Source organism: Notolepis coatsorum (assembly GCF_963971535.1).
Source record: "Notolepis coatsorum genome assembly, chromosome: 20".
Lineage (NCBI taxonomy): Eukaryota > Metazoa > Chordata > Actinopteri > Aulopiformes > Paralepididae > Notolepis > Notolepis coatsorum.
This window is the reverse complement of record NC_140184.1, coordinates 29,659,658-29,803,836: the sequence shown is the minus strand read 5'-3', so window position 1 is coordinate 29,803,836 and position 144,179 is coordinate 29,659,658. Positions and strand designations below refer to the sequence as shown.

General features: G+C 42.6%; 2 protein-coding genes across 2 annotated transcripts; both read left to right on the top strand.

Annotated features, from left to right (window-relative positions):
- Nucleotides 1-24,346: 24,346 nt before the first annotated feature.
- Nucleotides 24,347-82,300, top strand: LOC311247224 (COP9 signalosome complex subunit 2-like). The gene is made up of 13 exons (XM_084337560.1): nt 24,347-24,467; nt 25,665-25,778; nt 25,952-26,029; nt 29,817-29,942; nt 41,622-41,711; nt 42,338-42,415; nt 51,640-51,814; nt 52,512-52,690; nt 67,106-67,158; nt 74,202-74,299; nt 74,421-74,503; nt 74,940-74,998; nt 81,454-82,300. Exons 1-13 carry the CDS (start codon nt 24,414-24,416, stop codon nt 81,596-81,598), a joined length of 1,332 nt encoding a protein of 443 aa, XP_084193686.1. The 5' UTR covers nt 24,347-24,413; the 3' UTR covers nt 81,599-82,300.
- A 434-nt stretch (nt 82,301-82,734) lies between these two features.
- Nucleotides 82,735-128,259, top strand: secisbp2l (SECIS binding protein 2-like). The gene is given in 19 exon segments (XM_084337693.1): nt 82,735-82,924; nt 90,529-90,719; nt 100,683-101,010; nt 101,635-101,788; nt 106,431-106,654; nt 111,917-111,941; nt 112,041-112,156; nt 112,870-112,998; nt 113,216-113,332; nt 113,444-113,611; nt 113,788-113,929; nt 118,063-118,241; nt 118,468-118,585; nt 119,016-119,172; nt 121,356-121,576; nt 121,864-122,018; nt 125,254-125,476; nt 125,927-126,331; nt 126,334-128,259. Coding segments are annotated over 19 exon segments (3,354 nt in total). The 5' UTR covers nt 82,735-82,903; the 3' UTR covers nt 126,615-128,259.
- The last annotated feature ends 15,920 nt before the right edge of the window (nt 128,260-144,179 follow it).

Genomic DNA, 144,179 nt, shown 5'->3' with positions numbered 1-144,179 from the left:
CGCTGCTTCTAAACTCCAACCTTCATCTCAGCTTACCCCAGACCCCACAACATCATCTGTATTGTGCTTATGACCACAGTTGGGAGGGGGGTGATTGGGGAAACACTGGTTTGGAAATGTATATTTTCTTTTCTTTTCAGCTTTGTTTTCAAACACGTTTGGTTGAAAAACACTTACAATGTATTTGTTCTTGTTACAATTATGTGTTACTTTAGTGGAGGGGTGCCCAAAGCTTTTTGTGCGGAGGGCCAAGGACCGGGACACCAAGGGAATAGGGCCGGGAGCCAATCGGATTTATCCCATATTTTTCATGGATAGTTTTTCAAAATGTACAAATTAAATGGCAATGTCTTCGGTAGTATCTCAACATCTTTGTTCCTTGTAATGATCAAGATATTTCAAAATGACCCCTGAAAGATAAAGAAAATATGCTAAAATAGACCAAATCTGAAATCTTCTTACTCTCTGGAATCTTTTAGAGGGCCAAATCATACAGAAGATAAATGCACATCAGTTAAAAGTGAACTCAAACCATGTGCATCTATTAGTGTTCAGTCATGCATAGTGGAAGAATGAGATGGTCAAAGGGACAGAAAATGATGGGGTCAAAGTTTGCAACTCAGAAGAAAACGGAAAGAAGCCTAGGAGGAGAAGACACTACTCATAAATAGTTCCCATTTAGTGCTTCCAGAAATAAGTATCTGATCTATATTTACAGTATGCGGAAGCTACAGGCATGCAAGCCTTTCAACATGTGAAGAGTTATGTGCATGTAGCGATTTTATTCCTCCAACTCCGACGGTGCTTTCAGTGCTACGGCATAAATCACTGCTTTCTCTGACAGATCAGTGCTGTAACGACAGTGGGTAAGCTCCCCCATGGGCCCCACTACATTGTTGCACTGCAACTCCAGCATTGTGTCTGACAGTGGATATGATACTGTCTCACACGAATGCAAATGTTCACACAGGGTTATCCGTTCTCTGTCGGATTGGCCCATCTCGTAAGTGTTATGTTGGAAGAATCAGACAACGCGTAGTTTCAGCATGTCGGTGTTTACTGAACTCAAGACACATGCATAGTAACGTACACCAGAACATCAACGTCAACGTCACGTTCGGCCATATGCCGTAACGTGAAACTCAACAGAATAACACGACACTGTCGCAATAGTTAGAACACTAGTTAAAGTGCTGGCACTCGCTAGAGTACCAGACGTAACAGTAAGGTTGTGCAGTAAGGGTGTAAAAAGTACCCAGAAATTATACTTAAGTGAAAGTATGGGTACCGTCTCAAAATCTGACTCAAGTAAAAGTCAAAGTATCTGGCTAAAAACACACTTGAGTAAAAGTAAAAAAGTCCTACTTTTAAATGTACTTAAGTACTAAAAAGTAAAAGTAAAAAATTTTTTGAAAGGGATAGACCAGGGTCTCAAACTCATTCCATCGTGGGCCAAGTTTTCATTTTAACTATACATTGCACCAGGTGAGTTAGTTGAAGAGGTGAACCACTTAGTGAAATCATCAGCTGGTGTTTAGGCAAGGCTGGAATAAAACCAAGCAGACACTCTGCCCACAATGGAATGTGTTCTGCGATAGACAATGAAGGTAAACTAACATGGACGGCATTCACATCACAGCATGAATAATATCACAATATTAAAAACAGAATGGTGTATCCTGAATAATATCACAATATTAACCACAGCATACTGGATTATCCTGAATAATATCACAATATTAAAGGCAGAATACTGGAGTACCCTGAATAATATCACAATATTAAAAACAGAATACTGGAGTACCCTGAATAATATCACAATATTAAAGACAGAATACTGGAGTATACCCTGAATAATGTCACAATATTAAAGACAGAATACTGGAGTACCCTGAATAATATCACAATATCAACCACAGCATAATGCGGATCTGACTGTCTATTCTTCTGATAGCAGGTGTTTAATCAAAGATCCCCACTTTCTAGTGTTGCAAAAGGACCAATCAGCATGGGTATGGGCGGGTTCATTTTCCATTGATGGGGATTTGATTGGCTGTTTACCTGCGGTCGCAGAATTAATAACGTTAACGTTAGTTCGGCCAGATAAACAATTAAAATGGTTGGACCTGTGAGATTTGTACTTTGTACTTTGTAGGTCTGTATTTTAAATGTAAGGAGTAAAAAGTATGTTTTTTCTCTCTGAAATGTAATGGAGTAAAAGTACAAAGTATACAAACCTAATAATACTCGAGTAAAGTACAAATCCCCCAAAACAGTACTTAAGTATTGTAATGAAGTACAATTACTCAAGTACTTTACACCCCTGAGTTTATGGCAGTTTATCGTGTTGCTATGTGTGAATTTAGAAGTGGGAAACCGCCGGTCGCCCATAGTCCCTCAGCCTTGGCATGTGACATATGTACGAGCGTCATTCTAAATATACCCCGTCTCCTGGTCTGATTTCTAAACAAAACTGAAAGGGATGTGTGTACCGTGCAGGGGAGGAAAGGGTAGAAGAAGAAGAGAGGAGGAGGAGAAGAAGAAGAAGAAGAAAGGAGGAGAGAATGGAAAAGGAAGAGCGGAAAGGTGAATTACAGGATACCATCCCGGCGTTTGGGCTCCGACCTGAAAGTTGCACTCTTTCTTTTACACCACATCTGCTTTTGTTCTCAGAGGCAAAGAGAGCAAAAACACTCAACACATCAGCTTGATATTGTTAGCCCGCCATCCCAGTGTCAGAGAGAAGTCGCAACAGAGAGCAGGGATGGGATAGTATGATTATTCTATGATGCAGGGTTAGCTTGGCTGGATGTATCATAGTGATGATATGTTTACAGCTACGCTGTCTTCAAAGACCCCTGTGTCTTGAGTAAAAACAACAGAATTCCTTGAAAACGAAAGTGGCTTCTTTCCCTGCCAAAGTCACGTCATTACAATCCATAATTACAGTATGTGAGGAGATTCGCTCTACCATCAAAATGTTTTGGGGAAGCTTAAAAAAAATAAAAGCTGAGAGAAAATACAAATGTGTTGCATTTCAGATCAAGATGCTTAATGATCTTGAGGACATTTGGCTGAGACATCGTCTTTTGTCTTTAATACTGTTATTAATCATGTTCCAGTGTTATTGAATCACCATGCAGTATTTAATTCAAAACAGGATCGCCCAACTGTAGCTGAAACCCAGCTCCCAACCTGACCCAGAAAAGCCTAGTAACCTATGCTTTCCCGGCCGTGCTCAGCAGTTGTGAGGGCTGTGGGTGTGTGTCACAAGCAGATAATAGGGACTCAAGTTATCCGTGAAATGAATAACCACTCAACTGCTTATGCAAACATTTTAGGAGAAGGGGAAAAATAAACGACACAAAACAACCTTTACAGGTGGAAGCCTCAAAGTGAGTAATTAAGAAAATAAATCAAGTCCAAAAAACAGGACTACACTCAATAAAGAGGTATAGTATAAAAGTAAATAAGCCACAAAGGCACCTCCTAATAACGGAGTTTATATTAAAAAAAGTTAAACAATAAACCTCCACTAAGGGAGTTTATGTGTAGAATAACGCCAGTAGCCTAAAACAAGAATGACTACAATAAAGGCTAAATTCTGAATCAGAGATCAGCACTACACTTCAATATAATAAGCGTGACCAAAAGGATAGCCAACACTAGGAAATGAATTAGCAGTTGACACTGCGAGATCCAAACTTAAATAGATGCAGCATGGACATAGGCACAGCTGCACTGAATCAGGTGCAATCAAGCCCACACACCTGTTGCCCATGAGGCAATTAACCACAGGGACCAGGGACTGACAGCTATCCCTCACAGAAAGGTGAAATAAAGCAAAGATAGACAGCTGTCCCTCACAGAAATGTGAAATAAAGCAAAAACCATGACAGCAGTGCCCAAGCAAGCCCAGCTATGCCTAGTGTGACCCAGTTTATACCATATCTGTGGGGGAGAAGTCCCTGTCCTTCCTATAGGTTCTAGGAACCAACCCAAAGAAAGGTAATGTCTGGACACAGTTTACTGCTGTCTACTGCTCTCCATAATTTGGGTTGGTGAAATAAAACATGGGACAGCAGCAGACTGTCTGCAGACATTACCTAACTGTTTTTGGTTCGGCAGGATGTTTGGCAGATATGCAGTCTTTCTCTTTGAGGGAATCAGCCTCCCTTTCATCAGTGTGACACTGCTCATCTAAACTCTCTTTAGAATACATGCACACTCACTCACTTCAGATCCCCCTCTATACCCATAACCTCAAACTCACACAGCCCAATCCAAGCACATACCACATACATACCAAAGCGTGCTAGGCTAGCGTGCGATGTGGAGAGGGTGCGTGTGGACTTGGCTCTACTGTGTGTTTCAGCTCTTGGAAGTGGGGGTTTGATGTGCAATAACAGCCTCACCAGACTAAAATGGTTGTATAAAATTGAGACACGCTTCTATGTACCTCGTAAAAAAGAAAAGAGCAACAACCAAACAGAATAGTCACGCATCTTGCACAGGCTTAGGAGTGAGAACAGCTCTGATGACCTAAGGGGGAGATTGCATGAGGTCAGCAGTTGTGCTGTTTTTTTGTGAGTATACGTGCGTGTGTGGGTGCACGTGGGTGTGTGTGATTAAAACACTTTGGTTGCCTTGGGTTATATTCATGATATACCATAGGTTGCTGGCTCTATTTGTCTATGGAGAAGTACCCCTTCTTTGCATGGCTATAACTTTTTAAATTCTATTGCTACATTGCCATTATTAGGGCCCATTCGAAGTCCTATATGTATTGTTCATTGTGTAGCAACGTTAAACTTTTTCATTCACATATTCATAGTAAAGTATGGTCTAATGTATAAGTATGTTTTCATCTCTTTCTGCAGCTTTCTCCAGAACGTGATCTATAGCCCCAAATGCATTATATTGATGATGCAATACAGTTTTATGGCAATCAGCGCGATATAAAAAATTCCAACTAGACGTACTTCTAGAAGTTACTACACGTCATCTGATGTTGACCGGATGGGCTAGGGGGCGTTTATAATTCCGTGGGCAGTGTTATACCAATCATCTAATGTGGGTCAAATGTTGATAATAGCAGTTAGTATCGAAGACGGTAACGTTACACGCTGAAACTCACCCCAGTCTCCGCGCGCCGTTGGACGATCATCGTAGAGTAGAAGTCTTATCATTATGGGATGTAAATTTACCCGGTCCATCTCCGGCTTGTATAATGGTATATACGTCCAAATCATGTTGTTTATCGAGTTATTGGCAATCGATCACTGTGTAGTGTGACGAGCCAGAGTCCCGGGACCTATAGCGAGTGCCCGGAAGTACTACGGACGTCTAGCACAACCTCTATGGCACATCCTGTTAAGCGATTGCGCCGATCGGCCACCAGATGGCGCTCCTGAACCGCCAGAGAGCTCAGTGGGTCCTGCTGGTGGATCTCAGGCCAGCGGAGGGGACATATGAATCCGATCGCAGATTTTTGAAATATTGATATAAGGACGCTGTACAGCGTCCTCCGGCAACTTGAGCATGGCCAGCAATGACGTCTAAACACGTTTCATGGCAGTCAAAGTGTTAAGCAGATGTGTCTGTTATAGCGTACAATGTGAGTTTTATTTACTACATTAATGTGTGTGTGCGTGTATTTGCAAGCATTTACATGGAAGTTAGCACTGACACGGGGGAGTTAGCGTCCCTCTGTGAGGTTCATAATGGTGAGAGCCATTTAGGGAGTATAAAAGTATATGAGAGAAGTATAAAATGAGGCAGCCCGCTGAGAGAGGCACACAGGCCTGTACTGCCAGATGCCATGCTGGAGATGCATTAAAGACTCCGCTCATGTTTAAGGAACTGTCAGAAACCAGATTACATTAACTCTATTATGGTTATTAGGTTCTGCATAAAACAGTTTTTGGCAACCCAAAATTAAACGGCCGATAAACCCCGGTGTATACATTAACGCCAGGGGAATATCAGTGTATTTAGTTTTATTAAATTAATCACCAGAGATTGTTTGAGGAGTATAGGGCTGCTTTGAGGTGTTTATAACGCTCAACGCGACTCTTTCAGATCTCTAAATAAGGTCAGTAGGTTTATATGGCAAGGTTCAACACCGAAATGGCACTGTTTATCAGACTTTCATTATCCCCCGAGTCAATGTGATAAATGAAACACTTTTTTAGTCAAAGTCGTCCCTGGACTAAGTTGTCCTCCCCTGTCCCTAAACCCCTAATGAATCTTCCCGAAGCTTAACTCATAGTCATAGATGAATGACCCATTTTCGTTTGTTCAAATGTGTGACAGTATAGGCTAGATCACTCAGTGTGCGGTTATGACAATGTGTTCTCAGTATTTTGGACAGCCGTGACGCCCTGTATTTCGATGTGTCTGTGTGATTGTTGTGATGACACATTTTGGGGTCTGTTAGCAGGCAATGTCTCTGTTGTCCCAGAGTCTCCGACAGGAAATAACCTCTCATTCCAAAGTGTTCCTGTTGATCCAAACCAACACAATTACTGAAGTGCTGACAGACCCTACACACACACATGAAATGCTGGGATGATGGATCTCACTCATGCGCATGCACTTGGGCACACACACACACACGCACGCACGCACGCACGCACACACACACACACACACGCACACACGCACACACACACACACACACACATCAGGAGCTGATTATGAATGGGAATTTGAATGTGTTACTGTGTGAGACAGTAAGACAGTCCATGCATAACCTTGTCTGACAGCTGCAGTAACAACTGTGACAGTGTAGAAATGATAGACAATATATCTGTAAATCACACCATTATAATGAGAGTACATTGGATGCAGCTCCTGTAACATTCTTGCTCACTCACTCACTCACTCACTCACTCACTCACTCACTCACTCACTCACTCACTCACTCACTCACTCACTCACTCACTCACTCACTCACATTTTAAATACTTTGAATTTGGATCCAAAGATTATGCGTCAAACATACATAGGATAAAAACAATTGTGCTTTTGCTGACATTTTATGGGTGCAGAAAACATAATCTCCACTACACTGCCTGGTTACCTATTACAAGTATCCTTTCCAACAGGCCAGCAGTCCTCAAGCCACACACCTCAAGTCTATGGATGTGCTTGTGTCTGATCTTCCAGGCATCAGGGCTGACTGGGATCCTGTGGGTCTGGAGGTAAAGAAACACCAGAGGGCTTTGGGTACATAATCCTTTATTGATCACCTTGGAGAAATTCAGGTGTCAATAGCATCACAGGTAATAAAAAGATATCAGTAGAATCGGAATCGATTGGGAACCGGTTCCTAATTGTCCGATTCCTGGAATCGCATGCCTCCGTGACTATCGATTCCTCTTATTGATGCCATGTTTTTCCGACAGTTGCGCATTTAAAAACAATAATGTTAGCGCCACGCATGCAACCATAGCAAACTATTTGATTCCTTGACTAGGAAAACCTAAAGGGCACGATATTGCGGCCGTTTTTGTGTGTGCAGTGAAAACTGAAAGTGCTTTGGATCCTAGTCATTCATTTACATGGTAAAGTAACATTAGCCGCTAGCTAGCTAAATAGCCATGCTCTTTGCAGAGAGAGACAGAGAGAGAACGTTGAGCTGGCACGGGGGGGGGGGGGGGGGGGGAGCCGTCTCTCTGTGTGTGTGTGCAGTGTGCGACATCAGAGGAGGTAGAAGCCTTGGAATTTCGGTAGGTGAATTGCTTTCCTAGATGTTACTTATGTGTCAGTTATGTTTTTACTTTTAACCTTTATTTATACAGGTAGGTTATTGCTAACGAATTCTCTTTTGCAATAACGACCTGTTTACAGTTCAATAGATTAAATTAGTTCTCTTATACATTATTTTATTTAAGTGTATAGTTAACCCTCTACTGCATGACATTTAATTTTCTGGGGGAAAAAAATTTCACCCAATTTTTTTTTTAGATTATGGGTCCCTGATAACAAATCAATAAAAAAATATTGACCCCCACACCCCCTCAAACTGATATTGGTTTGTGTCTTCAAAGACACGCTGTGCAGTAAGGGTAGTAAAACACCAAGGTTTTCTATAACAAGTTTTATTAATAAAATACATAGAACATCATGTGAATATTAAAAAAAAAATCCATTTCCAATAACAAATACCATGTAGTACCATGTAGTACCCCGTACTATCATATAATACCATATAATACCATGTAGTACCCTGTACTACCATATACCATGTAGTACCCTGTACTACCATATACCATGTATTACCCTGTACTACCATAATACCATGTAGTACCATGTACTACCATTTAATACCCTGTAGTACCATGTACTACCATATAATACCATATAATACCATGTAGTACCCTGTACTACCATATAATACCATGTAGTACCCTGTACTACCATATAATACCCTGTAGTAACCTGTACTACCATAATACCATGTAGTAACCTGTACTATCATATAATACCCTGTAGTACCCTGTACTACTATATAATACCCTGTACTACCATATAATACCCTGTAGTAACCTGTACTACCATATAATACCCTGTAGTGCCATGTACTACCATATAATACCATGTAGTAACCTGTACTATAATACCCTGTAGTGCCATGTACTACCATATAATACCCTGTACTACCATATAATACCCTGTAGTGCCATGTACTACCATATAATACCCTGTAGTACCCTGTACTACCATATAATACCCTGTAGTGCCATGTACTACCATAAAATACCCTGTACTACCATATAATACCCTGTATTTCTACCATATAATACCATGTAGTACCCTGTACTACCATATAATACCCTGTAGTAACCTGTAGTACCATATAATACCCTGTAGTACCCTGTACTACCATATAATACCCTGTAGTGCCATGTACTATGTGCCATGTACTAATTGGGAACCAAATTGGGCTAACTGCATGGTGTGTCTTTGAAGACACAAACCAAAATTAACAGTGTTACTCTATATATAAAAGCAAAATACGTATCTAAACTATAATATATGCTTATTTACATATTCATAGCCATGCAATTTTTTTTCTGCAGTTACTCTATTTTAAACAAGTTTAATAGTGATATTCATCTTACTCCAGGTGGTGCTGCTTCATGAAAAGAGGGACCCCTCCCCCAAAATAAATGACACACTCTCTTTGATTCATCATTTCATTGGTCAGATTGTCTGGTACCATTATTTGAAAAAATATATGATTTCTCTTAAAGGGTCAGTGTAGGGTCTCCAAACGTGGTTTGTGTCTTCAAAGACACACTATGCAGTAGAGGGTTCATTTATTTTTTACAGTTTTTGTATTTTTCTGACATGGGGGCTCAACAATAAATGATAAATGACAATCAGAAATGTCAAGTTGCATGTTGTTATTCTAACCAGCTTAGTTCTGTTGCATTTCCCAAATGTATCAGGAATTGATAAGGGAATCGACAAAGAATCGGATCGATAAGCAGAATCGATAATGGAATCGTATAGATAAAATCGTATCAATTCCCATCCCTTACTGTAACACTTCCCCCGGTCCTGTGGGACCAACCGGCAACTCTCCGCCCGGTTCGGTTGGTCCAGGACTCAGACACTCACAACCCCCCATCAATACCCTTCACAACATAACATTGGCAACCGGTGGGCTGAGCCAGATGTGGCAGATCTGGCATCAGCTCACACACCTACTTAACATTCTCATCTGCCATTTATATTTGTTATGTTCTTTGTCCATGTTGTCATTGTTGTTTCCATTGTGTTAAGTTTTGTGTTCCCCTGTATGTGTTTTGTAAATATGTTTTAGTCTCGTTTGTCTCAGTTTGTACAATTGTTATTGTTCCCCCTGTGTGCTCTGTATTCTGTTAGTTCTGTCTACCACACCTGTGTCCTCCTGTTAGTAATTACCCTCTGTCTAATTAGTGTTTGTATTTAAGTGTTCTGGGCCAGCATGCACTTGCTGGTTCATTGTTAAATGTTACCTGTGTTTGTCAGTCGTGTATTGTATCCTGTCTTTTGAAAGTAAACTGTATCGTCACCACGTCGACTCCTGTCTCATCTCTCATCGTATTCACTCTGCTACCTGGGTTCACCATGCCGAAGAAGCACACTCGTAACACCTTACAGGACAATATAAAAATATGAATAAAAGTAAACAAGAAAAAGGTGCAGATGATGGTCCGTATACTCTTCTCCATCATAATACACACTGCTAGAGTCTGTGCAGGGTTTAGTAGGTAAGAGTCATACATTTCTCAAGTTCCGCCGTTGTTAGTTCTCCAGCTGCTGGCATTAGTCCATGCCCCCGGGTTGTGGAGCCTGATGGCTACGGGCACGGCGGGGGGGGGGGGGGGTATGTAAGCGTCCAGCTTCTTTCTCATCCTCTTCTCTGCCACCACACCTCTAGTTTGATCAGGACCTGCCCCGATGTGACCGGAACCCCCCCCCCCCCCCCCCCCACACACACACACACAAATGACATCTTTTTATGTTATCAACCAATCTTTGTTATCATCCTTCCCTTTAATTCTGGTGTTGGATGATTCACTGCCGGATGCTATGATATTATGGTCAGGATGATAAATATGAGCCTGTAGGCCCGTCTCCCACGCTCATCTGTCTCCCACAGTAAAGTTATGGCAGGGCTCAAGCTGATTGCGTGCATTTGAAATCAGCCTTCTCAGAAATGTAGTCTCTTTGGAAATAAAACCTTTCACATGGTCTAATGTCCCCCTGAGTGAGAGAGAAAGATTAGAGAGAGATTGACGCTGCCAGTGGCCTCACTCTTGGTGAGGCAGCCAAGTCCATTAAAAGAACAGTCACGAAATAGATTTAACATGAACCTGATCCACATGGTTGACTCAAATCTGAAACGTACCACTGGCATTATCACGCAATGTTTGTTCCTACTGCTACATACAAGAATGTATTGCAAAAAAACTGCCAAACGATTATTTTCATGTAGCCCAAGCTTGTTGACAAGCCCTTTTAAAACCACTTATACCACTTATTCGTCAACATGAAAAGAACTGTCCCGACAGGTAAGGTAACTGTAGAGGAGCCAAAGCTATATATTTAGGTTATTCAAGGCAAGGGAGGGGAGCTCAGGAGCGCCAGTAGTGGTAACATTTGCAGACGCTGTGTTACCAGTCAGGGTGTATATAGGGAGCATGTCGTACGGCGTGAGAGAGTATGTAAGGCCACCGCTGCGCTGCTATAAGTGCCAGAGGTTCGGGCATATTGCAGGGGCTTGCAGGGCGAAACAGAGGTGTGCGAAGTGTGGCGAGGGTCATGAGATCAAGGAGTGCAATGCAGAGGTTCCGAAATGCTGTAACTGTGGAGGGGAACACCATGTAGCGTTTCGTGGGTGTGCACATGTTGCTCAGGCCAAGGAAGTGCAATCTGTGAGGGATCAGAACAAGGTGTCATATGCCGAGGCAGTTAAGTCAGTTGCGACTGCGAGAGAGAAGGAAAGGAGACAGGGGGTGAACAGGCAGCAGGGGAGTCAGCAATCTGCTCCAACTCTGCCAGCCGCGCCTCCTATTATATCCGCCGCGTCTCAGTCTGGACCTGGTCTGCCAGCCGCGTCTCAGGCTGAGGTGATGATAATGACCAAGTCAGCGTTTCTGGCTTTCATGGTAGAGGTGGTGGTGAGAGTGAAGGACAGTGGCACAAAGTCTGACGCCTGCCAAACGGTGGCTGATGCAGCTGGGAGGTTTTTGGGGGTAGGGATAAGTGGAGAAGAAATCCATACTGTGAGGTTTTGTCCGCTGCTCACCTACTCGCTCTGTTCCTTTAAGCCTGTTGCTCACCTACTCGCTCTGTTCCTTTAAGCCTACTGTAATCAATTGCATTCTCCTCACCTCACTAGCCCCCACCCTCGCGTTCGTTTGCTCTTCAGCAACCACACCCTTGGACTACCTGTCATTATGTGTTTGATTGGTCTGGTGCCGAACACACACTTTTAGTTTCAAGTATCAATTACCTTCACGCACCTGTGGTGCATTCTAATTAGTTCCCCTGTGGGCTTTAAGTACCTCGCTCTCCCCTCTGTCCCTTGTCGGGTCGTGCCGTAACATGCCGTTTCATTCCGTATCATATTCTCTATCACCAAGACTCCTTCGGGAGGTCCTCTGTCTGTTTATGTTGTTTTCATCTCCGGCGTAAGATGCGCTCCAGCCTTCGCCTCCTGTCGCCGTTGCCTGAGGGAGACGCTGGACTGCGCTCTCTAAACTTCCACGGGAGGTATCCCAGTGTTCCACTTCAGACCTCCGCGCAGCAGACGTCCTGACGCGCATCCAGACCTCCGCGCAGCAGACGCGCATCCAGACCTCCGCGCAGCAGACGCCCAGACGCGCTCTTCACTCCAGGCGCGCATCCAGACCTCCGCGCAGCAGACGCGCACCCCTCAGACCTCCGCGCCAGATGCGCCCTCCGTACCGACGCGCTCTTCACTCCAGGCGCGCATCCAGACCTCCGCGCAGCAGACGCGCACCCCTCAGACCTCCGCGCCAGATGCGCCCTCCGTACCGGCGCGCACTCCAAGCAGTCGCGCACCACTCAGACCTCCGCGCCAGATGCGCCCTTCGTACCGGCGCGTACTCCAAGCAGTCGCGCACCACTCAGACCTCCGCTTGGACAACCCGTTTCCCCGTGGCGACGCGCTCGCCCCGTTTTGTTCCAACGCTCTTTACGCACAGCGCCTGGGTGAGTTTTTATGACTGTCTTTGATCCAATCCGTTTTTCGTGTGTTTATTTAACACTGAAGATTTCCTGCTTTTTATCAGACAGTCACTCACCCAGCGTTCAGCCTTTTTGGATTGTTTCATTGGGATAATATTTTGGCCTTAACATCGCTCACTGTGTGTTTACACACCGAAGATATTATTCACTTGGATTTGTTTTTTGGGACTTCGCTCACAGTGTGTATTTACACCGAAGATTCTGTCACGTTGATTACTCTGTTTTTGGGACTAGTCACCTCTCCTGTCACCTGCTCTGTTCCCCATTGTACTCCGAGCTAACCCACTCCCTCTCTCCCTCTCGGTCCCGTTTTCCCACCTCGGAGATCTGCCGAGAGAAGTCTGCAGAGCGGCCCTGATGTACCCACCTGCTTCCCCAGACTAACCATCCCGGGAGAGGCTGCAGAGCAGCAACATTCATCAATGCTTGTGTTCCAAGGCCTTACCCTGTTTTCTCTGTCCCAGTATGCAGCTCCAGCCCTCGCCCTGTTCCAAGGCCTTACCCTGTTTTTCTCTAGTCCTCCAAGTCCTCCCTGTCTAGTCCCTCCAGTCCTCCCTGTCCCCAGCCCGCCTCCGCGGGCCTCTGTCCCTGGTTTTCTCCTCCTAGTCCTCCTAGTTCCTCCCTGTCCAGTCCTCCTAGTCCTCCCTGTTTCCTTCCTTGTCCCTTGCCCCGGCCCTGTTCCGTTAGCCCTTCCGTTAGCCTTCCCTTAGCCTTCCCCTTAGCCAGCTCGCCTCTTAAAGGCACTGTACCTCACCCTTCTTGTTATCCAGTAATTTGTGTTCTCCCTTAAAGGGACAGTGCCGTTTTTCCTTGTTATTCAATAAATGCTCAGTTCTTGGCTTACTCTCATACCTGTCTTGTGTTGTGCGATTGGGGTCGGTTACAAACCATAACACATACTGTACTAAAGGAGAGTGGGGTGCTAAGTGAGGGTGAACAGCAGCCAGGCAAGAGTGCTGCACTAGGGGCAAAGGAGAATGAGAAGAAAAGTGGGGTTGTACGGCAGATACGCAGGAGTGGAGGGGCAAAGGAGAAGGAGAAGAAGGAGAATGAGAAGAAAAGTGGGGGTGAACAGTCGTGTGCACTAGGGGCAAAGGAGAATGAGAAGAAAAGTGGGCAGATAGGCAGGGGGCGGACGACAGACAGGGAGAGTGAGGGGGCCACCAGCATGGAGGAAGAAGAAAGTGGATTACTTAGTATTGGATAGGCAAGAGGAGCAGAGAAGAAGGAGAAAGTGTGTGTTGAAGAGGCCTAAAGATGGCACACCACTAGTGTAGTATAAGAACTGAGGAGGGAAGAAATACGCCAAGAAAGAAGAAGAAGAAGAAGAAGAAGAGACCATCAAAAGAAGTGCGGAGGGCAGTAATACGCCACGATGCGTCTACACTGCCGGAAACTCTAAAGAAGAAGAAGAAGAAGAAGATGTCAGTGTGCATCTTGAAACAGTGCTGAGCAGTACTGAACAGATAGACTAAACAACATAGATTGAAGCCCGCATTTCTAGACCCGGGTGACTTGTCTACCGTTTTGCTGTGGAAAGAGCTGGCAAAGTTGATTTACGGCTTTCAGGTGTGTGGAGGAATTTTGTCATGATGGTGCGTGCGTGCGTTTGTGTGTGTGTGTGTTATTCGTCAACATGAAAAAACTGTCCCGACAGGTAAGGTAACTGTAGAGGAGCCAAAGCTATATATTTAGGTTATTGTATTATATGAATGTTTATATGTTTATTTGTATAACCTTACATTGAAACGGCATTAGGAATATTGATTGGATTTAGATAAAGTCATTGAACCGTCTTATTTGTCATAATAGTACATTCTAGAACATTTTTGATGTCACAGTATGATGTCATAATCAAACATTCTAGAACATTTGTGATGTCACAGTATGATGTCATCAACATTCTAGAACATTTGTGATGTCACAGTATGATGTCATAACCAAACATTCTAGAACATTTGTGCGTCTATATATATTCAATAGCGGTTCAACATCTGGGATTGGAAGGTCTGGACTGGAAGGAGGTGTATAGTGAATTGGCTGAGGGGGCTGCGAGGGACAAGGCTGCGAGGGACAACGCAGCCCAGGATAAGATAGCAGGGGGCAAGGAGGGTCCCGCGGAGGGGGGCTCAGGCAGGAAGTAGCAGCAGTAGCTGCACTCCAATGGACAATGTAGTTGATGACGGGGTCCAGTAGAAGAAGAAAAAGAAGGTGAAGAAGGAGAAGAAGGAGAAGAAGAAGAGCCCATAAAAAGAATTGCGGAGGGCAGTAATACGCCACGATGCGTCTACTCTGCCGGAAATTCAAATAAGAAGAAGAAGAAGAAGAGGTCAGTGTGCATCTTGAAACAGTGCTGAGCAGTACTGAACAGATAGACTAAACAACATAGATTGAAGCCTGCATTTCTAGACCCGGGTGACTTGTCTACCGTTTTGCTGTGGAAAGAGCCGGCAAAGTTGATTTACGGCTTTCAGGTGTGTGGAGGAATTTTGTCATGATGGTGTGTGCGTGTGTGCGTTTGTGTGTGTGTGTGTTATTCGTCAACATGAAAAAACTGTCCCGACGGGTAAGGTAACTGTAGAGGAGCCAAAGCTATATATTTAGGTTATTGTATTATATGAATGTTTATATGTTTATTTGTATAACCTTACATTGAAACGGCATTAGGAATATTGATTGGATCTAGATAAAGTCATTGAACCGTCTTATTTGTCATAATAGTACATTCTAGAACATCTTTGATGTCACAGTATGATGTCATAATCAAACATTCTAGAACATTTGTGATGTCACAGTATGATGTCATCAAACATTCTAGAACATTTGTGATGGCACAGTATGATGTCATAACCAAACATTCTAGAACATTTGTGTATCTATATATATTCAACAATTCTCTGTTGAGAGTGAGGGGGCCAGCAGCATGGAGGAAGAATAAAGTGGATTACTTAGTATTGGATAGGCAAGAGGAGCAGAGAAGAAGGAGAAAGTGTGTGTTGAAGAGGCCTAAAGATGGCACACCACTAGTGTAGTATAAGAACTGAGGAGGGAAGAAATACGCCAAGAAAGAAGAAGAAGAAGAAACCATCAAAAGAAGTGCGGAGGGCAGTAATACGCCACGATGCGTCTACACTGCCGGAAACTCTAAAGAAGAAGAAGAAGAAGAGGTCAGTGTGCATCTTGAAACAGTGCTGAGCAGTACTGAACAGATAGACTAAACAACATAGATTGAAGCCTGCATTTCTAGACCCGGGTGACTTGTCTACCGTTTTGCTGTGGAAAGAGCCGGCAAAGTTGATTTACGGCTTTCAGGTGTGTGGAGGAATTTTGTCATGATCTGTGTGCGTGCGTGCGTTTGTGTGTGTGTGTGTTATTCGTCAACATGAAAAAAACTGTCCCGACAGGTAAGGTAACTGTAGAGGAGCCAAAGCTATATATTTAGGTTATTGTATTATATGAATGTTTATATGTTTATTTGTATAACCGCACATTGAAACGGCATTAGGAATATTGATTGGATTTAGATAAAGTCATTGAACCGTCTTATTTGTCATAATAGAACATTCTAGAACATTTTTGATGTCACAGTATGATGTCATAATCAAACATTCTAGAACATTTGTGATGTCACAGTATGATGTCATCAAACATTCTAGAACATTTGTGATGTCACAGTATGATGTCATAACCAAACATTCTAGTAAATTTTGTGTATCTATATATATTCAACAATTCAGGGGAGAAGAGGGAGGGGGGATGTAAGGGGGTGATAGCAGGGGTACCGGTCGAGGTTAGCGTAGAGCAGCTGGTGGGAGATTTAAGAAGAGATGTGCGTAATGGCATAGTTGAGAGTGTAGAAAGGATGAAGAGGGGAGCAGATAGGATAGAGACGGAGACGGTAGTTATTAAGTTTGAGGGTGAGGTTGTTCCTAGTGAGGCGTTTGTAGGGTATAGGGTGTTTAGGGTTAGGGAATTTGTTCAGAGTCCTCTTAGGTGTTATAGGTGCCAGGAGTTTGGCCATATAGCTATTACGTGTAGGAAGGGACAGAGGTGTGCTAGGTGTGGCGGGGAACATGACTATGGGAAGTGTGGAGAGGGAGTGAAGTTGAAGTGTTGTAGTTGTGGTGGGGAGCATAGTGTAGCGTTTAGGGGTTGTGAGGTGATGAAGAGGGAGGTCGTGGTTCAGAGAGTGAGAAGGGAGGGGAAGTTATTGTATGCAGAGGCAGCTAGGAGGGTAGGACAGGGAAGTCAAGATAGGGTGCAGGGGTTTGGAGAAGGGCATTTGGCAGAAAGGGTAGGGCAGGAGGATAGAGAGAGGGTGTGGGAGGAGAAATTGAGTATTGTGGCCTTCGTGGCAGGGGTAGTTAATACTGCGGCAGAGATTAAGGGTAGAAATGATAGAGTAAAGATGATTGTTAGGATAGCGGTTCAACATTTGGGAATGGAAGGTCTGAAATGGGAGGAGGTGGTTAGGGAATTAGATAAGTGGGGCTGTGAGTGACCAAGGAGTCCAGAGTCAGCCAGCAGGGGGCAAGGAGTGTCTCACAGAGGGGGGCTCAGTCAGGAAGTAGCAGCATTAGCTGCACTCCATGAATGTGAAGGGAATTGGATATTGTAGGAGGTAAAGGATACCAGAAGATGGCGGTAATGCCCTAACAAGTGGCCAGCCACCATTAAACCTCAAAAAGAAGAAGAAGAAGAAGAAGAAGAAGAAGAAGAAGAAGAAGAAGAAGAAGAAGAAGAAGAAGAAGAGGTCAGTGTGCATCTTGAAACAGTGCTGAGCAGTACTGAACAGATAGACTAAACAACATAGATTGAAGCCTGCATTTCTAGACCCGGGTGACTTGCCTACCGTTTTGCTGTGGAAAGAGCCGGCAAGTTGATTTACGGCTTTCAGGTGTGTGGAGGAATTTTGTCATGTGGCGAGTCTGCGGTGATTTTGGAGACTGGGAAAATACAGTTTTCTTACCTTGTAGTAGTGACGTGAATATTTAGGAAAATAGCTTTAGGATCACTTCTGTAAAGAAAGACTTCGCTGTGGAAGAGAAATAAACCATTTGGATATCTTTGTTTTACACTGGAGCGGCTGTGGACATTATTTTTCTTTATCAATGAACGTACTACTCACGAGTAAGCAACTTTAACCAGTAGAGTGGAACGTCGGCCCTCATAGTAACAGAAAGTGTTGATCTTTAGATGTAAGATGTATATATTCTCTCCCCGCCGTATTTATATTTCTCTCCCACCCACCCACCCACCCCCTCCTAATGTACAGTCCCCTCCCCATCATATGTATATACTCTGTCAGGATCTATGGGTAACAGTACTGTATATTTGAATATCGTATATGTGTAGTGCTGAGCAAGGCCAGATTAAGACTTCAGAGGCCCCTGGCCCTGGGACAGATTCTTGTGGAGGCCCCCCCACACACACATACACGTGCACGCACGCACAGTGGCGTTTTTATATGTCACTTTAAAAAATATATAGAATATTTAGAAGTGGTGGGCTTTGAGGGCCAAGCTAAAAGGACTTTGATCACCCCTGCCCACTTTGACAACCTAGGATGGCTTAGAGTAGACGACAGAGTACAGCAACTTGCAATGGGCCTGGTCTACAAGATACACTACACGACCAAGGTACCCATGTACATGTCAAAATACTTCCCAAAGGTCAGTGAATACCACGATCACAACACCAGAGGGAGCTCCACAAATCATGTTAAACCCAGATTCGGCTCAAACAAGGGACTAAACACCTTTAGCAATTATGCCACATCAATGTGGAACGCCCTACCCAAAGCTGTAAAGGAATGTGAATCACTACCCACTTTCAAAAACACTCTCAAAGAACACCTACGGGAGACTGCAATTCGAAACTGGCCCCTGTAAATGTCCTAACACAACCCCCTCCAATGTACAGTAAATGACCAAGTATGGTTTTGCCAATATTCCAATGTACAGTTTTGCTTGTACAGTTGTACAGTGTCCCCCACCCCTCCCACCCACCGAACCACCTCCAATGTACAGTCCCCCCCACCCCCCCAACCCCACCCCACCTACCCAACCTCATCCAATGTACAGTTTCTACGTCAAATGTATATACTCTCTTTTCTGGACTCTTTTCGTATCACAAACAGTATTGTATTTGCAAATCTGGTATGTCATAAATGTATAGATGTAGCAGTACTGTCTATCTGCATGTCATGTATGTCATATGATGAATTGAAAATGGGGGACCCTGATGTAAACAAGACGAAAGTCTTTGTCTGGTCTGCATCCCCTTAACAATTATTGAGCTGTACTGTACTGTACTGTACCCATTCTACAATCTGTTAATAAAGTTTTCAATCAATCAATCAAGAAGAGAAAAGAAACATCATGTTTAGATGGGGGGATGGTGCCATCCTCAGGAAGAAAAAAAACATGCACACACTTTGGAGACAAGAATATAATATTAGAATAGTAAGCTTACTTTTACGTGAATGTCAATTTAAATTATAATTAGGGAAGGGAGGGGGTTGAAATGTGTTTTTGTCCTGTGTTACTTTCTGTGAATGAATGAATTAATGAAAATTGTATTTAACAGATTGCAGAATGGGTACAAATAATACAGTACGGCTCAATACACACAATTGTTAAGGGGTTGCAGACCAGAGAAAGACGTTTGTCTTGTTTACATCAGGGTCCCCCATTTTCAATTCATAGTGACATGTATGACATGCACAACATATATGACATCATGACATTTATGGCATAGGGACATACATGACATACAGGTATATAGTACTGTTACATTTGTGACATATATGATATGCAAATATACAGTACTGTTACCCATAGATCCTGACAGAGAGTATATACATATGATGGGGAGGGGACTGTACATTAGGAGGGGGTGGGTGGGTGGGAGAGAAATATACATACGGTGGGGAGAGAATATATACATTACATACGGTGGGGAGGGGACTGTCTATTAGGTGGGGGTGGGGCTGTATGTATGTATGTATGTATGTATGTATGTATGTATGTATGTATGTATGTATGTATGTATGTATGTATGTATGTATGTATGTATGTATGTATAAAAGAAAGAAAATACAATAGAAATATTGACTGACGTTTCTTAGGCGACTCTTTCGAAGTTGGTTAAGGTTAGAGTATGGAATCAGGGCTGGTGTTCTATCGCCCTGCTCTAAGACAAACTCTAACCTTAACCAACTTCGAAAGAGTGCCTAAGCTTAACCGGTGAAAGAAAGAGGCGTCACACGATTGGCGCTACCAGAAACGTTAGTGGCCAATCAGAGCGCAGAACGCGAACGCGGAACTGGATATCCGTTGGTAAAAGTATTCAGGCGTCGGGGCTGGGATGTGGAGATGCAAGTTTTGACTTTTTATTGCTGTTTTTACCTCAAACGGAAAACCTCAAACTCTTATGAAGAGGAGAAAAAATACTCAAGATTAGCCACTTGCAGACGGCAGGGTGTGACGTACTGTATATTTTAGTTGATGAAATATTTTTGTTGACTAAATATTTTTGTTGATGAAATATGTTTTCATTTCAGTGTCACAGTATGACATTGATCTCCAAAATAAGAAAAAAAATGTGGGGCCTCTAGTGATGAGGGGCCTCCAAAAGGCCTCGCGTGACGAGGGGCCTCCAAAAAAATAAAAGATTTGTTAAAAAAAATGTAATAAAAATTTGGGGCCTCTAGTGACGAGGGGCCCCTCATCACTAGAGGTCCACGGGCCGCGGCCCGGACGGCCCGGTCGTTAATCCGGCCCTGGTGCTGAGAGACGGGAGTCTGAGGCGATGTCCTGAAGTCGAAGGTAACTCCTTTAATATTCATCAGCACAACTACAAGAGACAATACATTACTAGAAAGCTAAACAGAATGCCAGTGGTGCCACCGCTTAAATATGCATGCTAGAGGTTTCTAGAAGGTACTACTATGACATCATCACCAACGTTCCAGAATGTACTACTATGACATCATCACGAACGGTCCAGAATGATTGGGCAGACCTAAGGTTCTAGAATGGTCTGCCATACTATGACATCATCACCAATGTTCCAGAATGGCTACTATGACATCATCACGAACGGTCCAGAATGATCGGGCATAACTAAGGTTCTAGAATGTTCTGCCATGACATCATCGCAAACGTTCCAGAATGTCCGGGCGGCACTAATGTTCTAGAATGTTCCTAACATTAGTTCCGTGGGTGAATTATGTACCATTACAATCACTACACAAGCCCCCCCAGAATTCACCCATAGTCAAAATCCCCCCGGCGGGGGGGAACAACTGCCCGGCCCCTGCGCGTGCGGAAAACCGAGGGCGGGGGAAAGCGGAAATGACAGCTACCTTCGCCGGGAGGGGGGCGGCCCCCCTCTTGTCGATGAGGTGTCAGAGGAATTGTATGGCGGTCAACCCGAACTGGCACTTAGCCGGGTTGAGGATTAGGCCGTGTTGGCCAAGCCTCGTAAAGAGGCACCGGAGGTGTGCCAGGTGCTCCTCGGGCGAGGAGCTGGCCACGAGGATGTCGTCCAAAAAAGAATCTGCTGCATGTCCCTGAGCGTCGAGTCCATTAGCCTCTGAAAAGACTGCCGCGTTCTTAAGTCCAAACGGCATCCGCAGGAATTTGAATAGTCCGAAGGGTGTTACCACCGCCGTACCAGGTCCACCTTTGAAAAGACCAGCTTACCCGCCAGGTGCACTGAGAAGTCCTGGATGTGGGGGACTGGGTAGCGGTCTGGCGTCGTAGCATCGTTGAGGCGTCTGTAGTCGCCGCACGGCCTCCATCCGCCATCTGGCTTAGGAACCATGTGCAGCGGTGAGGCCCAGGGACTGTCCGAGCGCCGGATAATCCCCAACCTCTCCATGTTGGCGAACTCTGACCTAGCAACTGCTAGTCTGTCAGGATTGAGCCGGCGGGCCCTCGCGTACACGGGAGCGCCTTCGGTCTCGATGTGGTGCTCGACCCCGTGTTTGGTGGTCGCGGCAGAGAACGTAGGCTGTGTTAAGCTGGGAAACTCCCGTAGTAGGCGTTGGTACACGTCCCCTTCTGCGAGCGAGCTGGCTAGCCTGCGGTATACCACTTCATCGTGCATGCATGTCAATGAAGCATATGTCTGGGCGTCTACTAGGCGGCCATGCCTAACGTCCACGAGGAGCCCGTGTGCACAAAGGAAATCCGCCTGAGTAGCGGGAACTCAATGTCGGCGGTGACGAAGTCCCACGTGAACCGCTGGCCCCCAAAACACAATTCCACAGTCCTCGTACCGTAGGTGCGGATAGGGCTACCGTTGGCGGTCGTCAGTCGCGGACCTCCCTCCCCGCCGGCGGTGTCCCCCACCGTCGCGGGTAGGACGCTCCTCTGCGCCCCGGTGTCGCAGAGAAATTTCCACCGGAGAGTGTATCCTTGATAAACAGCAGCCTGTTTGACGTGCCTGCACCCATAGCCGCTACTGGGCGAGGGTGTTGGCGTTTCCCGCTCTGATGAAAGTGCAAGGTGGGCGGCACTTTGTTGCCCTCGCGCCGAAACGCGCATGGTAATAACACAGACCTGTCTTTTTTTTTTCTCCTTCTTTTTTCCGATTTTTCTCCCATCCCACTGTTAGTCGTTATGCCAATTCCCAACCCCCTTCCTGGTTGTTGCGCACTTTCCCCTACTGTTGGTCCGAGAGGCCGGAGACTGTCGCATGCTTTCCTCCGACGCATGTGCAGCCAGCCGGCAGCCAGCCTGGCCGCGCAGATTCTCACTGGGAGAGAGTGTAACGTGTGGGAGGCCGCACTACCTCTCACCAGATCCTACCTTCGCTGAGCAGGCGCCCCGACCGAACTGTAGGGGTCGCTGTCCACAACGCCCAGGACCCACCCACGGCTCCCCTCCCCCTAACTCAGCCAAACGAGTTAGTATAGCGATCAGCCCGAACCAAGGCAATGCTGACTCTCCGGGAGTCGGGACCGCAGCCTCTTGCATTGGTGACGGGCACAATCTCCGCTACGCCACCTGACCGCACAGGCCTGTGTCTTAATGCCGTCGGCTGCGGCAGTGGCGCCTCTCTCTCTTCACCCCTCCCTCTCTGGGCGCGTGCGCTCGTGTCGGGGCCAGCATCTCTGGGGCTAAGCGCTGAGTGGCTAGGTAGAAGCGGTCCGCCTCTTCTGCCAAGGCACGGGGCTCCGTAATTTCCGTATTGGCGAGTGCCGTTTGCACCTGCGGCGGCATGTGCCTGAGGAACAGCTCCATAAACAAACAGTTAGGCTGTTCGGCGCCCAGTAGGTTCAGCATCCGTTCCATGTGCTCCAACGGCTTGCTGTCCCCCAAGCCTTGTATGGCTAACAAGCGTCTGGACCGCTCTGGCCGCGACAGCTCGAAAATTCTGAGCAGGTGCGTCTTAAAGGCCTCATATTTATCCTGGGCCGGTGGAGCTGTGATGAACCCTACCGTCCTCGCCGCCGTAGTGCTGTTGAGGCTTGAGACGACGTGGAAATATTTTGCGGCGTCATCCACAATTCCCTGCAGGGTGAATTGCGCCTCCATTTGGGCAAACCATGCCGCTGCCGACTGCTCCCAAAATTCTGGCAGTCTGAGGAACCCGGTGTTTGCCATGTTCGGTTTGGTCTCTGAAACTTCAGCGAGAAATCACGTAGGGGTCACCAGTGTAGTGCTGAGAGACGGGAGTCTGAGGCGATGTCCTGAAGTCGAAGGCAACTCCTTTAATATTCATCAGCACAACTATAAGATACAAAAGGAACTGCCACCGCTTAAATAGGTATGCTAGAGTTTCTAGAATATCCTACTATGACATCATCACCAACGTTCCAGAATGTACTACTATGACATCATCACGACCGGTCCAGAATGATTGGGCAGAACTAAGGTTCTAGAATGGGCTGCCATACTATGACAACATCACCAACGTTCCAGAATGGGCTACTATGACATCATCACGAACGTTCCAGAATTATCGGGCAGTACTAAGGTTCTAGAATGTCCTGCCATGACATCACAAACGTTCCAGAATGTTCGGGTGGCACTAATGTTCTAGAAATGTTCCTAACATTAGTTCCTTGGGTGAATTATGTACCATTACAATCACTACATATGTCACAAATGTAACAGTACTAAATACCTGTATGTCATGTATGTCCCTATGCCATAAATGTCATGTACAGTATGTTGTGTATGCCATAAATGTCACTATGAATTGAAAATGGGGGACCCTGATGTAAACAAAACAAACGTCTTTCTCTGGTCTGCATCCCCTTAACAATTGTGTGTATTGAGCCGTACTGTTTTGTACCCATTCTGCAATCTGTTAAATAAAGTTTTCATTCATTCAGTCAGATGTGTGGTAGTCCAACATCTAGCAGAATCGTCACTGTGACTTTATTGCTTTTATCGTTATATATGCCTATGTTTGTGTACAGCACTTTGAGCTACATGACATGTATGAAAGGTGCTTTATAAATACTTACTTACTTACTTACTTACTTACTTTGTCAGCTTATTGCGATCCGTTGGCGCCACCTATGGTCCAAACAGTGCCACTGACTCACTATATCACACAATCACCACCCTGTGGTGTGTGCGTCTCTCAGGCAGCTAGGGGAATGACAGAAGAAGACCGTCAAGATGTCTGACATGGAAGACGACTTCATGTGCGATAACGAAGAGGATTACGACCTGGTATGTGTACAAAACAAGTTGCCATTGCTTAGCTTGTTTTTAACCCGCCTCACAAGAAAGAGAGCGAACTATTGTAGATAGCTAACCCTAGCTAGCTACCGGTTGTAGGCTAACGTTAGCTAACGTTATATGGCTAGCTACTATTAGCTTGATGTGTGACTAGCCATGTTAACATATTGTTAAAGGGTTGTTTCACTCTAGTAGAACTTTCAGCAGTCTTATTCAGTCAAATTCAGCAGTCTTACATCCATCTGAGTGCATCTATCGACCACTGTTGATGTCCCCGTTGTCCATGTCAACACCACCATTCACCCCAGGTTAATTTTGAGGTCCAAGTCTAAATATCATACTTCTGAATTGTAAACAAACTATACAACAATATTATTCTATGCAACCTATTTTTCTGTGTCAAAGGTACTTGTTTTTTCTTAGCTAATAATGTTGTGCATTTTCCAAATGATCAGTATTAATACCGGAGGTGTAGTTTGACCAACTGTTTCACAGAATGTTTAGAATCTTTCTTCCAACAAGGCAGCACATAACCATGGCCCACACATATGCAATCACACGTCAGATTTTATTGAAATCTTCACAGCAGTAATGTTTCTTTATAGGACTACTTCAGAGTATGTTATTTAGACTAGGTCCCCCAAATGAATGGAAGTGGAGGAGCCTGACATAATGTCGGCAGCAGAAACGTAATGTTATACTAACGTGAAATATAACTTTTAATAAGCACTAACCACGCTAATTTAGCTTGTTAGTGATAGGTTACGTTATTAAGGCATGTTAAAGGGGCACTTCACATAACAATGCACATAATCTCTCCCATATCCCAATAATCTAAACTGTTTTAAATGATTTTGTATCTAAATTTTTTCCATTGAGCACAAGGATTCAGTGTCCTTATTCAAGAGATATTCAAACTCATTAACTCTCAATAACTGTCAAACTAAATTAATGTGTGCAAAACAGTTTAGAGCCTTCTGATATGTGTGAGATTATGTGCAAAATAAATCGATATTGTTTTTTGGTGAAGTGCCCCTTTGATTTAGCTGGCTCTAGCTGCTCCCCAACAAACTACCACATGAATAGCCAGTCGGCTAGCTATGGCTGATGGATAATGTTACAGCTTCTGCAGTTATCACAGGAGTATATTCACTTGTGATGTGCATGTGTATCTAATGTTACCACCAGGAATACTCAGAGGACAGTAATTCAGAGCCCAATGTGGACCTGGAGAACCAGTACTATAACTCTAAAGCCCTGAAGGAGGATAACCCCAAAGCAGCACTCAGCAGTTTCCAAAAGGTATAGTAGTAGTAGTGCTCCATATTATTACCACAATGAATGTGAGATGATTGCTGATTTATTTCCAGATTGTAGCACTTAGGACCTCCCTAATTTATGAGGATCTTTCAACCAAGACATATTTGAAACACAGAATTCGGTGATCTTTGATGAGGATGTCATTGTGTCTTCAGGTGTTGGACCTAGAGGGAGAAAAGGGAGAATGGGGATTCAAAGCACTGAAACAGATGATCAAAATCAACTTCAGGCTGGTAAGTAATGGAACACTTGACCTACACCTGTTCTTGTCTGATAACCTACTAGATAAGTTATATACATCCCTGGCTACTGTAATCACCTGTGTGTGTCTGTATGTAATTGCGATAGCTCAAACATTTATTATCTGATTTCTGGGGGGGAATCAATTTGAGATTATATCTTTCTTTTTTTATTATATGTTTTGTAGATTTTTTTTATTGGTTTGTACTACCGGGCAGTCCGGTAGAGATAGAGGGATAGGAGGAAATGGGAGAAGAGCAGGGGAAGACATTCGGCAAAGAACGCCGTGTCCGGGAGTCGAACCTGGGTCGGCGATGCGGCACGTTACATGGTGTGCTACTAGAGCGCCCCGAGATTATATCTTCTAAAATAAAAATGTAAATCGATTTACAAATTCCAGTAATCTATGTTTTCCAATTTCCAGTCTTTTAATATGGGTTCAACTTTCTTTATAACTGATTTTAGAACTATAAATCATTACTTGATGCATAACGATTATCTATGCATTTCGATCGGTTTTATTCTAGAGTGTGATTAACCTTTGTGTTACAAAACTATATATATATCGTGTGACTCCTTCTGCTTGGCTTTTCTGTAGAATCTGTAGAAGGTCCTGTGCTATTTCATTGTTTTACCAAGATCGATGGCACAGATCAAGGTCAAAGTTTCAACCATTGGTGTATGTAGCACTAAGGACCTGTGGAGGAAAAGAGCCGAAGGAAAGAGATAGGAGGATTATGGGGTCGGGGAGGGGCTGGTGAAGGAGGGAGGAGGGGTTACAGGATGTCAAGGTGAGCTAGGAAAGGGGAAAGAGGGGACGACACAATGGGTATTCGACATAAAAAGGAAAAGTGGGGGAGGTGTTAAGATGTCACTCGCAGACCAAAACAGCGACTGGCAAGATGTCCAACTCGGGGACAGGAGAGGATGCGAGTGAGGATGGCGCGAGGTCTACTCGGGCTATGGTTACACTTATTGTTACACTAGTGTTTTTGTGGTAGTTTTTTGAATACGTTTGATGTCCCTTTTACACAGACATGCGTTTTTTGGCGGATACGTTGTGGCCCTAGCTGAAACGCTAAATTGTGTTTGCGTTTTGGAGTAGCGCCAAAAACTCGCCGACAACAGTCGTGTAGTCTGCACGGAGCCGTTGTTGCGAAAACGCCCATGCGCAGTAGATACCATCTGCATGCCCTTCCGGTGACAGCAGAGCTGTCCCAAATAGCTGCAGCTACCATGTGTTGTCAAGTTATTGTTATAAGGACCCCAGTCCAAGCTACAACAGTCTGCATTTGTTTGTATTGAGCCGTATTGTATTGTACCCATTATGCAATATGTTAAAGTTTACATCCATTCATTCTGCTAGCATTACCGATTGGTTGGCTAACATGAGCTAGCGTTAGCTATCAGACCCTGTTAGCTCAAAGCTGCTCTTTCAACTTAACAAGCATTAAACAAAATGGCCCAGTCATCTATTCACCTTTGTTTAATACACACAGCGTTGTCTCTAATGTTATCTAACTACTGATAGCTCCCGATATCATCAGTTTGGTGCTGGCTAACTAGCGTGAGCTAACGTTAGCTTCTAGCCACAATGCTATATTGTTATAATGGCATATTCCATTGACGTTAGCATGCAGCTAACTGTAGCTACCGATCTTTTTTTAGACTAAACTATCCGCTCTTGGTGGTCACTTGTGTTGATGTTAGTTTTGTTTCATCAACAAATGACAGGCAGAACACACAGTGAATGTATCCGTTTTGTTTATTGCACTTTTATTAGACTTTGCTGAAAAAGAATTGCTGCATTGGGTAAAATAGGCAAAGATGGTGGCGCCCATAGGCGCCCGCCTTGTTGACATGTTCTTTGCAGGAAGTGTATTGGCACATTCAAGTTCTGATTGGTTGAAATTGCCTTCATGTTCGCCACCTACTGCCACGGCAGTGTACTACATCACTGTGCTCAGGTGACAAAAACGAAAGTGTGACTCGAGGCTGCTACGTTGCGGCGAAACTCATCTGACAATGAAACGAAAATGAAACGAAAGGTGTAACCGGCGCCTTACAACGTTTCATTTTGTTTGCATGTCCAAGTTAAAAGGCTATTTCGTTTTGGCAGGCAATTTCGTTTTCCTAGCGGCCACGCTCAAAGGGGGTTTTCATTTGTAAAACTCTCCAACAGTGCCATGTAATTTGTGCAAGCCAGATACAGAGCCGTTCACACCCAACGCCCATGCGCAGTAGACACCGACGTCCGCGCGCCCTTGATATGACCAATGATGATATCACAGAACGCTGCTAGAACAAGACGTTAATATTATTGCTCAATATGTAAAATACGCTAGTGAGCAACGCATGGAGGACAACCCTTCACTTTCAAACATTCTATCGGCTATTAATAAGATGAACAGCGGCATGAACGAACGATTCGCCAAACTGGAGATACCTTTTCCCCTTTTTTTTTATATTACCAGCGGGGGGAAAAGAGTAAATAAATAAGAATACAAATAAATAAATTGTTCTCTTATTAATATAGACTATGCTTGATTTTTTTCTCTTTAAATGCAGCTCTTAGCCTAAATTAAGGCTGACTGAAGATAGCCTATTCTCTTTTAAATTATTATTACAATACTTCTATTATTATTATATAAGCTTAATTTTCGTTATCAAAGCATTCCCTCGAACGGACGGGTATGTCATATGTATGTATATATGCGTGTGTGTATATATATATATATATATATATATATATATAGATATATATATATATAATTTCTTTTACTCCCAGGCTATAATTTCCTGGTCTGGTCAGAGACATGACTTAATTTATTTGTTATTGCCTATAGCTACATAAGAGCGACTAGTATTATTTTATTGGATTTTATTGGATTTATTTCACTCTATAAAGTCAGATTATGATGACTCCTAATATCAGGGAGTCCGGGGTGACAATCTGACGCGCCGCGTAAAAAGACGCTCACCTGACATATCTGCATGTAACTCGAGAACCGATGAACGGATTTTGAGTCAGATGGCATTCGAACGGCAACAAATAGCGCTTTAATTCTGTAATTTATATGTTCGGCGAGAAATGCAGCCCCGAGCCTTCAGATGCTCGCAAAGTGCCGGGATGGTAATATCACTTTAGCCAGCTGGAATGTCCGAGCGTTAAATACTCCCGTTAAACCTAACCAATAAAAGGTAATATGTCTCGGATTTTTTTTTAATAAACATTTATTGAATGAACACAGTACAAATGCAACGGTTACTTACAATACAAAGGCGCTTATTATATGTCCTTTTATCGCGCTGTATAGACAGCGTGAGCCCACGCACCTGCGTATTGTACTAAATGCCAGACAGTTGTTGGAGCAGAAGAAAAAAGGCTACAGTCCAGTGTGTAATTTACGAGAGCACAGGTCTGTTCTTTATAAACAGGCGTTTATTATCTTGGGATCATCATCACAACTCCTCGTCCCTCTCACGCCATGAGAACTATATTTATTGAATGAACAGTACAAATGCAACGGTTACTTACAATACAAAGGCGCTTATGGCTTGTGCACGTGACAAATACCTCCTGCACATACAGGAGACAAATGGCGTCTAACCTGACTGCATAAACGCAGCCTCAAACTACACAATATTACTCCTCAGTGTACCTCCTAAATATTCCTGACTGGAGGGCAGGTTTACAGGTTCATATTATCTTTAGTGCGGGTGTTGCATCTCTCCTCCAGTTTGAAATGTTCTTGCCGTCTGTGTGCCTGTACTTTGCAGACCAACTTCCCAGAGATGATGAACAGATACAAGCAGCTGTTGACATACATCAGGAGTGCGGTCACCAGGAACTACTCAGAGAAGTCCATAAATTCCATCTTGGACTACATCTCGACCTCCAAACAGGTACACTCACAGACCCAAGGAAAGAAAGACATCCTGCTGACATGTTCAATCCAATCCACTTTATTTATAAAGCACATTTAACCTCTCTAGCCCGAGCGGTCCGTCGGCGGACCGCAAATAACATCACGCCATAAATCCATCTCTACAGACTGTATGAATTAATGTTTTTTTTTTCAAATGTATCCAAGAGTAAATAGCCTAACCCTGTCAAAACAGCAGTCATAGTGTATATTTTCAGCAATATGTTTGTTTGCCAATTAGGGATGTTAACTCATTCAGCGCCAGCTATTAGACGGGTCCCGTTGTAGCTGGGCCAAGCGTTAAAAGATACGACTGCGTGACCTTGTTTGTAGAGCTAAATCTATATTCTATATTATAGCCATAGGTACATTGCTATTAGGGCTGTACCGAATGCTTCGAAGCTTCGATCATAATTAGGGGTGCACGATATTGATTTTTTTTACCCCGATATCGATAACTTTCTGCTCCTCAAGGTCGATGCCGATAATATATATATATTTATTGTATTATAATTTTTTTTTTATGTATATTCCTGTAGTTTTGACCTAACCAGATTTATCATGACATGAGCGTTACTACTATGAACAAAACAAAGCCAAGAGAACAGTTTTGACTCTTCAAATAAAGTGACTATATTTATTTTTCCAAATAAATATAATTTGAGTCAATCACAAAATTCACAATCCGTCAATGTCATTAACAATGTGTTTCCCTGAACAATGAGTGAACTAAAAACCAACAGGTATTGTGCTTTGTCAGCAGATAAAACATTTGACGCTATAGGAGAGGAGACTGTTGTGGTCTTGGTCCATGAAACAACTATTACTTGGCATTTATAGGACAGCACGCCTCAAAAAGAATTAAATAAACCAAACAAATCATCTCTGTCAAACGTCTTTAATTTTGCAAACGCCTCGTCAATAGGTACAAGCCGCGCCGGTTCCTTTGCACCTGGCTTTGGATTAGCTTAGCCTTTAGCTGCTCGGCGTCGTCGTCGGATTTTAATACACCATCGTAGCGGTGGTGATGTTTCAGGTGACTTATTAGGTTGGATGTGTTATAGCTTGTTGCCCCTTTCCCTCCTCGTGGAACTTCTGCATTTGTTACAAATAGCAAGCAAACTGTTTTCCTCTGAAACTTTGAAAAAGTCAGACGACGCCATCTTTGTTTACTATCTGTGCTGCTTCTGAAGTTACGTGACTACGTCACAGCCAGGCATGAGAAAGGGAGCGCTGGATTTGTGAAAAACTCCTTCTTCCTAAACCACAGTACTGGCAAAACGGGAGGAGCCTACAGTAAAAACAAACGCCCTTCATCCCAATCCACCCACACCGGCTTTCTTTTAACCAAAAAATTTATTCTATATTATTGGAGCTATGAATAATGTTATCGGGTTTATCGGGATGACGTCATAATTGCTGATATCGGCCCGATAATTATAGACGTGATAATTATCGTGCATCCCTAATCATAATGTTGACATTCAAATTCTAAATCAACATTCGAATTTTTTATTTTTTATTAACCCTTTAATCGCTGTTGAAACACGTCATTCCCCGCCATGCTCATTCTGCCGTTGACGCTGGACAGCGTCTTTGATATCAATATTTCAAAAATCTGTGATCGAAATCATATTTCTCCCCCGGAGACATGAGATGCACTCATGAGGCCCTATCAACTCTCTAACGGTTCAAGAGCGCCATCTGGTGGCCGATCGGCCTGATCGCCCAGGGAAGAAACAGGAAATGGAAGCTGGTGCTCATTTCAATTTGGTCCGATCACTCGCTATAGGTCCCGGGACTCGATCTCGACACAATGGATAGCGATCCGTTGCCAATAACTCGATAAACAACATGATTTGGACGTATATACTATTATACAACCTGGAAATGGATCGGGTATTTCTACATCCCATAATAGAAAAAATTCTGTTCCACGCTCATCTCCCAACGGCGAGAGGAAGCTACGGTGAGTTTCAGCATTATTTTTTAATGTCTTCTATACTAACTGCTCTAATGATCATATCACCCACACTAGATGAATGATATAACGTTGCCCACGGAATTATAAACGACCCCCCGCCCATCCGGTCAACATCAGATCATACGTAGTAACTTCTAGAAGTACGTGCAGTTGACATTTTTTATCTCGCGCCGATTGCTATCAAACTGTATACCAGCGTTTCCGTTAGCCGGTAATTACCGGTATTTGACCGGCAAAATCTGTTGAAGTCCGACATATTTAATCTCTCCGGTCTTAATGTCCGGTGAAAATAATTCCCTGAGTCTAAGCACAATTTGATTATTTGAATTGTATTAAAATAGGCTAAAATTAAATAGCCTATGCGATGAACGAAACGATCATTACATTTGTTTCCTCGTTGCTTCTAATAATGACAACGACGTTGTCAGCGAGAGCTTAGTGCTGGGTGTGCGAACTTTTGTGAAGCTGCAGAGCCAGAGCAACAGCAGCACAATGCAGTATTCCAGCAGTACGCCAATTCAGCCATTTTCAGCCAATGTTGGGTGGGGGGCGCTGCTGTGCGGTTCCCAGAAAAGAGCCAATAACAGCTAAATCAGCTGCTCTGCAGCGCCATACTCTGCAAATAAGTCGTTGCGAGGTGGAGAGAGTCGTCACGCAAACCACGATAATGTTGCCGTCTCTCTGCTTTCTCAGTTCTTCGCTTGATATAATTAATACAAATGTCCAATATAACGGAATTCGTTAGCTCATAAAAATGTGATTATAACAGACTGCTGTTTAGTGTCGGACCGACTGCCCACATACGTGGTCTATTTTATTTCAAGTCAGCAGCAGCACGGAGTATCGAGGGACTTATTTTATTTGGAATATATTAATGACTGTATACGCAAAAGTAGCCTAGTTTTAAGTAATAATATTATAAATCTACATGCCTTGAGGATGACATTCTTTATATAGCCTGCCTATCAATTGTTTTAAAGCTCAATAAACTATGACCGGAATTAATCTCATTTGTCCGGTAGATTGAAATCTTGCAGGTCACGGAGACCGGCAACAATTTTTTCTAACGGAAACCCTGCTGTATACAATCATCAATATAATGCATTTAGGGCTATAAATCACGCTCTGGAGCGGCGTGGCTCAGGGGTAGAGCGGGTCGTCCAATGATCGAAGGGTTGGTGGTTCGAATCCCGCTCAAGCCCATGTCCATCCCACTGCCGTTGTGTCCTTGGGCAAGACACTTAACCTACTTGCCTCGTATGAATGTGTATGCATGTGAATGAATGTTGGTGGTGGTCGGAGGGGCCGTAGGCGATGATTATTCGCCACGCTTCCGTGAGTCTGCCTCAGGGCAGCTCTGGCTGCAATTGTAGTTTACCACCACCAGTATGACTGTGTATGAAGTGAGCGAATAATGGACTCTGTAAGCACTCTGGGGTCTCTGGGGTGTCACGAAGAGCGCTATATAAATCCAATCCATTATTATTATTATTATAAAGCTGCAGAAAACGATAAAAACATACTTATACTTTAGACCGTATTTTAGTATGAATATGTGAATGAAAAAGTATAATGTTGCTACACCCTGAACAATAGATATAGGACTTTGAATGGGCCATGGTAATGTCAATTTAGCAATACAATTTAAAAAGTTATAGCCCTGCAAAGAAGGGGAACTTCTCCATGTTAAATAGGGCTGGCGAGGGATGGTAAATTATGAATTTAACCCCGGCGATCAAAGTGTTAACACTTTAATCGCCGAAGACGCTGGGCAGCGTCTTTCCCCGCCATGCTTATTCTGCCGAAGACGCTGGACAGCGTCTTTGATATCAATATTTCAAAAATCTGTGATCGAAATTATATTTCTCCCCCGGAGACATTATATGTACTGGTGAGCCCCTCTCAACTCTCCAACGGTTCAAGAGCGCCATCTGGTGGCCGATCGCCCAAACAGGAAGTGATGCAGATGAAGTGGTGCTCACCCATATTTCGTCCGGGCACTCGCTATCGTTAGCGAGACTCCATCTTGACACACTGGATATCGATTGATTGCAAATAACTCGATAAACAACATGATTTGGACGTATATACTATTATACAACCTGGAAATGGATCGGATATTTCTACATCCCATAATAGGAATATTTCAGTTCCACGCTCATCGTCCAACGGCGCGAGGAAGATACGGTAAGATCCAGCGTTATTTTTCAACATGTTCTTTACTAACTGCTCTAATGATCATATCACCCACACTAGATGAATGATATAACGTTGGCCACAGAATTATAAACTACCCCCCCGCCCATCCGGTCAACATCAGATCATACTTAGTAACTCCTAGAAGCACGTCCAGTTGACATTTTTTATCTCGCACAGATTCCTATCAAACTGTATTTCATCATCAATATAATGCATTTGGGGCTATAAATCAAGTTCTGGAGAAAGCTGCAGAAAACGATAAAAACATACGTATACTTTAGACCGTATTTTAGTATGAATATGTGAATGAAAAAGTATAACGTTGCTACACCCTGAACAATAGATATAGGATGTTGAATGGGCCATAGTAATGTCAATTTAGCAATACAATTTAAAAAGTTATAGCCCTGCAAAGAAGGGGAACTTCTCCATGTTAAATAGGGCTGGCGAGGGATGGTAAATTATGAATTTAACCCCGGCGATCAAAGTGTTAAAATGTTTTTTTTTTTTTTGTGTCTATTCAATCTGTTTAAACCAATGGGGGTTTTCTTCACAGTTGCAGTTAAAGATTAGGCTACACTAATATTATAATATTATACTATAAGACGTCACCATCACTTTCATACCAACCGTGCCCTTATTGGATTATTTATGTTGACGAAACTGATGAGTTATATTCATTAAAGAAAGTTGATTTAATAAAAGAAAAAGACTCATTTAATCAAATTAATCACTTTATTCATATTGAGGATTTAGTTAAAAAGTAAAAAAAAAATATAGACATTCGAAGCTTCGTTCGAATACTTCAATCGAAGCTTCGAATGTTAATAAATGACATTCGGTACAGCCCTAATTGCTATAGTCATTAGACACTGTTTCTTCCCGTCAACATGCAAAAAAGAGATCATTTACCATGCATACATTCCCGTGTTATACCGTGGTGAATATAAGTATAATTTCAGAGTGGTATGGGGTAATTCCTGAAATGCTGAGTTATAGCCATATAGGTAAATTCTACTATTTGCGTTGGCGTTTCTTGCCTGTACACGCTAGTATTCCCGAATCAAATTTATACAGTAGGTATTATGTTTCATCATAAATGCATGAAAGGCGGGGGGGGGGTAGGGGGGGGGGTCGTTTCTGATTATTGATTATGATATTGATTGATCGTTTGAGTAACGCTATTCCCCTCTGATTGCTGGTCACTGCTCTTTGAGTAACGCTATTCCCCTCTGATTGCTGGTCACTGCTCTTTGAGTAACGCTATTCCCCTCTGATTGCTGGTGCTGCTCTTTGAGTAGAATGCTTATGGCTATGGAGTGCCAGTACAGTACTTGATTGATTTTTTAACAGAAGGTACGAACTGTAAAATCACTTTGTTTTTACTATTTTTGCATTGTAATGCAAACGTGTGTTGCCCAATTTGAGCATTATGCTAACTCAGCTACCAACACTTCCTCTAATAATCTGTCAAATGCAGATGTGACAAAATGGCATCCAATGTAATAAAAAAAGTCAACCAACGAACTCGATTCTTGTACCGGATCTCCTCTCTGGTAAACAAGAATACCCTGAAGACTCTGGCAGGAGCACTCATTCAAGGGTACTACGACTATGCTTGCACCTCATGTACCAAAGCACCTCAAAGGCACTAAAAACAAAATTACAAACATCTCAAAACAAACTAGATGGAGCTCCACAAATCATGTTAAACCCAGATTCGGCTTAAACTATGGACTAAACACGTTTCGCAATTATGCCACATCAATGTGGAACACCCTACCCACAGCTGTAAAGGAATGTGAATCACTATCCACTTTCAAAACCACTCTCAAAGAGCACCTACGGGAGACTGCAATTCGAAACTGGCCCCTGCAAATGTCCTAACCCAACCCCCTCCAATGTACAGTAAATGACCAAGTATGGCTTTGTCAATATTCCAATGTACAGTGACCACCCCCTACCCAACCCCCCACCAACACCCCACCCACCCAACCACCTCCAATGTACAGTCCCCCCCCACCCAACCCCACCCCACCTACCCAACCTCCTCCAATGTACAGTTTCTACGTCAAATGTATACTCTCTTTTCTGGACTCTTTTTGTATCACAAACAGTACTGTATTTGCAAATCTGGTATGTCATAAATGTATAGATGTAGCAGTACTGTCTGTATGTCGTGTGTGTCATATATGTTATGATGAATTGAAAATGGTGGACCCTGATGTAAACAAGACGAAAGTCTTTCTCTGGTCTGCATCCCCTTAACAATTGTATGTATTGAGCTGTACTGTACCCATTCTGCAATCTGTTAATAAAGTTTTCAATCAATCAATCAATCAATTACCAGTAACAGCCTTAGTATTGAGCGCTAAAAACGCTGATCAGCTGGATCGGTATGAAAACATTGCACAATCGAGCCAGAATTTACGTCAGATAGTCCTTACCTGTGGCCGGGAGTATTCCAAAAATAATATTCCAATTGTTTGATCGCCATCTGGTACATCCAATGTCGATTTGGTCCATGGCATAATCAATCACAGCATATGGATCGGATGTCCCCTAGACGTTTGGATGCGACCGATTGAACCTCTAGCCTTGCCTCTACTGAAGATCTTTGCAGTGTAACACAAGGGACTGGAACAGGGTTTTCTACAGCTCTATACCGCCACCTGGGGGAATCTGGCAGGTACTGCACCCTCTGCGTCTCAGTAGGCCTTCTAACGGCAACATACAGGTCCCTGGCATTGAATAGGATATTAAAATCGATTTTTTTTTAAACTAGCAAAACCCGAGATATCTCTGGTCTTGGCGCACAGAGCATGGCGAGTTAACCCGGGATATCTCGGGTTTGGCCCCGAATGAGTTAACTCGATTGATTGATCGTTAAGGATTTACTCGAATGCGTGAAATGTACTCGATCTACTATCAAACGATGTGTTGTCCGTCTAGTGTATTTTCAAGTCATGTTTCAATGAACAGATACAGGACGCAATATAACTATGGCGAAGAGGAAACTACTTTGGTGTCTAGAAGAAGTGAGGGAATTCTTTTGCGAGTGCAGGCGGCAACTTATGTCATGACAAAATGAAGCGGACAAAGAGATGCATTGTGGGACCATTTTGGAAAAAAGGAGAGAATAATGCCACCTGCAAACACTGCAATTCTGCATAGACATACAACACAACGACAACAGCAATGCTCTTATGCTCAGGTTAATTCGGATAAGTTTGCTGGCTCATCCTCGTCTCACCTGCAGCAACCCACCATCGGCTCTGTGTTTGCGAAGAGGAGCTGCGACCCACAACGGGCTGAAAAAACAACAGTCAGTCTGTGCATATATTTAGAAAGATATGATGCATATCCAAAGCTGGCACGCCATTACCTCTGCGACATCTGTACCGTCCGAGCGAGTGTTTTCAGCCAAAAAAAAAAAAAACGGGACCTTGTGAGTCCGTCTGAGACAGGCTTTTTATTTTCTATGTTGGCGATCTTGTTGTAAAGTAATAATAATAATAATAATAATGTTTTGGCTCGTTAGTTGTTTTCAATGCGTTTCAGTTATTTAGTTCAATGTTAGGCCTATTGGAAATTTTTTGTTGACATAAGTAGATTTTTTGTTTTTGTTTATTTATTAAGTTAATATAAAACAGTGTTTGTGAATTTTTTTTGAGTTTGTTAACACTTTGATCGCCATGGGTTAAATTCATAATTTACCATCCCTCGCCAGCTCTATTTGTCTATGGAGAAGTTCCCCTTCTTTGCAGGGCTATAACTTTTTAAATTCTATTGCTACATTGCCATTATTATGGCCCATTCAATGTCCTATATGTATTGTTCAGGGTGTAGCAACGTTAAACTTTTTCATTCACATATTCATACTAAAATATGGTCTAAAGTATAAGTATGTTTTTATCGTTTTCTGCAGCTTTCTTCAGAACGTGATTTATAGCCCTAAATGCATTATATTGATGATGAAATACAGTTTGGTAGCGATCGGCGCGAGATGAAAAATTTCAACTGGACGTACTTTTAGAATGATCTACGTATGATCTGATGATGACCGGATGGGCGGGGGATCGTTTATAATTCCGTGGGCAACGTTAGATGATTCATCCAGAGTGGGTCATATGTTCATCATAGCAGTTTATATTGAACACGTTAGAATATAACGCTGAATCTTACCGTATGTTCCTCGCGCCGTTGGACGATCAGCGTGGAGTAGACCGTTTTCGATTATGGGATGTAGAAATGCTCGATCCATTTCCAGGTTGTATAATAGTATATACGTCCAAATAACGTTGTTTATTGAGTTAGGGCGAGCGATCTATTATCCAGTGTTTCAAGATGGAGTCGCGGGAGCTATAGAGAGTGGCCGGACCACATTTGCATGAGTACTACTGGTTCAAAGGTTAATATCCGGTTGGCGATCTGCCGATCGGCCACCTGATGGCGCTCTTGAACCGCTAGAGAGTTGAGAGGAGATCACACTTGTGTCTCAGGGCCCCGGAAAGGAAATATGATTTCGATGACAGATTTTTGAAATATTGACATCAAAGACGAGTTAAGGCGTCCTCGGCGGAATGAGCATGGCGGGGAATGACGAGTTCCGGCGTTTTTGGCGGTTAAAGTGTTAAATAAATTTTTTAAGTGGCGAGAATAAATTATTTTTGCCACATATGCGGCGCTCGGCCACACAAATGTATTTAACTTCCATCGGACGGTGCGACGGCGGTTAATATGTCTAGGCCTCTACATTTCTATATGTTTACTATGCTATGCAATGTTGTGAGTGTTATAAAGAGTGTATAAATAAACCCTTTGAGCAAATGAATGCATTTGTTATCGTTTGGTAAATTTGGTATTTTTTGTTACAATTGATCGTTAATTGATCATTAACGTTATCAGTGATTAGGGTTGGGCATCGTTTGGATTTGAACGATTCCGGTTCCGATTCCGATTCTCCATATCGATTCCTGTTCTAAACGATTCTCGCTTCCGATTCTTTGAGGTGCAGGTCAAAACAGGTCACAGCTTATTTCGAAGGAGATTTTTTATTTATTTTTTTTTCAAAAAGAAAATCATACTATTCACATTTTCAGTTGACTTGATACAGTTTAATTTGGTTGCTGTACTGTAACTAGGGTATTAATTAACAAAGTAAAAAAAAGTAAAAAAAAAAAATCGAAATTTAGAATCGAAATTCAAATATGTTACTTCCGGTTCCAGAACCGGAAGTTAGGAACCGGTTCCTATTAGAACCGGTTTTCGGTGCCCAACCCTATCAGTGATCGAGTCAAGAAAGTGCTTACAATTTGCAACCCTATTACCAATAGGTTAAAGTGTTATTAGTGAAATATTAGTTTTGGAAACAGGCGAATATAGACGCTAAAAACTCTGCGCTGCCATTTTGTTTGTAGTCATATGAGGAGAGGAGACCCAGAGCTTTCGAATGGCGTTGGAATTTTTAAAAACGACACTACCCAGCTCAAGCCAGCTCCTGTCAATCAAATTACTTTCTCTAATAATTTTTATTTATCTTATTATTTGGGATTATCTACTACAAACCTGAACGTTATTGGCATAAATTAGAACGCAGTTAGTTTACCTACCTTTCTGTGAACGTTTAGCAAATATCTGCGTTGCAATCTGATGAAAAATGGCGGAGCAATTTCCATTATAAAAAAGTAACTGTACTTACAGTAGATTTCATTCACGGTTTGTGGATCACGCCTGGTGATACTAAATCCAGATTGAACTCTGCCATTGGAAAGAGGAGATTTGGCCCGATCCATAGATGTGCGACTTGGCTATAATAACGTCATTTTATTTATAGGCCTGATATTCTATAATAATATTTCAAATTGCATGTGTCCGGATGGCAGAATTCAGTACTGTATCTACAAAACCTTAATCATTTTCCCTTTATTCATTTGCTTAGAATTTTTTGTACACATGATCTCAAGAAGGTGCTGAACGAGCTGAGCTCGGTGGCAGTTTTTCATGTCTGGTAATTTTTTTGCATGGTGTTATTCACTGTCAAAGATCAAATAAAAAATATAATTGATATTCTCCTTTGGTTCATTACATTTTACTCAAGCCTAGTAACATACAATATTTCTCACACTGGGAATACATTCCCTGATATCCATAGATGTCCCTAGATACCAAGAACATGTAAATGGACCTTGTAGAAGTGGAGCAATCTTCCATTTACTTAGGTATGTATTTTTAGGTGGATTTTCAGAAAATGGGGCTAGGGCTTAAGAGGTTAAAAACAACAACGTTGACCAAAGTGCTGTACAAGTCACACAACAAATATTTACACAGGGATAAAAAGCACACAATAAAGCATAATACAATATGTCACATAAAAAGGCAGGTCTCTGAAGCTGTGCCAAAAGCCAAAGAAATTAAATGTCTTTTGAGGCGTGATTTAAACACCATGCAGAGGCAGCTCGTTCCAGAGCTTTGGGGCTGCCACTGCAAAAGCATGGTCCCCCCTAAGCTTCAGCCTGGACTTAGGAACAGCCAGGAGGAGCGGATCAGAGGACCTGAGCGACCTTGAAGGAACATAAGGTTCCAGCTGGTCCGAGAGGTAGACCGGTGCCAAGCCATTCAGACACTTAAAAAGCAAACCGCTAAATCTTAAAATAGATCCTAAAACTCACAGGAAGCCAGTACAGGGGAAATGTGCTCTTGCTTACGTGTAGCAGTAGCAGATGAGCAGCAGCGTGCTGGACTAACTACAATCGAGAGAGGGAGGCCTGACTGATGCCAACATACAAGGCATTACAATAATCAAGATGAGAAGTTATAAAAGCATGTATAACATTTTCAAAAACACTACAAGATTAAAAAAATTAAATAAAAAATTTACCTTGGACAGCCTCCTAAGCTGGAAAAAGCTCTTTCCCACTACAACATTTATCTGTTTGTCCATCGTAAGGTCACACACCTGCTTTTGACATCTTCAAGGCATGGTAACAAAGGTTTAATCTCTTAAGCCCTAGCCATATTTTCAGAAAATACGCCTAAAAGTACATACCCAAGTAAATGGAAGATTGCTCCACTTCTACAAGTCCATTTGCATGTTCTTGGTATCTAGGGACAGAGAATTCTATAAACTCATATTACGCTAATAACACTTACAATCATTGGTAAACAAATGTAGTGTTGCAAATATACACTTTGACTGCAGTTTTGATAGGGTTAGGGTCTTTACTCTTGGCTACATTTGAAAAAGAAATGCAACATTAATTAATACGGACTGTATTGATCGATTTATGACGTGAAATTTAACTTAAGGGGGGTTTAGGATGCGTATCGCTTGAAAAGATTAACTACTTAGGTATTGAAATTTGGTAGCAAATGTCATTCGATACTAAATTTTGATAACGCAATAGTATTAAAGCAATTTGATCGATATCATGAAAGTGGTGTGCCATTGCTTTTTCTTTTGTTTCCTGTCATTAGATTGACTTGCTACAGGAGTTCTATGAAACCACACTGGAGGCGTTGAAAGATGCAAAGAATGACAGACTATGGTTCAAAACTAACACAAAGGTAGGCAGCCGGTTCTTAACTGCTTTCAGTGGACGTCTGACTCCGCATTTTATCACTAGAATACAGAAAGGAGGGCGGCTACGTGGCGTAGTGGGCAAGGCGCTCGCCACGAAATGCTGGAGACGCTGGGCTCGTCAGTTCGAGCCCAGCGCTCCACATTTGCTTTCAGTTTAGCTGGTCGTCCGTACTAATAGACATTGGCCGTATTAGGGGGTGGGAAACTGATGGGTGGGGATCGGGCGTTGTGGACAGCGACTCCTACAGGTCGGTTGGTGCGCCTGCGCAGTAGAATCAGGAAGTGTCGGGGGCAGCGTGAGCCTCCCACGCGTTACTCCTCGCCACTGAGAGATCGAGCTGCGCAGGTGAAAAGATGCGACTGCTGTTACCTCAAGTACCGGAGGGGACTTGTGCTATGTATGACTTAGTCCACATTGCAGCCGGCTTGTGGGAGGCAAGAAACAGCGTCCGTGACAGGGGAGGGTTGTATTGGATGATACGAAATTTGGGATGGGAGGAAAATATAGAAAAATGGGAGAAAAAGTGGATACAAAAAAAATAATACAGAAAGGAGAGTTTCTGAGAGACATTCTTATCCAACCATTGTTTCTGCTGCTGCTGCCCTCAAGCTAGGAAAGCTGTACCTGGAGAGGGAGGAGTTCGGGAAACTGCAGAGGATCCTCAGACAGCTTCACCAGTCGTGTCAGGTATGTACTCTGTGTTGCCTGATGGTGAGAATGACTACATCTGTTATTGTAGCTCTAATTTCATAGTGGATATTTATATTAAACCTTTGGGCAGAACTTAATCTGTTCTGTTGTGAGCGTCTATGTACGAATAGAGAGACGCATGCCAGAGATGATTGTTTGGTCAGTGTTTTTTGTAAATCTTGGTCTACCACAGGCACATGACAGAGATTGTTTGATCAGTGTTTTTGTAAATCTTGGTCTACCACAGACGCATGGCAGAGATGATCGTTTGATCAGTGTTTTTTAAATCTTGGTCTACCACAGACGCATGGCGGCGATGATTGTTTGATCAGTGTTTTTGTCAATCTTCCAATCCAATCCAACTTTATTTGTATAGCACATTTAAAAACAACATGGTTGACCAAAGTGCTTCACAGTAAAAACCATAATATAGTAAAAAGAAAACGCAATACAAAGTACTAGGGCTGTCTTAAATACATCGAAGCTTCGAAGCTTCGTTCGATGGCACAAGCTTCGAACATAAAAAAAAATCAAAGTAAAAAAAAATATATATATATATTTTTTTTGCCTCCAAAATCTTGCGCCTCCATTCCAATGAAACGAAAGTAAGAGGCGCCTCGACTCCACCTCTCTACAACAAGCACGTCGAGATTATCTGTGTTGAAAACAACAAGGACATGTGCAGCAGACATGTTGACGAAGAAGTCATCAGACGTGTGGTTACACTTTAAAATATGCAAAGACAATGCCCAAAAAGCAGAGTGCCAGATATGCCAGAAGAAAATGGCATATCACAACTCTACAACAACTTTGTCAAATCACCTAAAAAACGTAAGTATAGTTGTACACGACGGCGACGCCACACAACATTAATAAGGCTATGCCTATGCTGCTATGACTAATGTGTTACCAAGTTGGCTAATTTAATTGTAATCATCTGCTTTTGTAGGTGCATTGTCTGATATACCGTAATTCCTCTAATAGTAACCCCGGCTTGTATTTGTTTCAACCGTAGCGGGTACCAGGCTTGTATTAGGAGGAGGCCTGTATAAGAGGGAGGCCTATATTTCAAAATTTCAAACGGATCATAATGAATAAATCAACATTTTGTGTCAGTTTGAACCCAGTAAAATGTACTGGGTTCATTTATTGAAACCAAGTACTGTATGAAATAGTAAACAGTGCAATTACAGGTGGTCACTGGTCATTTCAACGTTTTCAAAGTGAAATCAAGTAACTAGCTCAGTATGCAGCTCAGTATATTAGTAACCCGGCTTGTATTAGGAGGCCGGCTTATAATTGCTTAGCTCAAGAGCGCACCCGGCCATTAATAGAGACCCGGCTTGTATTTGAGACCCGGTTACTATTAGAGGAATTACGGTAATTATAAATTATAAATTAAATATAATATAATTGTTTGCTTGATAGACGAAGGTTGCAACATAATTATGTAATGTCATGTCGTTGGCTGTGAGAGCAGCCCCACTGCACCCAGGCAGTGCAGCCGAGTGAAACCTTGTTGGCTGCGTCACAGTCACGAAAGGGGCTACATAATTAATTAATCCAATCCACTTTATTTATAGAGCACATTTAAAAACAACAAAGTTTACCAAAGTGCTGTACAAGTCCCACAACAGGATATCCACAGCTCTACCCCACTAAGCAGGATGACAGCAGGATGACCCCCCCCCTACCAAACCTCTCTCTCCCCTCCTCCCCCTCCCCCGCTTTTCACACCAAGAATGGACAATCTGGTAAATGCTGGTCTGATTTACAGCCAGGCTTCTCCAAACCCCCAAAAAGAACTATTCCACTCTCTTTCCTCGACATCCCGCAAATGCAACCCCGAAACGTCCACCATGCCCACACCTCGCCCCCAAACTACTGCTATCACTTCATTCCAATAACAAACCATGCTGTTCCTGTTCTCACTACTATCAGACTCGAGAAGAAATACTCGACACGCTCTGTAACACTTAGTAACCTCAGACCCATCATCGCTCAGCCGAGGCCGGCCTCACCCCCCATCACAAAATCACTTGACAATGGCCCTCCTGAATGTTAGATCTCTGAGCAACAAATCTTTCTTAATCAATGATCTAATAATTGAAAATAATTTGCAATGCATCATCCTAGTTGAAACCTGGCTAAACGGCATTACTCGTGCGACAACGCTGATAGAAGCCTGCCCTCCAAATTATAAATATTATCAATCAGTCACGCAAAATAAAAAGGGGGGAGGGGTTGCCGCTATTTTATCTACATCACATTGTACCGGCCACCAAAATACTCATCAATATTTCTGCTAATCTCAGTCGGTATCATTAGATGTAAAAGATTAATCATACATGGAGATCTGAATATTCATGTAAATAAGAATAACGACCCCAAGGCTATTGAGCTTATCAACCTACTGGACAGCTTTGAGCTAATACAAAATGTAAATGAACCCACTCACCAACATGGTAACACTCTAGACTTAATGATTACAACAAGGCTGAACATCGATAAATGATCAGTAATCGAATTACCTATATCGGACCATCATTGTGTATTCTTCAATGCTAACCTAAACTTAACAGAGACAAAAAAAACGGTAACCGTTGTGAAGCGAAGAGTACTAGATGACATAGCAGAAGAGAAGTGCTCAAATATCATGAGACAAACTGAACCATCCAGCCTGGACTGCTCTTTAAACTACATGGTTGAAAATCTCAACAACTCCGTCCCACTTTAACCCTGTCAGACGCAGAGAAGCTTGTCCATGCCTTTGTCTCCTCAAGACTCTTCATCAGGATTCCTGGCAAGAGCATCCAAAAGCTGCAATACATCCAGAACAGCGCTGCCAGGATCCTGATGAGAGTCTATAAACACAAGCACATAACCCCCATCCTCCACTCACTACATTGGCTCCCCGTCTCATCCTGGATCGACTACAAAATCCTGATGCTCACCCATAACTGCATAAACGGACACACACCGCTCTACCTTCAGCAACTCATCACTCCACAATCCTCCACCCGTACCCTCAGATCTGCAGGTAGCCTGCTCTTTCGGGTCCCCAGTACCCGGCTCTGCACCATGGGTGACCGAGCCTTCTGCACGGCTGCACCACGCCTGTGGAACAGCCTCCCCATCCAGCTGAGGGCACCACAGAGCCTGGACTCTTTTAAAGCAGGCCTGAAAATCTGTTTAAAAAGGCCTTTGATTGCTAGCTTTAAATTGTTTCTCTTGTGATATACCGGTATATATTTTTCTTGTGCTGTTGCCTTTACTATGTTTCTAGCTATGTTCTATTTTCTTTAACTGTGTATTTTTATAAAAAAAATTACTCTGTTTTTTTTTTTTTTTTTTTTAATTGTTTTAACCCTGTAGCACTTTGGGATCCTAGTGAACGAAAAGTGCAATACAAATACAATTTATTATTATTATTATTATTATATACACTGGATGCTGTCGCTCCCATTCATCAGGTAAAAGGAAAGTCAAGTGGCAAAATCTTCCCATGGTTAATAAAATAATAGCAGTGTTGGTCAGACTAAGATAATCTGTAGAGCTGCTGAACGGAAATGGAGGAAAACCAAGCTCACTGTCCACTGCGATTTATATAAAGAAGCCATGACTGCCTATAACAAAGAAATACGAGTGGCAAGAAAGGACTATTTTCAGAGCTTGCAGAGCTTTACAAAACTGTCATGGAATGTAACTCCTCCACTTCCTGTATTCACCCTATACCCACAGCATTTTCAAGTATTTCAAGTCATGTCATAAATATTATAAATACATCGCTTCTGACAGGCATTTTCCCAGATGCATTCAAAACAGCCGTCGTAAGACCCTTACTAAAGAAACCCAAACTAGACAGTAATGTACTGACCAACTATAGGCCGATATCCAACCTCCCATTCATCAGCAAGATACTTGAAAAAATTTTCTCAATACAAATAAACTCCTTTCTCAAAGAAAACAACATCATGGAGGAATTTCAATCAGGCTTCAGAATGCACCACAGCACTGAAACTGCTCTTACTAAAATAATTAGTGACCTCAGAATAAACTCTGATGTAAATAAAGTAAATTCTCGTCCTATTAGATCTAAGCACAGCGTTCGACATGATCGACCATGATATCCTAATAAATTGTCTAGAAAAGTTTCTGACTGTATTAAACTGGTTCAGAACATATATCAAAGGGAGAAAATATTATGTCAGGCTTGACACCTACTTCGGAGTTCCACAGGCGAGCTGCCTTCATCCATTATTATTCTCACTCTACATGCTGCCACTTAGACATCATTAGAAAACAATATATGTTTCCATAGTCAAGCAGATTACACACAATTGTACATCTCCGCTGAACCAAATGATCACACAGCTATTAACTCCATTTCCGCCTGTTTCTTAGCAATAAACAAATGGATGACAAACAACTTCCTAAAATTAAATGAGGACAAAACTGAAATCCTACTAGTCAGTCGTATAACAAAAAGAGAAATGTTACAGAGAAATATGGGCCAACTTACTCCTTGGATCAAACCCGAAGTTACAAGTATTGGTGTTATAATAGACTCAGACCTAAGCTTTAAATCACACATCAACAAGGTTATAAATCAAAAGGACCGTGCAGGTGATTGAATGAAAATTGTATTAACAGATTGCAGAATGGGTACAATACAGTACGGCTCAATACACACAATTGTTAAGGGGATGCAGACCAGAGAGAGACTTTCGTCTTGTTTACATCAGGGTTCCCCATTTTCAATTCATAATGAATTGTAAGTAGGGGTGCAATTAGCACCGTGCAATCCATTCTTTGTGGATCTAGCCCTGTGTCTTGGGCTGTGCGTCGATTATATGGGTCCGGGCAGACTTCCATGTCGGGCAAGGGGAGCGGTTGTCCCGATCGGCTTGAGGAGCATCAAATGCTCCAGATGGATGATGTATCATATGCATTTGATTTTTTTATTGTAGCGTGTGTAGGGACGGAACCAATGCATTTAGTATAATACACGTTGCGGGTTATTACCAGCCTCCCATGAATTACCCTAAAACCATACTTATATTCACCACGGTATAAAACGGGAATATATGGATGATTTTTTTTTCTTTTTCACATATTGAACGATAGATACTCGATGTCAAATGGGCAATAGTATTGTATCCATAGCTATAATATATAATATAGTTATAGCCCTGCAAACACCGCCACATATTCCTATACTTTAGAACGCTGGCCTTTTAACCACACATTACACAGCGCCCTCTGGCGCTGATTGAGTTAAACAGTAATTCAGAACATTTGTATTACATTATGATCGGAAGTGATAAGGCCATGGTATTTTTTTGGTTGTGAAGCACTTTGAGCAATTCTTGTATGAAAGGTGCTATACAAATAGAGATTATCATTATTATTATTATTATTATTATTATTATTATTATTATTATTATTATTATTATTATTATTATTATTATTATTATTATTATTATTATTATTATTATTATTATTATTATTATTATTATTATTATTATTATTATTATATTACAGTCCTCGTCTTAATTTGCAGAATCTGGGATTGTATAGTAGTGTGGACATGCAGAGACGGATTGTGAAAATTGTGTCATCAATCCTTATCGATCATCTACACTAAAAAGTGTGCATACCATTTTGGAAATTTGTCAGACAGCCCACAAAACAGTCATGGAGCCATCGTCGGCCTCTTTCTGCTTCATAACGCTATTCCCAGGGTCTTTCTTGGGCAGTATTGTATGCCCTTTGTTAATCCATGACCAGCCAGTCCTTTGATAAATACCAGCCTGTTGATTCTCCTGACCTTGGCCTCGTTTCTCCAGTTTTCCACGTATTGCCTACTTCACGCTGTTCACAGTAGGCTATTGTGTGCTCAATTATTCTTCCCGTTGACAGTTTAATACACAGGCACGTGCTGTTTAGAACTCAACAGGTACTCAAACTTGATGTCCAATGTAGTGGCAGGTCTTGAGATAGGAGTTTTCAGGAGAGCTAGACGGAAATATTTTCTTGGCCGGCGATAAGAATGCTCATTTAGACTGCTCTAATAATTTACTCTGCTCTAAATAAAAGACGTATCAGTTTAAATGTAGAGAATGTGCTGTCTCGTGTGTTCACTTTATTAAAGAAATGTACACATGGTTAACCGGTTATCCTTGCACATCTTTAGTTGTTGTAATTCTTGGTGTACTACAAGCAGATTATGAAGATCATTGTTTGATCATTGTTGTAATTCTTGGTGTACTACAAGCAGATTGTGGAGATTATTGTTTGATCATTGTTGTAATTATTGGTGTACTACAAACAGATTATGGAGATTATTGTTTGATCATTGTTGTAATTATTGGTGTATTACAAGCGGATTATGGCAATGATTGTTTGATCATTGTTGTAATTCTTGGTGTACTACAAACAGATTATGGAGTTTATTGTTTGATCATTGTTGTAATTCTTGGTGTACTACAAACAGATTATGGAGATTATTGTTTGATCATTGTTGTAATTATTGGTGTATTACAAGCGTCTTATGGCGATGATTGTTGATCAGTGTTGTAATTATTGGCGTACTACAAGCAGATTATGGGGATGGTTGTTTGATCAGTGTTGTTGTAATTATTGGCATACTACAAACAGATTATGGGGATGATTGTTTGATCAGTGTTGTTGTAATTATTGGCGTACTACAAGAAGATTATGGAGATGATCGTTTGATCAGTATTGTTGTCATTCTTGGTCTACTACAGACAGATGATGAAGATGATTGTTTGATCAGTGTTGTTGTCATTCTGAGTCTACTACAGACAGAATGGAGCATAGAGGCCGTCTTTTCATACAGAGCATCCCACCAATGGAACTCAATTCCTCAAACAATTAGTGTCCATATCATTCATTCAAGTGCAGGGTTAAGGAATGGCTCATTGAAAACCAGCATTGTCAACACTGAGGTGTCTGTATGTGTGTGTGTGTGTGTGTGTGTGTGTGTGGATATGGTGCGTCTGTCTATGTCTGGGTCTCTTAATATGTCATGATGTGCTCTGTCCTTGTGTCCATGACTGTATTGTGACCTGTATCCCTATCGTATGTCTATGTGCTTTTGTTGTGTTTTTATTCTAATGTTATTTATCTTGATTTTATTCTGTTTTTAATTATTGCTAACCCTTTTTTCACACAGGATTTTAGCCTGTACCTTCTGGCAGGGGGACTGCCAATGGAAATTAGCCTTTTGGCTAAAATTGGGTGCATTTACATTTGTAAAATGTTTTATTAATGTACACTGTCCCCCTTGATCAAATAAAGTAAACCTAAACCTAGAGGATACTGTCGCAACAAAAACAATCAAAATCTTTCCAAATGAAAAACCATGTGTCAATAAAACTAAGAGCCTTTGCTTCTGGTGAGGAGAAGGATAAAGAGGCATGTTACAGGGCCATTAAATCGGCCAAGAGGGAGTACAAGGAGAAGATGGAGAACCAGCTCTGTGGGAATGATTCACGCAGAGTATGGCAGGGCATCCATACCATATCTGAAATCAAGGCTAGACCTAGCTGTACAGCCAATGTCTCAGCCTCCCTGCCAGACGAGCTGAATAATTTCTATGCCCGGTTTGAGTCCTCCAACACCAACCCTCCAGAACTAACCCCCACCACAGCCCCCGCCAAGTCAATCATGCCCAGTGATCTGAGCATGAAGTGTGCAGGATGTTCAGTCAGGTCAGTCAGGTCAACATCTGAAAGGCAGCCGGTCCGGACGGGATCCCTGGCCCGGTAATTAAAACATGTGCAGCACAGCTGGCAGACGTGTTCACACTCACACATATATACAACCTCTCACTCTCTCTATTTCCCTCTTGCTTTAAGTCCTCCACAAACGTTCCTGTTCCAAAAAAAGGAAGGTGACATGCCTAAACGACTGGTGCCCTATTGCCCTCACCCCCATAGTGAGCAAGTGTTTCGAGAGGCACATAAAAAACAATGTGTGCCATCATACCCCCCACACTAGACCAACACCAGTTTGCTTATCGTGGAAACGGATGATGCCATATCCACAGTACTCCATAGCACCCAGTCACCTGGACAATAAGAACACATGCCAGATTGCTGTTTGTTGACTACAGTTCAGCATTTAACACAATAATCCCCTCCAAACTGGTCATCAAACTCACCAACCTAGGCGTCACCCCTGAGCTGTGCACTCTCATTGGGTCGGCTTACAGGAGGGAGGTTGACAACCTGGCACAGTGGAGTGAGGAGAACAACCTCTCGCTCAACATGGGGGAAAAAACAGCTGGTGGTGGACTTCAGGAGGGGGAGGAAGACTGAGTTGGCCCCCATCACAATCGGAGGTGCTGCTGTGAAGAGAGTGGGCCAGTTCAGGTTCCTCTGAGTTAACATCACTGAGGACCTGAAATGGGACACCCATGCAGATCAGGTGCTAAAGAAGGCCCAACAACGCCTCTTCCACCTGAGAAGACTTAAAAAGTTTAGCATGGGGCCTAGCATCCTGCTTGCATTCTACAGGGGCACTACAGAGTGTCCTTACCGGCTGCATCACAGCTTGGTATGGGAACTGCACTGCTCACAGCCGCAGAGCGATACACAGAGTTGTTTAGCACTTTGGGATCCTATAGTGAACAAAAAGTGCAATACAAATTCAATTTATTATTATTATCAAGACAGCTCAGAAAATCAGCGGCTGTGAGCTCCCCTGCATACAGGACATTTATAACAAGGCGCGGAAGATCATCTAAAGACCCCAGCCATTCCAACAACAGCTTGTTCCAACTGCTGCCTTCCGGGAGGCGTTACCGCAGCCTCAGAGCCAGGTCCAGCAGGCTCAAGGACTCATACTATCATCAAGCCATCAGACTCATGAATACTATTTAGTAATTCTGCTTTTATTGTGTGTATTTATGTATTTAGTATTTCTAAGTAGATTTTATTCTACTGTTGCACTTTTATATCAATCACACTCAGCACGGTCACTTTCTCATACATCACTATTATACTGGTTTTTATTGTGTTTTTTGTGTATTGTATTGTTCTATTGTGTATTTTATTGCCATGCTATAGGTCGAGGCGGCAAGACCCACACCTTTTGCTCTTTTTTGTATGTGAATATGACGAAGATGCAACAATAAAGCTGAATCTGAATATGGAGATGATTATTTGACCAGTGTAATTCTTGGTCTCCTACAGACAGATGATGGAGAGGATGACTTGAAGAAAGGCACCCAGCTGTTGGAGATCTATGCTCTGGAGATCCAGATGTACACAGCGCAGAAGAACAACAAGAAGCTGAAAGCTCTATATGAACAGTCTCTACATATCAAATCTGCCATCCCTCACCCGCTCATCATGGGCGTCATCAGAGGTATGGTCGTGCATAATAGGTCTCCTACGGAAATACAGTATCTCCTGCTTTTGAAAGTCATTGTAAACCTCTATGTTCAAAGCGACAGTGTATTTTCTCTATTGATTAACACTTTCGTGGTTATATATATATACGTTATTGGGCGCCAACGGTTAATGGCCAAAAACGTATATATACGTTTTCCCTTTTTTAATTTTTTTTTAAAGAATGCTTATGTGTTGATATGAGAAATATATCAATGAAAATTTTATAATTTGGTGTCTTATTACTGGATCCTATTTTATTGCAATAGAAGAGTAATATGCCTTTTCAGTGTTTTAACTGCACATAAATTTAAGTGGGTACCTGTGGTTACAGACAGCCATGTTGGAAGAAAGGGAACTACATAACTGCCATATCAATTAAGGTGTTCATAGATTCCTGAAGAGTTCATAATTACTAAAAGCTCAAAATACTGTTTAACTTCAATGTTTACAAACATTACCACTGTAAACAAATCTTCATCCTCAAAATCCATGTAAAAAGTACATACTGTCAGTCCTTGTATCAAAGTCTCCCACCCTGTCCTTTTTGTTCAGTGGTGGAGCTAACCTTTTGATTACGTTAGTATTGCAGAAGGGGCCTTTATTTGTCACTGTTCTACTGTGTATTCTCAATCTTGTTGATGATTGACCTCTGCCTCTATGGTCCTGACCAGAGTGTGGTGGGAAGATGCACCTGAGAGAGGGTGAGTTTGAGAAGGCTCACACGGATTTCTTCGAGGCCTTCAAGAACTACGACGAGTCTGGGAGCCCCAGGAGAACCACATGCCTGAAGTACCTGGTCTTAGCCAACATGCTGATGAAATCAGGAATCAACCCCTTCGACTCCCAGGAGGTGAGTAGTAGTAATGATGTGGAACTTTTCTTCTGATACAGATTAATAAATAATTAAGGCAGTCACTGGCCGATATCCATCACATGTTTTGAATATTAACAATTTGAGGGGAAAAAACGTGTTTTGAATGAGGAAATGAAAGCTCACAAACTGGTAACTATTTGTATAGCACTTTTCATACAGAGGTTGCAGTTCAAAGTGCTTCACAACAGTAAAAAATACAGGCATAAGAGGGCATAACAATTTTTTTTATACAAAGAGATGGAGAGGTAACAAGGTAAGGCAAATCACAGTTCTTCAGTAATACAAATAATAGAATAGATTAGATAGAGTAAAAAAGTGCGGTTTGATTCAGTTTAAAATAGGCAAAAAATTATTAAATAGAACGGACAGTAAAAAAGTGATAAGATTGTTCAATAAAAAATATATAACAGAGCAGTGTATCGCTCTTAGTACTTGAGTTTCTTTACAAAGTTCTAACATACAACAGAGCATCGCTCTAACATACAACAGAGCAGTCCATCGCTCTAACATACAACAGAGCAGTCCGTTGCTCTGATATACAACAGAGCAGTCCGTCGCTCTAACATACAACAGAGCAGTCCGTTGCTCTTAACACTTTGAGTTTCTTTACAAAGTACAGTTCTAAATGATCTTATAGAACAACAGAGCAGTGCGTCGCTCACAACATCAGAGCATCGCTCTTAACTTTGAGTTTCTTTACAAAGTTCAGTTTTGAATTACAACAGAGCACTGCTCTTAAATTACAGTGCATAGGAGGTAGTGAGATATAATTAGCATACAACCGACATATGAATTTGATTGGAAGTGTATGAAAGTAGGTAGGTTAAGAATAGGGCAATGTAAGGTACAATTTGTCAGGATATCCCTGATGTTTCATTGAAATGCCTGAGCAAAGATATAGGGTTTAAGCTGTATTTTGAAGATGTCTAGCGAGTTGGCTTCCCTGATGTTTTGGGGTGGTTTGTTCCACAGTTTTGGGGAATAGTTGATAAAGGCTGCATTACCTATCCTCTTTTGACTGTTTCTGGGAGTCTCTAGTAGTCGCAGTGTTCTTGCTGTAATTTATTAGAGTGTTGGCGATGTAGCTAGGTCCCTGTCCATTTAGAGCTTTGTATGTAAGGAGAAGGACCTTAAAGTCAATTCTAAATGTTACAGGAAGCCAGTGTAAAGCAGATAAGACTGGACTAATGTGCTCTCTCTTTTGGATTAGCTGAAGCCTCTCTGTGGTTTTCTTAGGGAGACCTGTGAAAAGTGCATTACAGTAGTCTTACCGGCTAGATATGAACGCATGAATTAGCTTCTCGGCATCGTTTTGATTAATAAATGGTTGTACTTTTGCTATATTTCTCAGATGGAAGAACGATGTTTTTTCGTCACTTTGTTAATATGAGAATTGAAGTTCAGTTCTGAATCTATGATAACCCCGAGACTAGTGACCTCATATTTGATCCAAGGGGTTAGTCCTCCCAGGTTCTTTATTAACGTTTCTTTTTTTGTTTTGGGGCCGATAATTAGAATTTCAGTTTTGTTCTAGTTTAGTTTCAGGGAGTTCTTACTCATCCATTTATTTATTGCCAGTAAGCAGTCTGTAATGGAGTTAATCGCTCTATCATTTGGTTCAGCAGATATGTACAGTTATGTATCATCCGCATAGCTATGGAAACCTACATTATGTTCTCATTATGATATCACCCAGCGGTAACATGTAAAGGGAGAAGAGTAAAGGACCTAAGCAACTTCCTTGTGCAACTCCATAGTTGTCATATATCTCAGACATGTGGCCTCCTAGTTTAATATAGAATTTCCTCCCTCTGATGTATGTTTTAAACCAGCTTAGCACATGTTCTGAGAAACCGACAAGGTTTTCAAGACGATCGATTAGAATATTGTGATCGAATTGTATCAAATGCTGCACTGAGATCTAGCAGGATAAGGATGGAGATCTTATTCTCGTCAGAGTTTTTAGCCTGAGGTCACTGATTATTTTGGTGAGGGCAGTTTCAGTGCTATGATATTTTCTGAATCCCGACTGAAATTCTTCTAAGATGTTGTTTTCTTTAAGAAAGGAATTAATTTGAACTGAAACTATCTTTTCCAGTACTTTACTAATGAATGATAGATTGGATATTGGACGATAATTTGCCATTACATTACTATCCAAGTTAGGTTTTTTTAGTAATGGCTTTACAACTGCTGTTTTAAAGGCATCTGGGAAAATACCAGTTCTAAGGGAAGTGTTTATGATATCTAGCACAGGGCTTGAAACACTATTAAACACCCGTTTGAAGAAAGCTGTAGGTATAGGATCAATGTCTGAGGTGGAGGAGTTACATTCTGAGACAGTTTTGCAGAGTACATCTAATGTGATGCATGTGAATATTCTCATGGTTACGTTGCACGGTTTGCTGTAATCAGCTTTATTTCCATCATGACTCATGAGTAATGCTGGCCCTGATCAAGGTTATTTTGTTGTTAAAGAATAGTGCAAGTTCTTCACACTTAACCGTTGATGACTGAGGAGGTGTATGGGGCAGTGTTGAGTAGTAGATTAATAGTGGAAAAAAGGATTCTGGAGTTTCCAGCGTTTTCTGTAATGATTTTAGAGAAGTAGTCTTTCCTTGCTAAGCGGATGGTTTTATTATAAGCAGTTAAAGCATCTTTGTATATATCACAGCAGATGGTGGTTTTTGTTTTTCTCCATTTTCGCTCCGCTGCACGACATTTCCTTTTTTCTTTGTTGATCGCATTATAGTTCAACCAGGGTGAGGCTCTGGTTCTTCTTTTTCGTTTTTAGTGGGGCGACAGAATTTAATACAGATGACAGTGCATCATTGAGATTTTCTACCATTTCATTTAGAGAGCCGTCATGATTGTGTGGTTCATGTAGTCTGATAAGATTAATGAACTTTGATTCAGCCTTGTCGTTTAGGAGCCTCTTTTGAACTATAATTTATTTTTTCGTTTTTAGTAAGGGTTATTTGAGTATCAAAAAATATACAGTGATGGTCGGAAAGAGGTAATTCAGTTATTGAGACTTTTATGCTTAGCCCAGTTGTTGTTATGACTAAGTCTAATGTATTTCCAAGCCTGAGTTGCATTTGTTATATGCTGTGTTAGATCAAAGCTATCCAGTAGATTTTTGAGCTCTATAGTTTTGGAGTCTGTTTTCTTACTAAAATGAATGTTCAAGTCTCCATTTAGGATCACCTTATCGTATCCGGTAACACATAGTGAAATCAGTTCAGAGAGCTCCTGTATAAATATTGGTGAGTGTCTAGGCGTGCGGTATATTGTGATGATAATGGTTGATTCTAGGGATGTCCCGATCCGATCACATGATCGGGATCGGGGCCGATCACATGATTTTCAGAAAATTGGGATCAAAAAAATAATAATAATAATATTTCGGGATTTTATTTAATTTTTATTTTTTAACTTTTTCTTTTATTCAACAAACATGACCATGTTCACGTCTTAAACTCATACTGAGGCCTTAGTTTTGGTTTTAAATTGCATATTATCATTCAGTTTTTAGATTACTCCGGTTGCAATGCCTCGCTTGAATGACGTGATGCAAGGCTTGGTCCTCACTGCAGCCGACCAGTGGGAGGCATAGTCTAGCAACGTTCGAGACAGGGGAGGGGAGAATTGAAGAAAGAATTGGTGAGGCGAAATTGGGATGGGAGAAAAATAGAAAAATATTATTATTATTATTTTTTTTTAAGATCGGTTCGGGAAAGATCGGTATCGGTAGATACTCAAAATCACATGATCGGGATCGGATCGGGAGCAAAAAAATGTGATCGGGACATCCCTAGTTGATTCTGTTTTGAGTTCAATGGCAAGATATTCCATCGACATGAACTCACCTAGTTCTGTGATTCTAAAGAGTTTTGAGGAGAAAATTGCTGCAACCCCCCCTCCTCCTCTGTTTTTTCTGGGTATTTGATGAAAACTATAGTCTGGTGGGCAGGCCGCTATCATTATTGATGTAGCTGTGTCATTATTGAGCCATGTCTCTACTAAGCAGATGGTCTAAGTTATTTTCTTTAATCAGATAATTTACTAAAAATGTTTTATTGTTCAGTGATCTGACATTTAGGAGGGCTAATTTTATTTGTTGGACTTCTTGAGAGGAGATCTGCTTTGGCTTGACCTTGATAGCTTTGAGATTAATAGCAGGTGTACGCATTGATGGTGTATAGCTTTTATAGCTTTTACCATGCCATTGGCTGGTTAAGATTACCGGTATGTTTTGAGAGATGGCATGGTGTTTGTACTATTCATTTAATACCTTTTTTGGTGCTAGCAGACTGTCCATCTCCTCTAGTGCATGATGGGCTGATTTGATTAGCTCTCTCTGGGACATTTGTTCAGGCGGGTTGCTGGTGGCCCTGTGTGAGATGGCCCTGTCTGATATAGGGGACAGGACGCCTTGTGCTCGTGCTTGTATCATGAGTTTGATGTCCTTGGACGTATGTTCGCTGCAAGAAGCCTCGAACCGAGGCGGTTTGGGAAGAATCCATTCCTCTGAAAGCGTTCAAGATTAGTCCAGAAAACATTAAAATTTTCAATGAATTTCAGTCCGTGTACATGACAGGCAGATTCTAGCCATGAATTACAATTTTGGAGTCGACATAAGTCTTCTTGTCCTCTGCGAAAGCATGCAATTGGTCCACTGATGGATACATCTTGATATTTGTCTAGTGTGTTCATCAGATGGGTGAAATCCTCTTTCAATGTTTCTGTGCCTGTTTTCTTTCGCAGGATGTCAAAAGATCCAGAGTGAATGACAATTTTTGTTATGTCTGGTCCGATGAGTTTTGGAAGTATTTCGGACAGCTCTTTCACAGATGTGTTGTCTAGACATAGATTTTCTGTGTTTGCCATTTCAACATACCTTGTTGTGGAATCTCCAATCAATATGCAGTCTGTTTTCTGTGTGAAGTTAGCATTCTTATTTCGAACAGTTCTGGGGCCGTTTGTTTTTTCATTAGGCCTAGTCTGCCGGTTCTCACCACAGTCCTGTGGCCTTGTTGCAATAGCCTCGCTAGCCGTCCCGCTAGCCGTCTCAATAGCCGCCCTGCTAGTGCTAGCTTCGTACCTTTGGCGTTGGCTACCGCGACAATCCTGTGGCGCTCCTCGGTGCAGAATAGTCTCTTCGCTGTTAGCCGCTAGCTGAGGCTGGGTCGTGTTTGCTAGCCGTGTCGCTAGCAGCTCCGTTTTCCTCGTCGTCTCTGCGCAGAGTAGCTTCGTTAGCTCTGTTTCGCTAGTAGCTCTGCTAGCTTCACCGCTTCTTTGCCTTCGCTAGCATCGTTAGCGTGAGCTCCGGTATGCCCGCTGTTAGCTTCGCTAGCGTAGTTAGCTACGCTTCTAAGTCTCTTTGCTTTGGGTGTTTATGTGTGGTTCCGAGAGTAGGTTGAAACTATTTCCTGGTGGAGCTGGGGGTGAGGTAATAGTCGTGTTCCTGGTTCGTTTATTCCTCTTTCTAGCCCTGACGGTGGTCCACTGCTTTGGTTTAGCTCCTAGCCTGGGCCAAGGACCCTCTTCTGGGTGGTGATGTTCGGTAGCTCCTAGCCTGGGCCAGGGGTCGTTCTCAGTCATGGTATCGGTGGCTATACTTTTAGTAGCTTCAAAAATAGTCAATGAGTCGCTCATCCTGTTGAATTTGGTACAGGGTAGAAACCCGAGCCTCCAGCTCTACAATCCTCATACCCATCCTCAGGCAACTAGTACATTCTGTGGGAGAGTCGAGTCCCGGCATCTTCCCTTATTTCCTGTCTCTTCAGGTTAGGCTAAACTGAAGCTAAGCTAGGTACTTAGCTGGTGATGGTGGGCCTTGTTGTCTTTCGCTGGTCGCTTCACAACCGGGGTCTTTATGAAATATCCTCACCTTTCATAAATATCCTCGCCTTCAGTACCCGACATAGTCCTTTGTGTTTAGCTGATAAGACAGAGACTTCTTCATCTCGCTAGTCCTCCCACGGAGAGATCTTGCTACTCGTCCTCTCGACGGAGCACTGCGGTCATAAATCTGAATAAATAAATTCACAGTTCTGGAGAAGTACCATAGGATAGAGTATTTAGAGTTGAATGTAGGGCTGGGCGATATGACGATATTATATAAATATCGGGTACAGTTCATTAACGATACACTTTTTAAACGTATCGTGGATATCGTGATGTTTTGCCCTCACGTTAGAGGCCGCCGCGGCTGAGATGAGACTTACAAGCGCACTGCTAAATGCTTTCCTCTCCCTCAGTCACACACACACTTGCCCAAATTACGTCATCTACACGCACATACACGCACGCAAGCGCATAGCGCACACACCTAGCCAGAGACAGAGAGGCGGTGGCTCGGTGCTAGGGATGCCCCCCGAAACCCAGGAGTATTGGTAAGCTCCGACGTTAACAGTACTACTATCGGTAAATTAGTCTATGAGCGGATTAGCTACGGGGCTAACATAGTGTACCATCCATCTGCGACGCAAGAGTGGACACGGAGTAATGTTAATGTTATGTGTCGAGTTCATACTACACTACACGTATGAACTCGACATACCGTTAACGTTACTCCTTTTCCATGAAGTGTTTAATTAGCAGCAATCTGTTCTGTTGTTGAACATTTAACGTTAAAGGCCAACTTGCAGGTTGTATTTTTGTTCAATAAACAATGTGACTAGGCCAACTCTGACTTTCATGAAGAGGGATCGAAATTGACCCAGTTTTAGCGTTTTTATCAAACATTTTGTCGACCAAACCACAAGCTCCACGCACATGCATATTTTAATCCATGGATCAATAACGTGCGTGTGTCATCTTAATGCTGACGTCACATCAGGTGCAGGGCAGTGAGGGGCTCGGAGAGTCACACACAGCTAGTGGCAGGAGCCTTGCTACTACTAGCCGAGGAGTGATGAATGAAAATGTATCTGTTTCACTAACACTATTGCTCCGTGATCATAGCCATTCATCTCTAAAGTGAACCACTATTTGTAAAAGCCACAACCACGTTACCATATTTGTAATAATGTAAATCATTGTCATTGTACATATTGTGTATATAACGTTAGTAGCTAGCTAAGTTAGCTAACGTAGCTTAGCTTAGCTTGGTAGCCAGAATTCTCGAAACTCATAACCATGCCCGATTTAAAATGGTTCTCTCCTCTTTGTATACCTTTGTCTTCAAGTATTCTGCCAAGGAACTTATGGACAAGACAATAGTAGTAGTTATAAGGTGTTTGAGCTTGTAACGTTAGTTAGCTCATAGCTATCGTGACTGATGCACCAAGTGGGGCTAAAGGGTCTACTATCGTATCAACATGCCGGGGCGTGTAGCTTGCTAGCCGGCATGATGTGTGTGCAGTGCTTTGCCCCACAGGTCTGAGAAGAGGACCTGCACATTTGACTCGTTCCCCAAACTCTTTTGCATGGCCCGATTTAAAATGGTTCACGACAGTAGACATAATGCTAACGTTAGCAGGAGCCATATAGCCATAAGCCAGTAGTACTATGGCCCGGACGGGCATACGGCATAAGTTTCCTGAAGTGACGTCATGGCCGTGCTAGCGTCTGATAAGCTTTTTGATTCGCTCCGTGCATGTTATTCGTTTTAACCCTTTCTGAGTGTCATTTCCGGCGTCAAATGGGAAAAAAAATATTAAATTAGATACCAATGATGTAAACTATCCATAATTGCAGAGTAGGGTTTAACCTGCAAGTTGGCCTTTTTTTTTTTACTTACATTTTTATTTAACACTTATGTACATACAACATAACATTTATATTGACATCCATAACATGACATACATATATGGGTACTTTCCTGAAATTAAAATTAAACACATCATAAAACAACACTGTTCAACAGACCTAAATAATAAAGTACAAAAATCATAAAATACTTGTCATACCCAACATAAATAATAATAGAAAAAAAAACTAACTGAAGCAAAGGTGTGTGACACGGGTTCAGAGACCCCCCTTGAGCTTCTTTCCTCCTTTATCCTTCGCCCTCTTGTGTTGTATTTGGTTCCTCCTCTGTGATGTCGTTTTCGTTCCCCTTGAAATCCTCCCACTTTCCCCATCTTTCTCCAAATTTCTCTTCCTGTAATCTCAGCATGTGTGTTATCCTTTCCATATCCTATATCTCTTCCACTATTCCTACCCATTGTGCTATTGTCGGTGGGTCTTCTTTGTACCACAGTCTTGTTATTGCTTTTCTGGCCGCTATCAACATTATTTTTATTAAATATGTGTCCCCCCCTTGTATTCCCTCGTGTGTCAGGTCTCCTAAGTAAAGCACCAGTCCTGTTTGTGGTAACCTGTATCCTAATATTCTGATCATTGCCTCCCCTATCTCCTCCCAATACCCCTTCAGCTTCTGACATCCCCAGAATATGTGCGTGTGATTTGCCCCCTCCTTCCCACACATCCTCCAGCATGCTCTTTGTGTTGGTGCATATTTTCCCTTCAGCTCTGGGGTTATAAAGAATCTGATTATGTTTTTCCATCCAAACTCTTTCCATATCCTCGATCCTGTTGTTGAATGTTGCACCTCGCATATGTTCCCCCATTCCTTCCCTGTTATTTCTATCTCTAGTTCTCTCTCCCATTTCTCCCTTATGTAATCGGTTGTGTGTCCCTTGCTGTTCATTATAGCCCGGTATATTGCTGATATTACTCTTCCTTGTCCCCCTTTGTATGCCCATACTATCATCTTGATTATTCCATTCTGTTCTTCGTCTTTGGCCCCCCTTATTTCTTTGTTGTAGTAGTCTCTAACCTGTAGATATCTTAAGTGGTCCCTGTTTTCTAGTCCAAATTTCTCCTTTAATTTTTGTAGTGTCTGCATTTCCCCCTTCTCTCTCATTTTGCATATCGCTGTTGCCCCCCCCCCCCCCCCCCCCCCCTATCCCACCTTCTGAATCCATGGTCTAACCTCCCTGGTTTGAATCTCTTGTCATGTGCTACCCATCTCAGAACCCCTGACTGCTTCTCCAATTTGTGTGTTTTTACTACTCTGTTCCATATGGTCAAGGTGCATTTGGTGATTGGATCTAATAGTCCCTCTTTTTCTTTAAATAGTTCCCTATCTCCCACCAGAGCTTGTACCTTGTATCCCTCCCCTTCTTTTTCAATGTCTTTCCATCTTGCCTCATATCTGTCGTTACACTAGCACGTCACTGCTCTCAGTTGTGCTGCATAGTAATAATCTTGTAGGCTGGGTACTGCCATCCCTCCCTCTTCCTTTGGTAGTTGTAGTGTTTTATATCTGACCCGTGGTCTTCTCCCCGCCCATATGAACCTCGATATCAGTCTGTCCCACTCGCAAGTTGGCCTTTAAGTTAACTTAGGTATCCGACGCACTTCCGGCGAGGACAGGAAGCCGCCATGAAACCATTGTAGTCTTTTAGTCTTAACTAAAAGATTTTAACAAAATAAAAAGCAGCAGCACTATTGGATAACTGAGTCATGTTTGCTATGTATTTCTTTCTTTAGGGGAGTAGGACATTTGTTTCACAGTTTTAGCATGATGTTTTATAGATGGCTAGGTTAAACACCGGTTTTAGTTTTTAAGAGGGGGGGTTTGATTTGATTTGATTGAAGTTTATTTCAAGTATGCAACACAACAAACAAACATCAAGTACAGATATAGCCTTAAGCCGTTCAAATAATAAATGTATACATAAATAAATAGTTACAATATATAATTTAATAATCTAAATCTAATCTAATATATAATATAAAAAAACGAAAGGCTAAAATGCTAAATATAGGGGGGGGGGGGCAGGTGGCGCACGGAGATTACGTTCGTCACCAACACCGGGAGGCACTAGGATTCGCCTGTTCGAATCCAGCTCCCGGCGTTGCTATCAGCTTGGCTGGCCCCTCGCACTGATACAATTGGCCGTATCAGAGTCAGAGGGTGGGAAAGCTGAAGGGTGGGTCCTGGGCGTTGTGGACAGCGACCCCTACAGTTCGGTCGGGGCGCCTGCTCAGCGAGGGTTGGATCTGAGGAGAGATAGTGTGGCCTCCCACACGCTACACTCTCCCCGGTGAGAACCTGCGCGGCCAGGTTGGCCTGCCCCAGGCTGCACATGCGTCGGAGGAAAGCATGTGACAGTCTCCGGTCTCCCGAACCAACAGTAGGGGAAAGTACGCAACAACCAGGAAGGGTGGGATGGGAGAAAAATCGGGAAAAAGGAGGGGAAGAAAGATAATAAAAAAAAAAAAAAAATGCTAAATATATAATCTAAGAATCTAATAATCTAAATCTAATATATAATATAAAAATGCTAAATGCATGAGTCTTTTGTCTTTAATGTTATCTTGCAAACTCAAATACTGTCTTGGTAAGCCTCATAATGAATTGTTTGGGGAAAAAAGGAAAAACATTGTGATGTGTGTCGTGTATCGCCGAAAGGTCAGAAAATATCGTGATGTCATATTTAGGCCATATCGCCCAGCCCTAGTTGAAAGGGCTATAATAAATCATTACGGTAGCGATAGGCAGAAAATCACGGAGCGACAGTAAAAAGCAGCTTGCATAGCAGAAGCAGGAAGTAGATTTAGTCATGCATTCACACATTTTTACTGAATGTAAATACATTTGAAATATAGTGGTTGGGCAGTCAGCTTAGCAGCCCCTTATTAGGGGTTAACTGATTAACACTCTGACTGCCAGAATTGCGCACCCCCATCAGCGTCTTTCGGATTATCGTTAAAAATGCACTTAAATAGATGATAATATAACAGCAACAGCTAATAAGCATATTATAATTAAGCATTACATCACGTGCAGGAGTGGATTGTGAAAATTAGACCATGCCTAGGGGTGGTCGTTAGACCCCCCTAGGCATGGTCTAATTTTCACAATCCACTCCTGCGCATGATGTAATGCTTTTATACAACTGGCACATTCATCCAACCTTATTTCTATACAATAAACACATTAATTGAAGATTTATTGAAAAAACCATCCGCCAGAAAAAGTAGTTTCCAAAAAAGAAAAAAAGAGAAGTTGCCTCCATGTGGAAGCAGCTCGGAAGTGCATCCAACTGTTCTCAGTAGGACATCCAACAAACTAACACATCCAACTGTCTCTCAACTAAGACATCCAACAAACTAACACATCCAACTATCTTTCAACTAAGACATCCAACAAACTAACACATCCAACTGTCTTTCAACTAAGACATCCAACAAACTAACACATCCAACGTTTCTTTAGTTTTTAACCTACTTTCTATAGAACTTCATTCTTAGATGCTTTTATAGAAAGTAGGTAAAACAAATTAAAAAGGTTTTCTTTGCCCTATAGGGAAAAAAAAGTTTTCTTTGTTTTTTTTTTAAAAACCTACTTTCTATAGAAGCAGATTGAAAAGTAGGTAAAAAAATTGCAATCAATCAATTCGCACGATTTTTATTTTGTTCCACAATGACTCATGACCCATCAATTACATCATCCAACATTGTTTAAAGAACTAAGACATTCGTCCGTGACAGAATCGGTTTTTATTTAGTCGTTATGACGCTATCAACGTATCCATTTGTAAAGATTATCGTCCGCCATCTTGTTTTTTCCTACAAAGTCGCACGGCGGAGTGATAGTAATTCGGTTGTGGGCGGGTCCTGGGACCAAGAGCGTGGGATTATGGAAAAATAAATACGTGTAAATTGACTGTTTCAGCCAATCAGAATCGAGAAATTTGCATGCCGTTGTATAATATGCTGCATACAGTCTTTTCTTGAAAAACACAACTTAATCAAATCAATTTCAATACTTTAATTTGTAGGTTTATGAAGATCTTCCTATGAAGAAATAAAAGATGGGCAGCTTTGCCTAGTATGGGTCGCCGACTCGCAAATGATGAGGCACGATCAGGGAATGTAGACGCATGCACACGTCGCGAAAACGATTACCGTACTTTTCGGACTATAAGCCGCGGCTTTTTTCCCCATTTTTCGACCCTGCGGCTTATATAACGGTGCGGCTTATATGTGACTCGACGTGACCAAACTCGAAAGTGTAAACATCTAAATATTGCTTTTTTGACTGCATTGAAATGTTATTTATCTGTTCCCTTATTTGCTAAACTTAATACAACTTGTAAATGAGTTAATGCTCGTTATTTGTCCGACAGTATTGTGTCCCAATGCTAATTACATATGGTAATTAAACATTAAAACACCTGCGGCTTATAGTCCAGTGCGGCTTATATATGTACACATCATTCAATTTAGCTGCTGCGGCTTATAGTCCGGTGCGGCTTATAGTGCGAAAAGTACGGTAGGCGTGATTTGGGAATGCAGGCACACACACACACACACAGAGAGGGGGATGGGGTTGTGGGAGAACAAAGACAGATAAAAAGAGCATAGATGAATGACTGAGTTGCAAAATAGCATGGGATTGTGTGATGTATGATTTATACCTGCCCTAGGACATGTGTAACTATGGAGACTGTATGATATGAATGTTTTTGTAATAAGAAAACAAACATTGGATCAGCTTGAAACGTTTCTTGGCATTGCGATAAGGGCCTGGTTACATTGACCGTCTATTACATTGTCTGTCTGTCTATGTCTGTTTTGAATTCATTTTCAATGAGTAGTATCCATTTGTTGGGCAGGGTTGATGCTGTGTCCATCTCTGCCAGACTTGTGCTTTGACGCAAAGGTTTGGAGAGGGTGAACTTTTGGAACTGACGGATATATTACCATCCACAAAGCAGTTTTTTCTGCAAAGGCATGATTAAGTTAGGTTCTAATTTAAAAATAAACCAACGGACAGAAATACCTTCTGTCTGTTTTCTCTGTTTTTGTAATAGATCAATGTGGCTGGGCCCTAAATCTGCTTAAAAAATAATAATAAAAAATGTCTACTTCCAGAGACGTGTGTATTTTATCCAGTTTGCTTGATCCAGCTGAACATCTGCCTGGGAAATGGCTTTTCCATGGCATAACAAAAGGAGTGAAATTGGGGAATTCATACAAATAGTAATTATTTACTTTAGCTCTGTTCTTTAGTTTTCTGCCGCATGTTCCAATACATCAGTATTAACACATTGAGTGCCACGCCCCTTCCGGGAAGTGCATCTGGCCTTGCCGTCCATTAACCCCATGTAAACGCTCACCTTGTTTGTAGAGCTAAACCTATATTTTATATTATAGCTATGGGTCTAATAACACCGTCGATTGTCAGTGAGTTGCTTCCAGTCAACGTGCAAAAAAAAAAAAAAAAAACTTTTTTCATCCGTACATTTCCGTTTTATACCGTTTTGAATATGAATATATTTTGGGTGCTTCTGAGTAATTCCAGGAAAAAGATGTTATAATAGCGTTTTATTTTTCGCCTGATTATCGAATCTTCCTGAAATCAATGCTAGATTATCATTATTATGTCTCCTCGTGCATACATGAAATGCCCCCCCCCCCCCCCCTCCTGCACCCAACGGTAAACAGCCACACACAGCACACACAGATAGCTTCAATCACGGGAGAAAGAAATATCAGATCAACGCAAGATTGGATATATAGAGTCCTTACCTGGTCTCTGATGTGATGCAAAAAAAAGAATCCAATTATCTGATCGCCATTCCAGTTATCCAGAGCGATCCTGTCTCCGACGTTATTGGGCATTGCACATGAACGGGCGGGCGGGGTCAGTTGTCCAAGCCATCCCTACAAGCGTGTCTTTTGCCGGAGTGTTTAGTACCCGCCCCCACGCCGCAGCTCGGTAGAGAAAAGAAACTACGTCTTTTCGAATGGAGTGCAATAGGGGCCGAAGGTGTTAGAGGGTGGTATAAGACCATCTGCCAGCTCAGACACATTCAGTACAGCATGCACAAGGTGCCCTGCTGAATTATAGCGAATAAAATAAATACAGTGAGAAAAACGTAGATCTACGTTTCCGGCACTCGTCGGGCGACAGAAACGTAGTTCTACGTTAACGGCAACCAAAGGGTTAACGTTATTTATTTTATTCATATTTTAAGTAGACTTATCAGTGCCAAGAAACGTTTCAAGCCAATCCAGTGTTTTGTATTACAAAATATCATACGGTCTCCATAATAAAGTATAGTATTAAATACAGCTGGTGCAACCGGCTATAACCTTATTTAATAGGTTGGTGAATATTAAATGAGTCAGTTGTTTGTAGCCACTTTGCCTGTGCTACTCTGTTAGTATGTATGTGCTTGTGGTTTTTATGTTCCTGCATATTAGACCTAACAACATTTCTGGCAATACATAGTCACATGTAGTTTTATTTTTGTACTGGGTGTAGGTGTCACTCTGGTATTGCATCTGTTATAATTATATCCAGAGCAACATCAAACTAAGTTGTAATGTAATGGATTAACTGTCGTTGTTTTTCTTTCAAAGGCCAAACCATATAAAAATGACCCCGAGATCCTAGCGATGACAAACCTAGTGAGGTAAGTATCCATTCACATGTTAATTGTGTGTACTTGATTGTTTTTTGTGACCAAATCTTTATTAATAATTTTACCATTAAGAAAGGTTAGTCCATTTCAAGCATTTGTATATAACATAATATAAAGAGAAAATAAATACATATATATATATATATATATATATATATATATATATATATATGTGTGTGTGTGTGTGTGTATATTAGGGATGTGAACGAGTGTTTTGCTAGTCACCATGTCGGAGGCATATCGACAAGTCATAGTTTTTTTTTTTTTTTTTAAGATTCTGATGTAGACCTATCGAATTAAAAAACACACTATGTTATATTAGGCTTAAAATGTATCTCAATGTGAGGTTATTTTCCCAGATAGGCCTATTTATTTTCCCATATCAGATATTTAATTAGCTTTTTCCAAACTCACCGTCATTCCAATAGACTGTGTCTGCGCTGTTCTTTCAGCACCACAACTGCATGGAGATTAATGTTCACTGTTGTGTTCTGTATAACAGTATGCGGCTATATTCAACCGTTGTGTCTGACCGTCTACGTCTATTTTTAATTCCTGCTCAATGAGGACTATCCGGTTGTTGGACAGCGTTAATATTGTGTCTCTGCCTGATTTGTGTCCGCTTTGATGGGCAGAGGTTTGGAGAGAGTGAATTGACGGATACGTTACCATCTGCAAAGCTGTTGTTTCTGCAAAGGCACGATTACATTAGGTTCTAATAAACCAAAGGACAGTAATACCTTCCGTCAAATTTATATCTGTTCATTGACGAATCGATAGTTGCATACTGTTTGCGGCCTAGTTGCATATTCATTATGCAGCGCAATCTTCAATCCACAAGGTACAGGCTTTTCCATTCATTATCATAGGGGAGCACCTAGTGGTGACAGGCGGAACAGCACTCCATTACAGTGCTCCGTAAAATGAGTAAACTTCCCTTGTTATTTCAATAGTTCATCAAATTAAAAACTACACTATCCCATTTGGAAAATAGTACTGTTAGTTTTCATTTCATTTTGAACGTTTTGAATAGGCTATTTTGTCAAACAGTAACATTTTGAATAGGCAATTTTGGCAAATGGTAACGTTTTGATAGGCCATTACAAGAAACGGGATTCCTGATTAATACTATTATTGTCGACATGGAGAACACGTTGAAAGTCAGTAATTTAATATATATATACATACACTAAAAGTATACAGGCCTACCTTCCCTTTACTACCCCCCAACACTAGGGATGGGTACCGAATTCGGTACTTTTGAGGTACCGAACCGAAACACGTCGGTACTACCGAGTATCGAATCAAGTGAGAGACATAAAAAAAAAAAAAAACTTTTTTTTTTTACTTTTTTTTTTTTGTTTTTTACTTTTTTTTTTTCATGTCAACGTTCACACGCACAATATATGCTTACCTAGGATTTTACTTGATTCAACAACAAAGCAGTCGGAGCAATGACAAGCCGAAAACTGTCGAAATTGTAGTTATTTGAAGTTTGGATTTTTTTTTACGACTGAGGTAGGTAAATTAAATTTCTTGAGACTAAAGTACCGAAAAAAGGTACCGTTGGGTACCGGTATCGATTCACAGGTACCGGTATCGGTTCAAATGTGAAAGGTACCCATCCCTACCCAACACCATATGTCACCCCTGTCTGCCATTATTACAAAGAAAACCATCATGGTGTTTCTTAAAAAATAACATGGTCATCTTTTCCCTGCCACCATGGAGGTAGTGACATAAAAACCATCGATACACCACAGTTCTACCATGGATCTTCATGGTACAACCTAAATACAAAACAATACATGATGTCACCCACCATGTCGGTACCATGGCAATTCATTTACACAATGGCCGATACCATGGCAAAACAAACATTTCTATCAAACTACCATGATACCTCTCCCACCCAAAACCATCCTTATTGGTTCCATTATAAACGTAGCAGAAGTACCACAAGCCGCACAAAGGAAACACAATATTCCCACTTTATAAATATTGTAATATTCAATTTTACCATACCCATATTCTGTAAGTTTACCAACACATGTCTTGATGAATACATAACTAAAGGAGACTAAATTATATATACATTTTCACTTTTTCCACAGCATTGATAAGCATTTCTGTGGATTGCTTTTTAGCACCATTTGCTCTTGCAATTGACAATTCTGAGCCTAAAACATTGAGAAAGGATATTTGATCATTTATTAAAGATTCTCTCTACATGTATTTTTAACACCCCCCCCCCCCCCACACTCATGCCTTCCCCCAAGCCAGTTAACTTTTTATTTTTCCACATACGGTTTGCCAAAAATTTGTTTCACCACAACACTTCTTAGCTTACACAATCTTGTTATGACTAAGAGATTCGCTGAAAATGTTTTTGTTTTCATGCCTAAATCACTCACTTATTCGTTACCATTTGAAGTTGACAACATTTTCTTGGTGTTAAATCAAATCTGTATCAATTTGTAGTGAATCAACTGATGATTGTAATTGTGAGAAGTTATGGAAATGTTTCCATAACATTTCAGATCTATGTTCCATATTGTTGTAATCTCCAAATAAGTGTCTGATGCGTGTTGAAATTTTTATAAATACAGTATAAGACTCAAATCATTTGGGGGGATTTGCAGTCACCATTTCAACTAATGGGTGCATAGGAAGATTATTCTTGAATAAAAAAGAATGAGGACCCAGGCAGGTTGTAAGCATATTTAAGTTCTTGAGTGCCTTACTGTTGTCCGAAAGAATGTTGATACCACATTTTTGCCATTGCTGAAAAACAATAGGTTTATGTCCTATAAGCAAAAGATTATTTCTGAATATTAGAGTGTTCATATGCCATAAATTGTGCCATTTAAATAATTGTTCTGCATATTTCCATATTCGGACAGCATGCATGAGCAACAATAGTCAATACAATATTCTTTTTTTTTTATCCACTTTTTCTCCCATTTTTCTATATTTTTCTCCCATCCCAATTTCGTATCATCCAATTCAACCCTCCCCTGTCACGAACGCTGTTTCTTGCCTCCCACAAGCCGGCTGCAATGTGGACTAAGTCATACATAGCACAAGTCCCCTCCGGTACTTGAGGTAACAGCAGTCGCATCTTTTCACCTGCGCAGCTCGATCTCTCAGTGTCGAGGAGTAACGCGTGGGAGGCTCACGCTGCCCCCGACACTTCCTGATTCTACTGCGCAGGCGCACCAACCGACTTGTAGGAGTCGCTTGTTCACAACGTTCGATCCCCACCCTTCAGTTTTCCCTCCCCGTAATACGGCCAATGTGTATTACTGCGGACGACCAGCCAAACTGAAAAACAATGTGGAGAGCTGGATTCGAACACGCGAATCCTAGCGTCTCCACACTGGTGGCGAGTGCCTTAGACCACTACACCACCTAGCCGCCTCAGTCAATACAATATTCATGAGACAGAGAAGGCCAAGGGTATCTCTCAGGAGATACGATCTTGTGTTCAATCCCCAGGGTACTCCACATTTCATACACATCCATTATCTTACTCACCGTGGTCGGAGTTCTGGCCCATTCCCGAGCGAATCCGGAAGCTTCAGACAGGCCGTGAATGGGGTCACGAGGCATACAAAGTGTCAGTCCACACCATAACATGCAGGCAAAGGTTTTAACGACTTACAACACAAAACCTCGACTTGATGTATTTCCTATGTTTGATTCATGTTGGAACGCAGCCCAGCACCTTCCAAGTCACACTGGGACTAGTTCCAACACACCGCGTCACACTGGGACTAGTTCCAACACACCGCGTCACACTCGGACTAGTTCGTCGCTCTGAAGCATAGGAAATACACAAGGCCCATGGTTTTGTGTTGTGGATGGTTAAAACCTTTGCCTGCATATTATGGGATGGACCCCGTCAGAAGCCCCTCAGTTCACTCGAAACCGGGCCAGAACTCTGACCACGGGACTTGGTGAGTAAGGTAATGGCATTGCATCAACTGGACTACTAGCAAGTGTTCCATGCTACTGCCGCACTACCAAACCGTTAACCCTTTCACTGTGACAATACAGAAGGTTAACCCTTTAACTGCCACACAACAGCAGGTTAACCCTTTACTATCACACTACAGACCGTCTGTAGGGTGATAGTAAAGGGTTAACCTTCTGTAGTGGTAATGAAAGGGTTAATGTCCACAAGGGTGGCTACAAGGCTCATTCTGCTAGTGGCTTTGGTAAGTCTGATCACGCGGCCATTTTCCTTTCACCAAAGTACAAGCAAAGAATCAAGAGCACTCCTGTAGTCTCGCGAGAGGTGCAGAAATGGGATTTGACGTCAGAGGAGACGCTCCAGGCTGCGTTTGAGTGCACAGACTGGAGCGTGTTCCGCGACACAGATAACATTAATGTCTACACGGAGACAGTGCTGGACTATGTTCGTACTTTGGTGGAAGAAACAATCCCCACTACCACAATTAGAGTTTACCCAAATCAAAAACCCTGGGTAGACAAATCCGTCCGTGAAGCTCTGAGAGCGCGCACCAAAGCATACAACGACGGACTAGTGGCAGGCAACATGAATGACCACAAGGTGGCGCGCTACAACGTAAGGAGGACAGTGACAGAGGCCAAACGGCGCTACAGGGATAAAATTGAACTCCAGTTTGAACAGGCTGACTCTAGAGCTATGTGGCAGGGGCTCAAAACGATGACAGACTACAAAGGCGCCTCCCTCAAACTGAACAGTGACATCTCCTTAGCAAATGACCTCAATACCTTCTATGCGAGGTTTGATGCTGGTAATAACAACACCAGCCCACAAGCCACGGCAATGGGGGGGGGGGGGGGGGGTCTGCTGCTGATGGAGACTCAGTGTTCAGGGTAACAGAGCATGAGGTGAGGCGGACCTTTAAAAAAGTGAATATCAGGAAGGCAGCAGGACCGGACGGCATCCCCGGCCGCGTCCTAAAAGTCTGTGCCGACCAACTGGCCCCGGTATTCACTGACATATTTAACCTGTCCTTAGAACAGGCTGTCATCCCCACCTGCCTGAAGAAGTCCACTATTATCCCTGTACCCAAAAAATCCAAGCCTGCTTGCCTCAACGACTACCGCCCTGTAGCTCTCACCTCCATAGCCATGAAGTGCTTTGAGAAGCTAGTAAAGGGCTACATCTGCTCCTCCCTCCCCATCAACATGGACCCCCTGCAATTTGCATACCGCCCCAACAGGTCCACGGAGGACGCCATAGCCCATGTGCTGCACACAGCAGCATCACACCTGGACAAGAGGAAGGGGAACTATGTGAGAATGCTATTCATCGACTACAGCTCGGCATTCAATACCATAGTCCCCTCCATACTCATAGCCAAGCTCAGGGACCTGGGCTTGAACTATGACCTCTGCCAGTGGGTCTTGGACTTCCTGACGGGCAGACCCCAGGTGGTGAGAGCAGGCAACTGCACCTCCTCATCCATCACCCTCAACATAGGGGCCCCCCAGGGCTGTGTTCTGAGTCCCCTCCTCTACTCCCTGTACACACACGACTGTGTGGCTCAGCGGAGTAGCAATACAATCATCAAATTTGCTGACGACACAGTGGTGGTGGGCCTGATCTCTGCCAACGACGAGAGGGCCTACCTGGAAGAGGTCAAGGTCCTGGCGGGATGGTGCCAGGAAAACAGCCTCTCCCTGAACGTCAGCAAAACAAAGGAGATGATTGTGGACTTCAGGAGGTCGGGGGTCAAGGACTACAGCCCCCTCAGCATCGACGGGGCACCGGTTGAGAGAGTCAACAGCTTTAAGTACCTCGGAGCCTACATATCCGAGGACTTGACATGGACCACACACATTGACAGTGTTGTGAAGAAGGCACGACAACGCCTCTACTTCCTCAGGCGCCTAAGGAAGTTCCAAGTCAGTCAGAATATCCTTAAGAACTTCTACTCATGTACAATAGAGAGCATCCTGACTGGCAACATCACCTCCTGGTTTGGGAATAGCACTGCACAAGACCGAAGTAGACTACAAAGAGTGACACGTTCAGCCGAACGCACAATTGGAGGGGGGCTCCCCACCCTCCAGAACATTTACAACAAGCGGTGCAGGGGCAAGGCTAAGAGAATCATTAAAGACTCCAGTCACCCGAACAACTGCCTCTTTGAACTGCTGCGGTCAGGCAAGCGATACCGGAGTCTCAAGGCGAGCACAGAAAGACTCAGAAGAAGCTTCTATCCCCAGGCCATCAGGCTGCTAAACGAACAATGAACACTACACAACAACAACCATCAAACGCACATAGCACACACATCCACACGCACACACTCACTTTAAACAAACACACTGTAGCACCCACTCCACACACTTTATAGCACACACTCACTTTAAACAAACACACTGTAGCACCCACTCCCCACACTTTATATTTATTGATGAAGGATTGCACTACAACTCGTACACCTTACTGTAAATTGTACCTAAATTGTACCTCATCCCATTTCTTCTTTGCACTATATAGTATTGTACATTAGTACACTGCATAGTATTGTATATTATATGGTAACTCAGTTATGTCTATTCTGCATCGAACATTGTACATATGTCTATACTGAACACTGTGACTTCATTTTCTACTTCTAAATTACATGCTATACTATGTTATTTGATACTATCTTGTCTAGCACAGTCTCTGGAGCGTAACAGTAAGAAGCATTTTGTATGAAAGTATTCTGTACTTCTGTATGACAACTATTAAAGAAACTTGAACTTGAAATCCATCTATCTCTTTAAGCCTTTGTTAGTATTTTCTCTCTCTCTCTCCATTGTCACCCTCAGGCCTCTCTTTGCCTTCTGTTTCCTGATCTGCATCACACTCGCAAGCCAAAAACAGGCACTGTCTGTAATACCCCGGTTTCCTAGAATGGAGTGTTGACACAGAGAAGGCTAATATTTGGAAATGTGTTTGGGATCCACCGGGGTGATATTTTGTTAGGGGTTGTTGCAAAAACACAATGTATATAGATTATAACAACATGTATTTTTCTTCCCAGCTCCTACCAGAACAATGACATCACCGAATTTGAGATAATCTTGAAAACGAATCACAGTAACATCATGGACGACCCGTTCATCAGAGAGCACATCGAAGGTGGGCGTGGCTCCCGTCCGTAGCACTGCGCTCAAAATGCTCATGTTTGAAAGACTTTGGCACAGTGTGTAATTACAATGTTGGCCTCACGTTGGTTACTGACTGTGTTCTTCTGTTTCAGAGCTCCTGCGTAACATTAGAACTCAAGTACTTATTAAACTCATCAAACCATACACAAGAATACACATCCCTTTTATATCTAAGGTAAGCTCAGATAATGCATTTCCCCCTTACTGTAGATTACATTTTTTATATATACCATGTTATATAAAAACGATGTATATATACCATGTATGTAAGGTAATCATTTGCGATTGTGCGGCTATTTCTGTTTTTAATGGTTAACTAAATGTAACAGTTGTTCTGCTGTACTGGTCAGACAGTAATGTAAAAAAGCAACTATAGCTCTACAATTCTGTGCATGTAAAATGTGAAGCTATTGATATTGAAAGAGTAATGTCTCTAGGACTAAATAATAAATCAACATTTAAAAAGCAACGTGAACTTACAACTACACACTAAAAAAACATGTAGAAGGCCATATTGCGAATGCGATATCTGTCAAAAGAACCACAATACTGTAGGCCTAATGTATTGTGTCCATTCTGCCATAAATGTCTCCTTTCCACTTTTGTTCCAGGAATTGAACATCGATGTGTGTGATGTAGAGAGCTTGCTGGTGCAGTGTATATTGGACAAGTAAGTTTCTCTCTCACACACCTGCTGTGGAGTGAAGTCAACACAGAGGGAAAGCTTATAAATGCATTCCATTTACTCATTGGCCCTCAGAGCAATCAGGAGGCATAAGTTTACAACTTCTGTAGGATATTAATTGTTATCCCTACTTGTATCAGCCATGGCCTAATGGACTCATTGAGTCTCCCCAGCATTATAACATAGTTTAAAGGACAGGTTCACTTTCTTTTGAACCCAGGCTCTATTTAAACACTGTCTGGCATGATGTTTTCACTGATCGCTTTAGTATTGAAAGACTTAGCACTGTGCTGCATCCTCTCACCAGGCTCCAATCCAATGGGGCAAGTGTTTTAGCCTTCGAAAACCATGATTGGTGTCCTTTTCTAAAATAGGAAACTCGCAGTATAATCAGATGTCTTTGTATTTTCTGCTCCGGAAATGGTTGCAAACTGTACATTGTATCAAAAGCTATAATGAGTTTCATAGGCTAGTTACACACATAATTGGGCAACTTACTAAGGAAAGTCACAAGATGGCCTATGAAACTCATGTTTGATACTGATGGGGAATAATCTAGTTAAGCCTAAATAGATCATTCACAGAGGCAGACAACAGAATCTTTGGTGGAGTTTTAATGAAACATCATGTTGCAGCATGGAGAGATAGAGTACAGCAAATAATGCATATAGTCTAGAGATGGAAACATGGGTCCACCTACATGGTCTGGATCTTCTTTCGCCACCTGTTTTTTTCTTAATCCTTGAAGTGTATTTTAAGATTTTAACAGGTAACAGGTTGAAATAATGTCCCATGGGGTTTATTTGTAATCCTTTATTACACCTATCCTGAACGAAAACCTGAAAAAGAAAACGGCATAACTTTTGAAGTTAACAAAACATTTCCCCAAACAATACTGACCCAAGGAATTCAGTAAAATTGTTATTTTTAAGATTCAAACACATCTTGATTCTATTTCAGGACAAGAAAATGCAAAAAAAGCTGAAAATGTTTAGATCACATCTCTATTTTCCCACTTTACTCAAATGTGATCATGAGATCAATTTGAGGTTAATATTGGAAATACAATGTTAATAAAGATTGTATCATGCTGTTATGCCCTAAATATTGTAGATTTTGTGTAAACGAGGCCAAAAGTGGAAGACTAATGTGAAAAGACTGACTAATTCATCCTACATAGACAAATTAACACATTTTCCTATACAATTTGAAATCCAGTGAAATATGTTTTTTTAAGGTTCAAACAAAGTACTATTACAGTACATCTTCTCTGTTGGCACAACATTAAAACCTAAACTACTAATCATCATCATCATCATCATCAAAGAGATCGTCAAAGTCTATCCAATCTATATCCTCATCACACTCGTACTCTCCATCCTCCTCATCCACTTTGTTTTGCATAATCTGCCTCCTTATTAACACATTGGGCGCCAGCAACGAGAAATCTCGTTGTTGGCCGCCATGCGTTGAGTGCCAATGACGAGAAATCTCGTTATTTAATCGTTATTTATTTTATTAGCGATATCCATTCATTTTTCATCCATCCAGCCTCACGTTATCATTGGGACTGGCTCTGACCTCGAAAAGGGTAAATACCACCCCCTATCGTCTCCCGGATGGTATTGCACCCATTGGATTGGAGTCAATGGAAATGCATGAGAAAAAAAAACTTGATTCCACATTTTACTTCTGAGCCATGTAACCTGAGACTATTGCATTCATTGAGGCAACCGAAAGCAGCGTGTCTGTTTCGAGGTCTAACGTTGGATCAATAAACACGATCGATATTTGGAATGGCGATCAGGAATTGGAATAATCTTTTTGCAGAACATCTGATCTGAGGTAAGGAATCTATTTGACCAGTATTGGGTTTTTTCACAGCGTTCACAACGTGTCCCCTATGTGTGTATACGACGTTAGCGCTGACCAGGTCATGGATAATCGATTTTTCAGCCCGCTTCTCTAGCGTGCATAAGTACACATACTATCGATAATCTAGCGTTTATTTGAAAACGATGAATAAATAGGCCGAAAAATGACAACGTGTTTTGTGTATTCCACTAAAGAGCTATTATCGCAGATTTTTCTGGAATCACTAGAAATCTTAAACTATACTCTTATTCAAAACGGTATCAAACGGAAATGTACTGATGAAAAAACAATCAGTTTCGTACATGTTGACTTCAAGCAAGTCATTGATAAGTGACTGTTGTATTAGACACATAGCCATAATTTAAGATATAGTTTATGCGTTCGCAAATATCCCCGTCCTCTCATTGACTAAAGCGCTGGCACTCAAGCGATAAATAGCGCACCCCCTGCTGGCAATCAAAGTGTTAAGAGCTTCTTGCTCTTCTGACTCCGCTTTCTGGGCCAGTACCTCAACAAGAGAAGGAGGGAGGATGGGTCCAATCGTCCAGACAGGCTCTAACACCCCCTCATCCATCATCTTCTCCCAGCCCATATCCTGATCATAGGGTTTGGGCATCTCAAATATTGGCTGGTCTGCTCTTTTGTAGCAGGCAACTCTGAAGTTGACTCACTGTACATGTGGGATGAGACAGACAGGTGTTCAAGGTTTACTTTGGATCTGGATATGCCTATCAACCTCAACCGAGAACTCATGCATTACCCTCTCTCGCCTCATGCACTTGGCTCTTTGCACTTTTTTGCCAAGACAAACGATGATGATCCTCCTCTACCAGCATGACCAACCTCTCTATATACTGATGATCCTCCTCTACCATGTCAGCATGACCAACCTCTCCATATACTGATGATCCTCCTCTACCATGTCAGCATGACCAACCTCTCTCTGATGATCCTCCTCTACCATGTTAGCATGACCAACTTCTATATACTGATGATGATCCTCTACCATGTCAGCATGACCAACCTCTATATACTGATGATCCACCTCTACCATGTCAGCATGACCAACCTCTATATACTGATGATCCTCCTACCAGCATGACCAACCTCTATATACTGATGATCCTCCTCTACCATGTCAGCATGACCAACCTCTATATACTGATGATCCTCCTCTACCATGGCTGATGATCCTCTACCATGTCAGCATGACCAACCTCTCTATATACTGATGATCCTCCTCTACCATGTCAGCATGACCAACCTCTCTATACTGATGATCCTCCTCTACCATGTCAGCATGACCAACCTCTCTATACTGATGATCCTCCTCTACCATGTCAGCATGACCAACCTCTGATGATCCTCTACCATGTCAGCATGACCAACCTCTATATACTGATGATCCTCCTCTACCATGTCAGCATGACCAACCTCTATATACTGATGATCCTCCTCTACCATGTCAGCATGACCAACCTCTCCATATACTGATGATCCTCCTCTACCATGTCAGCATGACCAACCTATATATACTGATGATCCTCTACCATGTCAGCATGACCAACCTCTCTATATACTGATGATCCTCCTCTACCATGTCAGCATGACCAACCTCTCTATACTGATGATCCTCCTCTACCATGTCAGCATGACCAACCTCTCTATACTGATGATCCTCCTCTACCATGTCAGCATGACCAACCTCTGATGATCCTCTACCATGTCAGCATGACCAACCTCTATATACTGATGATCCTCCTCTACCATGCCAGCAGGATCAACCTCTCCATATACCTCGACCACAGCACTGGCATGCATCGCAAGCTGATAGATGTGTCTGAACTGGCTGAGTCTCTGGGCCCTGAGTACTGCAGCACTCTGCTGGGATACTATGTATTTTCTGGGGAAGACTGTACCAGCGCCTTCAAAGGCAAGGGAAAGGTGAATCCATTTAAGAAGTTGCAGAAGAACCCTAGGTTCCAGAAGGCTTTCAGTCAGCTTGGTGCATTATGGCTGGTGACAGATGAGCTCCAACAGGAGATGGAGTCCTTCACTTGCATTATGTATGGCCATGGTTGGATGAAGTCAGTTGATGCTGTGCAGGCCAAGATGCTGCAGAAAATGGTGGGTCTTGATAAAGTCCTGGATGCAAAATCCAAAGTAGACCTTGAACGCCTGCCTCCTCCCAAGGTCTGTCTCATCCCACATGTACAGCGAGTCAACGAGTTGCCTGCTACAAAAGAGCAGACCAGCCAATATTTGAGATGCCCAAACCCTATGATCAGGATATGCGCTGGGAGAAGATGATGGATGAGGGGGTGTTAGAGCCTGTCTGGACGATTGGACCCATCCTCCCTCCTTCTCTTGTTGAGGTACTGGCCCAGAAAGCGGAGTCAGAAGAGCAAGAAGCTCTTAATAAGGAGGCAGATTATGCAAAACATAAAGTGGATGAGGAGGATGGAGAGTACGAGTGTGATGAGGATGGAGATTGGAGAGATAGACTTTGACGATCTCTTTGATGATGATGATGATGATTAGTAGTTTAGGTTTTAATGTTGTGCCAACAGAGAAGATGTACTGTAATAGTACTTTGTTTGAACCTTAACAAAACATATTTCACTGGATTTCAAATTGTATAGGAAAATGTGTTCATTTGTCTATGTAGGACGAATTTTCTTTTCACATTAGTCTTCCACTTTTGGCCTTGTTTACACAATCTACAATATTTACGGCATAACCGCATAATACAATCTTTATTAACATTGTATTTCCAATATAAACCTCATTGATCTCATCTGATGGACTACATTTGAGTAAAGTGGGAAAATAGAGATGTGATCTAAATATATTCAGCTTTTTTTTGCATTTTCTTGTCCTGAAATAGAATCAAGATGTTTGAATCTTAAAAATAACATTTTACTGAATTCCTTGGGTCAATATTGTTTGGGGAAATGTTTTTATTTGTCTGTTAACTTAAAAATGTATGCTGTTTTCTTTTTCTTTTTTTCAGGTTTTCGTTCAGGATAGGTGTAATAAAGGGTTAAAAATAAACCCCATGGGACATTATTTCAACCCGTTACCTGTTAAAATCTTAAAATAGACACTTCAAGTATTAAGAAAAAACATGGTGGCGGAAAAAAATCCATCTAGACTAATAAAATGTTTCCATCTAGACCAGGGGTCTCAAACTCAATTTACCTGGGGGGGCCGCTGGAGGTAGAGTCTGGGTGAGTCTGGGCCGCATCAAATATTATATTATATGATTTTTTGTGTGTGCAAAATCAACTCTGCCTCTCTTTGTTAACTACAACAAGCAATGCTATTTGTTATTTAAGATGTGTTCATAGTGCTGCTTTTATAAAGCCTCAAATGATGGCTTACAATATTTCATGAAAGCAAAGTATTTTGTTTGTCTAAGATTTAAAAACTTTACAGCACGGACAAAGTTGAACAAATTGCTGTACAAGTCCCACAACATAAAAAAAAAACATTTAAATATATATTAATTTTTTTTTTTTATTTTTTTATAACTTTGATGTCAAGTAGGGGGCCGCAAAATATCATCCAGCGGGCCGCAAGTGGCCTGCGTGCCGCGAGTTTGAGACCCCTGATCTAGACTAATAACCTTGGATCTCTAGAATGGTGAGCTAAGGAGTAGGAGTAGACAAAACGAAGTGGGTGCTTTGTACAGCTATGGGGTTAGTAACATAGAGGAGAGGTGAGAATGAGAACATAACAGAGTGCATGAGAAATATGGGGTACAGAGTATGAGGCATACAGTATGGGGTAAGTGACGTAGATAGAAGGCAAAAGAGCACTGTTTGGTATTGCACTTGGTTTACATTTTTGTTTTGGTCTGATGTATGGGTTGGAGTTGAGTGGGGATAGGGGAGGGGTTGCTATGATGTTACAATGACTATGTAACATCAACCCATCTATCTACACTCATTACATACACATGCACACACTCACTTTAAACAAACACTTACCTTAACACTCACTTTAGACACTTTAAAAACTACATCATATTTATCTATTTATTAAAGAGATTTGCACTACATCCATACCTCATTTTGCATCTTGACTTTTTAAAGTGTTTGTACCTCACTGTCTGCATTTTGTACCTCATTGTCTGCATTTTTTTTTTTACTTCATTGTACTTTAGTTTGTATATTTGTATAGAGTTGGGACTTATTCCTCTTTTACTTAATTTTTTTTACTGTATGAAGCACATTCTCAGGGAATCATACAGAACCAAGCATTTCACTGTAATGTACATATAGCTACTTTATACGTGACAAATAAAAGCAAACTTGAAACTATTGTTGGCCACATCTCACGCTCTGCCAAGAGAGGTCTGGAGAAATCCACAGTATAAGAAGTTACTATACAGTACTTCAACCCACAAATTAGGCCAAAACAAAAAAATGTATACAAAGTACAATACCATGTAGGGCTTTTTTAACTAGCGGTCACTGTTTGATGGCATTACAGAGTCTACCTTTTAATGGGGGACTTGTCTTGTGTTAAGCTCTGATCACCATTTCTTCTTGTCGTTGTAGCACAATCCAGGGCCGCATCGATCAAGTGAACCAGCTGCTGGAACTGGACTACCAGAAGAGAGGAGGGGCTCGCTACACAGCTTTAGACAAATGGACAAATCAACTCAATTCACTCAACCAAGCTATCGTTAGCAAACTCACATGATTGACATATAAACAAAGAGACAAATAAAATGCCACGTTTTAATGTATCCTCATGCGACTGTGCTTTTCCCATGTAGACAATATGAGATACACAGCACAGAGGTTCTAAGACTAAGAGTCACAGTATCTTCTGATGTCTATGATGCAACTTCAGGGGGAAGTGCTGTAGTATTCAAACGATCAGTTAAACACGCTCCCTCCCTCTGCAGGTGGAGCCTGCCTCCATTCATGTATAAACAACCAATCCCGTCATCTTACCCGTCTCCCATTTCACCATTCATCTTGCATCCCACCACCACCCCATACTCCACCCTAAATCAAGGGAGTAACTTACTAATTAAAATTGGAGGGGGGTTTCAGCTCAACCTAGGGTTGACACCACCCTCCAGATCCACAGGTCTCCACACACCTTGGTTAACGGCCACAGGTTGACAACACCCTTTCGGGGCGTACCAGCGCGACATGGGCTTCAACAGCCTCAGTTGATAACTAAAAGCTCAAACTCGTGAACAAGAAGATAAAACCCACAACAAGAACATTGCATTGCACACTCCTGTGTGGAGGATAACATTGACACTGATCTCTGCTCTTGATTGGCAGACCTTTTCACATGTTTTTACAAGATGTCCATGATGTGTGTGAAATATTGCACACTAATTGATGTACATTGTTGCTTTGTTGGAAACTTAATAAATACTTGTTGCTCATAATATGAAAAGCATTCGCCTTTTAATAACTTCAATGTTTGAACTGATGTAAGATGTAAGTGACGAATAGAATATTGCCATTGTTGTTACAACTGAATTTAGTTTGGAGCATCACCACGCATACAAGCATACTGAATATAGCATAGTCAATAATAATTATAATAATATAGTATCAATGTCCTCAATAATAATAATATACCATCCATGTCCCAAGTGCAATAGTGCATGTACAACTAAAGCAGTTACATAAAAAAAAAAAAATCTAATTATAATAATAATAATATATAATGCATTATACTGTATGTTATTAATAGTGCTTGAGTACTTTACCCCCCTTCCAATACTTTTTCGTAGAGAACAACCAGTCAGCTTTCAGCTCGTGTGAACCTATAGGGCTTCCGTCCCAGATGACTCTCACAGTAACTGACAGCAGAGCAGAGCCACCAGCGCAGCAGCAACAAGCGGCTCCGGTAGGAACTGGGTGTGTTATCAATACGAATGGCTCAATATTTACAATGAAGAAAATAAAAACATCCACACCCTGACGTCCACGCTATAGCTGTGTGGGCAAGGTTTTTGTCGCGGCATCAGTGACTGACATGGATGCTAGTGATAACAAGGTAACGTTAACCCGTTTTCTTGCAGTTATTATGGCAATGTTTTCCCCTGGCTGTAGGGCTACAGTTGTGTCGAGCCGAGGCCCTGAATACTGGGGAGGATGTTAGCGATGACATGGTTAGTGGCTCACTAAATAACATTAACAAATATTCGAAATTCGACAGCTAAATGTAACGTCGGGCATTTGTGTGGTTAGTTAGCTGGCTAACGTTAGCTACTGACTTAAAGACTGTCATGTGCAAGTTAATCAGCCTGCTAGCTGGCTAGCCACAAATAGCCTAGCGGGCTAACGTTAACGCCATCTATTAAATCGGAAACACGTCCTCTTGACTGTTCGCTAACGTTAACATGACTGCGTTTAATGTTCATAATATTCCATGTAAAATAGCGTGTCGTGGTGATATGCTGTAACATGCGAGCCACTGAGTGCTGACATTAGTTGAGTAACGTTAGCTAACTAACTAAAGTGGCTAACTGTAGCTAACCTCAGCTGTCATCTGACAGAAGTCAGTCCTAACGTTCATCACACTGCTGACAGCTGAGGAGAGATATCCGTGTTACTGTTTCCTTGGTTACTGTTCACTAATATTGCGGAACCGATTATGCCGGGCAAACCTTAAAAGCAGCCTCCAATAGTTGACAAACACGTGATTGTTTTTAGCAGCTTACTAGTTTCGTCATCAAGTCAGTCTGTGGAGGAATGACCGGTTCTTCTGCATGAACGCCATTCCAGTGACTACTGTGTGCTGCTCTGCAGAAACTCACGGTCGGGTTGTTGTTAATGACCCCTAGTACCCATATGATGTAATGTTAGTGACACTGACACTAGCTGGTCACACAATGTACACTGATGTTTTAGGTAGAGTGCCTCTCAGGTCAGACGTTTTGTGTGCCCAAATAATATAAGTACCTTTCCTGACTATTTTAGGTAGATTATAGCTTGCGTAAAAAACCAATGTCATGGTGTTCATGTGATGGTTAATGCTTAATGTGCTCCCCCACTGTTATTTTTTGGACTGGGCTAAATTAAACTAGAGATGGGGTTCTAGTTTAATTTAGCCCCACTAAAAAAAATACAGATACTAGCTAGCTGATTGCATTTGAAAGCAGTGTGAGTGAAAGACGAATGCTCGAGGGGGAAAAAATAAATCGAGCCCCACCCGCCTGCTCTCGGTTCTACCATCCCCAATGATTGCACATCTGGGCCTGACCTCAATGCCATTTCTACAATCAAAGCTATTCTCTCTTTCTCTCATACACACACACACACACACACACACACACACACACACGGAGGAGCCAGTGTATGACAGAACAACAGTTGTGAACCTCAAAGGCTGGCTGAATTGTGAATACAACTTGAATCCAGAGTGAGCTCCCATAACCTGCTGACTTCATCTGTGTCTCCCTGCACACCTTCTTTTGGGGTCATTTAATGTTTCCAGTCCAGTGGAATCACAGTGGAATTGAAGGTCCCTATGTGTACCAAGCCTCGTCATCACTACTATGGCCTGTTGTACAATTGGCTTATGCTCTGCTGCTACTGTCTCCCTTCATCCTCTCAGACATAATCCTATAAGAACCCCTATCGGCTAAACTGGCGCATCATGTAGGCCTAAACCAACTAGACCCAAACTCTTCCAATCGTATTGGATTAGGGAATTGAGGTTGCTTTCACCTCCTGTGGTCTTGGAACAATTATTGTTCTTTACCATTGTAGTATATACAGCTGAACTGGCTCTATCCACCACAGGCTCCACAGCTCTGTCCAGCTTGGTCAGGATCCGTAGATTTGCTCAGCCACAGTTTGAGAACATCCCACTGAACCCAGTAGCAGTGGGAAACAATGGCCGTCTGTATGATAACCGCTGGCAGCACTGTTACTTGATTCATACATTCTGACCTCAGAATGGAAGGAGCGTCTTTGTGCTCTGAACCCTGTCACCGCTCCTCATCCTCCCCTCTATTTAGCAGATGAGGTTGATGTGATGTGGCCTCTTGGTCATAACTGCCGATCTGAGCTCTGTGCCTGAATGGAAACTGGGACAATGTCACCATGATGTCAAATGCAAAGCAGTGAGGAAAAGGCTGCCACCTTTGACCACATCTCAGTCTGTTTACTTTTGGAACTATTATTCAGAAGGATAATGACTTTAAAGAAGGAAAACATTTTGATTGACAAACATGAGAAAGAACAGGCTAGGTGATCCGGGGGTCACAATCTTGATGTGTACAGTATTGATGATGTGTACTGTGAATTTGATTATGCCTATTGATTTCCTCCCATTTGAGTTGGTGGACAATGGTCAATAGCCTACTTCTAAGAATATAATTAAACTTTGCCTTTGTGACAGATTTCATGCCATTTCACGAGAAACAAGAAAATAAAGATGATCATAAAGATCCTCATGGAGTTTTTTTTATTGGCCATATTATTTTTACATTCCTACAGGTCCCGATAAACTCAGAAGGGATTATGTGGTTCATGCAACAAGATGGGTGTAAAGCCACTTCTTCTTATGTGGTTACTTACATCAGCTTTACTGATACTGGCATTGTCTCTGGGTGGATTTCTACATAAGATCAGGCTTAGGCTAATAGGCTATAAGGGCTGGACGCTGGGAGGTTAGCTGTATTCAACAAAGTGATGTCTAGTTTTTTTAACGGGTCACTTTCTCTTTTGACGTAGTTTAGACTTCAGATGTCCATGAGCTGTCTATGGAAGAGCCGTTTTCCACACCTAAGACTGGTCTAGCCTGCCCTGCCTTTCTACATAATTATGTCATGCCTTTGCTCTTGACAGCTAGGAACTAGAGACCCACCAAACCAGATGGACTAGTAACATACCTGTAGTTCTGTTGAATTTAAAGACTATTCCCAAAGACACATTTCTCTTTGTTGTAAATATGCCACAGTTGAACTTCTGACTAGATAGCAGCTTTGATTATACCTGTTTACAGTGGTGGCAAGCTGGGATGGGCATTATACACAGTTGATCACTGGAAAATAATGTGCATTCAAGATGATGCCTTATTAATATGCTATTGGCTATGCTATCAGTTTGGGACATTTGTGATGGATATTTTTGCTATTATGGTATTTTGCCATTTATTGCAAGGATTGCAGCCAACAATATTAAATATGATGACTTTAAACTTTTGTAAATTTTTCCAATTTACTTTTGGTCCCCTAAAATGTGGTTACTTACTATGTATAAAAATGGTTATATTTTCAACATGGTTCACCCGATATGAATGTAAACACCCTCAAATTAAAGCTGAAAGTCTGCACTTTAACCTCCATAGTCATTGTTACCTTTCCCAATGTGCCAAAGTACAGAGCCCCAAAAAATGTTATAATAATTATTGATAGCACTGAATATTAGTTTATTATGGTCACTTTTGGTAGCCTAGACAAGTAGACTAGACAGTGATAAATATCTTGTAGAATATGTTTACAAGTATCTGCAATACAGAGCCAAAATGACTGTTTCACTGTCCTAAGGCTTACGGATGGATGGCACTGTAACAGAAATTGGCCCTGATCATAATTTTGATCAATCACCATTTCTTCTCATTTACATTTCACATAAGTTCAATGTTGTAATGATGCCTTGCACTTTAAGCCCAGTGCGCATAAATTATATTAAAAAAATCAAACAAATGTATAATTGTGAAAGGTCAATTAAATATTTAAGGTGAAATGAGACAGTTAAGGGGAAATTAATGTCAGGGCTCAAGGTGTCAAACTAGTTTAGTACGCTATGTTCTGGAAATACATTTTACCTAGAACACATCTCATCTTCTGCAGTCAAACTCTTTACCTCTTTTGTTTCGAGGAAGTTTATTTGATGTCACATGTATTTTTAGAGGTATGTAGTACTGTAGGCCACTGTGCTCTATAGTGTTCCATCACAACAGTTTCCCTGCTGGCCCAACCCCTTAGTGAGAGTCGACTAGTAGTTAAAAACGAATCATCTTGGGAACAATGGACTGCTATATTTAACTGCTCCATTAAAATCCTGAAAATGCTGTGTCTCTCTCTCTCATAACTACCTGTTTTGTATTTAGTACCATCAGTCCGTGCCTACTCTAGTCACCTGGCTATAGACAAATGGCCTAGAAATATTCAATCTTTCTTCTCGGACACCCTGTGTGCAGTGCACCATGTCTAAATTCACAAAACTGTCATGTCATTTTTGAAGTGAAACTGGTTTGAGTTCCTTGTTTTTTTTATGAGACACAATAACTTTTAATGGCGGTCTATAGAGATTATCTTCCATCAGCTGAGCATGAGGAAATAAATGAGCCTAGCAGTGCTCCACTCAGCTGTTGATTTACATCACACAAATGAGGAAGTCTGATTTCAGACTGCTGGTATGTACATAAAGCTCTCTTCCTTTTTGAGAAACGCACAAGACTTCAGCAGGCCGAAAGTAAAATGGCTACACCATATGCAGGATTAGATTAGCTAACAATACATAGCTGTCGTTTAGAATTTTGGGTTGCACCAATAAAGTTTTGATTTATTCCAAAATTAGCTCTAATCGGAGATTAGTTAGATTAGAGACAAGGAGCCATGTTGCAAATGTAATGATTTAATAAATTTTTATTAATTATTGAATAATTTATTAAACTGAGTGTTAAAAAAAAAAAAAAAAAAAAAAAAAAAGGCCACCATAAGAAAATAATGGTCTACTGACTGTGCTGTTAAAATGTCAATCTATTAAATATTTAATCTGATTCATCGCATGATTGTCCATAGTTATCGCATATTTTTTATCTGTTCTAAATCTACTTTCAGTGCCGGCCATTAACATTGGAAACCCCCGTTGAATGCCAGCACCCACTTCAATGATAGCGTTAAAAACGCATAATCTATGTTTTAAATTATGGCTATGTGTCTAATCTGCCCGTCGCTTATCAATGACTTGTTTGCAGTCAACATTGTCTAAACGGATTGTTTTTTAATCGGTTCATATCCTTTTTATAGCATTTCGAAAAGCTATAGTTTTCTCGAAAATTTCTGGAAAATAGAAAGATTCTGTCATAAACAGCATTTATTGGAATATTCTCGAATACACTAGACACGTTGTCATTTGTCTGCCTATTTATGAATCGTTTTCAAATAAACGCTAGATTATCGATAGTATATGTGTATTTATGCACGCTATAGAAGCGAGCTGAGAAATCGATTCTCTTATTTCCTCAACAGCACACACACACACACACATATACACATACGGGACACGCTGTTATCTCAGTGAAAACAGCTCTGATTATCTAAAACTGGTAACATAGACTCCTTACCTTAGATCAGATGTTCTCTAAAAAGATTATTCCAATTCCTGATCGCCATTCCAAATATCGATCGCGTTTATTGATTGATTATTGGCTGCTGTAAATATATATTCCAGGCTGCTTTTCATCTCGCGATCACTGCCCTCTTCATCAGACGGCTCGCCAGCACACGTCCACCAGTCTAATCGAATGGCCTGCAGTTACATAGGGATAGACGATAGGGGGCGGTATTTTCCCATCGGAGCTCCTAGAGGGGCTGCTGTACCAACGGGAGACTTGGTTGATGAAATATGAATTCAGATCGCTAATAAAAATAAAACGACAATTAGCGTCGTCGGCACTCAACGGGGGGCATGAAATAACGACATAACACGTCTGTGGCACTCAAAGGGTTAAACAAATCTTTTTCAAGTTTTAATACTCTTATCAACATGAGAGTCAACAAATGCTTGCTTTATGCAGCCATTTAATACAAAAGGATGATCCTCATGCATTCAAATCAAATTCAAAACAGAGTGCACAAAATAACTTAAAAGAAAATGAGGACTCACACCCCCGCCCCCCCCCTCTCTCTTTCACACACTCTCCCAGCTCTGTTTCTCTCTTGCCCCTTCCTCATCTCTCTCTCTCTCTCTCTCTCTTTCTCTCTCTCTCTCTCTCTCTCTCTCTCACACACACTGAGTCAGAAACAACATAGTATCAATGAGAGTATCAATAAAAAAATTAAACGTTAATCTTGCATTAAAAAAATTGTGGCTTTAAAAGAATTGTGCGTTAACTTACTAAACTGGGCTGAGTCTGTCCCTCATCTTAAAACTAAACTAGGCTGAGTGTCCCTCATCATCTTAAAACTAAACTAGGCTGAGTCTGTCCTCGTTTAAAAACTAAACTGGGCTGAGTCTGTCCTCGTTTATAAACTAAACTGGGCTGAGTCTGTCCTCGTTTAAAAACTAAACTGGGCTGAGTCTGTCCCTCATCTTAAAACTAAACTGGGCTGAGTCTGTCGTTTAAAAACTAAACTGGGCTGAGTCTGTCCCTCATCTTAAAACTAAACTGGGCTGAGTCTGTCGTTTAAAAACTAAACTGGGCTGAGTCTGTCGTTTAAAAACTAAACTGGGCTGAGTCTGTCGTTTAAAAACTAAACTGGGCTGAGTCTGTCGTTTAAAAACTAAACTGGGCTGAGTCTGTCCCCCTTTAAAAACTAAACTGGGCTGAGTCTGTCCCCCTTTATAAACTAAACTGGGCTGAGTCTGTCCTCGTTTAAAAACTAAACTGGGCTGAGTCTGTCCATCTTAAAACTAAACTGGGCTGAATCTGTCCATCTTAAAACTAAACTGGGCTGAGTCTGTCCATCTTAAAACTAAACTGGGCTGAGTCTGTCCTCATCATCTTAAAACTAAACTGGGCTGAGTCTGTCCATCATCTTAAAACTAAACTGGGCTGAGTCTGTCATCATCTTAAAACTAAACTGGGCTGAGTCTGTCCTCACCATCTTAAAACTAAACTGGGCTGAGTCTGTCCATCTTAAAACTAAACTGGGCTGAGTCTGTCCTCATCATCTTAAAACTAAACTGGGCTGAGTCTGTCCATCTTAAAACTAAACTGGGCTGAGTCTGTCCATCTTAAAACTAAACTGGGCTGAGTCTGTCCTCATCATCTTAAAACTAAACTGGGCTGAGTCTGTCCTCATCATCTTAAAACTAAACTGGGCTGAGTCTGTCCTCATCATCTTAAAACTAAACTGGGCTGAGTGTCTTCATCATCTTAAAACTAACTAACTAGGTCTGTATTGCGCCGTACTGTATTGTACCCATTCTGCAATCTGTTAATAAAACTTTCATTCAATCAATCTGCACGGTGATTGATTGAATGCAAATTAAAAAAATGTATTAACAGATTGCAGAGTTACCAAATGTCACCACACTCATGATTGTCCACTGTTAGGCACGTGATGCCATTAGAGCCATACTATACTATGTGTGGGTTTACTGCATACAGAGCCTGATTTATCTCTTAAGACAATGACGAGCTACTATAGCCTGCAGAGCCGTTAGATAGAGGTGTGATTGTGTGGGAGCCGTCACTGACTTGGACATGTCTGTTAAATTCAAACAACTTTATTGTCCACCAGGGTGAATATCTTTCTGCCACACAAATGCATAATTACATATAATAATTTTTTTTTAAAGCATTACAATCGACAGTTTCAACTGTTTATTGTGAAGACGTGCGCTTATCTATCATTCCAGTGATTCTTCATGCATCACATGATGGTTGATCATCATGTGACTGATGTCTGTGTGCAGGATGTGAAGCTGTCAGCCGAAGTGGAGCCATTCATCCCACAGAAGAAAGGTCTAGAAGGAGCACTAGTCAGCATGAGTCTTTCTGGAGAGGCGGGAGGAGGCGCAGGAGAAGGTGGTGGTGTGGAGACCACTCCCATCCCCAGTTACCTCATCACTTGCTACCCCTTCGTCCAAGAGAACCAGCCCAACAGGTACTAGTCGCCACAATGCTCTCTACCCTGTCACACTGTCCTCAGCTCTCTACTTGTCACACTGTCCTCAGCTCTCTCTACCTGTCACACTGTCCTCAGCTCTCTACTTGTCACACTGTCCTCAGCTCTCTCTACTTGTCACACTGTCCTCAGCTCTCTCTACTTGTCACACTGTCCTCAGCTTTCTCTACTTGTCACACTGTCCTCAGCTCTCTCTACTTGTCACACTGTCCTCAGCTTTCTCTACTTGTCACACTGTCCTCAGCTCTCTCTACCCTGTAACACTGTCCTCAGCTCTCTCTACCCTGTAACACTGTCCTCAGCTCTCTCTACCCTGTAACACTGTCCTCAGCTCTCTCTACCCTGTAACACTGTCCTCAGCTCTCTCTACCCTGTAACACTGTCCTCAGCTCTCTCTACTTGTCACACTGTCCTCAGCTCTCTACCCTGTAACACTGTCCTCAGCTCTCTCTACTTGTCACACTGTCCTCAGCTCTCTACTTGTAACACTGTCCTCGGCTCTCTACCCTGTAACACTGTCCTCAGCTCTCTCTACTTGTCACACTGTCCTCAGCTCTCTACCCTGTAACACTGTCCTCAGCTCTCTCTACCCTGTAACACTGTCCTCAGCTCTCTACCCTGTAACACTGTCCTCAGCTCTCTCTACCCTGTAACACTGTCCTCAGCTCTCTCTACCCTGTCACACTGTCCTCAGCTCTCTCTACCCTGTAACACTGTGCTCAGCTCTCTACCCTGTAACACTGTCCTCAGCTCTCTCTACCCTGTAACACTGTCCTCAGCTCTCTCTACCCTGTAACACTGTGCTCAGCTCTCTACCCTGTAACACTGTCTTCAGCTCTCTCTACCCTGTAACACTGTCCTCAGCTCTCTCTACCCTGTAACACTGTCCTCAGCTCTCTCTACCCTGTAACACTGTGCTCAGCTCTCTACCCTGTAACACTGTCCTCAGCTCTCTCTAGTTTTCAAGTTTCAAGTTTCTTTAATAGTTGTCATACAGAAGTACAGAATACTTTCATACAAAATGCTTCTTACTGTTACGCTCCAGAGACTGTGCTAGACAAGATAGTATCAAATAACATAGTATAGCATGTAGTTTAGAAGAAGAAAATGAGGTCACAGTGTTCGGTATAGACATATGTACAATGTTCTGAGTTACCATATAATATACAATACTATGCAGTGTACTAATGTACAGTACTATATAGTGCAAAGCAGAAATGGGATGAGGTACAATTTAGGTACAATTTACAGTAAGGTGTACGAGTTGTAGTGCAATCCTTCATCAATAAATATAAAGTGTGGGGAGTGGGTGCTACAGTGTGTTTGTTTAAAGTGGGTGTGTGCTATAAAGTGTGTGGAGTGGGTGCTACAGTGTGTTTGTTTAAAGTGAGTGTGTGCGTGTGGATGTGTGTGCTATGTGCGTTTGGTGGTTGTTGTTGTGTAGGGGAGGATCTATGGTGGTTGTTGTTGTGTAGTGTTCATTCATTGTTCGTTTAGCAGCCTGATGGCCTGGGGATAGAAGCTTCTTCTGAGTCTTTCTGTGCTCGCCTTGAGACTCCGGTATCGCTTGCCTGACCGCAGCAGTTCAAAGAGGCAGTTGTTCGGGTGACTGGAGTCTTTAATGATTCTCTTAGCCTTGCCCTTGCAACGCTTGTTGTAAATGTTCTGGAGGGTGGGGAGCCCCCCTCCAATTGTGCGTTCGGCTGAACGTGTCACTCTTTGTAGTCTGCTTCGGTCTTGTGCAGTGCTATTCCCAAACCAGGAGGTGATGTTGCCGGTCAAGATGCTCTCTATTGTACATGAGTAGAAGTTCTTAAGGATCTTCTGACTGACTTGGAACTTCCTTAGGCGCCTGAGGAAGTAGAGGCGTTGTCGTGCCTTCTTCACAACACTGTCAATGTGTGTGGTCCATGTCAAGTCCTCGGATATGTAGGCTCCGAGGTACTTAAAGCTGTTGACTCTCTCAACCGGTGCCCCGTCGATGCTGAGGGGGCTGTAGTCCTTGACCCCCGACCTCCTGAAGTCCACAATCATCTCCTTTGTTTTGCTGACGTTCAGGGAGAGGCTGTTTTCCTGGCACCATCCCGCCAGGACCTTGACCTCTTCCAGGTAGGCCCTCTCGTCGTTGGCAGAGATCAGGCCCACCACCACTGTGTCGTCAGCAAATTTGATGATTGTATTGCTACTCCGCTGAGCCACACAGTCGTGTGTGTACAGGGAGTAGAGGAGGGGACTCAGAACACAGCCCTGGGGGGCCCCTATGTTGAGGGTGATGGATGAGGAGGTGCAGTTGCATGCTCTCACCACCTGGGGTCTGCCAGTCAGGAAGTCCAAGACCCACTGGCAGAGGTCATAGTTCAAGCTCTACCCTGTAACACTGTCCTCAGCTCTCTACCCTGTAACACTGTCCTCAGCTCTCTCTACCCTGTAACACTGTCCTCAGCTCTCTCTACCCTGTAACACTGTCCTCAGCTCTCTCTACCCTGTAACACTGTCCTCAGCTCTCTACCCTGTAACACTGTCCTCAGCTCTCTCTACCCTGTAACACTGTCCTCAGCTCTCTCTACCCTGTAACACTGTCCTCAGCTCTACCCTGTAACACTGTCGAACGATAACGATAACTATCGCGATAAATTATTTCCTCGAAATAAACATGAAACGTGGTTGCAAAGTTTCGATATATCGATTTTTCCAAGCTTGGATATGAGCACACGCACTAACAACCAATCAATGAAGGAGATGGCCGAGCGCGAAGGAGACCCGCGCTGCACCTCTGGGTAGTAAACAAGGCTGGCTAGTATAATTAGCTTGCACGGCGCTATTTTATAGTTTACGTGCCGAGTGGGTGTGTGGCGTGAATTCTGAGGGCACGGTTATAGTAGTGTGGGGTATACGGTGGACGTCGTTGCAATGTATTGGGGCGGAACAGAGTATTTTAGGGTTATATTGAGTGCATTGGAAACAAGGCTGGCTAGGATAATTAGCTTGCACGGCGCTATTTTATAGTTTACGTGCCGAGTGGGTGTGTGGGCGTGAATTCTGAGGGCACGGTTATAGTAGTGTGGGGTATACGGTGGACGTTGTTGCAATGTATTGGGGCGGAACAGAGTATTTTAGGGTTATATTGAGTGCATTGGAAACAAGGCTGGCTAGGATAATTAGCTTGCACAGCGCTATTTTGTAGTTTACGTGCCGAGTGGGTGTGTGGCGTGAATTCTGAGGCCACGGTTATAGTAGTGTGGGGTATACGGTGGACGTCGTTGCAATGTATTGGGGCGAAACGGAGTATTTTTAGGGTCATATTTAGTACATTGTCATGGGATACACTGCTTGCTCTGGCTAACTGCTAACGTGCGCGGACTGATCAACTCGAGACATTCGCAGCAGCAAAACAAGTCTATTAATAGCCCGTCCATCGGCGCCGGGCATAAGAAGTTAATTAAACTTGACAGACATTATATCGACGATAATTATCGATATCGAGTTATATGAAAATAATTTTATAATTTTATCGCAATAACGTTTTTGGCCATATCGCCCAGCCCTACCTCAGCTCTCTCTACCTTGTCACACTGTGCTCAGCTCTCTACCCTGTAACACTGTCCTCAGCTCTCTCTACCCTGTAACACTGTCCTCAGCTCTCTCTACTTGTCACACTGTGCTCAGCTCTCTACCCTGTAACACTGTCCTCAGCTCTCTCTACCCTGTAACACTGTCCTCAGCTCTCTACCCTGTAACACTGTCCTCGGCTCTCTACCCTGTAACACTGTCCTCAGCTCTCTACCCTGTAACACTGTCCTCAGCTCTCTCTACCCTGTAACACTGTCCTCAGCTCTCTCTACCCTGTAACACTGTCCTCAGCTCTCTCTACCCTGTAACACTGTCCTCAGCTCTCTCTACCCTGTAACACTGTCCTCAGCTCTCTACCCTGTAACACTGTCCTCAGCTCTCTACCCTGTAACACTGTCCTCAGCTCTCTCTACCTTGTCACACTGTCCTCAGCTCTCTACCCTGTAACACTGTCCTCAGCTCTCAGTCTCTACCTTGTAACACTGTGCTCAGCTCTCTACCCTGTAACACTGTCCTCAGCTCTCTACCCTGTAACACTGTGCTCAGCTCTCTGCCCTGTAACACTGTGCTCAGCTCTCTCTACCCTGTAACACTGTCCTCAGCTCTCTACCCTGTAACACTGTCCTCAGCTCTCTACCCTGTAACACTGTCCTCAGCTCTCTACCCTGTAACACTGTGCTCAGCTCTCTGCCCTGTAACACTGTGCTCAGCTCTCTCTACCCTGTAACACTGTCCTCAGCTCTCTCTACCCTGTAACACTGTCCTCAGCTCTCTCTACCCTGTAACACTGTGCTCGGCTCTCTCTCTACCCTGTAACACTGTGCTCAGCTCTCTACCCTGTAACACTGTCCTCAGCTCTAAGCACGGGGGGGTTCACTGTTGTCCACAGGTTCGTAGGTAATTATAGTGGTGCTACGCTAGGGAGGATATGATGCACATTAATGAACATCATAAAGAACTGTAAAAATACTACACGCAGAGCGCTGTTAATTGTTATTGTATCCCCTCTGGGAACCTAATGTATGGTTTGTTTGTCTAATGTTGTGGTGGGGGCCGCCACAAATAAATCTATGCATGTCAAAACAATGGTTGTGAGGTTGAAAATCTTGAAACCTGAGCCCAGTTCAACACAGTCGGCGGCTCGGCGCCATTGATCTCTTCGCGGGCTCCGGTTCACAATCATCACATATTCTCCCAGTACTGCCAACGTTCCCTGGAATATTCTCATACCCTGTGCCTGTGCCAATGGGAAAGTAGTTAGCCCGGTGTCCTCATTCCCATCTGCCTGAGGAAAAACTGCTACCTTTTGGAACATCGCCATGTCAAATGAACTCATTCAGTGCACTGTTTACTCCAATGGACGGAGTAGTATATGTCTTGTCCCCCTGATAATATTCTCTACAATAGAGATCAAGATCGGATTTTTGAAACAGTGTGTTGAATCAAAGCCATTAGATTTCCCTGTGGTTGTAGATGTGGCTGCTTGTGAATGGACACCCTCCCCTTCAAGTGGAATTGCAATCTGTGTTTCCAGAGTGGCTGTGTGTCTTTGTCTGGGGTGATCTGCTGTATCCTGCTGCACACATCCGTTCCATTGTGTCCTTGCTCCCCATTTTGAATACCAGGAAATGCCCACTATAGCACGCTGGCTGTGAACATGTCGGCTGGATCCTTATCAATGACAAGCACGCACACACACACACACACACTAGGGGTGGAACAGTTCACAAAACGCATGGTTTGGTTCAAATCAGTTTTTAGATCCGTATGGATGAGTGGGGAGACGGATGAACATTGCCAATTCTAATAGCATTTGGTAATATTAAAAAAAAGTGTTGTGCCTTCAATATGTTATCTGAATGCATAAGGAAAACACTTGTTTCTATTGTCAATTATCTGTCAATTCTAGGTGGCTGTCATAAGGGAGCCTGTTTGCAACACGTTTTTTCCTTCTGTTATTTCTCACTCCAGTGTAATGTAGTGGGCAGGATATTAATGATGTGGCCCACGCACTTTACGTGCTGAGATATCAAACCATCCACAGCTACATTGGGTTGCATATAGTTCACTACAAGGCCCAAGGCTTTGGTTATGGATTTAGCTCTGTCTGAATCTGCATGGAGAGGTTGCTTAGCATAAATACTAGTGATGCACCGATGTGAAAATTGTTGCCGATACCGATAACCCATATTAATATTGCTGTTCTGGCCGATACTGATATTTACCGATGTCGATATCTCTGTATAGAAAACACTTTTTTATGATAATCAAATAAAGAGCTATTTTCCAAAACGCATAATTTATTTTTACTTTTGTAACTTATTTTCAGAAATGACTGATATTTTGAAACTATTTAAGGCCAAAACATGTAAAAAAAAATATATATATATAATAATAATAATAATAATTTTTTTCTTATCGCCCCATATCGACCCTATCTTGATATCGGACCGATACCGACTGCCATATCGGCCGATATTATATCGGCGGCTGATATATCGTGCATCACTAATAAATACCTCAGGGAGGAGGAGTTGCTCGCTCAGTCTCAGCTGGTAATGGGCTGGGTTGACGCTGCCGACCTACTGGCTGGCCCATTATGTTAAACATGACACTCGCATGCGTCTCGCATTGCGCAGTGCAGCATACAGCACGTATTAAACCTCCCATCGATGCTGACTACTTCCGTTGACTAAACGGCAATTTCTTTATCCGGTCGCCTTTTTTACTTTTGTCTTGGAGCTAGCAAGCTACACTCTCATGATGGAAAACTCTCAAGAAACATCTCTCCCCTGATGCTATTTTGTTAGTTGCATTTTGTATCGAGCATCATCCTTCCCATCATCATCAATCATTGTGATTGGTTTGAGAAATACAAACAACCCTGAACATTTTCCCCATGATAATGGGTTCTGCCGGATGTCTGCGCTGCTGTTACAGAGTCAGTGTAATGTGGAGAGAGGTCTGGCTAGGAGAGATTAGTCTACCGGACGTCTGCGCTGCTGTTACAGAGCCAGTGTAATGTGGAGAGAGGTCTGACTATGAGAGATTAGTCTACCGGACGTCTGTGCTGCTGTTACAGAGCCAGTGTAATGTGGAGAGAGGTCTGGCTATGAGAGATTAGTCCACCGGACGTCTGCGCTGCTGTTACAGAGCCAGTGTAATGTGGAGAGAGGTCTGGCTAATTGGCTATGAGAGACTAGTCCACCGGACGTCTGCGCCGCTGCTGTTACAGAGCCAGTGTAATGTGGAGAGAGGTCTGGCTATGAGAGACTAGTCCACCGGACGTCTGCGCTGCTGTTACAGAGCCAGTGTAATGTGGAGAGAGGTCTGGCTATGTCCACCGCTACTGACCGACAGCTTGCCACCTTGTCTGGACAAACTGAAGGGTTCCACTAGATTTTGGTTTTAAATAAGAATAGCGGGCGCAAATCACTAAACGCTAACTGAATTAATAAGTATTCCCTATTTTCAGTGTTGTATATGGTAAATGGAAATGACCAATGTGACCTTTTCAAACCAGATTAGATTAAAATGTATTGTATTGTCATTATACAGTACCACAAGTGCATCCATGTTCTTCTTTCATAGCATGGCCGGCCCCAGTGGGAATACAACCCCTATGCCTGTCATGTTGTTACCATGCTCTATCTTTTTGAGCTACAGGACAGACCACAGTTCATGTGGTTTCAGCCTTGACTTTCCCTCCCTATCAGGAGGAGGAGGAGGCCTGGTGTCGGTCCGTCTAGCTTGCTATCCAAACTCTTCTGCCCCATACCGGAAGAACTCACAGCTATAAAGTGTCTGTCTCTGTGTTGTGACTATCTCGTCCTCCAACAACTTTCCCCCTAGCCACTCGAGCTCCTTATCTGCATTGCCATGGCGACCACTATCTTTGTTATGGTCCTCACAAACACTTGCTTCTACACAACACTTTCAGTGTGTCCCTCAGTCTAATACTGATGTAGGAGAGAGGCTAAACTTAAACCCCACTTTGCCTTAATTAAAAGGTTTTTACCTACGTACCTCATGTTATAACCATAATGAAAACCAGTGAAATCTCTCACTGGTCGCTGCATTTGGTTAACCTTCGCCTGGTCGAATGCTTTCATCCAGAATGTGCCTGGAGTTTTTCCAGCGGAAAGATGGCGGAGTGCAATACTAGTTTAACCAGGTATGCGAGGGCATTAAACACCAGCTCTAATGCTCACTGCAGCAGAGAACGAGAGCCACGGAGATGACACTAAATGACGTGCCTAGTTCATGTTTTGCAAGTTATTTCTGCGATTTCAACTCAAACCTTTTGCAGGAAGCAGGTGTTGGGTCTATTGGGATGCCTGATGGCACTATGGGATATCAGGCTGATACTAGGCTAAATCATTCATAGTATCGTTATGAGATCATTTTCTCAATACTAAAACCCAATATCAAGAGCCAGAAATCAAATCAAAGGTGACTTGATTTCACTGCATGTTGATACGTGGTGTCAACAGTGTCGTCATAGACGCACGCAGTAAGGCGGTTGTTGGCATCGGTGCATTTCTCTACACTGAGCTGAAATTAAACGATTGCACATAAATTAGGTAAATATATATGAACAATATTAATCTAACATTTAGATCAACTCAAAAAAATGCAACGAAAATATCATTTGACATTTAAATTTGAGCTCTTTCAGACATTTAAATGAAAAACAATATTGTTTTTAATACTTAGACCTCCTGTTGACTGTAAAGTGCCACGTTTTGATATATTGAGCTTTAAACTTTAAGTTCCATTTTTTGGAACTCACAACCTAAACCCCCCCCTATCCCAAACTGCTCCTACAACAATTTATTTTATTATGTTTCATGATCATGTATACATTTATTATGTTTAAATATCAACATTATCTGTACATCCTCAGTAAATACTATCAAACTCCTCTGACCTCATCTGGTCTTTCCAAAGGGTCGGAGAGATCGGATGTAAACACACACACACACACACACACACAGAAAGGGAGAATGCCCCCCCCCCCCAGTCCCCACTAATGGACCTCTGCTGTTTTCTCTATGCCTCTGATCAGGGTTAGCTTAGCTTAGTTGGCATAAGCACCTAACGTTAGTTTAGGTATTTAACGCGACGTGGGCATAAAGGAATGGCGAGGATGCAAAGCATGTTGGATGCATTTGACCCGTTGCAGGGGGGAAAAGCAGGGACTTATTTCGGTTTGCGACCAAATAGGCGCACTCTGGAGCCCTGCTGTAACGTTTTCACACACAGGCGTTTCACGTGCTACTGCTGTTGTTGACTCTGCCAGATGGTTTGTTTTCACATCTCTAGTGATGATTTTGCGCGAATCCAGCTGCCGGAGCTGCGCTTGATACTTGCCACAGGATTTTCAAAATAAGAGTATCGATATGAACCCAGCTACAGTAGCTAACGTTGATTGATTGATTGATTGAAAACTTTATTAACAGATTGCAGAATGGGTACAATACAGTACATCTCAATACACACAATTGTTAAGGGGATGCAGACCAGAGAAAGACTTTCGTCTTGTTTACATCAGGGTCCCCCATTTTCAATTAATCAGGACATATATGACATACATGACATACAGATAGACAGTACTGCTACATATATATTTTTTTTTATCCACTTTTTTCTCCCATTTTCTATATTTTCTCCCATCCCAATTTTCTGTTGGGGGGGGGGGGGGGACACTGTACAACTGTACAAGCAAAACTGTACATTGGAATATTGACAACCATACTAGGTAATTTACTGTACATTGGAGGGGGTTGGGTTAGGACATTTACAGGGGCCAGTTTCGAATTGCAGTCTCCCGTAGGTGTTCTTTGAGAGTGGTTTTGAAAGTGGGTAGTGATTCACATTCCTTTACAGCTTTGGGTAGGGCGTTCCACATTGATGTGGCATAATTGCAAAACGTGTTTAGTCCCTTGTTTGAGCCGAATCTGGGTTTAACATGATTTGTGGAGCTCTCTCTGGTGTTGTGATCGTGGTATTCACTGACCTTTGGGAAGTACATGTACATGGGTACCTTGGTCGTGTAGTGTATCTTGTAGACCAGGCCCATTGCAAGTTGCTGTACTCTGTCGTCTACTCTAAGCCATCCTAGGTTGTCAAAGTGGGCAGGGGTGAGGTGGGTTCTAGGAGTAAGGTCAAGCACGTTACTGGGATTAAAGCAAGCTTTAAGGGGGGCGGGGGGTCCCGTTGCGGGGCGAGTAGGGGAAACACTGCTGTACATGGAAGCAAGTTGTATCTCTAACGGAGAATCGGTTATATCCTTCTCCAAACTAATACTCACACATACAGTAGGCCTACTGTAGTGAATGAGAAGTGCTAATCTCTCTGTTCCCTTCCCAGGCAGCATCCTATGTATAATGGAGGGGAGCTGCGCTGGCAGCAGCCCAACCCCAGCCCCGGTGGTCCATACCTGGCCTACCCCATCTTGTCTTCCCCCCAGCCTCCGGTGTCTAACGACTATGCCTACTACCAGATCATGCCTGCCCCTTGCCCCCCTATGATGGGCTTCTATCAGCCCTTCCCTGGCACCTATGCTGGGCCCGTGCAGGCTGGGGTGGTCAGCCCTTTATCACCGGATGTGAACGAAAGACCTCCTCCTCTGGGACAGGCATTTGGACTTGCCAATCAGAGGGTGAGAGGCATGGTCAGACCGCCTCTTATCCCCAAGGTAAGAAAGGGCAACAGCTTAGCTTCTAAACCCAGATCCCGTCACCGTCACTTTTTGATTGATGCAGTATGATCAGGCCCAAACATAATCTAGTCATCATAGTCATTTCTGTAAAAAAAATATCTTTTAAAAAGTAACCTTAAAAAAAGAAATTCGGCACAATGATTACTTGCCATATTATTTGCAGTTTTAGAATCCTATCTTATCTGTGTGTGCTTAAAGGAACACGCCAACATTTTGGGGAATTAGCTTACCGTCTTCTCCAGAGAGAGATAAGAAGATGATGGATTGGATACCCGTTTCCTCTCTGTGCGTTCAGTAGAAAGCTATCTGGTTGCATGTTAGCCTAGCTTAGCACAATGAGTGGTGTTAGTTGGACAATGCCTAGGCTAACCGGTCATGTCCGCTTCCATTCATTGTGCTAAGCTAGGCTAACATGCAGCCAGATAGCTTTCTACTGAACGCACAGAAAGAAAACTGGTATCTATCTTCTTGTCTCTCTCTGGAGAAGACGGTAAGCTTTCCCCAAATGTTGGTGTGTTCCTTTAAATATCACTAAATGCATCATACCACTTCCTCTGTCAAGCCACTGTTGACCATGTCCTGTCTCCACCCCCCCCCTAGCAGCAGCAGCAGCAGCAGCAGCTAAGCATGTGCCAGCCCCAGAGGGGCCGTCGGCCCCCCACTAGAAGTATTGCTGTGCAGAAGGAGGTGTGCACCTCTGGGCCTGATGGCAGAACCAAGACCATCCTACTGGTGGATGCAGCGCAGCAGACTGGTACGCCACACCAAAGACTTAACGTTACAAGTTACAACACAATCTTACCTCATCCTGTGTGTGAATGGAGATGGCTTTCTAAACATGTGTAAGTTGTTCAGTGTCTGTGTGCTGTCCTGACTCTGGGACTGATGAAAGCTTAGACAACAGGTACTTCCACTGTTGTTTGTTATACAAGAACATCACTGTGCTTAATCCATTCATAGTAGTCTCTAGGGCTGACCTTTGAAGCTTTTTTTGGCCGTCGAAGCTTCAGGGCCGAGATTCAATTTTAATTCGAAGCTTCGAGATAAAAAAAAAAATGTTATCTTATCTTGTGGGACTTGTACAGCATTTGTCAACTTTGTTGTTTTAAAATGTGCTCTACTGTATAAATAACGTGGTTATAAAAAAGTCCAAGGCAGCTCTACAAATGTTAAAAAGCCTTTATTTAATGGCTCACATTATTTTGATAATTTAAAAGAAACCAACATGTTTCGGCCTACATAGGGCCTTCATCAGGGTATAGATAACTAAGACCAAACAAAACTCTGGCTAATAAAGAGAAGGGTTGGGTAGGAGGGGTGGGTGGGGGACACTGTACAAGCAAAACTGTACATTGGAATATTGACAAGACCATACATGGTAATTTACTGTACATTGGAGGGGTTGTGATAGGACATTTACAGGGGCCAGTTTCGAATTGCAGTCTCCCATAGGTGTTTTTTGAGTGTTTTTGAAAGTGGGTAGTGATTCACATTCCTTTACAGCTTTGGGTAGGGCGTTCCACATTGATGTGGCATAATTGCGAAACGTGTTTAATCCCTTGTTTGAGCCGAATCTGGGTTTAACATGATTTGTGGAGCTCCCTCTGGTGTTGTGATCGTGGTATTCACTGACCTTTGGGAAGTATTTTGACATGTACATGGGTACCTTGGTCGTGTAGTGTATCTTGTAGACCAGGCCCATTGCAAGTTGCTGTACTCTGTCGTCTACTCTAAGCCATCCTAGGTTGTCAAAGTGGGCAGGGGTGAGGTGGGTTCTAGGAGTAAGGTCAAGCAGTAGTCTGACCAGTTTGTTTTGAGATGTTTGTAATTTTGTTTTTAGCGCCTTTGAGGTGCTTTGGTACCATGAGGTGCAAGCATAGTCGTAGTACCCTTGAATGAGTGCTCCTGCCAGAGTCTTCAGGGTATTCTTGTTTACCAGTGAGGAGATCCGGTACAAGAATCGAGTTCGTTGGTTGACTTTTTTTATTACATTGGATGCCATTTTGTCACAGGAAAGATTTGCCTCTAGGATGGAACCCAGGTAGGTAATATCTTCTTTCCTTGTGACAATATTGTCACCCACTGTAACTGAGAAGCCGTCGGTCTTGCTGAGTTTGTTATTTGAACCGAAGAGAATGGACTCTGTTTTGCCTATGTGTAATGATAGTTTGTTATCAGCGAGCCATATGCAGATTCTGCCTAGTTCTGAGCTGAGGGTTTTTTCAACCTGTAACTTGTTCTTGTCAGAGACCAGCAGGGCTGAGTCGTCCGCAAACAGGAACAAGTTGCAGTCACAAGCTGACGACATGTCATTTGCATAAATTAGGAACAGTAGCGGACCTAGTATGCTTCCTTGTGGAACACCACAGCTTACTGTGAGGGGGGGGGCGATAGGGTACCGTTTACCTCCACCATCTGCTCTCTCCCCTCCAGGTAGGATTGCATCCAGCTCACTGATAGACTATCAAAACCAATTGCTAGTCTATCAGAATGGTGTGATTGAGAGTGTCGAAGGCCTTTTGTAGGTCCAGCATGACCATGCCGCAGTATTTGCCCGCGTCCACCTCTTGTTTGATGTGGTCGTTTAAATAGAGAAGGCATGTGTCAGTGGAGTGGGATGTTCTGAAGCCAGATTGGAATTCGTAGATTAGATTCTTTTCCGCAAGGTATTTTTCGACCTGTTCGTATAACATTTTTTCCATGACTTTCGAGATGGAGGTAAGGATAGAAACAGGGCGGTAGTTGCCTGGGTCTAATTTACTGCCTTTTTTGTGCAGGGGTGTTACTCTCGGAATTTTGAAGTCCTTGGGGACTCTTTATTAGTCAGAGTTTTGTTTGGTCTTAGTTATCTATACCCTGATGAAGGCCCTATGTAGGCCGAAACATGTTGGTCTCTTTTAAATTATCTAAATAATGTGAGCCATTAAATAAAGGCTTTTTAAAATTTGTAGAGCTGCCTTGGACTTCAACTTTTTTTATAACTATAACTGATCCTACCCCGGATTTAATCCAAAGAGCACCTACTGAAACACAAAACCAAGAACGCCGTAGCCCTCTCCATATCCTATTTTTGATATAAATACAGTGGATTGGATTAATTAATTAAATGAATGAGTCGGGAGCTGCGCTGCCTGGGTGGCTGCTCTCCGTTACACAGCCAACAACATTACATAATTATGTTGCAACCATCGTCTATTCTATTTTTTATTAAGACATTTATTTTTATATATTCGGAAAAAGAATTCCTGTTCGAATCCTGTCCCCATCGAACGAAGCTTCGAAGTATTTAAGACAGCCCTAGTAGTCTCATGATGTTTTCATCCATTTCTTGCCATGCAATACTATAAAGAAGCTCATTGGCCGGGCGGCTAGGTGGTGTAGTGGGCAAGGCGCTCACCACCAATGCAGGAGACGCTGGGTTCGAGCCCAGCTCTCGGCATTGCTACCAGCTTGGCTGGTCGTTCATACTAACACAATTGGCAGTGTTAGGGGTGGGAAAGCTGGTGGGTGGGTCCTGGTCGTTGTAAACAGCGACTCCCACAGTTCGGTCGGGGAGCCTGCTCAGCGAGGAAAGGATCTAAGGGGGGTAGTGTGATCCTTCCACGTTACACCCTCTCAGTGAAAGTCCGCGCTGCCAGGTGAAAAAGAAGCGGGTGATTGGCTACACGTGTGTCGGAGGAAGCACGTGATAGCCTCCACTCTCCCAGACCGACTGTGGGGGGTAGGTGCATAGATATCTATATAGAACACTAGATAGCTTAAGGTGGAGTCACCAGCGTCACTGAACCGCCGCCATCTTGCCAGGGGCAGCCTTGAGTGAGAGTGAGTGAGCTGCACAGACAAAAATACTCATAACTCGCTGAAATATTGACGGATTTACAAACGGGTTGGTTTGCTATAAACATCAAAGATGTAGTTATGATACTGCATACTTATAAAAAAAATGTTTAAAGATGTTTTTTTTACAAACCGCTTGAATCATAGCCACGTTAATAATGCTTGTAATAAACCAAACCGTTTGTAAATCCGTCAATATTTCAGCGAGTTATGAGTATTTTTGTCTGTGCAGCTCACTCACTCTCACTCAAGGCTGCCCCTGGCAAGATGGCGGCGGTTCAGTGACGTCGCTCTCCATTGGCCGGCAGCGCGGGCAAGCTATCTAGTGTTCTATATATATATCTATGGGTAGGTGCGCAGCGACCAGGAAGGGGATTGGGAATTGGCATAACGACTAACATTGGAATGGGAGAAAAACGGAGGAAAAAGGAGGGGGAAAAAGATCAATAAAAAATCAGTGAGAGTAATGTTTGTCCATGCTTGGCCAACTTTTTTTGGTGAGTAAGTGTGTGTGTCTTTCTATGACTCGGAATGTAAACCCAAGTGCTACAGTCATAGCCGTTGTAATAAATAGCTCTGGTACAGTGCACAACGTTAGCTCAGTAAGCCATTACCTTTTCGAGACACAATAGACACTGCTTGAAGATCCTCCTGCTTCCCTCAAGTCACTGGTATGGAAGCATTTTGATTTCTTTGACTTGTGAAAATCTGACAACATTTTTGTCACTGATAAAAGAACGAGGGTTGGCCATGTCGCCTACCAAATATTATTAAAGATGGTCTTGATTAACAGTAGCTAGCATTGGGTGCAATATCTGGTGGCTGTTATTAGCTCTTTTTCAGTGTTAGAATATTCAGTGGTGTTCTTTCTTCCATCCTGTGATTGAGAGGAACAATAAATACTTTGGACATTCCAGACCTGGTTAAACTGATGTAGATTGGAATCTTTTTAATTTTTTTCTTTGGTTAAAGGAAGTGTAAGACCAGCCTGTCAACGGGTTGATAGGAAGAAAACGATACCTGATAACGACAGCTGAAACAAACAAACAAGAATGTAGTGTTTCCAGTTGGAGAGGTACACACATGTGATGCCTCTGTTCTGGGAAAATCATGGCCCAGTTTTTAATAGGCCCTTCTGGTTTTATTAGTCAAGTCACATGAAGACAACATGCTGTTATGTATTCACACAGAGAGCATTTTTCTCTTATGTAATGCTCAGGTTGGGATTCTGTGTGAATATTGTCGATGGCACTAACTCTGCCAGGGTTATGGTTTTGGTTTCCCACTGGGGCCACACCCATAAGGACTAATGATAAATGGGTCTAGTAATTTCATTGTAAATGCCTTTGCGTAATACTCCTGTTAGAGAAGTGCTATAGAAATGCAGCAATTGAACATATTGACAGGGCGGCCATTTCACTCTTATGTCATGCTCGGGTTGGGTTAGCAGGCCACCCTGAACTTCCCACCTTGGGAACTGGGTTTGGGGTTGATGTGTTGGTGTACGAGTGTCACAATCTATCAGTAAAGGCTCTAAAACTCTCCTTGACCGTCTCCAGACTTCCCGGGCGAGGCTTCGGGGCGGTGTGTGACGGAGCGGGGCAGCCCCCTGCTGTGGAAGAACCGGACTAAGAGGAGACGGGCGTCCCACCCGACAGAGAGCTCCAGTGAGCAGGGAGCCAGCGAGGCGGATATCGACAGCGACAGCGGCTACTGCAGCCCCAAACACAACCAGGCTGCGGGGGCCGGGCAACGCACAGCGGAGCTCACGGCAGCGCCCATGGTACCCAGTCCTCTTAACATTAACCCCAGTTCTTAACTCTTTGAGTGCCACCGACTTTCCCCATCTGTACTGGCTGGCGCCAGCGTTATTGACCATTTTAGCGATGTTTGCAGACCCATCGTGTGTTCTGTATTATAGCTATGGAGACAATAGTATGGCTCATTTTACAGGCATTGTTCATAGTCCATTACTGACTAATCAGTTCATTTCTACACACTGTAGTTTGTTACACGCTAAACAATGATCCTATCGGTGATCGCGATTACTCGTTTATATGTAATTACTCGCGTATATGGGAAACTATAGGTTTCGAGGCGAGAAGATCTCCTAGCGATTGCTCTGCAAGAGCTCCTCCCCCTCAGAGCGAGTCAGGACGGAAAGGGATCAGACACTGTCTGAACTAGACTATCAGAGTTCAAAAGGTAGGCGATACTGCCACCTGGTGAGATTCGATCGTCATTGCAATTCCAACATAGGCAGATGAATCAGGGAGACCTAGAGGGCTCCGGCTGACCGTATAGAACGGGGATCAAAGGAAAATATCAAAGGATCAAAACCCGAGAAATCTCGGGTTTTGATCCTTTGCTCTGGTTTTGATCCTTTGATCCTATCCTTTGATATTTTCCCCACACTCAGCGCATGGCGAGATAACCCGATTTTATCTCTGGTATGGCACCCAATGAGTTAAGCCCACGACAGCGCCCACGGTACCCAGCCCTCTTAACATTAACCCCAGCCCTTAAGCCCATGGCAGCGCCCACGATACCCAGCCCTCTTAACATTAACCCCAGCCCTTAAGCCCACGGCAGCGCCCACCGTACCCAGCCCTCTTAACATTAACACTATATGATGGATCTATAGAGCAAAGTCGTACATTAACTGTTACTGTATTATAGGTTGATTGTCATGAGAGAGAAAAATGTATAATGAATTTCACAAGAGAGAAAACACATAGTATATACACATATGCCACAAGCCTATTACTGAATAGCATAAAAAAAATTTGGACACCTAAACTCAAGTCTCAGTGGACTAAATGTGAAGTCTTATACGGCAGTGGTTCTCAGAGGGTTCCGGGGAGTCTCCCAGCAAAATGAGTAATAGTTTAATTTCACTAATATTTCATTCACTAAGATTAGCCCAACGAGAGAATACAAGAATGACATATAGTATAGACTATGGAATTCTGGACTAAATCTAAAACAATGATCTTCTCAGATAGGGGTCCCTGAGACCAATCAAATGGGGCTCCCTGACCTATTACCTGTCAATTTGGGGGTCCTTGACATCAAACAATTTGAGGAGCAATGTTTTAAGGGGCCTGAAAATAATAATAACTAACTTTATTTGTATAGCACCTTTCATACAGAAACTGCAGCTCAAAGTGCTTCACAACAGAAAAAAGACAGGCATAAAATGAGCACATAAAGTGCAGACATTACATTTTTTTTAATCGCATAACCATTTTAGGCCTGATATTCTATATTCTATAATCATATTTCAAATTGCATGTGTCCGGATGGCAGAATTCAGTACTGTATCTACAAAACCTTCCATTTATTAATTTGCTTAGATTTTTCATGTCTGGTCAATTTTAGCATGGTGTTATTCAGTCAAAGATAAAAAAAATTTAAACAAAATTTAATCGATATTCTCATTTGGTTCATTACAATTTACTCAAGCCTAGTAACAGACACAGTATTTCTGACACTGGGAATACATTCTAGGGCTGTACCGAATGTCATTTTTTAACATTCAAAGCTTCGATTGAAGTATTTGAACGAAGCTTCGAATGTCTATTAAAAAAAAATTACAAAAAAAAAAAGATTTTTTTAACTGAATCCTCAATTTGAATAAAGTGATTAAATTGGTATTTTTCTTTTATTAAATCAACTTTCTTTAATGAATATAACTCATCAGTTTCGTCAACATAAATAATCCAATAAGGGCACGGTTGGTATGAAAGTGATGGTGATGTCTTATAGTATAATATTATAATATTAGTGTAGCCTAATCTTTAACTGCAACTGTGAAGAAAACCCCCATTGGTTTAAACAGATTGAATAGACACACAAAAAAAAAGATTAAAAAAATAATAATTATTATTATTATTATTAAAAAAATTAAATTCAAATGTTGATTTAGAATTCGAATGTCAACATTATGATCGAAGCTTCAAAGCATTCGGTACAGCCCTAATACATTCCATACCAAGAACATGCTAATGGTCCATTTAATAAAAAAAAGTCTGTAAATGTTTATTCTATGTTCTAGGGAATGAATGAGATAAAAAAAAAATACGATTTTTTTTTTATTAATTTTGAGTTAATTTTCACAACGCGATCATTTGCCATTTAATTAATCTAATTAACGCGATAAACTGACAGCCCTAATAAAATCACAGTTTTTCACATTAGGATCTAACATCCCAACAGGCCACCTTGTTTTTGGTTTGAGTTTTAAATAGACAATAATAAAAAGAGTAAGATCAAATAGTGCAGTGCAATAAAATAGTAGAATAGAATAGATCAAATCATTTTCTTTTTACAGTGCAATAAAATAGTTCTGGATTACTGTTCAACAGTTCAAAGTCGTCTTTACCGTCTCTGTTTGGTATCCACAGTTTAAAACTTGACAGTCTTCCCTCCTGTTTGATACCCACTTTGACCCTTTGAACCTCCCTCTCAGGGTGCAGTTCCCTCTCTCAGGGTGCAGTTCTAGGCCTGAAAATGCACTTGAATTGCACTTGAATTGGGTGAAGCACTGGCTTCTACTGCTATAGGTGAAGTCGATTTGAGTTGGATGTAATTGTGTGGGGGCTACCAGTCCTTGTAACCTTTCATGACGTAAACACCATGATCAGAACCGCAAAAAGAAATTTCATCAACGACAAAACTGAGGAAAACAAAAACAAACCCTGCGAACTTTGGAAATTACTCCATAATCAACTAGGCTGCAGTAAAAAACTTAAAACCAGATTCTCAAACATAAACATAAAGACGGACAACACGCTCATCACAGACAAGCTGGATGTAGCCAATTACTTAAACATCTTCTTCACAAACATAGCCACAATACTGGTAAACAAACTACCCTCCCACTCAGGGCATTATGGGGTAGAACACATAGTAGAATACTACAAAAACCTAGGGGTCCACAAAGATGACTTCAAACTTGAAATGGTAACAACTGATGAGGTACTCAAAAAATTTAGCGCCCTCCAACCTAACAAGGCCACTGGCCATGACAACATCCCCTCCAAATTCCTCAGAGACGCAGCAGCCGCCATCACCCCAGTCATCACACACATAATAAACCTCTCTATAAAACAGGGACACGTCCCCAAGGACTTCAAAATTGCGAGAGTGACCCCTCTGCACAAAAAGGGCAGCAAATTAGACCCAGGCAACTACCGCCCTGTTTCTATTCTTACCTCCATCTCGAAAGTCATGGAGAAAATAGTCTACGAACAGGTCGAAAAGTACCTGGCGGAAAAAAATCTAATCTACGAATTCCAATCTGGCTTCAGAACGTCCCACTCCACTGACACATGCCTCCTCTATTTGAACGACCACATCAAACAAGAGGTGGACGCGGGCAAATACTGCGGCATGGTCATGCTGGACCTACAAAAGGCCTTCGACACTGTCAATCACTCCATTCTGATGGACAAGCTAAAAGCAATTTTTTTTTGAGAGCTTATCAGTGAGCTGGATGCAATCCTACCTGGAGGGGAGAGAACAGATGGTAGAGGTAAACAGTACTCTATCCCCCCCCCCCCCCCCTCACAGTGAGCTGTGGTGTTCCACAAGGAAGCATACTAGGACCGCTACTCTTCCTAATTTATGCAAATGACATGTCGTCAGCCTGTGACTGCAACCTGTTCCTGTTTGCGGACGACTCAGCCCTGCTGGTCTCTGACAAGAACAAGTTGCAGGTTGAAAAAACCCTCAGCACAGAACTAGGCAAAATCTGCATATGGCTCGCTGATAACAAACTATCATTACACATGGGCAAAACAGAGTCCATTCTCTTCGGTTCAAATAACAAACTCAGCAAGACCGACGGCTTCTCAGTTACAGTGGGTGACAATATTGTCACAAGGAAAGACGAAATTACCTACCTGGGTTCCATCCTAGAGGCAAATCTTTCCTGTGACAAAATGGCATCCAATGTAATAAAAAAAAGTCAACCAACAAACTAGATTCTTGTACCGGATCTCCTCTCTGGTAAACAAGAATACCCTGAAGACTCTGGCAGGAGCACTCATTCAAGGGTACTACGACTATGCGTGCACCTCATGGTACCAAAGCACCTCAAAGGCGCTTAAAACAAAATTACAAACATCACAAAACAAACTGGTCAGACTACTACTTGACCTGAACCCCAGAACCCACCTCACCCCTGCCCACTTTGACAACCTAGGATGGCTTAGAGTAGACGACAGAGTACAGCAACTTGCAATGGGCCTGGTCTACAAGATACACTATACGACCGGGGTACCCATGTACATGTCAAAATACTTCCCAAAGGTCAGTGAATACCACAACCACTACACCAGAGGAAGCTCAACGAATCATGTAAAACCCAGATTCGGCTCAAACAAGGGACTAAACACGTTTTGCAATTATGCCACAACAATGTGGAACGCCCTACCCAAAGCTGTAAAGGAATGTGAATCACTACCCACATTCAAAACCGCTCTTAAAGAGCACCTACGGGAGGCTGCAATTCGAAACTGGCCACCGTAAATGCCCAAAACCCCCACCACCTCCTAATAGACAGTCTCCTCCCCACCGCATGTATATATTCCCTCCCCGCCGTATGTATATTTCTCTCCCACCCACCCACCCCCTCCTAATGTACAGTCCCCTCCCCATCATATGTATATACTCTGTCAGGATCTAGGGGTAACAGTACTGTATATTTGAATACCGTTTATGTCACAAATGTATCAGTACTAAATACCTATATGTCCCTATGCCATAAATGTCATGTATGTTGTGTATGTCATAAATGTCTATATGAATTGAAAATGGGGGACCCTGATGGAAACAAGACAAACGTCTTTCTCAGGTCTGCATCCCCTTAACAATTGTATGTATTGAGCCGTACTGTATTGTACCCATTCTGCAATCTGTTAAATAAAGTTTTCATTCATTCATTCATTCATTCTCACCCTCTTCATCAGCATCATCATCGGTACCATAAGCTGTTGTCTATTTGTTGTCTTAACTGCGTCTCCTCCTCTTTAATCTGTAGGGGGTAGCGGCTGGTGTAATGACAGGTAAACTTCATGTGATACAAAATAAGAGACATTTATATTCCGGTATGATGGTTAATAATGACTGCCTTAATATTAATGATGTTGCGTGTGTTTGTCTAGCGGTAAGCTGGGTAAATGTAGCCTCTCAAGCCACACAGAAACCCTGGGGTGACAGGAATGGCCTTTACCACAGAGCAGACCAGAGGAAGAGCCCTGATCAGAGGCATTTCTCCCAGGTATTATATCTCCCACACAGTCTGTAGCCCCAACCCCCCCTCCCCCTCCCCTCACATAAACATGACTGTCCAGACAGAGGGAAGTCCAGAAGCTTATTGAATGATGACTGATGGTATCAAGGTGGGGGGGGTTGATGGGTGTATAGGTGTATAATAATAATAATAATAATAATAATAATAATAATAATAATAATAATAATAATAATAATAATAATAATAATAATAATAATAATAATAATAATAATAACTAGGGTAAAGATGGATGTAGAAAATGCCCCTGAAATCAAGGATAGAAATGGGAAAATAGTGTAGTCTGTCTCTCCACTCAATGGGCCTAATTTACCTATATTTATGTGGTAAAATCCTACAACACAATTGACTTAAAAACAGAATATGCATATGAATTGTTACAGAGAACTGATTAAAATAAAATGGTATGTGTAACTTAGTTTGATGGTGTATATTTAAAAAATCTCTTAAAATGTGTCTATTTTTCTTGATAAATACAATACAAATGAAGTACCCTAATTGTCAGATTATTGACATTAGAAACAACGTTTCCCTTTTAATTGCCCTACAAAAGCTCAGAAATGCCCCCTCCCTCCCTCCCAAATCTGATCAAGTAAACATAAAAAGCTCCCAACAGGAAATAAGTTAATTCCCTACCCTTGTATGGTGTCCTTGGCCCTGACCTCCCCCCTCTTTCCCTCCAGGACTTCCATGGAGGCTACCCAGGGCGTGTGCACCATCCCCCGAATGCCCTCCTCAGCCAAGCAGATAGGAGAACACAACCAGTGGTGGTCCCTGGGACAGAGCTCACTCCAGAGCCCCTCTACTTTGAGGTTAGAGATGGGAAATTAAATGCAATGTTTTATCAAAATCACTATTGGAAGTTTTTTTTGCGTTTGAGTGTTTGGCAACATATATGACTGACTGACTAACTGACGTATCTACTTTGGTTTACTTATTTACTTACTATTTACTTTAGCTTACTTAGTTTAGGCAGTCTAGTAGTCTACTTTCTGTGGCCCAATGTCATCTCCTCTATGTCTCTGTCAGGATGAAGATGAGTTTCCAGAGCTGGCTGCAGGAGGGGCAGCACAGCGCCACACCAAAACAGCACCCAGCCCAGCCCAGGCTCAGGCCCAGACACAACCCAAACTGCCCAAACACCTGGTAATAACGATCACACTATTTGGACGATTCCTCTCGCTGACGGACATTGTGTGTGTAGCATTTCAGGCTGTTTGCATGGCTTACTGAAGGGTGTGTCTGTGCTCTCTACAGTTGGATAACCTGCCAGAAAACTCTCCCATCAACATTGTTCAGACACCCATCCCCATCACCACGTCTGTCCCCAAGAGGGCCAAGAGCCAGAGGAAGAAGGCTCTGGCTGCTGCACTGGCCACAGCACAGGAGTACTCTGAGATCAGCATGGAGCAGAGGAAATTACAGGTACAAACATGCTAGTTAGTGAGAGCCATGCAGAATCTTTTTAACTTTTCCATTTTGTTAAAGGGGTATTTCGGCATTTTTTTATATAAGTATATAAGCATGATGTTGATTTTACTTTAATGTTGTGAGATCAGTGGAATGACCTAGTCCTGCTTTGTCCCGTCTCCCTCCTCTAGGAGGCGCTGACGAAGGCAGCAGGGAAGAAGAGTAAAACACCAGTTCAGCTGGACCTGGGAGACATGCTGGCTGCTCTGGAGAAACAACAGCAGGCTATGAAGGCCAGACAGCTCACCAACACCAAGCCTCTGTCTTATACAGGTACACAGATGCACACAAAGACATACACACATACACACATAGACGCATACACACATAGACGCATAGACACATAGACACATAGATGCATAGACACATACACTCATAGACACATACACGCATAGACACATAGACACATACACGTATAGACTCATACACACATAGACACATACACGTATAGACTCATACACACATAGACACATACAGTTTTAAGTACCTCGGAGTCCACATATCCGAGGACTTGACATGGACCTCACACATTGACAGTGTTGTGAAGAAGGCACGGCAACGCCTCTACTTCCTCAGACGCCTAAGGAAGTTCCAAGTCAGTCAGAAGATCCTTAAGAACTTCTACTCATGCACAATAGAGAGCATCCTGACTGGCAATATCACCTCCTGGTTTGGGAATAGCACCGCACAAGACCGTAGCAGACTACAGAGAGTGGCCCGCTCAGCCGAATGCACAATTGGAGGGGGGCTTCCCACCCTCCAGGGCATTTACAACAAGCGGTGCATGGGCAAGGCTAAGAGAATTATCAAAGACTCGAGCCGCCCAAACAACTGCCTCTTTGAACTGCTGCGGTCAGGCAAGCGATACCGGAGTCTCATGGCAAGCACAGAGAGACTCAGAAGAAGCTTCTATCCCCAGGCCATCAGGATGCTCAACGAACAATAACACTATGTAACAACCATCAAATGCACTCACAGCACACACATCCACACGCACACACTCACTTTAAACATACAACTCACTGCAGCACCCACTTTAACCACTTTAGTACACCTAAGCACACTTTATATTTATCTGTAAAGAATTTGCACTACAACCCATACCTCATTACACCTTACTGTAAATTATATTGTACCTAAATGGTACCTTATCCCACTTCTGCTTTGCACTGTATAGTATATTGTATGGTAACTCAGTTACTTCTACTCTACATAGAGCATTGTATATACTGAACATTTTTGTCTACGTACTTTACTTCTATTTTATACTTGCTATACTTATTTTATTATCTATTTTTGCCTAGCACAGTCTCTGGAGCGAAACAGAAAGAAGCATTTTGTATAAAAGTATTCTGTACTTCTGTATGACAACTAATTAGGGCTGACCCCTATTAATCGATTAGTCGACTAATCGGTCGAAAGGAGCCGTAGTCGACTGGCCAATCTCTTAGTCGAATATAATATAAAATAATATATAAAAAAGAATTATTTAAATTTTTTTTATCATTCTTTCCAAAAGAAAAGAGGCCTAGAAGCGTGGCTAACGCTAATGGCACGCATACCAGAGGCTAACTGCCTACGAAAACAGGCACAGAGGCACTGAAAGAGGATTTCACCCATCTAACGAACACACTAGACTAGACAAATATCAAGATGTATCCATCAGTGGCCCAATTGCATGCTTTTGCAGAGGACAAGAAGCCTTCAGTCGACTCCTTCAGACATTAAGCACCCCCACAGCCCAAATGGAATGATAAAATTTTTTAAAAAGTTAAAAAAAAAAAATTAAATATTATACCTTTTTTTTCTTTTTTTTTAAGTCGACCAATAGTCGACTAACGGAAAATTTTGGCCAATCCTAGTCGACCATCCAAATCCTTAGTCGGGGACAGCCCTACAACTAATAAAGCAACTTGAAACTTGAACTATACACACATACACGTATAGACACATACACGTATACAAATTACACACATACACGTATAGACACATACACGCATACACACATACATGTATAGACACATAGATGCATACACACATAGATGCATACACACATAGATGCATACACACATAGATGCATACACACATAGACGCATACACACATACATGCATACGCGCATACACACATACACACATAGACGCATACACACATAGACGCATAGACGCATACACAAATACACATAGACACATACACACAGACTAGGGATGCCCCGATCGATCGGCCAGCGATCGGTATCGGCCGATATTCAGTATAAATATGAGATCGGTGAATTCCGATAATGCTTCATTTTCGCCGATCGTGAAAACCGATCGATGACACGGAAAACATGATCCAATTCTCTGCGGAGTTCTCACTCGCTATTCTCTCACAGCCACACTCTGCTGCTGCACGTATTGCCCCTCCTCCTCCCCCTCCCAGACCCGTGTCATGTCAACAAACCCTTCGGCAAGAGTCGACTGCATGAGCACCGCAGAGCTCCTCTTTCAACATAACAAGCATTAAACAAAATGGCCCAGTCATCTATTCACTTTTGTTTAATACATGATTCGTTGTCTAATGTTATCTAGCTACTGATAGCTCCTGATATCAACGTCTGATATCATCAGTTTGGTATTCGTTTTCGCAAGTGCTGGGCTGGCTAGCGTTGGCTAACTAGCTATCGCTCGTGAGCTAACGTTAGCTACCGAGCTAACGTTACTGTTTAAACAAAACTACACAGTCAACTATTCACTTTAGTTTAATACATGATGCATTGTCTAACTGGCTAGCTACTGATAGCTCCTGATATCAACAAATGCCCATTTCAGTTTAAGAATTATAGGGATGTGCCAGCATGAGACATCCATTAGCTAGGTAGCTCACGTTAGCTCACGTTAGTTTTAACGAAATGACCCAGTAAACTAAATAGTTCACTTTATTTTAATACATGATGCATTGTCTAACGTCATCTAGCCGGCTAGCAGTAGCTACAGATAGCTCCTGATATCAATGTCTTATAACATAATTGACATTATTAGTTTTTGCAGCTGAACATTGGCTACCGGTAATTAGCTATCATGCTTCATAACACGTTTCAGACCCTGTTGAACTATCGCTCTGACTGGGGACGCTGAGGGCATGCTGAACAAAGCAGAGTATACACACAGACAGTGGAGCTGTTTGCAGATAGCGAGCATTTTGACTTGTTGCGTGGTGGCGATGTCTCGCAGATAATACAACTACAAGTATAATTATATAATATATATATTTTATATTAAAATATATATATATAAAATGTAACCAAAAACGATCGGTATCGGCCGATATGGCTCATAGACGATCGGTATCGGTGGCAAAAAACGTGATCGGGGCATCCCTAACACAGACGCATGGACACATACAGATGCAGCCCTCAGTTATCTGTCCAATGGTGTTTGGGCACCGTATGTGCGGGGTTAACGGTAACGGTGACCAGTAGGGGGCACTCGAGTTACACCAGTAATTCAGCTCGATTACAGCTGGTGACTCACTCTCAGGAGGCGCTACACTAGACCACAAATGACATCACGCCATGTCACTGTCTACAGACTGTATGAATTAATGTTGCTGAATTAAAGAATTAATAATTAAAACCTGTCAAATCAGCAGTCAAAGTGTGTATTTTCAGCATTGTTTGTTTACCAACGATTTTAACTGTTATTAGTGAAATATAAGATCATAGAATCTCAGTGCATTTTATGTGTGACACAGTGGCCTAGTGGTATAATCTACGTCTCCGAACCTAGCGACTAGGGTTTGAATCCCGTTTTTTGTATTTATATTGTTATATAATAACACATAGACGCATACACGCATAGACTCATACGACGCATATATTCATAGACTCATACATGCATAGATGCATACACACATGGACACATACACACATGGACGCATACACACATGGACACATACACACATGGACACATAGACAAATAGACACATACACACATACACACAGTCAGCAACTGAGACTCGTATTGGCCCTCGGATCCCAGGTCTGGACAAATCACATCACAACAGTTTTCAGAGATCTACACAAGGAATAACTATACAGATGAAACTATTCCTGTGAACTGTAAACAACATACAAATACTGCACAGAAGTGAAGAGATGAATATTAAATGGTATAAAAAGAAAATATTATTTTATATACATATAAAATATGGTGGTTATGTACAGCCTGTTCATATATACAATTATGAGTGAAATGTATTGCTCATTTTGTATTTTAGACTAAAATAAGTATATATAATGTGTATAGGTATAGTGTTTATTAGATTTTATATATATTATATTATATATCCTGATATTTATCAACACTGGAAAAAAAGGAATCCTTATGTTATTAACTTACTCCATCTGCCTACCTCTTCTCTCCTCCAGTTGGTACGACAGCTCCGCAGTTCCACAGCTCGGGTCCAACCAATATAGCGACCGCGTTGAAGAGCCAACAGCAGCCATACCCTGCCCCGCAAAACGCCCTGGACTCCACCGCACCCCGGGTCAAGAGAGGCAAGGAGAGAGAAATCCCCAAAGTCAAACGACCCACCGCCCTCAAGAAGGTGAGCGTTAGCTTTCAGGTCTAACAATGGAAGAAGCTATTGTTCAACTTGTCAGTCCGGTGAGTCTTTAAAGATAATTGACCTGTCTCGAATCCCGCCCCCTCTTCTTGATCCTCCAATCACAACTGTGGCTTTGAGGCAATTGGGAAACGTGGAAGTGTTTCTGTCACTCTTTCAAAAAGGCTTTTCCAAATAGTCAAATAGTCATTTTGTGTTTTGTCCGTAGATTATCTTGAAGGAGCGCGAGGGGAAGAAGGGGAAGACTAGTGTGGACCAGGAGGAGCATGGAGACGAGGAGCTGCACTTCACTGATGACCTCACACGAGAGCCAGCCTCCCAGGAGGGTGAGCAGCATGGGGTCAGGGGGTCAGAGTACCCAGGTCTCTTCTCAACAGGGTCTAGCCCCTAGCTACGTCATGGAGGTTTTGACCCCTTTATGAGCCCATGTGCAGGTCCTTGGATAGCGCCCTCTCGTATATTCCCATAGTCCCAGCTACTCGCTCGAGGTGATGATGCCTTTGCGGCTTTGGAATGCCCTGCCCGCTCAGGCTAGCCACTTCAGTTTCCTCATTCAAATGTCTCCTCAAAAGCATTTCAATTATCATTCTCTTTATTTAGTATGAGTTTCTATCCTCTCTTCATCCATTTTAAATGTCTTTCCTAATGGGTTTTGTTTAGTTTATTCTTCTGTACAGCCATTTTTGAAAAGTGCATTACAAATAAAATTATATTATATGCCTAATTAGATGCTTCTCTCCATTTTGTGTCATACAGAGAACGGTCTGAGCATGCCCAGTGACGCATCCCTGTCCCCGGCCAGTCAGAATTCTCCATACAGCATCACCCCGGTATCACAGGGTTCCCCCGCCAGCTCGGGCATTGGCAGCCCTATGGTCCAAGAGCCCAAGATCCACAGCCGTCGCTTTAGAGAGTGAGTACACATACTGCGGCCACGCGCGCATGGGGGGGGGGGGGGGGGGGGTCTAATGCAACTTGGAAAATGGGAATTATTTTCTGACACTCCCAAGGAGTCGGAATGTCATAGAAACGCATATTGTGGGTTATCAACACAAAACGATGACCAACATAAATATTTGTCCCACCCAAAAATCACAGAGCCTTGGTTGTGTCAAGTGTAGTCTAAAAGTGAATGGGTTCCTCTTTAAGGGAGGGACTCTACAATAAAGAATTGTGGAGAGTATGGCACAGATGCCTAGCACATTGCCCTCTCAGCACAATGTATGCCAGTGGTCACAAGCAGAGCTTTGTCCCTCGCTATCCTCTGCTGTAGGCCCTTTGTCCCAGCCCACCCTGCACTGACACATCCTGCAGAGCTCTGGAGCCAAGCCCCTCCCCTCTGGCCACCAGCACTATCCCTCCTCGGACCACTTCACATACCGTAGGCCTATAGATGAATAACACCCCATCAAACCCGTACACTGTCGAGCACATGTAGTACAAAATGTTTTAATTTTAATTTTATACTGTACATGCCAAGTGATGTTCCCGGCCAATCTGAACTGGCCATAACGCATCGCCCCAGTGTGTCTGCTGCCCTATGGCTCTCTTTTTTATGAAATTTGGATTCCTCCGTTTTTCTTGACCTAGGTGTAGGTGTAGGTGGTGGCATCCAGTGGCTAGTTACACAACTGTCACAATTTCCCATTGAACTTTGTTAAATGCATTGAATGTACAGTATATTTCTGTTACAGAAGAAGTAGTGCGTCTTATGAATGGAGTTGGATAATGTGCATTCACAAAATAATTATATCTAAAATGACTATAGGATTACTTGAAATTACTGCTATTTATTTAGATTTAGTTATTAACACTTTCAGAGCCCTTGCTTAACCTTGATTTACCGGTTGAATGCCCACCATCCACTTCAATGTTAGCGTTAAAAACGCCTAATCTATGTTTTAAATGATGGCTATGTGTCTAATCTGCCCGTCGCTTATCAATGACTCGTTTTCCAGTCAACATTGTCGAAGCGGATTGTTTTTTTATCGGTTCATTTTCGTTTTATAGCATTTTGAATAGCCCTCGTTTTCAAGGAAAATATAAAGATTCCATGATAAAAGACGTTTACTGGAATATTCTAGAATACACAAAAACGTTGTAATTTTTTCGGCCTATTTATGAATAGTTTTCAAATAAATGCTAGATTATCGATAGTATATGTGTACGTATGCACGCTATACACACAAGCTGAAAAATCGATTCTCTGATTTCCTCATCAGCGATCGCGCACACACACACACATAGGGCAAACGCTGAGATCTCAGCGAATACAACTCTGATTATCCCAAGACTGGTAAAATAGATTCCTTACCTCAGATCAGATGTTCTCCAAAAAGATCATTCCAATTCCTGATCGCCATTCCAAATATCGATCACGCTTATTGATTGAGTATTGGCTACTGTGAATATATATTCCAGGCTGATTCCCGTCCCGCAATGACTTCCATGTTGAGCAGACAGCTTGCCAGCTCAAGGAGCCAGCTGGCTCCGCCTCTACATATCGACTGATCCCAGGTCAGTCTAAGCGACTGACCTGCAGTTACACAGGGATAGATGATAGGGGGCGCTTTTTTCCATTCTGAGCTGCTGGAGGAGCTGCTGTACCAACGGGAGACTCGTTGATGAAATATGAAATCAGATCGCTAATAAACAAATAAAACGACATTTGTCGTCGTGGGCACTCAGTGGGGGCCTAATAAAACGAGATATGTCGTCCGTGGCACTGAAAGTGTTAAGTGTAGAAATATCATGGTCCCAAAATGAACCTATAAAGTAAAGCCTCACAATTTGTCTTCCACAGTGGAAAACGTATTTTCTGTTGACGAAAAACTCAAAAAGATTATTTGTATGTTTGGGTTCTCTCCAAAGAAGAAGTGACACTGTGTAATATATTAAAACAAAGTAATTTAAGAGGTAGTTTAGGCATTAAAAATGTAGAAAGACATGTTTAGGCTGCGGTTTCACAAGTTTGACTATCATTATCAGTTGTTGTCACTGACAGTGCCTCAGTACAATCTTATAAAAAACCCAGAGGTGCCTTCCTATTAATATGTTGTATTTTCTTGTCATCTCCTATGTGTTTTACCTGCCCAGGTACTGTAACCAGGTGTTGAACAAGGAGATAGATGAGAGTGTGACTCTGCTGCTCCAGGAGCTGGTGCGATTCCAGGAGCGGGTTTACCAGAAGGACCCCAGCAAGGCCAAGGCCAAACGCCGCCTGGTCATGGGACTCCGAGAAGTCACCAAACACATGAAACTACACAAGATCAAGTGTGTGATCATATCCCCCAACTGTGAAAAGATCCAGGCCAAAGGTGACGAGACCTTCCGGAACAACTATCCAAAATTCAAGTCATCGCCTTAAAATGTTGTCTTAAGATGAGGGTTTTTCAACAGGTTCCCACAGACCTTGTAAGAGTCTTGTACTGTATATAATTTAAAGCCTCCACCAGAGGGCAGTAGACTGTTTTCAAAACCTGGGTGGTGGAAGCTATGCCCATACCCATTATTAATATAATCAAGACTAAAATCTATTTTTTTCAAGCAGCGAGCAGCAATCATGGTATACCTCTGAGAGTGATTTTTGTTTGCTGTGTTACAGGTGGTTTAGATGAAGCTTTATACAACGTGATTGCCATGGCCAGGGAGCAGGAGATACCTTTTGTCTTTGCCCTCGGCAGGAAAGCACTGGGGCGCTGCGTCAACAAGCTAGTGCCCGTCAGCGTTGTTGGCATCTTCAATTTCTCTGGAGCCGAGGTAATTCAGAAACACACTTGGGAAATGTCTCAGGCACACCAGATTTGTGGATAAATGGAACCCTCGTGCAGACCCCTCCGTTTGGTTTGTTTTTGGGGGTGAACAAACCTTAGTTTAACTCTGATTCCACACCAGGGGCTGACTGGCAACTAAAAGCAGCCTGGGAATTAATATATCTACTATGCTGCAATTACTTTTAAACTCTGTTGTGCAGTGGTACTGGTTGGTCGTCACACACACCTGTTTCCATATTAGTCCCTGCAAAGGCTTCTCCCTCCTCAAACCTTTCCCTGTCTTTCTCTGCCTCTGGTTCACCTGTTTGTTTAAATTGCATAAAAAATTGTTTGATGCGTTATTAGATCTACAACCCGTTGCAATATGGGACCATTATGCTATAAGGCCGTTGCGGCATCGTTTCACTAACTCAAAGCTCAAAGAAAGTGTTACAAAAGAAAGTGTTACAAAGTGGCAGAATAAATTCAACCACATAGTCTGTTTGGATTCATTAAACTGGAGTCCACATATCATATTGCATGTAACAACAAACGTTACATGACAGTCACAGTGTAACTCCTCTCGGTTCGACAAATAATTCAGACGTTCAGGTTGAGCTCAAGTGCATTTACTGGGCAACAACCTCTTCAAATTACAGAACAGACTGCCTTACAAAATGCTTTAAACAAACTTATTGTCACCAAAAAACATTACAATAACAGCGTTGTGATCATATAGTATGCATGCATTAGTTCCCATCACGGTTCCACCCATGCAATACAATGATAGCTCTTCACACAAAAACACAGAATATATTTCAACAGCACAATCAAATGCAAGGTAACGTTTTTGGATTAAAGTTACAAATCACAAGCCTTAACACATTGAGTGCCAGCAGGGGGTGCACGATTTATCGCTTGAATGCCAGCCTTTTGGGACTGATTTTCCGATATTTCATGATTTTTGCGGAGCTATTTCTATATTATGGCTATGTGTCTAATACGCCCGTCGCTTATCAATGACTTGCTTGCAGTCAACATGTACGAAACGGATTGTTTTTTCATCTGTACATTTCCGTTTTATACCGTTATGAAAAAAAGAGGTTTTTGGAAATTTCTAGAAAAAAATAAAGATTCTGCGAAAATAGCCATTTACTGGAATACACACAACGCGTTGTCATTTTCCGGCTGATTTATGAATCGTTTTCAAATAAAACGCTAGATTATCAATAGTATATGTGTACTTATGCACGCTAGAGAAGCGGGCTGAAAAATCGATTATCTATGACCTGGTCAGCGCTAACGTCATATACACACATACACACAGACACGTTGTGAAATATGTGAAAAAAACATATGGTAAAATAGATTCCTTACCTCACATCAGATGTTCTGCAAAAAGATTATTCCAATTCCTGATCGCCATTCCAAATATCGATCGCGTTTATTGATCCAACCTCGAAACACATATTCCACGCTGCTCTGAGGGTCCCCAATGAATGCAATCGTCTTGGGTTACATGCCTGGCAAGTCAAATGTGGAATCCGTTTTTTTTTTCATGCATTTCCATTGAGTCCAATCCAATGGGTGCATTACCATCCGGGAGACGATAGGGGGCGGTATTTGCCCTTTTCGAGGTCAGAGCCAGTCCCAATGATAACGTGAGGCTGGATTGATGAAAAATGAATGGATATCGCTAATGAAAGCAATAGCGATTAAATAATGAGATTTCTCGTCACTGGCACTCATCGCATGGCGGCGAACGTCGTTGGCACTCAAAGTGTTAATGAATCTGCAGAATATGACCCCCAGTCAAGGCTAGATGAATATCCTTCCTATCCCACCATGCCTATAACCACCAGTTTCAGCAAAGATGGAAGAAAACATCAAATAAACCGAGCTAAAGCACACAGGTGCGTGTGTGTTTAAATTATTATTATTATTATAATTAAAATTTTTGTGTAATATGTTTTTTTGGTCGATTTTTATTGTTTTTACTACCGGGCAGTCCGGTAGAGAGAGAGAGAGGAAGAACGGGAGACAGAGCGGGGGTAAGACATTCGGCAAAGGACGCCGGGTCCGGGAATCGAACCCGGGTCGGCCGCTTCGCGACGCAGCGTGTTACATGGTTCGCCACTTGGGTGCCCCGTGTTAAATTTTTTTTTATAAAATCACCTACCCCATCCTACTAAGAAGGAATGACATCCTTCTCTCTTTCAAAATAGAAAAATTGCTTCCCTCACTTAGCCGATCCAGTTAGCCATTCTGTTTGTAGTTTTTGATATTAAAAGAACGTTGTCCCTTACTCCCTCTCGTCTGAACAATACACAATTGCGGTGTCGGCCTTTGTTACGAATATTGTAACATTTGTCGGAATCAAAATGACATTGTGAAACTTCCACTCTGAAACCTCTAAACATGGTCTATCATTCTGCCCTCAAATGTATTACTTGTGATAGATATTGTCACAACTGCATCCTGTATGATAAAGTGGGTTGCTCTTCTCTGGCAGAGAAGCTAAATAAACATCATCTGTTTATCTTTATGGTCAATTACCACATTATATCACAATGTTGCTAGATTGGAACTATGGACCCTACAGTATCTGACCTGCTCACATGACTGGCTTATGCTTAAGGACCCCAGAGTACAGACTGAACTTGGAAAATCAGCCTTTTGTTTTAATGCCTCAGCTTCTTGGAATGTTCTTCAACTCGCACTAAAAACCAATACCCCACTATCATATGGACAATTTAAAAACATGATCGCAAATCTCTAAGTTTTAAATTGTGATCTTTCTCTATTTTTTCATCTGTGTTTTTGTCCTATTTATTCAATGTTTAATTATCGTAACAGATTTGTACCTGTTCTAATGTGCTTAAATCCTGACGGCACTGTCTGTTTATTTTGTTTGTAAGCTCGGCATCATTGTAAATTAGAGCCATCCCTCAATCATTTCTAGAGAGGTGGATGAAGGTTTGAATTAATTATCTTTGTTCACATATGTTTGTTATGATTAAATATCTCATCTAATAATGGTCCACCCTGCATGATCAAATGGCTTTGTTTATACAAAATGGTGGGTTTGTCAATTGGCTGGGAAATAACTAATAAAACAAAAGTCACCATTTCACTTGGACCATTTTCAAACGAAATTAGATATGAAATCATACTTACACTCAATCATACTGATTCCGTAATGTCTCTCCATCATCTTCTAGCATCTCCTCTTGCTCCTACAGGCTCTGTTCAACCGTCTGGTGTCTCTAACCGAAGAGGCCAGGAAGGCCTACAAGGACATGGTGTCCGCTCTGGAACAAGAGCAGGCCGAGGAGGCTCTAAAGAATGTCAAGAATGTCAAGACCCGCTCCATGGGTCACTCCCGGAACCCGTCTGCGGCTTCTGCCATCTCCTTCTGCTCCGTCATCTCCGAGCCCATCTCCGAGGTCAACGAGAAGGAGTATGGTAAGGCATCGTCCCACTATGGCTCTCTTTCACCTTTGCAACAGTAACATTTTAGACCATTTTTATTGAATGTTTCAAGACAATTACAAGCATGTGCTATTTACCGGTATCTGATATGATGGGCCAGAGTGTAGATGAAATGGGTGCTACAGACAGTCTTATGACTGTGTACAGTTATATCGCCTCCGTGCTGCAATTATAGTGTTTAGGATCAAGGGATCAACCTACCCCTGTGCAGATAGGTTCTAAAACAAATTGAACCCGTTGCCAGTGTACTGAAATTCTTAAAACTGAAAGTTTTAGCTTAACAATGTTGTCACCTAGCAACTGAAAATGCCATTGAGGCGGTCTATAATGTTCAGCTTGCCTCTGCCTTGAATTATATAAATAATTGAGGAACCCAGTGTGGAGTATAACTAAATCTTTCCCTGTATTCTGTCATCTCCACAGAGACCAACTGGAGGAGTATGGTGGAATGTTCAGATGCTCTGGAACCAGTAGAGGCAGAGCCCAGTCGCCCAGTTCCCTCCTCAGCTTCCCAGAGAGATGGTGAGAGCCTGTCCACCACCACCACCACTACTACTACCACCACCACCGCCGCCACCCCTGTCCCCACAGCTCTACAGCCCAGAGCAGGACCCCTGACCCAGGGCACAGGGGAGAGGGAGGAGGGGCGCGCCGATGACCGGCTGGAGCTGGCCTCCCAGCAGAGCACAGAGACTGGTTCTCTGGACGGGAGCTGTCGGGACCAGTTGAACTCCTCCATCACCTCCACCACCTCCACCCTGGTCCCAGGCATGCTGGAGGAGGCAGAGGAGGAGGAGGAGGACGAGGAGGACTACACTCCCGAGCCCATCTCGTGGAGGTGCCTGCCCTTAACAGCCGCATCGAGTCCTGGGTCTCTAAGACGCTGGAGAACCTGCAGCTGGGCAAGAGCCATGACAGTACAGAGGAAGATGAGGAGGAGGAGGAGGAGGAGGAGGAAGAGGAGGAGGAGGAGGAAGAAGAGGAGGAGGAGGAGGAGGGAGGGCAGAGCGAGGAGGAGGAGGAGGAGGAGGAGGAGCTTGATGCAGCCGACCACACACAGGTGGGGGTAGAGGACAAGGAGCAGATGGAGGCTAAGAAGGTCACAGGTTGATGATGTCGCCTCTTCTTCAGTTTCCTCTTCAGCCTCTTTCTCTCATATACTCATTCCCTCTCTCCCGCTTCTGTTTCTCACACATCCCTCTCATAACAACCAGCAGTTGGTCTCCCCTTATTTTTAATCCCTGACACCAGACATAATCTCAGGTATCCAACCAACACAACGGCGGAAGACACACACACAGACCAGTGGCATACAGACGATGGATGGATGGACGGACTGACCAACCTACAGACAAAACCGGACAGTATGGCGGACCGACCCACAACCAATGCCGGAGGGCAGCATCTCTCTTTGTCCGTCTTATTGATCCCACCACCCATGTCGTCAAACTGAAACATCCGTCTTGTAAAGGGAAGCCCTCACCTCTATGTCCCACATATAAAAAAAAATATAAAAAAATAAACGTTTACACTTGAATTGAGAGGAGAAGGTTTGAACTCTCTCGGGGCCAGGGGACATATCAGGGAGTATTGAGAGTTGTGATTTTAGTAGAACTGGTACATGTGCAGAAACCTCGCTCCCTCCCCCAGTGTTTCACTCACACAAAATAAAAGGTGTGTGTGTTTAGCTCCATCTTATTTTCAACAGAGCTTAAGAGAGTTTACAGCTGTGTGTGTGTGTGTGTGTTTCTTTGTCCATGCTTGTGTGTGCGTCCAGGTGCATGTATCCGTGCGCTCGTGTCGTGTTACACATCATACCCATCGCAGGTTCATACCTATCGTTGTCATTTGCTGTGCTTAATGCGCTTTTATCCGCTTGCATTGTGTTTTCTCCCCGTGTTCCAGGAGGGAGAGTGAGAGAGACAGAGAAGCATGTTATGTTGACTATCGGTTCATTATGACCGGTTGCTTTATTGTTTAAACTCGCAGAATATGACACAAGTGTCAGGCATTTCTGTCAGCCTCCCCAAAACCACTCACCCATCAGTCTTCACATAATGCTTTCCTATGCTAGTCTGTTTGTGTCCCATTCTACCGTTCAAATTATTTTAAAGAGAGGAAAATGATTACATGATGACTTACTAATAAGAATTTAAACTAACTCTGTGTACATACAGTAACATGTCTAGGTGGTTCTAATACTCTGTAATAAACTGTAATATTGATTTTTGCCTAGTGTGAAACTGTTTGGGGGTGTTTTTCTTCTGAGTGGACTAGTCCTGAGTTGCTAGCTGCTTTCTGTGTTCCGTATAGTAATGTTACTCCTGTTCCATTTGTTCTTCTGCTAGTCTGACCTTTACAGGGGGTGGGGTTTGAAGCTGTCACTCAGCCCAGCAAGTTAAAGGCGTAGTTTTGGTATTTAATGGAAGCATTGTTTTGGTTGATCATGACCTGGAAATCGTGTATTATGAATGGACTTCTTAAAAACCCCAACTATCCCTTCAGTGTACTCTTAGTGTGGTAATTAGCTGTCATCGGAGATTGTGTTTTTACATGTGCAGTCGACGGTTTTGTTCCAGTCGTCATCCAGCTTCCACTTAGCGCTGCACAGCAGAGGATCTCTCAATGGCCATCTTTGGGTACACTGCCCTGGTTTGGGGGAAGGAGCCACCACAGGAGCTAAAAATACATTTGAATGAAGTCGTTATGCACATGATAACAAGTAAAACCTTGTAAATAAAAGTGTACAAAAGAGATGTTTGAATTTACAGTGTATTAACGAACCAATCAGTCACCTTGTTCTTAAAGCCATTTGATAAAAACAAACCTGCATTTTATGAGTTGGAATACAAGTTGATAATGGTATTTGATCGTGAATCATGGCGTGACCAGTGGTTAGCCAGTCAGTGAAGATGCTGTGTGATAATGCAGCTTGTTGGGCAGTATGCAATATGATGCCCTGAGATGGGAAAAGGTGGTGTACTGTATTTCATGCTTGGGATTTTGAAGGTCTTTTTAGTTTTGATAAAAGGTACGCTGTGTGCAGGCTTTTTGTCAGCTATTACTCATCAAACTGTTTGGAGCAATGACAGCAAATGTGTTCTTTGCACTATGTAAATACAGTACTAGTAGAACATCGTGTAACTAATGTGAAAATATGGTTAATTGAAGTACCTTTTTCAGCGTGTCCCTTGTCTTTATATGGATATTTAAAGTTGTCTCTTTCAGACTGTACAGCACTAGCAACATTGTAGAGTCTATTTCTCATACCATAACTGTTATCATAATTGAATTATCTGGACTGATTAATAGTATTAAAATGTTTAAGTAAACCACGTTGACTGCTGCCTCGTCCTCTGTTATGAAGGTACTTGCACACACTAATGTTCAGTACACAAAGAATGCAGTTACACTGTACAACCACCAGGAGGAGACTAGTCTACTGTACTGTCACTCTAGTGATCTATGTTTAGGTCCTGTCTAGTGAGCTCATACAGTAGCCTACATGCCCAGAGATTAAAGCTAGAGGGGACAGTTCCTATCTACACAGTACAGCCAAAGTGTTCCCACCATGGAGATGCACACAATGTGCGCTTCATGAAAAATCCCATTCCTCATGGCCTAATGCCATGTGAGCCAGATGGTCGACTACATGTGTAGGGGGGACAGGTGACTGTTATCGTGTGTATACTGCCACCTAGAGGCTCTGGTTTATTCTGTAATGAGGTTACAGAACACATTTTTTTTTTTTTATCAGAGTATACACTGAGTATATAGTAGTACTACTATTATGTACTATATACACTTGAGTACTACTATGTACAGTACTATATAAACAGAACTATACTATATACAAAGTACTATATACTATACATACTGAGTAATAATCACTTGGATTTATATAGTGCCTTGCAAGAAACTCAAGGACAAAGCAACAAAAAAGACGACATAAGCCAAATAAATATCAATAAAGGACAGGGATACAGTTGATGGATTGATTGAACATTTTATTAACAGATTGCAGAATGGGTACAGTACAGTACGGCTCAATTAAGGGGATGCAGACCAGAGAAAGACTTTCCGTCTTGTTTACATCATGTGTCCCCCATTTTCAATTCATCATAACATATATGAGATACATGACACACACTGTACAGTACTGTTACATCCAGACATTTATGACATACAAGATATCTCCACAAATATACAGTACTGTTTAACAGAGATCCTAAAAGAAAATATATACATTCGAGGGGGAAGAAACTGTACATTAGGGGGGGGGGGGGTTGGACACAGGGGCGTAACTATGGGGGGACGACGACACATGGGACATGTCCCCTGCATGGTTTCATGTCCCCTGCATGGTTTCAGAATGCAGTTATTTGCTGTGCCCCCCCCCCCCCCCCCCCGTTTTTACCGTCCAAAACAATGTTCCACGATAATACACGGATAATAAACGGACACGCAAAAAATGAGTAGCCAGATGGGGGTCGCATTCTTGGCTCTAACGTTAACCAACTTCGAAATTAGTGCCTAAGCTTAACCGGCGAAATAACTTGCCGTCACGCTCTCACTAAGCTTAACCGGCGAAAGAACTTGCCGTCACGCTCTAGTACAAACTCTGATGGACAAGCTAAAAGCAATTGGTTTTGATAGCTTATCAGTGAGCTGGATGCAATCCTACCTGGAGGGGAGAGAACAGATGGTAGAGGTAAACGGTACTCTACCCCCCCCCCCCCCCCCCCTCACAGTGAGCTGTGGTGTTCCACAAGGAAGCATACTAGGACCGCTACTCTTCCTAATTTATGCAAATGACATGTCGTCAGCCTGTGACTGCAACTTGTTCCTGTTTGCGGACGACTCAGCCCTGCTGGTCTCTGACAAGAACAAGTTGCAGGTTGAAAAAACCCTCAGCTCGGAACTAGGCAAAATCTGCATATGGCTCGCTGATAACAAACTATCATTACACATGGGCAAAACAGAGTCCATTCTCTTCGGTTCAAATAACAAACTCAGTAAGACCGACGGCTTCTCAGTTACAGTGGGTGACAATATTGTCACAAGGAAAGACGAAATTACCTACCTGGGTTCCATCCTAGAGGCAAATCTTTCCTGTGACAAAATGGCATCCAATGTAATAAAAAAAAGTCAACCAACGAACTAGATTCTTGTACCGGATCTCCTCTCTGGTAAACAAGAATACCCTGAAGACTCTGGAAGGAGCACTCATTCAAGGGTACTATGACTATGCGTGCACCTCATGGTACCAAAGCACCTCAAAGGCGCTTAAAACAAAATTACAAACATCACAAAACAAACTGGTCAGACTACTACTTGACCTGAACCCCAGAACCCACCTCACCCCTGCCCACTTTGACAACCTAGGATGGCTTAGAGTAGACGACAGAGTACAGCAACTTGCAATGGGCCTGGTCTACAAGATACACTATACGACCGGGGTGCCCATGTACATGTCAAAATACTTCCCAAAGGTCAGTGAATACCACAACCACTACACCAGAGGAAGCTCAACAAATCATGTTAAACCCAGATTCGGCTCAAACAAGGGACTAAACACGTTTCGCAATTATGCCACAACAATGTGGAACGCCCTACCCAAAGCTGTAAAGGAATGTGAATCCCTGCCCACATTCAAACCCGCTCTTAAAGAGCACCTACGGGAGGCTGCAATTCGAAACTGGCCACCGTAAATGCCCAAAACCCCCACCACCTCCTAATAGACAGTCTCCTCCCCACCGCATGTATATATTCCCTCCCCGCCGGATGTATATTTCTCTCCCACCCACCCCCTCCTAATGTACAGTCCCCTCCCCATCATATGTATATACACTGTCAGGATCTAGGGGTAACAGTACTGTATATTTGAATACCGTTTATGTCACAAATGTATCAGTACTAAATACCTATATGTCCCTATGCCATAAATGTCATGTATGTTGTGTATGTCATAAATGTCTATATGAATTGAAAATGGGGGACCCTGATGGAAACAAGACAAACGTCTTTCTCAGGTCTGCATCCCCTTAACAATTGTATGTATTGAGCCGTACTGTATTGTACCCATTCTGCAATCTGTTAATACAATTTTCAATCAATCAATCAATAATGGGAATGGAACACTAGAGGTGCATTAATGTTTTATTAATGTACGCTGTCCCCCTTGATCAAATAAAGTAAACCTAAACCTAATGTGTTCTAATGTTTTCTCTCTCTTTTTTTTTGTTTATTCTGCAGGTGGATACACAGCAGATAACTGAGCCATATCAGCCCAATCCTACAAAGAGCAAGTCTCATAAGCTTGCAGTTACTACACATTGTCAGACACCAAATCCTATCAATTCTCAGCTTTCTAGTGCGTTGGCAGCATCACAGCAAAAAGCCATGTCATGCTTGAAGAAGATCATGAGCAGTGTGCAATTCCTAGGCAGACAAGGTCTGGCTCTCAGAGGCCATGAATCAGATCAAGGAAATCTTTCTCAGTTACTCAGGATGAGATCAGATGATGACTCCAAGTTGTTTGAGTGGCTTAATTCACGTGTCGATTACACAAGCCTCAAAATCCAAAATGAAATGTTGAACATAATGGCAAAATCCATCATTAGAGATATAGCCACTGAAATAAGATCACAACCACAGTTGCAATACTCCATCATTATTGATGGAACACAGGACATCACTGGGACCGAACAGGAATCAATCTGTCTTCGCTATGTTGACCATAACCTTATTCCTCATGAAGAATTTGTTGGTTTATATGATGTGTCGCTCACAACTGGACAAAACCTAGCAAATGTAGCCAAAGATGTGCTGCTTCGTCTCGATTTGTCTCTTGATGGGCTCCGGGGACAGACATATGATGGAGCAGCAAACATGTCCGAAAAATATTCTGGTGCACAAGCCTATATTTCACAAGCACAGCCACTGGCTCTGTACGTACACTGTGGTCCTCACTGTGTTAATTTGATAACACAGGCAACTTGCACAGCTTCATCTGTAGTCCGTGATGCTCTGGAATGGGTCCATGAATTGGGGCGTCTGTTTGGACTTTCAGGCAAGTTCAAGAACATCTTCAGCAACATTGCCACATCTTCACATGGATCCTTTACCACACTGAAGCCAATGTGTCCTACACGGTGGACTGTGCGAGTCGCAGCAGTGCATGCAGTCCTCAATCAGTATGCGGCAGTGTTACTCAGCTTGGAAGAGATGGCTTCAACTGGCTCTGAATCAGCTACAAAGGCAAATGGTCTGCTTGACAGATTCCAGAAAGGAAACACAGTTCTGGGACTCCATCTTGCTTTGGAGGTTCTTGAGGAAATGGAATGCCTCAACAAATCCTTGCAAAGGCGAACCACCACAATTACAGGGATGCAGACTGCAGTAGAGTGTGTCAAGACAGCTCTCCACAAGAAACGAACAGAGGAAAGATTCCAACAGGTATATGTCACAAATGTAACAGTACTATATATGTATGTCCCTATCCTATGTCATAAATGTCATTAAGAATAGAAAATGGGGGACCCTGATGTAAACGAGACGAAAGTCTTTCTCTGGTCTGCATCCCCTTAACAATTGTGTGTATTGAGCTGTACTGTATTGTACCCATTCTGCAATCTGTTAAATAAAGTTTTCATTCATTCACAGATATTTGACAACACAGCAAAGCTGGTCACCTCACTAAACATCGATCCGATGGAAATGCCTCGTATCCGCAACCCTCCAAAACGTCTAACTGGTGAAGCTGCAGCACATGTCCCAGCAACTTCTGTGGAAGTACTGGATACAGCAGATCTGCAATTCCGAGAGCGGTTTAATCAAAGAAGCTTTGAAGTGCTTCAGAAGTTGGAGGGTGTGCTTATTAGGGGAGAAAGTGATGACATTGTGGACAAGTATCCAGAGATGAACAGGAGGATGCTGGATGTTCAGCTAGCCATGTTCAAATCAAATAACACCTATGCATCAAGCACAGAAGCTGCAGACATCCTGAGAGGCATGTTGCCTGAAGTCAGAGGTCTTTTTGATCAGGTAGAGGTCCTTGTGAGGCTGTTGCTGGTTGTTCCCACATCCTCTGCTGAAGCTGAGAGGAGTTTCAGCGGCCTCCGGAGGTTGAAGACCTGGCTTCGCAACTCCATGAAGCACAAACGGTTGAACAGTGTGGCAGTTTGTCATATACATCAAGAAAGGGTTGATGTCTTTGACATGAGAAAACTCTGTGAGGAATTCATCTCTGCCCATGATCGGAGACAACATGTCTTTGGAAGCATTGGATTAGTTTAAATGTGAAAATGTCACTTTAAAGGAATGAGGTATATAAAAAGTCACTTTAAGGAAAGAACAGATGTGGCTCTTGTATAATATAGTTTAGATACATTAAGTATAATAATGACAGAGTTAAAATTGTATATTGTATAGTAGTCTACATAGGAACCAGTGCCCTCTCAGGTATTTTAGTATTGTTTTATTGCACAATCGATGCAGGCATGACCATAAGGGTTAGAGTTTTATTAAACGTGTTTGTTATATAACTTATGTACCAGTGCATAAGAGTTTTATTTATATTAACGTTTTGTATCTAATTAAATTTGATTAAAAGTGATTGGTGATAGATAAAAGTGATAGATACATTAAGAGCTAAAATTGTATATTGTATAGTAGTGTTTCTCAGGAACTTAGCATGTCTTTTTTTATCATGCATATCTTGTGTCTTACCTATATTTTTTTTTTTCTATGCCTATTTTATTATTGTATTTTGCACAATCAATGCGGGCATGACCACTCTAGGTATTACTGTGTTCATAATTGCTAATTGAAGCACCATATAATAAATGTTCTTTCACCTTAAACCTTTCAAATTTGTTTATTATTTGTCACAACAAAATACAGAATACTTTATGATGAAATGCTTGTTTCTGTATGAGCCCAGTGTGTATGAGAACAGTGGTCGTTTACATTGAGAAATGGCGCCACCGCCTGGGAAAATGCGGTATTGCACACCTGTTATGATAAAAAAATCTAGACATAGGGGGGAGGCGTGTAGTGTGCCCCCGCGTGAATATTTTAGGCAACCAACTCTGATTGGCCACTACGCCCATGTGACCGCGGCAGCGCGAGAGAGCTGCAGCGTGGGAATAGGCTGTCTATTGCCATTCTCTAAGACAAACTCTAACCTTAACCAGCTCCTTAACAGCGCCTAAACTTAACCCTTCTAACCTTAACCAACTCCGAAACAATGCCTAACCATAACCAACTCCGAAAGAATATTGCCATTCTCTAAGACAAACTCTAACCTTAACCAGCTCCTTAACAGCGCCTAAACGTAACCCTTCTAACCTCAACCAACTCCGAAACAATGCCTAACCTTAACCAACTCCGAAACAATGCTTAAAGTTAACATGCCTAAACTTAACCGGCGAAAGAATGCACGTTTAAAAAAAAATTGAAGGGAATCGAACTTGTCACCAACAGACGGCAGGATCCACAGCAAGGCGGCACTACAAGTTGAGCTAGTTGTCGATGTTAAAAGAGGGGGGATTACTGCTACATAATGCTGCCGCATCGCCGCGGGGGCGTGGCTAGACGCAAGTTGGGCGTGGCTAGACACAAGTTGGTTGCCTTTAATATTTAGGCTGCCCCCCCTCCTACCCCCTCCCTGCGACTTCACTGACCACGCCCCCAAATCTACGCCCCCGCGTAGAGCGGCTGGTATTCACGAAGGAGAGCGCTGGCCAATCAGAGAAACGCGGAAGTACATGTTGGTTGCCGAAAGTGTTCACGCGTCCCCCACACCACTATTAACAGAGTTCAAGTCAAGAGTTTTATTTGTCACGGCATACAAGTATACAATGAAATGCGGGGCCCTGGTTGGACATTTACGGGGGCCAGTTTAGAATTGTAGCCTCCCGTAGGTGCTCTTTGAGGACGGTTTTGAAGGTGGGTAGGGATTCACATTCTTTTACGGCATAGGGCATTCCACATTGTTGTGGCATAATTGCTAAACATGTTTAGTCCCTTGTTTGAGCCGAATCTGGGTTGAACATGATTTGTGGAACTCCCTCTGGTTTTGTGGTCGGGGAATTCACTGACCTTTGGTAAGTATTTCGACATGTACATGGGTATCTTAGTGGTGTAGTGTATCTGGTAGACCAGGCCCATTGCAAGTTGTTGTATTCTGTCGTCTACTCTAAGCCATCCTAGGTTGTCAAAATGGGCAGAGGTTGTCAAAATGACTACATTTAGCGACGGTCGCTTTTTCAAAATGGCGTATCCCCGCGATCACAACAACACATTTCAAAAACTAAAATCTCGCTAATAACACTTTAACCTATTGGTAAACAAACGTATTACTGAAAATATACACTATGACTGCTGTTGTGACATGGTTAGGATGTTTATATATGAATACATTTGGGGGGAAAAAACGCTAATTATGTCAGACAGGATTTAGGACGTGATGTCATTTGCGGTCCGGTACCGGACCCCACGGGCGGAAGAGGTTAACAGATTCTACATACCTTTTAGCGATGAATAGATTGTATAAGTGTCAGCCAAGCTACTGTCTGTTTGTCCAATGATTGTTCCAATCACGTCAGAATACCAGCGTTCTATAACAAGGAAACTATAAAAGAAGGAAGGGTGAAAATCACGCCAGGGTGTGAGGGCTGTGGGTGTGTGTGTGGGGGTCATGAGCAGATAATAGGGACTCTTAAAGTTACTCTTAAAGAACCAACCTGCTCCTCCGAACCGGCTTAAGGCGGGATACGTGAAATGTAGGGTGTACCCTCATCGACGAGGGTAACCGAAGACACATCGTGACTGGGTTTATCTTGCCAACAATAGTGAAAGGGCCCACAAAACGGGGAGCGAGTTTGCGCGACTCCACCCGTAATGGAAGGTCGCGTGTGGAAAGCCACACCTGTTGGCCCACGCGGTAGGAAGGCGCAGGGCGACGTTTATCCATGTCGCCCGAGACTGACGGATAAACGCAGATGGCACCCCCACGTCCCTCTCCTGTTCAGGAAACAGTGGAGGCTGATACCCAAACTGAACCTCAAATGGGGAGAGACCAGTGGATGCATTGCACAATGAATTATGTGCATATTCTGCCCATGCCAGTTGGTGACTCCAAGTGGTCGGATTGGAGGAGGCCAAGCAGCGAAGTGTACTCTCCATAGACTGGTTTGTGCGCTCTGTTTGCCCATTGCTCTCCGGGTGGAACCCTGATGACAGGCTAACCGTCGCACCCAGTATAGCACAGAATGCCTTCCTGTATTATGCCACGCTAAATCAGGTCAGTTTGATAACCCCATAACTCATTGGTCCGCTCATCTTGACATCAAACAGCGTCCTGCGATGTCTTTGACATTCAGAATCCAGTGGGTCTCAAAAGAGTGTTGTTATCAAATTGCAACTGACCTGCAAAATAGCGAATGCACGTCTCGACCCCCTTCGGCACTGAAATAAATCAGGTGGTAAAAGTTGCGAGATCTTTACTTTGTTTTATTACCAGGACGTTTTTATCTGACAAGTCTGACCTTAATAAACCTGTCAATAGGTGGTGTCATTAATCAGATAATTATCCCTTCCCTAATCCGTCAGACTGCAGCTGGGGAGAATTACTCGCCGGAGCCCCAATGAGGGTGCTGCGCTTTTAAATTTCTTCTAAAATGCTTACGGTCTAGAATCATTTTTCTATATAGCATTTGAATACGGCTAAATTACCTATCCTTAACTACGTCTCTTTAGTGAGAAGAAAGACATCTGTAATCATTACCGCTAATATTTTTACATCATAAATAAGGTGTCGTCGGAGCAGCAAAGTCTCCCTTTACAATGCAGAATGGGTTCCTAATAAGTGTAACATAATATTTAAGGCTTACCAGAATGTTTAGAAGAAGTAACACGAAGTAAGAAAGTTTTAATTAAAAAATACAAAGGTTACAAAAAAATGCACAATTATCCTGGAATCTCTTACAGCAGTAAAAAAAAAGTACAAAAGGCTCCAGAAAAAACATGTCAAATCCAAAATCTGTCTATGAACTGGCGAGCTGACCTTTTTAAGAACAAGTCCGTCGCGTCATCCTCATCAGTTTTATCTCCAATCAGTGTACAGTATGTGTACAGTAGTCTCATCCCTCCTTTCCCCTACTTTCGTTACTTTGCAGTTACATATCAAATCAAGTATTAAAAAAAATCCTTTACTATATGTTTTCTTTTTAAGCAGAGAACCGAGCAGTAAACTGGGGTCCACGCCACGGTCCGACACCACGTCCTTGCAGATGCCATGAATTCGGAAGACATGGTCAACCACCAGTTGAGCGGTCTCCTGAGCAGATGGCAGCTTGACCAGCGGAATGAAGTGAGCTGCTTTGGAGAACCTATCCACCACCACCATGATGACGCTGTGACCATCAGAAGGAGGCAGACCAGTCACAAAATCCATGGCGATGTGGCTCCACGGACGACTAGGAATGGGCAAAGGATGAAGCAGCCCTGGTGGTGACTGTTGAGAAACTTTGTTCCGTGCACAAACGAGAGGAGTGGCCCCACTTCAACACCCGAGAACAAATGCTGTTTGGTACAAATAACCGACCCGGGGGCACCCCACCCGGATCTGGTTCCAAACGTTGTGCCCTCCGCACAGCAGAGTCAATACTCCATGTCACAGGAGCTAGGATCTGTCCTGCAGGAACAATGGGCTCAGGAGGACGGTCCTCCTCTGATCCATCATATAACCGGGAAAGAGCATCCGGCTTGATATTTTTAGACCCGGGACGGTATGTCAGGAGGAAATTAAACCGAGAGAAAAACAGTGACCAGCAAGCCTGTCGCAAGTTTCTCCTCTGAGCACCCTGGATATATTCCAAGTTTTTATGGTCTGTCCAGACTGTGAATGGGTGTTCAGCTCCCTCTAGCCAATGGCGCCACTCCTCCAATGCCAACTTGACCGCCAACAGCTCTCTGTCCCCAACATCATAGTTTCTTTCAGCCGGCGAGAGCCCACGTGAATAGTACGCACATGGGTGTACCTTACCATCGGACGATGAGCGTTGAGACAGAATAGCTCCGACTCCAAGCTCAGAAGCATCCACCTCGACGATAAATGGCAGGGATGAGGATAGGCTCAGAACTGAACCTTCTCCTAAGCTCAATGAACGCTGCCTCAGCCTTGGGAGTCCACTGGAAATGGGAAGGTGCTGTCTTCCTGGTGAGTGCAGTGATAGGTGCTACCACTGAACTGAAATTACGAATAAAACGACGGTAGAAGTTTGCAAATCCTAGGAATCGTTGCACCTGCTTGACCGAGACGGGTGTAGGCCAGTCTGTCACTGCTGACACCTTCTTGGGGTCCATTTGAATCCTCACCTCAGATAAAATGAATCCCAGAAAGGACTCAGAACGGACATGGAAGGCACACTTCTCAGACTTCACAAACAACCGTGCATCCAAAAGGCACCTCAAGACCTGCCTGACATGTTTGACATGGTCAGAAATGGACTTGGAGAATATCAGAATGTCATCTAAGTAGACGAAAACAAACTTTTCCAACATCTCCCTGAGCACGTCATTGATTAACGCCTGAAAAACTGAAGGGGCATTAGTAAGACCAAATGGCATCACCAGGTATTCGTAGTGACCATTATGAGTGTTGAACGCGGTCTTCCACTCATCCCCTTGGCGTATGCGCACCAGATTGTAGGCATTGCAGAGATCAAGTTTGGTAAAAATGGATGCCCCCTGGAGGCGTTCGAACGCCGAGTTCATCAGGGGAAGGGGATACCGTTTTTTTTACTGTAATGCTGTTCAGGCCTCTGTAGTCGATGCAGGGTCTCAGTCCTCCATCGTTTTTTCCCACAAAAAAGAATCCAGCACCCACAGGTGAAGTGGAAGGTCTAATAAAACCGGTAGCCACAGCCTCCTTGATGTAGGTGTTCATAGCTGTGCTTTCGGGGACCGACAACGAGTACAAGTGAACAAGCAAAGTACTGTACAAACACTCGGTCCCCCTTAGGGGCCTTTCTCACTCACTACTCAGGGCCGAATCAGCGCCGGGTCGTGCCCAAAAGGGGTGTGTCTGTCTGAGTGGGAACGCTCACCCCGTCCCCGCCCCCCCGCTGATTCGTCCCCGGGGGCGGTGAACCTGGGACGCTTGAAATAGGTGGTTTCGAGTGCGCGCCGGTGGGAGTGGGGGGCGTGGTGTACAAGCTTGTACGAAAACACGGGAGGCTTCTGTATCAACGTGCTGCTGACACACACAGCATCGTTACTGTCATGCTTCATGCTTGCTTGAATTTTGGGCAGATAAAAACACACAGCAACAACTGGACAATGTTCAAATGCATTTATTTCTATTAGACCAGTGGTGCCCAACCAGTCGGCCGTGGTCGACCAGTAGATCAATGACATGCAATATAATTGCCACGAGCGATGGGATAATGTTAGCTTCTGAACAGGCTAAGCTAACTAGCGTTAGCCGTTAGCTTAGCGTTTGCCACAATGCTATACTATTATACTGGCATATTCCATTCACGTTAGCATGTAAGCTAACAAAATCAGCGCCTATGAGACTAAACTCCGCTTTTGGTGTTCAATTGTGTTGATGTTAGTTTTGTTTCATCAACAAATGAGAGGCAGAACACACAGTGAATGTATCCGTTTTGTTTATTGCACGTTCTTTGCTGAAAAATAAGTGCTACAGTGGCTATACTAGACTAGTACTAGGCTAAGCTAACTAGCGTTAGCCATTCGCTTAGCGTTAGCCCTGGGAAACGCTCAAAAGCGAACTCTACAACATCATCCATTCGTGAGAAAAGGGGGTGGGTTATATTGACAAGGCTTGACAACAGAGGTTCAAATATAACTTCATATTTATTGGTTATTTGTTTTATTTTATATCAGAATCCAGTCTCCACCGTGTCTTCCTGTTTACATTTTCGAGCGTGACATCATCGCCTACGGCAAGCTTACAAGGTCAAAACGCAAACCGTAAACAAAACCCAGAGCGCACCAAGACTGAGTGTGTACACAAACTAGAGCGGGGGGGGGGGGGGTTCGCATCAGATCTCGGAACGGACTAGAACGGAATGGAACGGAACCTAATGGGTGAGTGAGAAAGGCCCCTTAGTCCTTCGCCTGGTTCACCACCAGGAAGGCCCTGATCAGAAGACCTCGGGGACCGGCTGGAGTTATGGGGGTGTATGAGGTCCAAGATATACGTGGGGGCTTGACTGTGAACTGCTCTATATGTAAAAACCAGGACCTTCAATTGAATCCTGAAATGGACAGGAAGCCAATGAAGGGAGGCCAGGACTGATGTGATATGAGGACCTCCTGGACCTGGTAAGCAACCTAGAAGCAGCATTTTGGACCAGTTGTAGCCGGTCCACTGAGGCTTTGCTCAGGCACGTAAATAAGGAATTGCAATAGTCCAGCCTAGAAATAAAAGCATGAATAGCCATTACCAGCTCTGCATGTGATGAAATAGCCTGGAGTTTGGCTATATTTTTCCTGAGGTGGAAAAAACTGTGAGGATTGGGCCATTCCCGCCACACGCTTCAAGGTACTGTGAGGAGGATTGGCTCATTGCCACCACACGCTTCTAGGTCAAGTACCAATTGCCGTCACGCACCTGTCGGTTGTTTGTAATCAGCGCCCAGAGCCCTTCATATACTTGGGTCTTTCTGTCAATCGTTGTCGGGTCGTTTTGGATTTCCACTGCTACTGCCTGTTCCCCCCATTGTTGTGCCTCGTCTGTTTTTCTTCAGGACATCTGTGGAAGTCGCCGCTGTTGTTATCTCTGTCATCCGTTGGAGCTGTGCCTCGTTGCCCGCTTTGCGCATTTGCGCTTTGGTGAGTTTTTGGAACGAACCTTTTGGATTCTCTGTTTTCTGTGTGTTTGGATAACACTGAAGATTTGCCGTTTTTGTTTTGTACTGGACTCAGCTAAACTTGTGTGTTGGTAACACCGAAGATTAAGTCACGTGGGATTGTACTGGGCTCAGCTAAACTTGTGTGTTGGTAACACTGAAGATTAAGTCACGTGTGTTTATGCTGGACTCAGCTGGGGAGGACTGGACTGCCTCTGTATTTCGTTGGCTTGTTTGTTGACCACTCTCTCTCTCTCTCCGTTCCTCCCCGAGTTGGATCCTGGAGTAGCTGCAGAGCCGCAGAGGCAGTGGCGCTATGCCGCTTCTCCATCTCAATACCGGGACGATCTGCAGAGCCGCAGACAACTCTGCCAAGAACATTCTCCCCTTTGTTGTTCTTGTTGTTATTTCGCTCATTCCTGTTTCAGAAATAAATACGCCCTAGTCTTTGGCTAACTCTGAACTACCTGTCTGTGCCGTGCTGTTGGGGTCGGTTTCAAACCATAACAAAAACAAGAAGCATGGACTGGTCAATCAAGATTTTTAATATTTGTTATTTGAGTGGTCCCAAGAGATTTGTTACCCTAGAGGCAATTTTTTCCGCAGCTATAATTTAAATGTCTGTCTTAACCCAAAAATTCGAATTCTCGTGTTTCAAATCCAACCATTGAGTGCCAAAAATGAGTTTTCTCATTTTTAGATCCTTTTTTTATTTTCCCATTCTAAACACTCGCGCGGACCTGCCTGTGTCTCCCTGGCACCGCTGCCTACGTTATAATTGCAATGGCGATCGAATCCCAACAGGTGGCAGTATCGCCTACCTTTTGAACTGGGTCTCTAAGGTCTCTCTCTCTCTCTCTCTCTCTCTCTCTCTCTCTCTCTCTCTCTCTCTCTCTCTGTGCCTGGCTGCAGGAATCCCCTCCCCCTCAAAGTGAATCAAAACAGCCATCTGTCGGAGATTTGCTCACCTGAAACCTATTGTTTCCCGTATTATAGCCATGCCCAATGCACACTAGTAATTGTGATCGCGATGGAACTACTGCAGGATTATTAATTTTGGAGTACCTTCTGACTAAGGTAAGGTCTATTTTAGGTCTATTTTACCTAACCTAAAACATGCTTTTGTATTGATCACAGCATTGTATTTTACCAAAACTAAAACATGCTTTTGGTAACGATCGCAGGCCAGGGTTACACAACAGGAAAATGTGCATATGCGTATAACACGTCATATCTCACTATCTAGAAAACGAGACTGGATTATTGGATGGGTCCGCAAACATCACGAAAATGGTCAATAACGCTGGCGCCATTGAGTAAAGATGGGAAAACAGCGTGGCGCTCAATTTAAGCTGGAGGAAGCTACTGGATATCCACTCATCAATGGCAGACAGACACTCCTGCAAGATGCCAATCTTCTCTATGTTGTTGGGGTTACAAGAAAAATAGAGCAAATTAAATTGGGGCCAAAACGGACCTCTGAGGCAGACCACATTGTAGGGGAGAACTACTGTACTTCTATTTGGTTTAGGTTTTAAAAAAGGTATAATAATAATAAATATCAGATCACTGATCAGGTCCCCATTCAAGATCAGCCTTGATAAATATCAGCCCTGATATAGAGTGTGATGGATCTAAAAAAGAAGGCTCACCACGTTAAGCATTGGTTAGGATTTTGGAAAAAGGTAAGGGTATTATGGTCTGTCTACACTAGCCTACCAGAGGGGTCCCAAGACCAAGGTACACATCAAAATGATGTGATCCCCAAATTAATGCTAGGGTCTCTTTCTCAATGACGGAATAGTTCAACTGATACGAAGTGAACTTTTTTGTAAATAACCTGACTGGCCTCTCAACCCCCACATCATCAGCTTGAAGCAGTACCACTCCTGCCCCCACATGACTGACATCAATCTCTAATGTAAAAGTCGTACTGAACTGTGGTGCTGCCAAAACTGGAGAGGAATATAGGAGAGCTTTGACATTTTCAAAGGCTGACCAAACAAACTTGACCTTAGACTTCAGAAGGTCTGTGATGGGCACCACCACTGAAGAGAAGTTCTTACAGAAACGTCTGTAGTACCACCGACCTGGGCTGAAGAGAAGTTCTTACAGAAACCTCTGTAGTACCACCGACCTGGGCTGAAGAGAAGTTCTTACAGAAACCTCTGTAGTACCACCGACCTGGGCTGAAGAGAAGTTCTTACAGAAACCTCTGTAGTACCCACCGACCTGGGCTGAAGAGAAGTTCTTACAGAAACGTCTGTAGTACCACCGACCTGAGCTGAAGAGAAGTTCTTACAGAAACCTCTGTAGTACCCACCGACCTGGGCTTAAGAGAAGTTCTTACAGAAACCTCTGTAGCACCACCGACCTGGGCTGAAGAGAAGTTCTTACAGAAACCTCTGTAGTACCCACCGACCTGGGCTGAAGAGCACGGCTGTGCACATGGCACCGACTGATTCTTACATATGTTACAGTGTGTGTATGATATATATTCATATTCACAGTAGATTTTGTTCAAATGGAAAACATCCTATCTCCAGTACTTATCTTTGTCACAATTCTTTGATAACCGAGTTTGAGGGATCCTTGTGTGTGAATATCGGACTTTTTTACTCCCAAGCAGTGCAGTGTTAAGCTATTGTCAGCTATTTAAATTTTAGTCTTAGTCATGTGTCAAATGCTCCTTTTCGTTTTCATTATATTTAGTCACCTTCATTTATTTTTCGTTTAGTCAGTTTTAGTCAACTACAGGTCTGAGCATTTTAGTCTTAGTCAGTATTAGTCTT

Coding starts and splice junctions, on each gene's coding strand:
- LOC311247224 (XM_084337560.1), top strand. CDS start 24,414: ATGTCTGACATGGAAGACGACTTCATGTGCGATAACGAAGAGGATTAC. Junction 25,779..25,951: donor CACTCAGCAGTTTCCAAAAG/GTATAGTAGTAG, acceptor TTGTGTCTTCAG/GTGTTGGACCTAGAGGGAGA. Junction 52,691..67,105: donor ACCCCTTCGACTCCCAGGAG/GTGAGTAGTAGT, acceptor TTTCTTTCAAAG/GCCAAACCATATAAAAATGA.